General features: G+C 44.9%; 2 protein-coding genes and 1 non-coding gene across 6 annotated transcripts in view; 2 read left to right on the top strand and 1 right to left on the bottom strand.

Moving 5' to 3' along the window:
• Positions 1-28,258: 28,258 nt before the first annotated feature.
• On the top strand, positions 28,259-75,558 carry LOC135908252 (monocarboxylate transporter 12-B-like). 4 transcript variants are annotated; one of them, XM_070532913.1, is made up of 7 exons: positions 28,301-28,350; positions 28,425-28,626; positions 55,673-55,734; positions 60,022-60,254; positions 62,885-63,028; positions 68,375-69,388; positions 74,339-75,558. In XM_070532913.1, the coding sequence occupies exons 4-7, from the start codon at positions 60,050-60,052 to the stop codon at positions 74,530-74,532; spliced, it is 1,557 nt and encodes a 518-aa protein (XP_070389014.1). In that variant the 5' UTR covers positions 28,301-28,350; positions 28,425-28,626; positions 55,673-55,734; positions 60,022-60,049; the 3' UTR covers positions 74,533-75,558. The 4 variants fall into 4 exon arrangements, with proteins under 4 accessions (XP_065296094.1, XP_070389015.1, XP_070389014.1 ...); XM_065440022.2 differs by having other exon boundaries at positions 28,259-28,626; XM_065440021.1 differs by lacking the exons at positions 28,301-28,350; positions 28,425-28,626 and adding an exon at positions 55,383-55,530.
• Positions 75,559-80,906: 5,348 nt separating this feature from the next.
• Positions 80,907-81,097, bottom strand: LOC135908266 (U2 spliceosomal RNA). The gene has a single exon (XR_010566265.1). It is a non-coding gene; the product is annotated as a U2 spliceosomal RNA (small nuclear RNA).
• Positions 81,098-134,314: 53,217 nt separating this feature from the next.
• LOC135908251 (monocarboxylate transporter 5-like) overlaps positions 134,315-144,179 on the top strand; it is a 23,572-nt gene continuing 13,707 nt past the window's right edge. Inside the window, exons 1-3 of the mRNA XM_070532912.1 lie at positions 134,315-134,333; positions 137,000-137,284; positions 139,444-139,587. Coding sequence (XP_070389013.1) covers positions 137,053-137,284; positions 139,444-139,587 — 376 coding nt within the window. The 5' untranslated portion in view covers positions 134,315-134,333; positions 137,000-137,052. The remainder of the gene's footprint in view (positions 134,334-136,999; positions 137,285-139,443; positions 139,588-144,179) is intronic.

Genomic DNA, 144,179 nt, shown 5'->3' with positions numbered 1-144,179 from the left:
CAAGGGACGACCTTCGTGTTTTTCGACTCGCAGGAAACGATGCAATCACCAGGTGTTTCCACTTGCCCGTATCTGATATTGCAATCATGTTCCATAAGGGGCGCGTTTAAACATCCACACGATATACTGTTTTTCGCATGATGCGGCATTCTGGTACACGGCGCCATCATTGCAACTGACGTAAGGTTTCTGATGTCTGAACATGTATCTTCGCACTTTGTTGTTTTCAGCCTTTCCAATATTGCACAATGTGCAAGTTTCTGCGGGGCCAAGAGCACGACCATTGCACTAGCCCTTTGCCCAATTTATTTAATATTGTTGGAAATCTTATGCATGTAAAGGCAATACAACAAAATACTTCCGTTTACTATACAACGGATTCGGATAACATTGAATTTCTGATTTAGTTTGCTCACAAGCTTCTCGGCAACAGACATTTGAACATAGGTGGGGTAAGAAGCATTAGTAAGCCGCTTCGACTGCTGTTTAAACTTTGAATCATCATGTGTGTGCACGAGTTTCGGAGAGAATTTTGGGAACACACGCTGGCAATAGCTTTTTAAACGGTTTAAGAGCGCAGAATGATATGGCAGCAGAGGTTTGTTACTTCGTGGCTGGAAGTAGGAGCAAATGCAATTAGCGGGAAAGGTGAAGTACAATTCAAGAAATCCGATCAAATCCTTAGTGGGCAATTCATTTGTTATAACAAACAGATTAAAACACTCTTTCATAATGGTTGCAATACTTAGAGCAGCCGACTCAAGTGAGCTGGAGTTACCGTTAACAAGAAAAAAAAGTTATCTACAAATCTTAAGATTTTGATTACGTCCATGCCCTCTAGGTGACTGACAACAGTATGTTGATGTTTGGCTAAAAACAGGTTACTTAGAATTGTGGCAATGCACAATCCAATACATATCCCTTCCTTCTGGAGGTAAGGCTTTCCATTCCAGTTAATGAATGTTAACAGCAAGTACATAGATAAAAGCTCTAAAAAACTGCTCGCTGAAACACCTGCAGCGTTCTGGGAAGCCACACCTCCGAACTCATCAATTCACTCCTCAACACAGCCTAGTACGTTTTCAATCGGCAACCAAAAGTAGAGATCTGTAAAATCAACTGAAAACCCAACAATCCTTTCACCAGACTGGGCTCGGTTCAAGCGCGTTGATAATTTAATCAAGGAAACGGGCGTGCCGTTCACTTCTGCGGACCAAGAAGGTGGTTTCGCTGTGTTCTCGCTTGAACTATAGAAGTGTAAGGATGATAAAGCTGTGGCCTCTTTTTTAAAGTCGGGAAGGAATGGTCATATTGCACGTGAAAGCAAAAGCAAGGGAATAGTGTCACAAATTGAATCTTAGCAAACTGCCTAATGAAATAGGTATTTCAAGAGAGGTTTTTAGAATGTTTTTTCAGCACCGGAACCCATAAACCGTAACGGCCGTTCAGGTGACCTTATCGGAAACTGGCAAATGGCAAAAAGTTATTTTCGAATAATTACAAGGCAAGCGGAATTTTTGAAGTTCGACGATCCTTTTGGTCTTATCAACTCTGAATTTCCAACTTCAAAATATTTCAGAACCCACTTTGGTGAAAGTATGATTGGGCTTTCAGTGGATGTCAAAGATCTCTACTATTCGTTGCGGATTGACAAGTACTATGCTGTGTTTAAGAGTGTATTGATGACTTCGGATGTGCGGCTTTCCAGAATGCAGCGGGTGTTTCAGCGAGCAGTTCTTTAGAGATTTTATGCATGTACTTGCAGCGAACATGAATTAACTGCAATGGAATACCTTGCCTCAAGAAGGAAGGGATAAGTATTCGATTGTGCGTTGCCCCAATGCTAAGTATCCTGTTTTTAGTCAAACTTGCTGAGATTGTTGTCGGTCACCTAGAGGACATGGACATAATCAAAATGTTTAGATTTGTAGATAACTTTTTAATCCTTGTTAGCGGTGACTCCAGCTCACATGAGTGGATGGCTCTAAGCATTTTAACCCCCATGAAAGCGGTTTTTAGTGCCCTCCTTCTAACAAGTGAATTGCTCATGAACGATTGCGTCACTTTTGTAGACCTGAGCTTCACCTTTTACGCTAATCACATTTGCTTGGCCTACCAACCAGGAAATAACGAACCTATGCTGTCATATCACTCTGCACACTTAAAACTGGGAGAAATAGCTATTGTCTGCATGTGCTTCCTAAATTATCTCTGAAAATCGGGTACACACATGATCAGTGACAGTTTTAAACAGCAGTCGAAGAGGCTGACTAATGCTGGTTACCCCACTTATGTACCAGCGTCTGTTGTCTAGAAGCTTTTGAGGAAACATTAATAAGAAATTCAATGTCTTCCGAGTCAGTTGCTAGATGAGTGGACGCATTTTGTTGCATTTCCTTACATACGCAAGATTTCCCACAATCTGAAAATAATTGGGCAACGGGCGCTATGCACTTGTCCTGTTCTAGTCCCCGAAGGAATTTGCCACATTTTGCAAGATTGAAAAGTCTGGCAACAACAAAGCACGAGGGTGCGTAGTCAGACATCTGAAACCTTAGGTCACTTGCCATGAAGGTTTCTTGTACGAGATTCCCTTGTCATGCAAAAACGACAATATCGGATAGACCTGTGGACGCTTAAACAAACGCTGTATGGAAATTGCTCGCAATATGAAATATGGGCGGGAGGGAACACTTGCTGAACGTATCGTTTCCTGCGAGTAAAAAAAATGCAAGCCATTCCGTGATAAATATGTTGTCATAAGAGGAAGCGAAGACAGGATATCTCGAGATATAATAGAAGCTGAAAGATAAGTGAGCAGAGCAGGACGCAAATATTTTAGCGCACCTTCTATTTTCCTCCGCGACAGAAAATTAACGTTTCTGAGACTCAGATACCGGTTGTCTAATTGAGATGTCTTTAGGAAGTATAAAAGTGAGGTATGTGAAAAATAAATTTGTCGGATGTTAGCGCTCGTACTATTCTGATGGCACGAACCTTACTTGAACCTCCGGGGCATTGCGCAGATTTCTTAGACTATTAGGTGAATAGTGAGGAACCCCAGGCGGTCAAAATTATTCCCAAATGACCCACTATGGTAAGCCGAATAATAGAATCATGTTTCTCTTGCTAAGCCAGTGAATTTATTTAACTCACCAATATCAAACGAACAGATAACTATGCGCATTTGTAAAAGTACAGTACAAAGACAATCAGAACCACTAAACTGTTGCCGTCCTTCAATATATTGCACAAATTATCAGGAAAAGTATTGACAAAATGGGTTACGATGTATGGTAGACAATCTGCATACTAATGGCGGCAATTATATCAAATAACTTTTTATTTACTTGGGTTTGAAGACTGTCTTCACTAAACTTGTCGCTTTGGACTAGTTACAACACTAATTCACCAGTTTTGCATGACAGAATATTTGCTTCTATTTAACCTATTGTTGCAGCATAATTGGCATTTTCCTAATGTAAAACTAGCATGCCACTAAAAAAAATCTGAAGATACCTAAGCACAATTATAAGTCGTGCACGCGAAAGCATTAAGGTCCGATTGAAAGCCGCTGAATGGTCCGTCAAGTTATGAACTGTACATTGGCAAGCGAGGACACTTTTCGCGTTTTGATTTGACCTTACCGAGGTGCAGTCAGAACCTACGCGAGAGTTTGTGCGAACAAGGAATGGAAGTATAACGCAGGTTTTCAAGTGTGAGAGCGAGGGTGCTCTGGTATCGCGACGATGATCTCTCGCCTCATACGATACCTGGCGCGCTACTGTGGCAGCAGGTGTTCCCTTTCACCCGGTCTTCTCCATCCAAACGCGCTCGTGCACTGGCATATAGCCAATATGAACTCCGTCGAGCTGCGCTCGTTAAATCTCGTCGAAGTCAATGTGAATTTAGGTGTCGTTTCACTGCTACAGAGGCCGGACGCCCGCTTTTTCGCTCACGAATCCATTTCCCGTCTTCGCATCAAAATAGCGTACACAGGTGCCGCGTGCACCAAGCAAAGCTAAACTTTTCCTTGTGTATAATACACATTTACAGTACAACGCATGTTTAAGCCTTTTGGTGTTGCAACATCAGCTGCGGCAGAACTGTGTGCGATTTCGTAAGCCAGCAGAAATATTGCAGCAAGTTATCCTCCAGATAAACGGGCATAGATTCATGGTCTGCACTGAAGCTACTTTGCAATGATCCCCCACAAAATGCACACAGTATTATAATCATAAAAGTGTTTGAACTGACAAAGGTTGTAGAGGCTTCACAATGTTGTCTATCGGTGATTTCCTAGTAAAAACAGCATAATTGGAAAGGAATGAGAGCGTTAATTAGCGAGACCTGCACACGAACAAGGGCAAGAATGGCGGTCACCTCCTTAGAAACCAGGTCAGAAACGCATTACAAATACTTTCAGCTAGATTGGCAGCGACACAACTCGATGAAGTGTCCAGATGATTAATTTTGCACAGCGTACACCGTGAAGCGTGTATGTGGTAATACCGCCAAATATGATAACTTACTTCACCAAAGTAGGGTCTGTATTCGAGTGAGTTCATAATCCGACATCTTAAGACAGGTGAATCACAAATAAATGTACTCCGCCTCCATGCCGCACTGTGAAAGTGGATGTACAGCAACACTGACTCAAGCAACGTACGTCACGCGAGCACGCACGTGTGCGTAAGTGCAGCATGCGTCCTGACCCTTCTATGCGCTCGGCCAAGCGCTAGTGCATTATTGGCCTAAATGAACGCTTCAGAGTATATTGCGTCAGAAAAATGCGTTAAGTGCGATTTGCACACAAGCTGCAGACATAAAGCTTCAGACTGTTATTCGAATGTAAAAGAAAACATAAATCTGTTACAGGGAAGCTCAGAAAGAGCTGCTATTTGAGGTCTGTCGGAGTGGCCGTGGCAGCTAGGTGACGGTACCGTTAGCGCAGCATACATCCTGATTCGTGCAAGCCCTCCGCCTTGCACATGTTTTGTTTTAAGCACCGCGCAAGCGGACGCGAAAAAATTCGACCAACTAGCGGTTACCATCTTCCCTGGGACACGAATAACTGAATAATGAGGACTCAAACAGCGCTTTCGCGTTGACTTTGCTTACGCCACGCACTTACTCACGAGTAGATGGCGCACAAGTGCATAGCCCACGCAATGCTGGACACGCCCCCTATATGCTCATAAAAGACAAGATTGTATACAATGTTTAGGGCGCTTAGCAATCATCTTTATCATTCGGTAAAATACTTAGGTCATGATCAGTTAGTGGCCGCGAAATAATAGATTTCACGTCAGTGAATTTTTTTTATAATCACGAACATGTGACTCGAGGTAATAGGAACGAGTTTACGCAGGGACTCGCCGTCGTTGTTGAAGTTGAAGTTTTTTGTTTTTCTTTCACTTTTGTGTCGCTACCGCACGCTAATTTGTGATTTTATGGTGTTTAGCTTTATTTTATTTTTTTTAAACCATATTCACCTTTTGCACCGAAATGAAATGTACTAGTAGCAGCAAGCATAATGCTTCCAGGTCTCCAGTTAGGCCCCATTGTTTCCTACCTACCTACTCACTAACTCATCTGTACCTTGCAAAGAAGGTGCACTGCTGTTAAGCGAATCATAGTTACGTATTACATGGGTGCTATAATGTAAAGCTATTCCAAGCTTTTCTACTCCAACTCCACGATTGGTCAAAAAGTTTTGGAGCCACCACCCACTCTGCCTGTCTGCGACGCGACCTCATGAAACCCGCGAAAATGCACCACCTGATTGTGCATGTGCACGCTGATTGGACATAATCAGACCGACGGAAAGAAAAATAATAATTTCTGATTGCACGCCTTTCTCGCCATTAGCGAAAAAGACATTGTTTTACCAATCGCTCTTAGTGAAACTTTCTCGGGACACACCCATTTTGCCTGTCTGTCAAGGGATGTCACCAAACTGCGAAAACTCACCCCGTCGAAGTGACGTGTGTGCGTTAGAGACGCATTATTATGCCGAACAAAATTGAAAGTTTTTTTCTGAATAGCCGGGCACTGTCCCGTTTCGAAAGAAACAGAAGATGGCTGCCTGCCAATCTCTGTGGCACTGGCTATTCGGAACTGCCGGGGAGTATAGATTTATTTTTTTATAATGAAAGATTCTGCATGGCCGTATACCGTTATCGTGACCTTTCAGCACATATACGACACTGTTCTGTCAACTCTACTTTGCTGAATATCCGTTTTAGCGCACTTTTGAACCTTTGGTTACACACCCCCGCGATTTGCGAGCGGCCACCGCTAACTAAGGGGAAGCAGACCAATCGCAGACGCCAGCAGCCGCCTTCTCATCTGGTTATCAACTTTCACTATGTTGGTTCGGCCCCGTCGATACTTTCTCTGCTTGAGCGTGCTGCCCGCCTCTTCTCAGCCAGTTAGATAACAAAAACTGCTCAATGTAGGCAATGTTATTCGATATGAAATGAAATGAATATGTCATCCCATAAACGAGAAACGTGCTTGGCTAGGCTCTTCAAACAACTCTGCGGGTTACCACCCAATGCTTGCGTCAGTGGTGATGTAAATTTGACGTCATAAGATCGGAGTAAAAACGTATTAGAATTGTTTTACGTTATAGGGCCTCAGGTGTTATTTTGAATGTTTCTGCAAGAAAGTTCATTTATTTACTAGTGTAGATGGAGTCAGCAACAAAGTTAAGTCGCCAATGCCTTCCGTGGACGTCTTTACAAAAGCAGTGCTGCCTGTGGCGCCAAGGGCATTAAGGGAACATTGAGGGTGAGTTTCGGGTTTGTATGCCATGCGATGCACAGTTACATACTGCGGCCGCCGCGGGGTGTTCGGCGAGCCTGCTTGCCACAGCGTGTATCGATGTGAGCGGCGCTGTAAAGGGCGAAGGCTCCCTTTGACCCAATTCGAGTCGCCTTTCATGCAGAAGCGCCAGCGCCATATTTGTTCCTCCTTGCGCAGTCCTTTACTGCTGTTGCTGCTTCCCGGGTTACTTCAGCGTGTTTTCGGCTATCTTTCTATGAGTCTGTGCGTGCGCATGTGACAACCTTTGTGCGTGCGTGTGTGGATTTATGCGTGCTTGTTCTATAAGTGTTCGTGTTTATGTGTTCGTATGTGTTTGTGCATGCGTTCATGCACGTGTTTCTGGGGCGTGGGTTTGCGCATTTGTGTGCGCGCGCTCCTTTGTGCGTAATCCTCGTCGTGTGTTCGTTAGTGCCTGTGCGCGTGTTTTTGTGTATGCAGCTGCGCCTATTGCTGCTTTTGCGTGTGTAAGTGTATGCGCGTGCCGTTTGTGTTCGGGTTCTTACGTGTGTGTGCACGCATGTTTGTATTTACGTGTGTATACGCTTGCGTATTTGTCCGCCTTCTTGTTCGTATGGGTGTGTATGTTTCATGTTGTTGGTAAAGTTTAATTTTGCATGCAACAACCATCAGAACTGGTGCACTCGTTGCAGATAAACACAACTGATCTGCTCATCTGTATTTAGACAGGAATAAAAACTCCTGTTCAATGCATTATGTTTAGCTGAAAGTTCCAGCGAACATTGTAAGAAACCGAATACATCTTTTTACCAAGTTACAACTCATTATTGGCTTTTCCCGGGCAAATGCGGATGATTTTGGCCAAAATCCCGGCTGCTTTCCTACTTGATCCAAGGTGGCGCGGCGCACGTGTGGACCAATATGGCGCCTTAGGATACTGTATCCCGAACCTGACAGCCCCGCTTGGTATCGAGACACCCTAGCTCACCTTCGAAGTATCATCGAAATGCTTGGAAATCCTCGTGCTCTGATTAGTCTCCCTTAATGAGATTGGCAACGCGAGTCGGCTTGAGCTCGTGCCGCTCGCGCTTCGACGGGCACGAGATATCTCGCACTGGGTCTGCGCACCCTGGCCATATGCATGGATATGTGTGGCGTCAGCAGTTGACGCTTCTCTTAGTGGGCTCCCCGGGTACACTTGCCAACGCAACCTCAGTTCTGTGAGAAATCTCTCAGGAATTATCTGCCCGCGAAGATTACGAGAGGCCTGTAGATTGTCGGATGGCGGCTGCAATTTATACGGGTTGCGCAGCTATATGTAAAAGAGTGGACTCTCGGGCGCTCTTACAGATAAAGACACACACACGCGCAGGAACCTCGTAGCTGTAGCCAATACACCAAGGCGTATTTTTGAGAACGTGATTGGAAGTAAGAGCAAGCGACAACTGCTTACGTGCAACCCGTCAGTAGTCCCCGGCAACTTGCCAAACCCGTAGGAAGACGCATTCAGAGATATCCGCCCGAAATAGCATGTCCGGTGTATATTAACTGGAGCAAGGCATATGCCTGTGCATACAACTCGCGCGGAAGAGCCCCAGAATAAACTGTCTACGCGCTGAATCACTTTAAACGTGATTCCGGCCGGAGTGTTTCCGCGCATACGGAGAGCCGGAATGCAGCTAAGTAATAGTGTATGTAAACCTTCACGTTATGATAGCCTGCCACTGTCTGCTCGGCAGTGTGTCAGGGCGGTTCACTGTGTGCGTTTAGCAAAAGCGGGTCACGCCTCACAAGCATCGCTGCAAAACGTATACGTGCCGGAGCACGGATGCATTCGGCAAACCGAATGCGTGGATACGTGATGGCTGCAATACCCACGCAAAGGAGGTTTTATTCTTAGTTTTGTATAACCTTCCTGACCCGTACGCCATTTTCTGGCCACTTGGACGACGGAGCACCTGAACACAACATTCTCACAATGCTTTACCGGTGGTCGCTTGAGGGCGCGCACCATTTCTAATCCGTTCTATTGCCCGATAAAAGGAATTATGTGATTTTATGTGCCAAAACCACGATCTGATTATGAGGCATGCCGTAGTGGAGGACTCCGGAAATTTGAACCATGGGTTCCTTAACGCAGACCTAAATCTAAGGACACACGTGTTTTCGCATTTCCCTCCCATAGAAATGCGGTAGCCGTGACAGGGATTCGATTCCGTGACCTGGTGCTTAGCAGCCCGAAACCACAGCCACGATGAAACCACGGCAGGTTCATTGCGTCATAGCTGGATTGTTTACATATGAAATGTTTTGCAATACCTGATGCAATAGCAAACTTCTATTGCTGCCGTTTCCTACGAGAAAGGCCACATGAGAAACCGTGGCCTTAGTGTACGTTCAGAAAAGCATTAATTTGATATCATAGAAATGACATTATGGAAGTAGTTTTTTTATAAGTGGCACCTCTTTTTGCTGTCGACGACATTTAGGTCTTGGCATGGGGATGTTCCTGACGTGCGTCTGCGTCTACAGCCTGATGCTGTTTAGCAAGTACAGAGGAACCGCCACGTCTCTCATCTTCGTCGCTTGGAGTGTCTCTGGTATTTATGCGCCGGCCGTGCTGACGCTTTTACGTGAGCACTACGGTGTTCAGGGCAGCCTCCTAATATCCGGCGCTGTGCTTTTGCACGCGGTGCCCCTCAGCATGCTCTTGAGGAATCCGGTAGCATTAAGGCTGAAGTTTCTCGAAGCTCTATTACGTGTAAGTTGGATTCGAACAGCAACGAAGCGAAAGTACGAACCAGAGAACATGGGACAGCCTTTTTTGGACAAACATTCAGCCGGCGGTCGTGATTGCGTGGGCAACAACACCAACAACTGTCCGCTGAGAACGCCCAGTGGGTCACTTCTTACGCTTCAGGCTTGCTCAATCACCCGGTGCACAAATCTTCAGCGAAAGGTTCCCATTTGGAAAATGGAGACATTTCTTTTACTACTACTGCGAACACAAACTACAGACAACCGTACAGTGTTCTTAAAGCTAGCACGACTTTGATTCGTACTCACGCATTCTATGCGTTTCTCGTGGCAACTGTGGTCGGCGAGTATTCCCTCATGGCCTCTGCCATGACCGTCGTTGACTACGCGATGGACAAAGGCGTGGAGCTGAGCGTCGCCGCGCACCTCGTGATGTTCGGCGCACTGGGCCAGACTCTCGGCCGCCTCTTCATCGTGCCTCTCTCAGACTGTGTCCCCAGCACCCGTTGCCTGCTATTCACTGGGGCCTTCGTGAGAGAAGCGGTCTGCGCTGCAGCAATGCCACACGTCTTCTCCATGCCCGCCATGCTGGCACTGCGCATGATAGAGACAGCTGTACAAGGGTCCGCCACTGCCATACGTGGTATCCTGCTGGCCCACTATGTCGGCATCGAGACCATAACTACGTGCACCGGCCTCTTCGGCCTGGCATTGATACCAGTCTCCATTAGCAGCGCATCAATGATAGGTAAGTGAGTACTGAAACATGCCACAAATTCGTTTGTAGGCATCCTTATCCGCAGATAAACGATGACAAGCCAACTACTGCTACAGTGGCTAGAAAGGGTAGTAAGAGCATCGAAGCGGACAGCCGGACGCTGAGTATAGCAGTATTTTGTGAAGACGATAGGAGGCACTTGCGTGGCTTTATGGATGCCTATTCTTTGGGTAGAACCGCAGTAGCTGTCTTTTCAGACACAGATTCTCCTATTTTCCCGGCGCCTTCTATCGTGCATGTCTTTATTATTATTATTATTATTATTATTATTATTATTATTATTATTATTATTATTATTATTATTATTATTATTGAAATAAAAGAATATAAAGAGCTGTACTAACCGTATAGTAGTGATAGCTACCCCTTTTCACATACAGGAAACGACAATAAAGAATTACGCCAAAAGTCATCTACCGGTGACTGTCGACGGTAATGCCATTAGCACTAGAGCGGTGAGCAACGTGTATTTCTGAAGTCGCGTTTATTCAACATCTGCAGTGGCTATTGCAAGACTTTCGTTGCTTCGGCTGTATCTTACAGACTCCGGTATCGTCCCACTTTGCTATGGCACTCGCTTGGCAAAGTCACTCATGGGCACGGCCGCGGAAAGACGAGTCAATCACGACGACGCATTAAAGACGATGGGATGACGGAGAAGGAGTGATGTCGACGGAACGGCACGTCGACAATGATATGATAATTCCTAAATGATTGCAATGCTACAACGAAAGCGTGGAGGACGGCGACATCACTACAATGGGATAATGACGGGTGTATACCGAGGACGCTGTCCCGACGACGGCATCACGACAGCCAGATGATAAAACTGGAATGATGACGCTGACACAACCTCCACGGCACGGGGACTTCAGTATTTATTTATTTCAAGTGCCTGCAGCGCCGGAAGGCATTATTTCAGGGGGGAATACACAGGGTTACACAAGCTCGAATAATATACATAACTGATCAAACAAAAATAACACAACCATAGAAAGGTTCACGCCGCCATAAGGTTGACAGAAATGCTCTGAACGATGCTTCAGTGCTAAAATCAGAAATTTCCCGCTGTAGCTGATTCGACTGTAATACTGTGTCTGGAGAAAACGAGTGCTGGAAGGCGTATGTTTTACAAATTAGTTCTCTTATTTTTCAAGACTGCTCACTTCGGTGAGATAGGAAATGAGAGGGTAAAAGGTAAGTTTCTTTATCAGTTTTAACCATACCGTAATAAATTTCAAAATGCAATTTCTAATCTCGTATATTTTTCTGCATGCGCTTAATAATCCAAACCCTAATCTATTATTGAGTGCAGTATTACTAGAAGTAAAGTCCTAATTACTACAAACAAAACGGGCTGCGCGATTTTGTGCATGCTCGAGCATATTAGACAGAGTTTTGGTTTGCTAGTCCCAGGCCATACAGGCATACTCTAATATGGGCCTCACGTTGTAAAAATAAAATAGTTCTTTAATTCTGGAAAGAGATAACCGGAAGTTGCGTTTAGAAAATACCATTTTACAGGATTTCGTTCTAGCATTTTTAACGTGCTTAGTCCAAGTTAAATTCGATGATAAATAAACACCAAGATACCTATACTCAGTAACTCGTGATGGCTGGACACTGTCTAATGTATAATGAAACAGGCGTGGCTCTTGTTTACGTGTAAAGCAGACGTATTACGCTCACTGGGGTTCAAAGAAATTTGCCACCTAACACACCAGCGCGTTATACGGTCGAAATTGTGTTGCAAGTACCCGTGGTCTGTGGAAGACCTAATGCAGTGATAAATCGCACACTCATCCGCATAGGGACGCACTTTACATGACACAACCTGAGCAATATCATTGATGTATACCAGAAACAGCGATGGCCCTAAAACAGATCCCTGGGGAACTCCAGAAGTAACAGCAATATAATGAGATTCTGAGCCATTGATTACAACGCGTTGCACGCGTTCGTGTGGAAAACACTTATATACCAATCAATCAATGAAAGAGAGATACCGAGAGATGATAGCTTATGGAACAGCAACACATGGAGAACACAATCAAATACTTTTTTGAAATCTAGAAATATAGAGTCAGTTCTTACACTGAGATCGAATGAATGAAAAAGATCGGGGCTGAATTCGAGGAGCTGTGTCGAACAAGAACGGCCTGACCTAGAACCACGCTGATATCCAAAAAAAAAAACTTACTGTTTTCTAGATGCTTTATTATGGCACTGACAACTAGGTCCTCCACTGTTTTATTACACACACTCGTTTGAGAAATATGCGTGTAGTTGGAGACAATATTTTTTCACCACTTTTATGGATTGCTACCACGTTTGCAACTTTTCATTGCTTAGGCAAACAAGAAGTACTTAAGGATTTCTCCACCACAATAACCAGATAGTGGGCGATCATGTCAGAACAAGCCTTTAACTCATAAGAAGGCATACCATCAGGACCACTTGCAGAAGAAGCATTTATATTGTCAAGTAACTTAAGTATACCACCGTATGTCACGACCAGTTCTGGCATAGGTTGGATCACATTGTCGGGCATTCGCGGTAATTCATTATGACAGTGAGTTGGGAAAGAAGACTGGAAATAAAGATTGAAACAAGAAGCTTTATCGAAGTCATCAGTAAGAAGTACACTGCCGTTTTTTAAGCTCGGGATGCAACTGATTCTTTGGTAATTGTTTTTAAGCACTTCCACAGTTCTTTCGGGTTATGTTGTAACTCAGCGCCCAATCATAAGAAGTATTTTTCCTTAGCAAGAGTATTCTTTTTTACTTTTATATCTTTTTACAAGGCACTTGCCGTGCAGATAATTATTGGCCAGGACGCAAGAGTCGGTGTCATGAGCATCGTATTGAGGGCGGTCGACACGATGACAGGAGAGGCAGTCGGTGTCGTTGTGGAAATGGCCTGACTTCAATAAAACGGCACATTTTTATTCTTGGAGTCGTAGTGCCTATCTACCCAATCGTCCAGTGGGGTGTTTAAGGAGGACAGCCAGCACAAGGCGTAGTGATCGGTAACCACGGAAAATGTATGGCCGCACAAGTAGGGGCGGAATTTCGCGACTGACCAAACTAAGGGATAAACTCCTCACGGCAGGTGACAGGAGGGGCCTGGCGTATGAAATTAGGCGCTCTGCATTACGCTGCCATTGAACAAGCACAGCCCCAATTCTATGGCCACTGGCGGCAGATGGACCATAATGAGCCAGCAGAAGGGGAGCCGTGAACAAGCGTACGAAGGTGGAGAAGGATTTAATTTGAGCAAAGCCCCAACTGAAAGCCACGTCCTTCTTGAGTAAGTCGGTGAATCGGCGGGCGGTTTCGGAGAATGTTTTTATGAAAGGACGGAAATACGAGCATAGCCTAACAAAGCTTCATAAGTCTGTTACGGAAGACCGAACAGGGAAGTTCTGGACAGCGCGAAACTTATCAGTGCCGAGTTGAACGCCATTGGCACTAAGGAGATGGCCAAGAATGGTAATTTGACGTCGTCTGAAGAGGCCCTTGGATGAGTTCAATTGCGGGCGCGCTCGTCAGAAAACAGCAAGAATGGCTGGCCAATAGACGCGTTAGATGACTCGTGAAAGGTGGTGAGAAGACTGTGACATTGCCTAGATAACACAGACATGTGGACCATTTATAGCCACGAATGAGTCCATGATTCTTTCGTAGGTTGCCGGGGCATTACAAAGCACGAACGGCATAACCTTGAATTGGTAGAGGCCGTCAGGTATTACGAAGGCAGTTTTCTCATGGCACACACCATCGACTGAGATTTTATAACCTAATCGGGGGTCTTCGCGATGAAAAGTACTTGGCCCCGTGCAAGCAGGCCAAGGCGTCATCAATACGCGGCAAGGTGTGGACAGCCTTATGTGATTTTCTTGATGCGTCTGTAATCCATACAAAAGCGCCAACTGCCGTCCTTGTTCTTTACAAGGACAACAGGGGATGCCCGCGGACTGCATGTTGACTTGATAACGCCTTTAGTCAACATCTTATCCACTTCTCTTTGCATCACTTGTCATTCACCATGTGAAGCACGGTTCGGCCGTGTAGCGAATTGGCCTCTCCAGTGTAAATACGGTGGGTGACCACCGATGTCTGGGCCAACGGCCGGCCGCCAAAGTAAAAGATATCGTGGTAAGTTTTCAAGAGATGGCGGAGGTCAGCAGCTTGTCCTGGAAGAAGATCAGGTGTAATCATCTTGCTAAGTTGGTCTTTGAGAGTCGGTGAATCAGAGGTTCCTGTAGACGGCGGCAGAATTTTGGAGACAAGAGCCGAGATCTGCGAATCGTTCACAGGCTAAATGTCGCCCAAAGACATGCCTCTGGGAAGAACTTGAGTCTAGAGGTAAAATTAAGAAGAGGGAGCGAAGTCTGATTGCCTGTACAGTGAGCAGGGTATGGGAAACAGCCAAATTTCTTTCAAGCAGTATGTCAGCGTTGGGCCGTAGTACATAGACGCTGTCAGTAGAATGACAGGACAGTAAAATGAGGTACGTAGTGTTTTGAGGTGACAGGCGGATGTCTTCGGGAGAGCGTAACCGCGGTTTTGTGACTGGGGGACTATAACAGCCGTGGGGCAGTTCAAGTTGAATGACACTAGACGCGCAATCAAAGAGGGCTCATTGGGACCATAAAAATTGTAAGCCGAGTATAACGACGTAAGGGCAGCGCAACACAAAACGGCAAACAGAACAGTCGTTAGGCGCACCGCGATGCCGATGCGAGTGGTGCGCATACCAAGCACAGTAGGTGTCCCTCAGTTGGCGACGCGGAGCATGCGTGATCCAGCGGGTGTTATAACTTTGTTCAGGCGTCGGCGCAAGTGGGCACTCATCACGGAGGCGTGTGCACCAATGTCCATGAGTGCTGGGGCACTGACGCCACCAACTAAAACGTCCATCAGGTTCTGTTTGATCGGCAAAGGGTTCAGAGGGTGTTGCGGTCGAATCGTCCATGCAGCGTCACCTCTGTGAGTTTTCCAGAGTTGACGCTAGTTTCTCAGAGGCAGGCATCGGACTGCATCAGAGACCGTGTGGGACGAGCTTCGGCGGTAGGGACGACGGTCGACGAGCTGGTGGTGAACGGCAATGGTGACGCTGGAATGATGACAAGGAACTGTTCCAAGGAGCACGAGAGTCATTGTTTGGCTGTTTCGGTGCCAATTCAGGCTGGTAATGACGCTCGCTCTGTTCGGAGCGATAATAACTGGTGAATGGTGGTCGCAGAGGGCGAGCAACGTGACCAATACACCGGCAGGCAAAACAGATTGGCCGATCGTTTGAGGTTAGCCACTCGACTGGATTTCAGCAGCGTGCAGGATACCATGGACCAGTCGATGGACGAGGAGCATGAGACAGCTGTGATGTGGCAACGGCACGTACACAATAAACTCCAAGATTAGTGAGCTCTTCGCGGACTATTGCCAGCCCAAATGGTGCCGTAGGGAAGTTCTTCGACTCACTGGGTTGACAAAAATGGCTGCAGTAGCCACGGCTTCAAGATCTCGCTGCACTAGCCGCATCAGGTCTTCTGATGATCATCCCTGCACTCCTACTTCTTCGTCACTAGATGATGTCACAGCTCTGTTCGACAGATGTGTGAACAGTGTTGCAATGTGGTGGCTGTGGGCGAGCTCCAAGCGTCAACAATATTTAATGATGTCCTGCACTGTTTCACAATTTTCGCACATGAGCAGGTTGAAAGCATCGTCGGCGATCCCCCTCAATGCATCCTCAACTTTGTCGAACTCGGCCATATCGCTGTCGGCCCTACGGCACAGAGCCAGCACGTCCTGGATGCAAGAGACGTAGGATTGAAAGGACGTCTCGGCTAGTTCGTTCTTAGCGGTGCTCTTCCGCCCGGCGCGACTGCCGAACAACTCCTTCAGCTTCTGTTTGCAGTGGTCCCAGTCGTTAAACTTTTCCTCGTGGTTGTCATACCACAATTTCACCATGCCTTGTAGGTAGAAGACCTAGTTAGCTAACATAATTGTCGGATCCCAATTGTTGTGCCCTCTTATACGCTCATACGTAGCAATTTAATCTTCCACGTCGATGTGGTTGATGCCCTGGAATGTTCCAGGATCCCGCGGCTGAGCCAGCACAGCAGTCGCAGTTGTAGGCTTGGATGTGGGCCGCGGCATGTCCGGTCCTACTTCGTCCGTCATGTTCTCCAGTGCGAGGTCACGACCACTGCAGAGCTTCGTTGTTCTTTGTCATGGAAGCCTCGCACCTCTCACCAATTGGTGACATCGCAGAACTCACATACCGGGTGTTCAAAATTAAGCTTTACGGTTTTCTTAAAATTCGGTACTGGGAGGCACCGAAGGCCACCTGTGCAAATAAGTTATGTGGCCGGAGGGACACAATGTGAGATGATAATTATAGCTGTCACTAGTCCAAATACCTAAAATTGAATAATTAAATTCTTGTTGACCGCAATAAATGGGTATGTTTGTATAGAAAAGTTATAGGCCATCGTGTCGCTGCACAGTACCACTTGGAAAAATTCTTCTAGCGTGTCTGTGCTCTGAGATATCCTACGCCAAATTTTACTTGTCGTTCGCATGATTACGCACACGGAGACATAAGTAAAGTCTGCCCGACTCTTGGCCAATCCCCGTGAGTCGATATGCGCCAAACTCATCAAGGTCATCATAATCATCATCATCTTCTTCTGACTGGTGCCACTCTTGCTTGTCCCGTAACAATATTTCGCGTCTCTTTGCAGTCCAAAGTTACGTATGGTGTTATACACATTTCTATTATAGTTTTTTATGTAAACCATTGACATATATTTTACGCCTAATTAATTTACTTGTAATGTTCGCTTGACGTGTGTTCTTTTGCTGACCTCTCCGTAATTTTGTTTTGGATAAGTAAATATTCAGGTGTATGTAAGTAGGTCAAAAGGCGGGGGGACAGTATTGGGAGACAGGCGATGCATAATGCTTTCAAGCCTGTACGCCAGATCCTACGCAACTATGTACTGGTTCTGTGATTACAGATAAATGAAAAAAAGAATGAAAGTATGCGGAATGACGTTTTTTTTTACCGGAACTAGACATGATGGTAAAAAGACAGCATGAAACCGATGGCATTGTGACAATAGTTCCATGACGGCTCTGTGACGACGATGCCGTGCCGACGACGTCATTCAAAAGTTCGATGAAGAAGTTACAATAGATGGAACGTTCACGACAGTATCTAGACATTATGACGACGATGGCAGGGCGACGATGGTGTGATGACGATGGCATGACGAGAGTCACATGATAATGCTAGAATGATGACGTTGTCGAGACGAACAGCATCACGACTACCAGCCCAAAGCTTGTGGCCCAAGCTATTGCAGAGGTCGGGCCCTGGCGTAGATGGCGTGACGACGTTGGCATTATCCTACTCAGATCACTAAGCTGAAATGAGGATGATGGAGCGACCGCGATGGTATCACGCCCACGAACACTTACCTAGTCACCAAGCTGGTAGGCAAGTTGGGTCGCTGGTTTGGCGTGAGAGCATAGATAGATAGATAGATAGATAGATAGATAGATAGATAGATAGATAGATAGATAGATAGATAGATAGATAGATAGATAGATAGATAGATAGATAGATAGATAGATAGATAGATAGATAGATAGATAGATAGATAGATAGATAGATAGATAGATAGATAGATAGATAGATAGATAGATAGATAGATAGATAGATAGATAGATACCACAAACGCACAGCGCACACATGCATCACATTAAGTTCGAACACGTACGCGTATGCAAGAGTCACATACACAGGTAGGACTATTCTGACAAACATGAGGCCATGAAATAGTCAGCGTCGTATCAGTTTGTTTACGACAACTGCGATGTGCCATCAACACAGAACCGATATGAAGGGATCAGGAACATGGACAGCAGATTTGGTTGAAGCAAACGTTGCACGGAAGTATCTAAGAGACTCATAAAGTTCCATGTGCCGACAAGGCTACATTTTATCGTGAAAGGAGAAGAAAAGTGATGCGCTCTTTGAACCTTCGTCATGTGCCATATTATGCTTTAGTGTACTGTTTTGTTGTTTTATTGTTTTTTACGTTTCTTGTTTCCTGAGCTTTATAACCGATCTATGAACGTAAGTTTGAATACCCTCGTGTTTTGCTTTAAATATTTTTCTGGGTACAGGAATAGCAAAAGGGTTCAAGCACCCCGTCACCAACCAAAGTTCTTCGATATGTAAAAAAGCACGAAGTGTTGCCAAGGCTATATAGAATATCAGTCCTGCGCAAATTGCATTTCGAAGAGACGTTCATGGTTTGGCGTTATGCTGACGTTGTGAAGGGAGAGGTTAAATTAAGCAAAGATGAATAATTTAATAAATGATTGTAGTGGTTTAGTACGGCGGCACAAGGAGAATGACATGAATGAATGCATGTAAAATTAGTGCCACTTGACTGTGCATCCGTGCGCAAATGTACCAGAAGTATTTAGAGAAAACTCGTAAACTATGTCTCGTTTCAGCGTGAGAGTTGATGCTCCAGCATGCTACTTTCTTCAACCACTTTCTCTTCGTCGCTTTAGGGTCTCAGAACATGCCTTCAACGTAGAAATTAAATACCTTCGGCTGTCTACCCGTCTTGTGTAGCAGACTCAAACTAGGTGCTGTAAATGCTTTATCTTTACGCGTCCCTATGGCAGTCACGAACTGGACGGCGCAGCCGTGACATCGAAGTAACGTTTATTCCCGCTCCTTGGTAGGCAGAAAGCAGGTTAGAGACTGGGTGTGATGGTTTCGCGCAAGCGGTCTTTTAACACCAGCATGGTTTATCAGATCAAAGATAACAGACCAGTGCGCACGTGCATGAAGCCCGCGATAACAAAACTGTTACGTGGCCTCGCGGCCGCGCACACATTTCCTCCGTCCTAATGAGCACAAAATCATTTGCCAGATTAAATGCGATGTTGCTATGGCTGTTACCTGTCTGGAGGTCAACGGTCCCTTCGTGGCTAGCGCCGCTCCATCGGAGGGTCGTTTATTCCTGCAGGGGCCGCAGCAAGAAATGCCTCAGTGCCATTTCAGGGTCCCTGAAATCTGGTATAAACTCATCCGTCCTGCTCACCTTTGAGCTTTCTATATTGTGCAGGAGCTGGTCTTGATGACTACGCCAGATGTGCACCCCAATATTCTTCCTAACTTGAACATTGTGTTAAAGAGGGCGATATTTCTGGCTGATCGTGCCAGGAACCCATTTCTCAAGACCTGTGTAGTTCCTACGAGGACCTCATCGTGGATGCTGAAAAGTTATTCGCGCGCATGGCGTCTTACCATATCGGCAAGCTGTTGCTCAGCCACTCTTCTCCCGATCTAAAGCTTTACCGCATCGAGCCTTGTGCGCAGTGGTCTACCTATAAAAGTATTTTCTGGCGTTTCTCTAGTAGTCGCTTGCGGCGTGTTGTGCTACGTCGGCAGGAACATCTGCAAGGTGGAGTGCTAGGTGTGTTCGAGTCATCCTTCCCGCAATTCAGATTTAATTAACTGTACAAATCTCTCCTCAAGGACATAAGTGCTTGGATTGTAGGCTGCACTCATGATATGAGGATCGCCGAGGCCTTTGGCGCAGCTCTTGAATTGTTCGGACATGAACTGTGACCCGTTTTTGGTCATGACGGACTCCGGTAGACCAGAACGGGAAAACAGGAGCTAGAGGCAATGGATTATGTGATACACCGTGGTCTTCTGCTTAACGTAAACTTCCTGCCATATATAAGTGTGCGTCCACAGCAAAGCGGAACATTTTGTTTTTCATAGGTCCAGCGAAGTACAAGTGGACTCTTTGCCAGGACAAAGTCGGCCATCACCAGAGATGAAGTTGAGTTGGTGTTGGTTTATGCGTTGCTGCTAACACTCTGGACATTTCTTTACGTGTTGCTCCAGGCCCGAGTCGATGGCCAGTCACCAGACGGGGCTCCTCGCGAATTCGCTTCTCACGATGCCGGGGTGACCCTGATGCAGTTGCTCAAGGAAGAATTATCAGTACTTTGGCGGCACGACTACTCTCATGCCGTACATCAAACATCCTTTATGTATTGTGAGCTCCAAACGATTGTCGAACAAATGTTTCAAATCCTTTGCAGCGACGTGCGTTGGCCAGCTAGCAGTTGTGAAGTCCACTGCCTTCCTTTGTAAAGTGTCACGCCTAGTTTCCCGAGCGATATCTTGGCCTGGGACAGGCAGCGTTTCAAAACGAAGCTGATAGAAAGTCCCGCTTTCTTCTTCCAATTACTTTTCAGTGCTGTCAAGCTGGAACCACGATAGGAAATGTGCTTCTGCATTATCACTATTTTTCTTGAACGCAAAGGCGTAGTTGTAGGCTGACAATGTCACCGCCCCCCAGCGGTATGTGTGCAGCTGCCATCGTGGGACTGCCTGTTTTCGGGCCGAAAATCACTTGTAGTTATTTATGATCAGTCACGACCTTGAAAAACCTTCCGTATTATTGTAAATGAAACGTTTTTACGCCGGACACTAGGGCGAGAGCTTGTTTCTCTATCTAATTCTTTTCGGTCCTTGGTAATGTGCATGATGCAAAGACAACCGGTCAAACTGTACCATTTTGAATTTTCTGCGAAAGAACTGCGCCTCTGTCGAACCGTGATGCGTACCAGGTGAGTCGAAGAAGTCCCTTCGGATCATGGTGGTCCAGAACTGGAGGGGAAACCATAGCTGCTTTTATCTCATCAAATGCAAGCTGGAAGCACTCATCACATATTCATTCTGTTGTTTGCGTTGGCAGCCTGTAGAGCTGGTGTACCAAAGTTGAGAGACGCTCAACAAACTCGCGTAAATAGTTGGCCATCCCAAGGAAAGACTACAGTTACTGCTTGTGCTTTGTGGTAGGTGCATTTGGCAGTAGCGATACCTTCTCGGAGAATGCGCAAACGCGATCGCCGTTGAAGATGTCTACCAGATACCGAAGCTCTCGTTATCATGGCCGACACGCCACATGCTGGCTCCGCGTTCTACAACTCTTCACAACACGGCTTCCAAACTACGGTATGTTCTTTCTTGGTCTTGCCTGTGACCAGAATATCATCAAGATGGCAAGTGACTCCTTCTAAATGTTTCAGCATGTTGACCATGATTCTATGCAATATGCTTGGGGCGGACGGTATGCCGAAAGCAAGACGGTTCATGGTGTACAAGCCCTTTCACGTGTTTCACGCGAGTAGCGTCCAGGAGCTGTCAGCCATAATGACCTGTTGGTAGGCCCTACTGAGGTCGATTTAGGAAATTCCTCTCCTTTTGCAAGCGCTGCCAGAAGTTCATCACTCGGAGGTAGTGGGTAGTGGTCTACTTCTAGGCAGAGATTGACGGCCGTTTCATAATCACTGCACAGCCTGAGGCTCCCTTCTGTCATCGCTATCGGTGCCAAGGGTGTTGCGTAGTCGCTTGCTGCTGCAGGCGTTATAACGCCAATATTCTCCAGTTTCGTAAGTTCAGCTTCTATTCCACCTTGTAGAGCCCACGGAATAGTTCAACTGCCGTCAACCACTTTGGCTGCGACCCTACCCGAAGGACGAACACGGGCCCCTTGATTTGAAAAGTACGGAGTTGCTGTCAAGCAAGGCATCCCCTTTCTGTTCCCAGTGCTTTGACATTCTTCGAAAAGGACCGCGGTGCTTCAGAAAAACCAAGTTTTTCAAATTCAACCGATTATCTTGCAGCTTTTCTCTGCCGGGAAATGCCGATTCGGTAGTTTCCATGACGTACAGTGCAAGCTCCATGGTCTGGTCATTGGGGTTCCCGATGACTTTCGCCAGACGCTTCGGTCTCACCATGTCCCCTGTATACGTGCACAGATTTAATGAAGCTGGCTGAAGTCGATTGCTTGAAAAAAACTTCATGATTTAGCCCCATGAGATCAGGGGTACAGCTGCGCCGATGTCAAGCTTCGTCGCCAGCAAGGCGCCGTAAACGTTCAGGGGCACATTAAATGGGGCTACGTTGACTGTTTGAAGTGAGACAGAAGACTCGTTTTGGACGGGCGTCCGCGTCTTCAGTCGTTTCGGAGCCTTTTCTTTCCTTAGCATTCTTTCCTTTATAGCAGCCATGTTGCTTTGTGGTTACAGGTGTAACAGGTATCGCCAACATGATGGTACACTTTGTTAGAGTGATTGGGTGACCCGCATCGGAAACAGCCTCGCAATGTCGCGGACTGCTTTTCTCCTTGACCTTTGTTCACCTCTGATGCCGTGGATTTGTTGTTATGCGTGAACGCCAGCTTTCGTTGCGGTTTCCGTGAAAAGAGCTTCTTCTACGGTCCTCTGGAAGGTTAGGTTTTGCCTTCCATGAAGAGTACACGCTGAATGTCTTCGCGGAGCAGGCCGCAGACGTAACAGTCCCGGGGCGTTTATTCAGAAAATTTCCAACTTCGCAACTCTGGACCAGGCTTCACAGTTCTGCGATTAATTCGGCAATGGACTCGCCGCTTCGCTGTGACCACTTCTAAAACTTCGCACGCTCTGCAGCGACAGACGGCTGCGGTGCCAGGTCATTGCCCAGGAGGTTCACAACATTGTCGAACTTTCGAAAGGAGGGTGTGTCTGGTGTCGTCAGCGACTTGAGCACCGCGTGGGCCTTCGTGCCTATAAGACTTAGAAAAGGAGGAAGCTTCTTTGCAGGGGAACATCGTTAATCAAAAGGTAAGCCTTCAGCATTACCTCCTACCAGTGCCAGTCACTTGTGGTCTCGTCGAAAGCTTCAAGGTCTGCGATATGAGTCATCACTCACTTGATGTTTCCGCTGCCACAATCCTGAATTGAGAAATCCTACCGCAGGGCAATCTTCGAGGCGAGAATTTCTCTGTGCTGAAGCCAGTTTATTTACGACGTGAATTCCCTATGGCAATGCCATCCATCCTCGTTGACAATATGTCATGTATGGCATCAAGGAACTGGGCGGCGTAGAAGTAGCATCGAAGGAACCTTTATTCCCGCTACTTGGCAGGCAGAAAGCAGGTACATACATGACAGTCCCGAGCGCTAAAGTAATCTCAATGCATCTCTTACACGTTGTAGTAGCATTTGTGCACGTCGTGCGTGTGCCGTTTCATGTTTCTTGCAGAACGGCAATGAGCATACGCCTTTGCAGCGCGCTCGCCCAGCAATAGGCGCGAGCAGTGCGATCTAATAATGGCAGCAGGGCCGACGTTCTGGCATGATCTGCTGCGACGCTCAACGGCTGCAAAGACTCCCAGTTTCCTTTCTAGCCATCATAGCTTCGCCCAGAGGTCACGCTAGTATGACTGTTTACGAAAGTCAAATAACACAACAGACACGGCGCTGTACGTTTGGCAAATAGTTTTTTTTATTGTTAAATAGTTTCTTTGAAGTGCCGACAGAAATTATTTCATTATTGGCAAAAGAGAAAATGTGCCGACGAAACATACATTCAGGATGCAGAATAAATCCAAAAAGCAGACTACTTATTAGATATAAAAAAAAATGGCTGTGGCTTAGCTAAGGTTAAGCCCAGGATGCGAAGCATACTAGCCTTTATTTTAGTTGTTGAACCACTGTTTAGCCTGGTGAACTGCTGTTCCTTGGCTATATTTGGTTCGGCTAGACGAAGAAATAACTCATGCGTTACCCTGCTTCGCCTTCAAGAGCGGAACGCGACAGCGTTCCCGTCGACCCGCCAGCGACTACGCGCCCCGCATTGGACGCGGTGAGCGTCGAGCAACGCAGCGTTCGGCGCGGCAACGAAATGTGCGCCTGAGCAAGCGTCGCACGCCTTGAAACAGCTCGTTTCTAAGGCAACACCGCATTCACTAGAGGCGCTTTTGTACCGCTTTGAAGCATCGTACTCGTGGCTCAGTGGTAGCGTCTCCGTCCCACACTCCGGAGACCCTGGTTCGATTCCCACCCAGCCCGTCTGGCAAGAGTTGAGCCAAAGCCACTTCTCCTCTGTCGTGACGTCACGGTGTCACGTGGTTTCATGGCGACACCGCCGCGCCTGAGGAGCTGGGTTGAGCCCTCGTAATATGCTTCGCATAAAATTGAAATACACCGCTTAGTTGTTATTTATTGAAACACTAACGAAATGCAACTAAAGAACAAAGAAAGATAACATATAGCGTACAGGCGAAATTGAATAGTCGAACTAGATTTTTAGATGCAATTTAAATGTATACAATTCGATTAAGTATATAAAAACATGCAGTAAATGCAATTGCAAACCTAACAAAATACGGTAATAAGCATCATTATACATTAAGTAGAAGAACTGCTTGAAAACGCTGGTCTATAGGATATGAGCAAGAGGCTATAAGTAATTGCTTTCACTATGAGCAAAGTTTGTAATCCGGGGTACTCACCATTAAAGTTATTTTGTATGAACAAGTTAAGCTTCTCCATCTGCCCAACCTGTTGGCTGCAGTGCCACAGTGGCTTGTGACCATAGTGTCTACCAAGTCCATTTCAATCCCTTACGTTTCAACGCCTTTTCTTTTTACTTCACAGGGTTCTTTCGAGACAGCATGGGATCTTACGACGGCTTCTACCAACTTCTGTCTGGTGTGAACACCGCTGTAGCGACTGGATTGTGCATTTTTTTCGTTGCTGACTGGAGAAAAACCCGGCGGAGGCGCCTATCGCACGTGCGCACGACTTACCCTGCCGAGACTGCGCACGGTTGCAATGAACCACTTGCGAAGCCTAGCTAGCCGCCGTGATCAACTAATAATGCTCATGCACAGATTTCTAATAGTGATTCCTGAAGGTCAGACTTGGATAGCTGAACTCTGCATAAACGGATGGCCATAGTGGTAAGCCCACTGCCACATTCTGCGCGATAAAGAAAAAGCCCAGAGAGTAGTGTTTCAACTTCGCAAGTGCAGAAATCTGACTTCAGCGGCACGCTGTCTTTCAATGCCTGCGACGCGCCTGAGGTAAAACGATGGTGCAACAAAAGAAAAATCTAAGAACCTGGCGTCTAGCAAGGGCATCTTTCAAAGCCTGTGATAGTCGTTGATGTGCGAGGAAACAAGCTGTAACCTCTCAGGCGTTTCTCTTTCACCCAGGTGGAAACCGACAGAGAAGTTTCTCGTGCACAAAAAGCTCCTGAACACTTCATGAAAAATCAACTCAATCACTGAGCGTCTAAGCATGAATGAAGAGATAAGCCAACGTGGTGCGAAGGCATAGCAATCTACTTTTGCATTGAGTGTTCAAGTGCACTAATAATGTTCCTTATACCATTTGATGAGCAAAATAAATCTCGCTATTCATACACCTTTTTTCCTATGTTTTATTGCATAAGTACCGCATTCTCTGGATTGTTAGTCGCACCTTTGCATAAGTCGCACCGCGCAAGTCTCGCGAGTTTCAAAAAAAAGGATTGAGCATAAAAGCTCAGTAGGTCCATAAGACGCACCTATTTTAATTTGACCGGCATGTTGAAACGTGACTGTGCACTATTGCACATTCATCACAAAAATGCCGTATTAACCCACTTGAGGGTGCTAAATTTACGTAAGCAAAATTTTTTGCGAACAGAAAAGGACTTGAACCAATACAACCAAGGTTTATCGCACTTCACTCATTGTCATCGAAGGCCTGAATTTCCGACGCATTGAAAAAGTTCAAGTGCTGTGGCCAGCGGCAGCGCTACACCTGTGTGCAAAAAAAAAGAACGTTTATATTGGTCCCAACAGCGTACATAAATATCTGCATATATGTGGTACCGGTGTATAAGACAGATCAGTGATAATTTTAAAAAAAGTCAGGACTTGTGGTGCAGTGGTCCAGAAAATACGGATGTGCACTTCGAGCTACCAAAATGGCTATTGGAAGAGGTTACAAATATTTCTCTCCTGAAGGAGGGATTAAGAAGCATGGGTGCTAAAAAAACTGACAAGAAAGAAAAATATACATGAAGAAAGTGTATAAAACTTAAGATAGTAAAACACACGTAGAGGACGGCCGCAGGAGCGTTCATAAGCTTGACCATAGAGGACGCACCTTAAAAAAAGTTTGTATAGTGAGACGCAAGTTTATTACAGTTCAATCTATTGTTCTGCTTTGCGGCGAACTAATGAAGACGCTATGTGTCAAATGTACCTCCTCAAATACGATTCATAAGGTGACAAGTACGCACAAGAGCAGTTAAGGAGGATTAGATTATTTATTTCCATAAACCTGTGTCTAATTTGGAAACACAATACCCTAGAAATACGCATTTGGTAATAAGCTCTAATTTCGCTTTAAGAGATCTCGAATATATAAACTGTAAGTCATACCTAACTGTACAACTTCTGAGTTAGCCCAACTGTAAACATCAAGGCGAGCTAGAATGGCCGTGGAAGTATTGCTTGCGGCGCATGTACTTTCTCACAAAATTGCTCTATACGTTTGTACTGTAACGGCACACTGTTTGGGAAACACGGGAAGCATGAAACCTCGGCAATAATTTTTTTTATTTAGTGCGAGATCAATAGAGGTTGATGTTCTCCATTATGGGGCCGTGACTTTCCAGCACGTCATGAGCGCTGCCACAGAAAAGGGATATATTGTACATATCGCGATAGGCCTTATCTTCAACCTATTTTCCCTGTTTCTTTCTTTCCGAATGCATGAAGTTCGAATCAAGAGAGAGAGAGAGAGCAAATGATAAATGAAAGGTAGGGAGGTTAACCAGGACTGAGTCCGGTTGGCTACCCTACACTGGGGAAAGGGAAACGGGGACGGAAAGATTTAAAAAAAGAAGAGAAAGTCAACCAGGGATATCGTTCAGTCACTCAGTCCGGATTACTGACGCTGACTCAATCTTGTATCTTTCAAATATCGCAGCAGCGCTTTTGTGGCCTTTTGTAGCTGCGATATACAAGGCCATGGTCCCAAGATCTTGTTCAAGGTGAACGGTTTTCTATCTAACTGGTTGAGAGCTGTGCAGAGATCTTGTCTTTCATTTTCAAATGATGGGCAGTAGCACAGTAGATGGTCTATAGTTTCTTCGACACCGCAGGCATTGCACTCGGCGCTATCAGCCATTCCAATCAAAAACGTATATGCATTCGTGAAGGCGACGCCCAAGAGTAAGCGGCACAGCATTGTTTCCTCATTACGCGGAAGCCCTGGTAACAGCCGCAGTTGCATAGATGGATCGAGGGAATGCAATCGATGTTGAGTGAAATCAGGTGTGTGCCACTTCTCCAATGTCATACGGTGCGCTAGCTTGCCTAAGAGTTGGGCTGCGTCAGTACGCGATAAAGGTATCGAGAAAGAACAAACTCATATAGCCTTAGTCAGGGCAATGTGTGACTTGTTATCCTCTATGTATTAGCATTGATCTTACAGAATTTTAAATAAGACACTTAGATATGGCGGGATACACAACCCGATAGGGAGTCCGTTCATCTGTGTGAACACGCTGGCACTCCGTTCGACAAATGTGGCTTCTAGGTATGGTGCAATAAGGTTAACAAATAAGCCTACGCTGACGCTTACCTTTTCTGAAATTCTATGGTACCGACTTTATCAACGTCCTCTTCGATGTCGGTAAGCAACACCATGTGGGGCAGAAAGTAGTATAAATCGTATGTGTGCATGGAAAATGAGCTGAATGCTCCAAATGAATATTGCTTCGGAAAGTCGACGACTTTTCCCGAGTTCTGGGTGAGAAAAAGGTATCCGCTTTCAAAAGCTCGAGCTTACCTTTTAAGAAGAATGCTGGCTTCTGCCAGAATCTGTTATCTTTCGTCCCACGGCCTGCCAGCAGGACGCCTGAGCAGCGGCTGACTACTGAGGCAATTCCGCCATAAGCCTTATCTAAAAACATATCGTTAGGAAAGATAGCGAAGTCGCACTCCTTGCCAGACGGAAGAACATGAAGTTCATTGTCTCCTGAGCACGCCGAGAATTTCTTCAAATGTGGTCCGTCGTTAGCAGGATTACCAGGGAGCACCACGTGAACCTCTTTTGACCTGCTCTATGCACGTTACAAAAAAACAGGTAATGGATTACAATAGGGAATAGCCAAAATGCATAGCTACCTGTTAACACTGACCAGGTCCACCATCTTGCAGAGGCGTAGTTGCGAAGTATTCGTTTCTTGTCCGGCTATGCGATAGTCACCGTGTGGTTACTGAGGACTTCAACATGCAACACTCGCCTTCATAGTACAGCGATTAATGAAGAGCGAACTTCACTGTGCCTTCACAAATCAACGAAGCGTCGCCCGTTGGTTTTTTTTCATCCTTGGGTATCCTTCTGGACGGCATTCTCAAGGCAAGTACTGCTTTCCGTTCGAAAACTTCGCCAAGGCTTTTTTCGCGGCAACAAGTGGTTTAAACGTGACCTAAGTGACCTAAGCAATTCATCGCAGCTTAGGAATTTTCCGCGGAAGCCACGAAAACAACCTTGCACTTCCTCACAACCTTTGAGATTCGTTGCCGTCTCATGATGCAGCGTTGCGCGTGAAAAATTAAAGCTCCTGTACTAGTGCAGATTTTCGAATCTGATAAAAACCTCACGTACGCAACCAATGAGCACTGTGGTTGCTCCATTCTCGTTTGGTTCTAGCTCCAAGTGCGTGAGCTAAAATTGTGCGTGCCAGACCACACATGCGTGTTCCGTGAAAGCGGAGGACAAAGCGCGATCGGCACGTTGGTGTCAAGAGGGAATTTGTTCCGTACGTTTTTTTTTTCTTACGTCCTTCCGTCGCAAATGTGGAGTCTTCGCACGATAAGGCATTTGTGCGTGTTCTTTCAATCGCGTTTTATGCATTGCTTCATTCTCGCAAAGCTTTTCTGCTTCAGGCGTTCGTTATTTGATGAGTTCGCTTTTTACAGACGCTCCGACTTCACGCACGCTGCAATGATATGACGAACCTGGCAAACGAGCAGACAGGCGAACTAAATGATGCGGTGTCTCAACAGCAGAACCGAAAACGAAAAAAACTCTCGATAATTGCATGCCAAATTGAAGTACGGAAAACGAACGAACATATGATTCAACAACGTACCAAGTGGTGAAGTAAAGAGAACTTGAGGATAGAGCACTCGGGCCTTCTATATCTATGCCGCAGACGTAGGAATACTTACTGAGGTGGAGAAGGGGGGGACCGCCTGGCCAGCTGCCACAAGTTGGGAGGAGGGAAGGAGGCAAATTATTCCATGTGCTCCCCCACATTTCAAAGCGGGAAATTTTGGCTGCACCCTGACAAAGCCTACAAATCAAGAGTTGCGGCTAAGTTTTCATTCAGAATATGGTGGCCATGTAAGCAATGTATTTTTAAAATCATTGCACCCCAAACAGTGAGGGTTTTCTTTCAGGAGTCGCCTGCGACGCACCGTAGTAGAAATGGCGCTACCAGTCGAACATGAGCATTTGAGCGCCGGCATAGAAGGCTAAAAGGGATACTTAAACACGACGGTGGGCTAACTTCAACAGTTTATCCAAGTATAAGTCATATTTATACATCATATTAAAGCCGCAACACTCCTGGTCAATACGTGACACTGCTCTTTCGAAAAAGGTCGTCTCTTTACCAAGCAGGCGGAGAGACTCCGTGGTAACAAACCTTTCACCATCTTTCGCGCTATCAATACATTCGACGGGTGCACTGATACAAAAGGTCAGGTGAATGCATGAGTAGTTTCTTGAGCGCTTAATGCACTTCGCGAAGTGTTTTGGTTGAAACTGTTTCAGATTGTTTGAAGAGCCATCAAAAGCATGTTTTTCAATGTGTAGAAGTAATTGTATGTGAAGTGCCATTGTCTTTGGTAGCCTATCATATAGACAAACAGGACGATGCCTTAAATGCCGTTAATCAAATATAGTTTACCGACAAGGAATTACCGCCACGGTTACCCGCCTGTTCTTGTCAAGGATGCAGCTGCTCTCCTTGTTCATGGTGTAATCCTTGCCAGCCACAGAGACAAGGTTCTGCGTGAAATTATAGAGGCGTAACCAACTAGGGAAAACTTGAATTAGCGTTGCCTCTGTCGACCTGCTTGATAAAGGAATGAATACAATCTAAAAACTAGGGAGAGTGTCGAACGAGTAAAGGGGCATATATACCCTTCAAAGCATTGTTTTAGTCTCGTGAAATGTCGAGTGGACTTAAATGCATTGTTCACTCCGTCAGCAAGGAGAGAGTGAAATATTCTTTTCACTCTGCCCTCCTGAGAGAGAGTAGAATCCCCGTTCGGCTGTTCTGGCAATAGAGAACAAAACGTAGCCTAAGCTCGTGCTTCAACTGTATACGAGGCTGGCCCTGAACATGGCCATGTATCACGCACGCACGCTGGGCAAAGAGCACACAGTTTTGCGTCTAAGAGAACAGGCAGCCACAGTGCAATGGGAAGTGGGGCCAGCGCTCTGTTTTTTAACTCGGGCTTCCTCCAACGCGCGCGCACCCATCGCGGTACAGCACAGATCCGGAGAAAGGTGATCCGTCCAGCGAGTAGGGACGAAGGCCATCCAAGGGAGATCGTGTGTCAGCCACCTTGCGCCGCCACGAAAACATCGAAGTCGTTAATCAATCGTTAAATATAACAAGAAACCCTCCAGGGTAAGTGAATTCTAACTTACGTGCACATTCTGCGTGCACATGGTATCACCAGGAAGTCATCGCGGCGGTTAGCCGACGCTATTGACAATGGACTAGGCATGCAAGCTGCGTCTCTCGATGTCAATCGAAAATGGCAGTCTTCGCGATAATTGCATGTGATTTTATCACTCACCGCTATCTCTAGGAGCATTGAAAATCGCAAACACCGCCTGAACCATGGTAATGTTCAGTGTGGTTCATGGTATGTTCAAAGATTTGTTTACCAGCCCATGATTCCGAGCCTATGCAGACCGTGTGTTTTGTGTGTGAATTTATAAAGTTCGGCAGTCTACCGTGTAGGGAACGCTGTTGAAATAAGGAGTCACATAACAGAAGGCGTCATTTTGGGGGCGGCAAGCTTTCGTTATAGTAAGCCGCTCACTTGACGGTGTTTTTCGCCCATGGATAATCTGCGACCACTGAAGTTACGTGCAGCACCAGCGCTATAGTTAGAAACTGCCGCAGGCATTCAGCTGCTTGCTGCGAGACGCCAGTTGGGCGAGTTATCTCTAACTTACTGAAAACGATTGATGTATTAATATTTTAGGCGGAATAAGAGTGAACTGTTTTTGCTCAAGTACTCGAATGGTGTGATGATATGTCGAATTTTCTGTCTCTTGTTGCGGTTTTAGTGCACGGTGCGAATGTGAAAAGGTGCTTATGTGTACGAACTTGGTGAATTGTCAATTGGCGAGTTGTGCATCAGAATCAAATATAACGGCTTCTGTGTAGAATTGCAGTTACAGGGGCGTTTTGCATAGGCTTAGTGTTTCGACATGCTTCTGCATTTGTTAATATGGGTTGGCGCTTTAGAGTTATGTGAAAGGAAATGTTAAATCACCCTTCCTCTGGGGGTTACAAGCTGTTGCATGGCAGACCAAATGTGTCGATGCCTTAATGTTTTTAGTGTAGAAACGAAGTATCAAAATAAAACGTTGCTTTAATTCTGTGTTACCAGTCGCCTGTCATACAAAAAAGAGTTGGTCTAATGAACTAATAACTACGGTCTAACTACAACATTTACATGACTCTAAAGAATGCAAATTGGTAGATTTCAAACTCAAGCAATAGTGGAGTCTGTCAAAAACGCACACCATTGCGTACCTCATCAATGGAAATAAGATCATGGCTTTTAGTCAGCTTATATCCCGGCCGCAGTGAACTGTTTCTTGTTAGCCTTGAAATGCGGATAAGCTTGCCAAAGCAAGCCGTGTCGCCAATCCTTATAGGCACACCCTGTAATATCCATTGCAATGGAAGACCATGTTTTCATCCCTACTGAGAATCACGTTTGCAGATATGATCCTCAAATTATGACTTGAGCAGTGGCGCAATCAGAGGTGGTGCGGGGGGGGGGGGGGGGGGGGGCACACTGGGCACATCCGTAAGACGTGTGACAAGTGGTCTTTGTGACACTCCAGACCAATGAGAGATTTCTGACAATTGACAATGGTCAATATTCTATTTGTTAGGAGTATTGTAACACTGGCGCTGAACGAGGATGAACTGTCGGTTGTTGCTTTTCACTTTAAATCTAACAATTTAAATTATTTCAGCAGTTGACTATTGCAGTCATTTACATGTTTCGCCTGCATTTCAATAGGAAGACTAAGAGCTGAGACTTTCTTTAAGAGCAATGAACTTATTTCTTGGCTGTCTTCATGTGATTTTACACGATGTCCTCGTGTTGACTTCTGCACACGATATTTTTCAGGCACTTGCTTTATCTAATGCGAGAAGGCAGCTGCAAGAACACAAGTATGTCAAAGAGCCAGCCCAGCACGACTCGACATGGTGCAAAGGATGGCACTCCGCAGTATCAAAACACATTTCCATGCAATTTCGACGAGAAAAGTTGAATTTGGGTATATTGGGCGTTCCAGTTGACTAAATGCATAACTCTCAAATGACAGTATGTCACACCAAGATGAAAATCCTCACATACTCTACGCAGTCATTTTGACGTAGTATATTTTGTAATGTCTCTGATGATAAAGTCAAGATTAAGCATGCACTCTGGAGACAAACACATAGGAGGAAGTGCCATTGAAAGGTTAGAAATATGTTTTAAAGAAAAGTTTACTGCCGTAATACATACTTGCAATGAGCACGGTGCCTGTCTTGAATATCAAAAGCAAAAGCTCATGCTTGGTTAACTGCTGATGTACCTTAATTGCACGTAAATGCAAATACAATTCCCTGTCGTTTTGTATTTGAAACGCTGACATGAAGCAGACAGGTATCTATACTGTAGCTTTTATTTACTTTTACACGTAATTTTAGAAACCCGCCGTGTTTGCTCAGTGGCTATGGTGTTGGGCTGCTGAGCACGAGGTCGCGGGATCGAATCCCGGCCACGGCGGCCGCATTTCGATGGGGGCGAAATGCGAAAACGCCCATGTGCTTAGATTTAGGTGCACGTTAAAGAACCCCAGGTGGTCAAAATTTCCGGAGTCCTCCACTACGGCGTGCCTCATAATCAGAAAGTGGTTTTGGCACGTAAAACCCCAAACATTATTATATTATTAATTTTAGAAGTATTCCTCCCTCCTTAGTTCCTCAAAGGGGAACCATTGGGGGCAGAGCACTCCAGGTTTAAGAAGTCATTACCGATACGTACATGCTAACAGAACCAGTTCATTAGAACCGATGGCATCTCCCGAAGTAGGAGCGAGGAGCAACGCAGTTAACTGCGTACAGCGTGGTGCCCACCGTACGTCCTAATTAGAAGCAACAGAGACTTGCAATTGATAAATAAATTTGGCACATGTAATATTGTGGTTTCTCCTATAAACAAGTCGTATGTGTGTTTCTGGCAGGTATTTGAGGCTTCGATTACGGTGACTCAATCTAATTTCCAGCCTAGTATGCTAGGGGAGGCAGGGATGGGTTCAATGCAAAGAAGTGAGGGCGTCTGCCTGGAACATTTGTTCATAAATTGGGAAATGTGAACGTATAGTGTTAATCAGGCAAATGCCCCTTAGATTGGTGGGTTCCGGAGGTAAAATTTAAGGCAAAATGAACCTAAAACATTTTTGCTCATAGTAAATTTCTGCACTATTAGTGCAGAAATTAGAAATTTGCAGAAAGTTCTGCAATTGTATTAGTCTTCCCAGTAACATATATAATTTGACAAGATTCTGTGAAGCACGATACTTTTTCCTAATTCAGTGTACCTTAACCCTTTCTGTAGGAAAAGAACTTAGCTTTCAGGTAATTGCCTCATTGCGCACGTGTGTGCATAGCCGCTTGCAAAATCCGTGGCCATGGAAGAGGTATGTAAAACAGGATGGTGTATTTCCAAGTTTATGATTTGCTTCTTTCTTTGTCTATCTCGTGCGCGGCCCTGCCTGTACTTATGCTTATGTTGCCTTTGATGCATCATATTCATAACATGTGATTTTTGGTTCACGTATGAACCATGCTATTTCAGTTAAATTGCATTTTCGACTAGTCACAATATTTGATCATGTAGTTATGCAAGCGGCTCTTCAGAAGTATAGTTTTGACACTGCAATCCGGAATGAAAAGCTAGCATATATGTCAAGAAATTTGATGCGCAAAATTTGAGTTCCAATGCTTCTTGCAATATTACGCTCATTTGTTACGCATTAGATAATGTCGTAAACTTACTGTTATTTTATCTGCGAGAAAGTACAACGGATCAATCTCAACAGCACCAGGAAACTACTTTCCTGAGGACGCCACCTACGAGAAAATATGATACGCCTCTGTACCGCTTTGAGACCAGCTGCGATATTGTTCAAGTACCAGGACAAGACACACGCTTAAAAACAATGGGGTGCAGCCCATACATGAATAACTTGATGAAAACTCTTTAGAACCAAAGGTAGACCTGCGGCCTCACATGAGAATATACGAAACATTTTTAAGTGCACTGTACTCTCAGTCAGTGAAATCCGTACGTTGTGCAGGTTGTTATCAAATGAGCTCCTGTCCTAGAATACGACACGATAAAGTTTCTAGGAGAATTTATCTATATTACTAGCCTCATGCTTAGCAGCTCCATCTGGTAACCTCTGCCATATAACTACATGCGTTTTGTGCTAGAAATGTGTTTGCTGGCCAGTAATGTGGAGCACATTTCTCTTCGATAATAGTGTCAATACTTTGTGAGTTTGCACACGTTTGTTCTATGTTTAACTTCCCATTGCATACTTTATTTTTGAAAAGATTGAGCAAATTGTTAATAAAGCACATTTCTACATTGCAACACTGCTGAAACCATATATATATATATATATATATATATATATATATATATATATTATTACAATATGTGTTGTAGAGTTCATGGTTATCATTGTAATCTGATTTTACGTGTGTGTCAGTAATTTTTTCGAAATATCATTCTTTTTTTCTTGCGACAGATCAATAAAGATATGGACATTTTAAGACAAAAATGTTTCACTTCAGTAACTCGGCGACAACAGAACAATCAATTTCCCAAGCATAAGTGCAGGAGCTGCTTATGAAGTAATCAAATATTCCCCACATGCATGTATTACGACTCCCTTCTAACGTAGTCATAACGCTACATCGTGAGTGCTTTTACACTATTTGGAAGAGTACTAGCACTCTATGTAGAAGGAGTACAATGTCTGTGTTAGGAGTACAAGCACTCAGGAGGAGTAGAAGCACTCGGTCTGGAGGAGTACAAACACATTGGTGAAGTACCATTACCTTTGTAGGGAGAGAGCATTAGCACTCTGCGGCAGAGTACCAGCACTCCCTTGAGGTGGAGTAGTAAAATTCTTTTGAGGTGAGTTATTTTGCTCTCTCTCAAAGGGGGCGATCTACTCTGGAACAGTTAAAGTTGGCGCATCGTGTTGTCTACGTGTCTTTTTTGTCCTTGTGTGACGGCGCAAAAATGTTATTCGAGTTCGAATAGCAGCACGGCGAAACCACAGAAGTGGCGCACTAAGCCCTTACGGCTATTTGCAGTCTGCGGGACGCGTCTTGCACACTACCTGAACTGCTGCGAGGTCTTTCCCTCCAAAATAAGTTTGACCATGTTCGGCTTGAGGGCAAACTTGTCTACCCAAGGTATCTTGCTACAGCTAAAGGAGGAGGTACTCGAGACAATGCCAAAAAACGGGGAAAACGTGGTCATGGCCATTGACATCAAGGGAGCCTTTGACAACGTGTCCTACGCCGCCATCATGGAGGGGATTAACACCACTAATTGCGGGAAGAAAGTCCATGACTATATCAGAAGCTTCCTAACCGACAGAACAGCGACAGTAGGCCTGGGAGACTTACAGAGTGACGCCTTTCAGACGCCATGCAAGGGCACTCCGCAGGGCTCAGTAATCTCGCGAGTACTCTTCAACATAGCAATGGTGAACCTTACCAAGAACCTTAGCAAGATCCAAGGAATCAGTCACGCAATATACGCGGACGACATAACGATCTGGGCTACTCAAGGCTCACTAGGGGATAAACAAGAGGCACTACAAGAAGCTGCCGCCTGAATCGAAGAATACACAAAGCAAAGAGGCCTCAGATGCTCCACGGAGAAATCTGAACTCCTCATAGTGGGCAGACACCCCACTGATGCCCCGCTCGAAATGAGGCTAGAAGGACAGCACATCCCGGAGGAAAAGATGATTAGAATCCTCGGCATGTGGCTGCAAGGAAGCCGGAAATGCAGCCACACAATGTGCCTACTAAACAAAGCAGCAGGACAGGTGGGCCGAATGATTAGCAGAGTGGCACACAAGAGATATGGCATGAAAGAGGACACACTCAGGTTGGTCAATAGCCTGATAGTCAGCCGGGTCACATACTCACTGCCGTACCATACAATCACCAAAACCGAAAACGAGCAAGTAGAGACCACCCTCCGGAAAGCGTATAAAAGAGCTCTCCACCTCCCAAGGAACACATCCAACGACAAACTCATGCAACTTTGAATCAGCAACACTTTTGAAGAACGAAGGGAATGCCAGCTCAAGGCACAAGTACGAAGACTCAGCAATACAACAACGGGAAGGGCGCTCCTGACAAGGCTAGGTCGGGAAGTAGAAAAACCACAAAGTAGCAGGGCCACAATACCAGACCCACTAAGAAAGAAACTACGCATACAACCTATCCCTCGCAACATGGACCCAAACCACCATGCGAGTACGAGACAGGCTAGGGCAGAGTTTTACGAAAAGACGATGGGACATCAGGAGAATACAGTCTATACCGATGCGTCCCTATACTCACAAGCACACAAAAACAATGCGGCAGCGGTAGTAGTAAATAATCAAGGAGAATTAATCACAAGACTCACGGCCGAGGTGGCTAACATAACCGAGGCAGAGGAAATTGCTGTCGCACTGGCAGCGGAAAAAGGTTATAGAACAGGAATATCCCTCAATATTTTAACAGATTCACAAGAGGCGTGCCGGAGCTATATAAGAGGCAGAATTAGTAACACGGCGCTCAAGGTCGTCAGCAGAGTTCCAATCGCTGAGGGACAACCCACACATAACATTATCTGGATACCAAGCCACGCAGGGATCAGGGGCAACGAAAGGGCAGACAGCCTAGCTCGAGGGATGACCAGCCGAGCAGGAACGTCAACCGCCCCAGAGGGGCCACAGATGAACTGCGGCAACAGCTATTCAGAGCTATTAAACTTCTATAAGGGGCTAAGATATCAATATCCCCCACCACATAAAGCATTAACAAAGGAGGAGGCCGCAGGATGGCGGAGACGGCAAACGGGCTCCTTCCCGAACTTACACGTACTAAGTAGGATGTTCCCCACGCAGTATAGCGCAACGTGTCCGTGGTGTGGAGCTAAACCAACATTATACCACATTACTTGGGAGTGTACAAGAAACCAGGCATTCCACAAACACAAAACACCAAGTGCGGAGCAATGGGAGAGCTGGCTCACCAGCCGCGAGCTAGGGGCTCAAAGAGCTCTAATAGCGCACGCGTGCGAGGCGGCCCGGCTCAGTGGAGCCCTGGACTAGGGGCCCATCCATGGCTGAAGAGGACCCAAGCTTCAAGAATGAAAGCTTCGGCCTCTACCCGCTAAAACCTTAAAAGAGTCAATGATGTTTTCCATTCCATTCACCTTCGTCTGCTTGCATCATCACGAGTGGCTTGTTATAGTCTAACCATAATCAAGAACACAAGCACAGCTCTGCAATTTTTTTCATGAAGACGGGGGGGGGGAGGTATTCAGACGAGCAATTATAATTTGCCTATGTTAATGTTTTACAAACTGTGAGTGGTAATCTGAAATAGGTATTTTTTAACATTATAAAGAGAATTGCCACTGGTACACCTTTCCCGCGTCTTTTATTACCATGGTAATCCGCATTATTGTTATATAGTTTTTTTCTTTAGTTCTAACACTTTTTGTATGAAAGCCCTTCAGTATTTACTCGGATGTCTCGTTCACGGACAGACTGCCTGCGCTGGCTCACATCATTTGTAAAGAAAAACAAAGCCACCCTGTTGCTAACAATCTAATTTCGTCAATTACCTTCTTAATTGCAAACCTTGCGGACACATGCGTATATTTACACTTCGAAAGGAATTGTCATTCATGCCTATTTAAAGGTTCATACTTTTCGCCTTGGCCACCTAGGCGGAAATAACGGGCGTCAACTTATTTATTCAGTTAACCTGATCACAAACATGGCAGCGCGAACAGCGGTTCTCCGCACAACCCCTCTGCGACGCATAAGTCTGGCATAACATGAAAGTCTCGTCATCATTACATCTTCCCACGAGCTGTTTACGACTGGCGCTTTGCGCAACTTCAGATTGTTCACCGAGTCATTTCAGCAGCAGGGCCGAGAATGACATAGCTCAGGCCAACCGGAACTCTTACGTACTGGTTTGAAAAAAAGCATTCGCTTCGGGCATCGGGAGTCATCAGTCGTACAGGCGCCACCAAATGAAGGAAGTGATGCATCACTGCCGGCACGGGGGGGGGGAGGAGGGGCGAAGGGACGTCCTTGATTAAGCATGTCACTTTAGCTGCGGACGCCGTGCAGCCGAGAAGATACCTCTGCGGCGCGCGCAGTCATAGCATAATGTTCGACTGGAATCAGGCACCATGCAGCGAGGAATGCGGCCTCGACGGACACCAAACCCTAACTCTGTAAACCTCAGGGCACAAACGCAGCAGCGCCGGTACCACTATAGATGGCACCGAGTTTTCTTAAGAAAGCGCTGAAACGTAGCACGTCTCATAGATAACTCGTCACCGTGCACGGTGTCAATAAGGTGTGTAGCTGCGTTGATTTTGTGCTGAAAGCATTATCGTCCGCAGTCATCGTGTCATGGGTTCTGCCAAATTTTTTGAGCAGTAAGTTATTACGGCAGACCTCATCTCATGATCACTCGATGGCAATTTCGATTAGCCTTCGAGTGTCGCACTGCATTCCGGAAGTCATGTTTATTTAACATTGTTAGTTGTCATTCAGGGACTCCGTTGCTCCGGGTATATGCGACCTATTCTGGTATCATCTAGCTATGCTATGACACTAAGTCGCCCATGATATTGACATGTAGACTTATTTATCCTTTTCATGGGAACTGCTTTGCACCCACTAGTAACTCAAGTTATTGCTCAGTGATCGATGCGCCTGCGTGATATGAAATTTATTTGAATGGTACCGTTGATTCTATATGTTGTGTATGCTCTCGCCGAAGCTTGTGTAATCATATTGTATGCGCGACAGCAATTGCATGGTACCTTCACGAAGGCACCGGGGAAACAGCATATAACCCCTGGAACCATAGAAAAAGAAATTATACAAGAGGGGAAATGGCGAAAACTGGCAACAGGAAATACGTCAGGCTAGTATTAACGCCAACCGTTGCTGCCGCGAGCATCGAAAAAGAAAGAATGTTACGTGAGGTTAACAGAAAGTCTTTCATTTTTTTCATCTTTCCCGGCAACCAGGGAAAGGCGACCCGTCTGCCAGGGGGGTTATTCTGTAAGAGTCCAGCTAGTCCATTTCTGCCGCTGCAGATTAGATGCAGCTGTACGAGAGAGGAGAAGACGGGCTGCCCTAGCCAATGTGTGGCGGTGGAAATGTACAGTCCATTAGGTGGACTACTACAGAATACCCCCCCCCCCTCTTTTTCTAATTTTGAATTTAGCCTGGTTTGGTCGGCCCCTAGCGAATTCTTGCGTTCCTTCTGAACTCCGACATGGCAGCACTGCACTATTGCACTACGGCAAGGTGAGAAATTCTGTTCGACAGTCTGCGACGCATTTCAAGCAATTTGGCTTACGGCACGGTACCTAGGCTAGACTTGTGACGCAGTTAACGAAAAACAGCGCGCCCGTCGTGGCGCCGTTAATTTGAAATAACGACTCGTACTGGCAGATGTTTGTGACGCTTTCTATGAGCCCCAAAATTATTTGAACTAATTTCAGTAGTTTTTGGGCACGCGAATCGTACAGGGGGCTGGAATGCAGTTTCGCATGTACTGAATCTTATTGCGACAAGCTTTGGCGCTTTATCTTACTCCCAGCAATATTGTAACTAATTTCGGTACTTTTTGGGTTACTTTTGAGGCGCAGTGGGCACGCCTGGTGCTGTGACGCGGTTAGCGAGAAACCGCTCGGACGTCGTGCACAGTTAAGTTTCACACTTTAATGCAATGAGAAGCCAAGTTCGTGGCGCTTGCTCTGGCGCTGAACTTTGTTGAAAATTATATTTGGTGCTGTTTTGTTACTTATGAGGCACGCTCTCCGCGCCTGTCGCGATGCAGCGAAAAAACAGCTCGACCATCGTGACAGCTTGGCACGCACTGAATCTTACTGCGCCAAGTTTGTGACAACTTTTATGGCCCCGCAACCATTTAAGCCTTCTTTCGGCACTCACGCTTGTAGAAAATGCAACGATCAATTGCCAAGAGTGATAACACGGGAGTGTGTTGCTTGCGCCGGCAGTACGCGCAAAAGATAACGCCAAGGAGCCGAAACGCCAGGAACTTGTAACTCGAAAATTCTCTCTTCTGAACGACTGAAGACAGGCTATTTGTCTTTAGTGCCTGTCTTCAGACAGGCGCCTGTCGCCTGTCTGCGCCTGTCTTCAGACAGGCGCATTTGTCTTTAGTGCGAGCAGAATGAATTCTGCGAGAGTCCAGCATGGTTTGGTCGAGATCCTGTGTTGTGGCCACACCTGAGTATTTGTAGCGTACTATCGCGTCGATTGTATCCAAGTTCTCCTGGAAACGCGCAATAGCCAGTGTGTTCTTGCTCTCAAAGTGCAGGAAGTAAGGCCAGGAAGAGGTGAATGCTTGTAAATATAGGGTGCTGTCGGGGTACGTACGGTATTGTTTGGGATGAGTCGGGTACTTTCTACGTCGTGTATGTAATACCCAACTGCTTTTGTTTGTAGCCGCCCATTCACCAATTTCGCACGTTGCGCCTCTACACGCATTATTCGTATGTGGTAATACCAAAATGACAGTTGCTTGTAATTTAATTTCTTCAGCTGACGTCGTCCGGTGAAGCTTTGTATGGGAACTACTGCTGCTTGCGTGGTGCCACAACGTTCGATGAATGCACAAAAAGCTGGCAACGAGCATTTATATAGAGTAAAATAAACATTTCTTCATTTCACGAGGCGTCTTGCGTGTTTATGAAATTGCATGTCGCACATATTCGATGGAGGCTTGTAAAGATCATTCGCAATCAATTTTAATAATGAAACGCTTTCACATGAAGAGCGCGCGGTTGAGCTGTAAAAGCAAAAAAAAACGAAAAGAAAAAGAGATCAGCGGAGCAGGGCTCACGCGTACCAGCAGCCGTTCAAAACGCGTGCGCCCAAAATTTTAATCCCATGTTTGTTGGGGCAGTCTAAACTAACCATCTTTGAAAACACAAAATCAGATTTCTCTTCATAATTAACCGGTCGTTTATCACTGTTGTCATTTTAGTGATTTTGACGCCAGATTTATTGACTTTCTTGTCTGTTTGCAGAAAAGGTTGCTATTTGGCAATCAGTGACTTTTCAGTGACTTGAATCAACAGTTGGCGATATTTTCACGACTTATAAGTTAGAAAGATTGCTTGGAAAACATCTTTCAAGAAAGCGCTTTTTATTCAAAAGCCACATGTAAGTGGCCGAAACTCACTGTACGATGCATAGGCTCTGTGACCACGGTGAACTACCGGTTGCCATCACATCGGTAGCTTTCACATTGTGATTGTGCTTCACAGCACAGTGGTCATCATAGCCTCGACGTTGTGGTCGCAAAATTGAAGTTTCCTTATTATTTACAAAACCAAAACCGTTTTTTTTATTATTTCATTGCGTTTACACGCTGCGGGTTCAGCGGTGTCACTAAGTCCATTCGTTCGGTAGAAGCTTGACAAGTGTGTCAGATAACTAATTTACCAAAACCAAGTGTAATAAATTTTATTTTCAGATTTAGAACACAGCAGATGAATAAGACATATCGACTGCATGACAAAGGCGCCAATGTCGGAATGGTGTCTTCAGCTTCGTGAAGGGCGACAATATAGTATTTAACCTGTACAAAGCCCTGGTAATTGTCATTATCATGTTAACAACGTGCGGCCAAGCGCGTTCCACATAATCTAGTTCTGCTCTTACAAATGCCGAAAAACTCAAAATGTAGGGATAATATGCAGACTACATGCATTTTCATGTTAGGAAAACCAGGTTGCTTGTGTTCTTTTTAATCGTCCATTATTTGTTACCTTCCAATCGGAAGATAATGAAAAAATTAAACTGTCATAGTCCAGTAAGTGAATTACAGAGGTATGCGATTGGATGTCCACTTTTTCAAATACGAATGGAATACGGATAGTAAGTATCGAATATTGAACAGACGAACGCAGACGCACATATCTGCACCAGGAATATTTGTTTAAATATATTTAGGAACAAGCTTGCACTGAATAGACATTTGCGAGACAGTTAAGATCGTTTTAAACAGAAGCTCACGACAGTCATGAAAATAACTACACGAATAGCCGGTTGACACCTTTAAGCCTGGTGGCAAACAAGGTTCCCAAGAGTAACAGGCATTTGAAATTAAGTTTTCAAAAACACACAATAATTAGCTCAAAAAATATCATAAGTTATGGAAAAAGAAAATAATACACTAAGGATGTATTTGTGTGCCCTAGATAGAATACAGATTGTTTTAGAAGAAAAAAAAAACATCGCTGGTTGTAACCTAAGAGATAAAACTCCTACATGACTTGGCTGCAAGAAAGGCTAATTGGCAAGCCGTAAACACAATATAGGTGACTGTCACGTATTGGACGAAAAGAGCGGAAACTAGAGATTCGGCTTTGTAAGGGCACCGTTTTTGTAAGAACGGCAAAATGTATTTGTTAGTCAGAACCATATGAAACCAACACATAATGAAGAAACTGAGAGCACAGAATAAATTATCTGTAGTTTCTAATTGAGGTGCAAAATTGAAAAGCTAATGCAAAGTGGAGGAAAACTCAACTTGCTGACAGCGAGAGCCTAATCGACAACCTCTGCATTTTGCGCGCGCTGCAACACAAATTGCGCTAAGGCAACGGTAGTTCTAATGTACATGCATTCTTCGGTATTAATGTATGTGCACTATATGAAACCCAAGGAGTGTAAACCAGCGCTCCACTTCTATCGCAGAATCGAAAACAAAGATTGCATTACCGATTTGTTTGTGCATTGCTTCTAAAACTTTGTCGGTGTATTACTTCTGATATATATTATTTGTGATACTTCGTTCAGCAGCTGGAGAACAGAAACCCGATTTTTACACTTGGTTGTTGCGATATATTTGGTTAGTTTTGATATTAGAAATGCCGAATAGTTCAGATTCAAATATGAATAAAATATAACGCACAAGCTATTCACTTTCGAAACTTGGAGATTCACCTATCCCATAGCAAATGCATCACTAAAGCTGAAGCCCTTATATCCTGTTGGTAAATTCACTGATTTCCTTCAGCTGCACGAAGATTCGACCAACATGACACGTCTCGCTAGATTATTTACTTCACGCTAGATTAAATTAGAGTGTTTCAAAACACCTACATACATAAAATCCACTTGACAGTTATAGCGAGAATTTTAGTTACTTTTTTCTCTTTGTTGAGTGACACGCTTCTTAAAATGTTCGCAACAGTAGACTGTAATAATTCATAATGTACCATTGAAAAGCAGATCTGTCAGTAACAACGATAAATTTCACTGACGCATTCTTCAGCCGTTCTTAATTCAACCGCATTCGGGTAATTCGCAAGATAGGCGAACTTTGCAGCACACTTGCCACCTGGGCCCGCTCTTAGTATGCATTCTCCTCCCGATCGGGAACATGAAGTTCCGTATAATCCTCAATGAGTATTTTCCAACAAATCCACAGATCGTTAACACAATAACTAAAAGAACGTGTCATTTTTTTATTGGTCTGTGGAGCGGCATCTACACCTAACCACCCTCCGCCCTTCTAGCCCCACCACATAGGAAACTGTATACAGGTTCACAGTAGTGCAGCTTCAGTTGTTGGCGAGGGGTCAATGCGGACAGAGTAGCGGCGGTAGAGCGATCCCAGGTGGCACGTACTGGAAAGATCACTTTCCAATATATATATATATATATACATATATATAAATATATATATATATATATATATATATATATATATATATATATATATATATATATATATATATATATATATATATATATATATATATATCGAAAGATAGAGAGAGGGAGAAATAAATTGTCCCCCCCCCCACTCGAGAAATAGTTGGCACGCCACTGGAGTCAACGATAATTGGCGCGCGTAACACGTGTGGAGCACGAATCGGCGCTGATGCGGAAACCGCCGCGAGTGCTCTACGAGTGATTTCAGCGCCCAGGAATGCTTATGCCGTGGCAATGCCTGCCGTGACTTGCGCCGGCATTCCTGGTTTGCCTGCGTTTTCGGCCCGCTATTTCAACTTGCATGCGGCTTGCCACGCGCACCTTGATGTTCTTGTTGTACATTGCGTTCCATAGAATGCCATCTACCATCGTATAGCCTGCTCGCGTTACTTGTCTACGCACCATCTTTCTTTTGTTACTTTATTTTTTGTCGCGTAGAAGTGCCTTTTGTCAAAATGATGTCAGCGTCCCGTTTAGCGCGTGCATAAATTACCATGAGAGTGCGGCTTTTCCGTCACATTGCATAACCCAAACTCACCCGCCCTCCCCGACGCTGCGTGTCTCATCAAGCCAAGCTTTGGTGGCTGATACTCCTTCAGTATAAATCTGTCAAACTTGCCTCGGCGCCCACAATCGCAGCTGGCAAATTTTGTGCAACCGCTTATCTTCAAGCACGGTGCGCCTGTCGAGTGGTTCCTCCATACATACTTATTTTATGAATGAGCCCATTCAGGCAAAACATTCCTCTAAATGGCCGGGTGACACGGCATAAAAGTATTCGTGAAACCCACTTATGAGCGCTGCAACCTCGTTATATTCTTCGTGTCCCTTGTCTTGCGTAGTGCGCTGAATGCTATCATAAATTAACGATTCCAACTGGCTCAAATCAACACTTTGTTAAGCGACTTATAAGGCGAAAGCCTTAGACATCTCATGGGACGAAAAATTCTACGTCCGGCGTTATGGCACCAAAATTCATAGGGTGTCAAAGCCTCGACCTTTGGTAGGAGTCGAACCCACGATCTTGGGGGTTAATTTATTTATTTATTTATTTATTTATTTAGGAATACTGCAGGCCTTAGAAGGCCCAGGCAGGAGGGGAAAGGTACATACAAAAAAAGATAACAATAGATTGACAAAGGAGTAAAAAAGAAAAAGAAAGCTCCGGAAAAAATGTATTAGAAAATACAATCGCATAATGAGTAAAGCACCTCTAAATAATGCATAGAGGGCGAATAATGCAATAATTAGGGCGAATTGGGCCAACAATTTCTTTATAAAGCGTGAGGCCGAGGCTAACAAACGTGAGCATTACCTGTGGCTGAGTTTTCTCAGCTGAGTTTCCAGCCACCGCTGGCCAGGTGACGCGAGGTTACCATATGACGCCAATAGGGCGAGCTATCCTATTGGCTGCCCAGAGCGTGTCATCGATATCTTTTCCACTTTATCGCAAATAAATGTTGTTCGTAATAGTTAGAATGTTAGTTAATTGGTTTGTATAAAAAAAAGGAACGGAAAGATAATGCCTAATGACAACTGATCACTACACTGAAGTCTTCCGCCACGCAGGAAGTGTCGTCTGGTTTTGTTACAACGTGCCCCGTGTTGACGAGAGCTCCGCGGTCTTTCTTTTTTTCGGGACCAGCATGGTTCACCCTTGTTATGTTGGGGGCTGCGATCGTAGCGACTGGCAATATGTCAAGCTGCGACATCGTATCCGTCTATAAGGCACCAGACGAGCGGGTTGGCTGCAGTGCATCGGACTGTGGGTATCCCGTCGGCGCCAGCATTTGTGCATTTGCAGCCGCCACTTTACGCCGTAGGATTACTGTTACAATGGTGTTTCGCTTGTCTGGTATTCAGGTGAACTCTAACTCAAGCGGACCATTTTCACGGGATGAGCAGAGGGGCAAACGGGAACGGTCTGCATGACAAAGCTGCCTGGTGGCACAGAGGTCAACCAAAGGCAGCTACTATAGCAGAAACAAGGTGCAATCCACTTTGCTGCTGGTGTAAATTTTTGCAGGAGCATAATCGTAAACATGTTTTTTTTCTAAATGTTAAAAATGTTTCAACATTGTGAGAACAATGCTCGCTCTTTGTTTGCCTGTTTAGGCTCTGCGCCACCAGGTGGCTGAACCGTGCAGACCAATATAATGCCCCGGAAACTTTAGACCGAGAAGGGCGCTCACGTACGTCTATGTTAAAGCTCCTTCATCGAAGCAATGCCATTATGGAGGGGCTTCAGTTTACGCCTCCACCAATCCGTCGAAACGCCCAGCACCCCTTTGGGTACCGGAACACCACTCGCGCTCAGCGCTCGCAACGCACACTGCTTCGATAGTTCTCGCTTGGGATTAGCTTCCAGGTGGTTGGCGGAGAGGTTGGAGAGGCTTCGTTCGCTTTTCTGTTTTAGGTCTTCAGATATTTTTTTATAAATGCATGTATTTAAATTTACATTGGTTGAACATGGCAAATCTTCTGCGACATGTTGCAATTATTTCTGCCACATTCGAATGAATATTAATGACTTTTAACATCATCGGAGCTTATCTCTGCGGCAATTGTTTAATATATAAAAAATATACAATGCCGCATGTCGAAGTTTCAACACGCGGGGTTAGTAAGCTGTGAAGTGAAGGAGAGATGGCAGCGCCGGCACTTGCTATCTAGAAGCGGCTCACTCGGGCGCAAGCATCCCTATCAGTGATATTTGACACGTTCTCAGTCAGGCGCGTTTGTGTGCCTGACTAGCGTATCAACGATAATGCGGCCTAGATCGTGTGTTCGTCAACACTATTCTGTCGCGCATACTATCTACAGGTAGAAACCTAGTGCGTTCGCACCGATATGCGACGACTCGATCTGTTTCTAAGCGATGTAAAACAGAGTGAGTCATCCCTATTGTATCCCCGAGAGATGGAATTACGATCGTACGCTTTGATCGTATGTTTCGTGCGACAACGAAAACTGTTTTGTGTTGTTAGGAACGTTAGCTTCACTACCTCCATTTTAGTTTCTTAAGAGAAAGGTCAAGTTTTCGCCGCGTTACAGAAGCAAATCGAGACCATCGGCGCCATTTCGAACGCGTCGCGCCTACATCGCGGTTTGAAAGAAATGGCAGAATGTCCATAATAGAGCCTCTGGCGCGATCACGCATAGATAAGCAAATTGTTGACAAGCACTCTCTCATAAATACTATCGGCGGGTCACATAATTAAGCAAAGTGTTGCAGTGTGACGTGGCGCAGGCAAAAGAAAGTGACAAACTTGAATACACTTGATCACCATTTCGACATTTTACCTTTCGCAGAGGGATGGTTTTCTGGTGACTGCTATGATGTTTACTTCTCCGGATATAAGTGTAATACGATTTCGCAAGAAAATAGAAAACGGTAAATAATGTGGCTTTTTATTTCATAAAGCAACTGTTCCAAGAATCGACCTCGCTATGCTTAGAAATTCCTTTTCACTATATTGTCTTATTATTAAACCATGGCCAAGGTATTTGTCCGCACATGATCACAGCTATTGTCTTCATGTACCACCCTCCACGTGGCTCTGTTATCGCGTTTTTATATTACCGTTTCATTTTTCTAGATTTCTGGTTTTGGCCTACCTTGAAGCTTTTCTTGTAACTTCAATAACGGCTAATAATGACATTTCCTTTTCTTTTGGACATCAAAACGTAATTAACACGCAGACAAAATTAAGAATGCCTTAGAAAGACTGCTGGATTTGCGTTTAACGAAACTCAGCTAGGTGAACGTGATGCAGCCAAAGTGACAGTGGATATATATGACCACCTATTTTATCTTTCGCGTCATATTGGATTAGACATAGCCAAGGTAGATAGAACACATCCGCCAGATGTAGAATATTGTTCGTGGACAAAATTGCGCTTTTTAAACTTTTATATGTGGTTTTGAATTGGAGCTTTCTAATTCAAATAACAGACAATATGACTTCGTATTACCTCTTTTTTACGTATTATCAAATACGTTTATGACTTTGTGTTTCCGGCGGTTGATGTCAGGGAACACTATAAATACAGGATGCCATGTGTAGCTGCAGGTCTGTTTAACCTCCTGATGCATGAATACAGCTGGGTGACATAACAGATCATCAATCTTGCTTTTTTATTGTCTACAGGCATGTTGGCGACACGGAAAATATTTTTATTGATATATTACGGTTGTATGCGAGAAGCTGCGCCGCCATTTACGTGAAAAAAAATTAATTAGACTATGGGGTTTTATGTGCCAAAACAACTTTATGATTATAAGGCACGCCGTAGGGGAGCACTCCAGAAATTTCAACCACCTAGGGATCTTTAACGTACACCTAAATCTAAGTGCACGGATGTTTTCGCATTTCGTCCCTATCGAAATGCGGACGTTTGCGTGGAAGCAGAAACTATCTTGTTATGTTTGCTATGGTTAAAACTGCATTTCATCGCATATGCGCAGAGACGATGCAACTACAAGCAGTATATTGGATGTTGCAGCCGCATCCCGGCATTTCAAGTACACTAAAAAAATTCGATACGCACTTCGAGGCTCTTTTGCGCCTTCTGTGAGAACACGGAAGTCAAGAACAACTTATTGTCAAATTTCTCGCAAGCCTATCGCAAGAATAGGAGTAAGCCACTTCCGTGCAGTTCTTCATGGAGCGAACTTCACTTGATACTGAGAATGAATATATTGAGTAATGGCCTCCGAGTGAAGTTCGAAAAAAAAATTCAATGCAATGGACATTATGCTCCATTGCCTTGAGGGTAAAAGGGCGTGGCACGTAATTCTGTTAACTTAATTAAACAGGAAATTTTAAACCTCATCGAATTGTAAGCCTGTCACCAGTCAACTAGGCTGCACGGATAAGCATGCACGAATGTACATCGCAAAGGTTTGTTCGCCAGCAGATCAAATGCCCCCAAAAAAGTACGGTAAAGTGTAGGTGACCTTGTGTTTGAATATGATAAATCTGTGATATCTGAGCTCATGCAGATGAATCATCTTCGATGCATTGCTTGCCTATAAGTTTAGTGACCATTACCTGGCAGCTAGCGTTCCTAGGGCCATTATTTAGAAAAAGGGCTGTTTTGCTTCGTACGTGTCTGAAAATGTTATATCCTCAGTTTTTCTGTTTTTTGCAAATGAACTGGGCATACACATGCTATGGCGAAACGTAAATTACAAGAATTACCTACTTTATGTGTTCTTCTCCTTCAAAAAGGCTTTCAGTTTAATTAAGCTTCATATCTTACTGCTGAAACTGCATAGGCACGCTAGTGGAGGAATAGGTTTGGAACTAATGAAACGTTTCTTAACATATCTTCAGCAATATAGTTCTATTATTGGCACTACTTTTAATATGGGTATACTTACATGTGGCATTCCACAACGGTCGGTTATAGGTGCGTTACGTTTTCTTATTCATGGTAATGAGATTGCGAAAATAGAAATCATGCCAGAGATAGTTCTTTACGCTGGTCGCATCAATGCATTTTCGGGCAATAAGCTCGAGCTTTTTGAACAACAAGCTATTCCTTAGTTGAAGCTTGGCCTAAAATAATAGGCTTGAACTAAAGGCTAACAAAGCGAAATATGTTTTAGTCCACAAAATTAACAAGGCTATCGCAAGAAAAGCGAACATATCTTTTGAGGTGAAAATTTTTAACGCATCAGAGCACACGAACGTTCTGGGTACTTCTTCCAGCAAACTTGTACCGGTCCTTGAACACGAACTACGTCTGCTCTAGTGTTTCATAATCTACAGGTAATGTTTGCAAATAACAACAATTGCTTCCACAATTGCTAAAAACAACTATTATCTCAGAACGGTTCATTCGCAGCAAAACTACTGTTTTCTGGTGTGTGGGAATAAGACTAAAGCAAACACAGCTAGAGCTCATATCTTTCAAACTCCTTACGGCTGATAGAAGCAGTGTCACACGTTTTATACGGTGCCTTGTAAACAAGAAACATGGAGTACTAACTATTGCAAAACGTAATGAAGGAAAAAAGTTGGTGATGGTCATTTACAACCAAGTCAAATCTGATCCATCGATTTCTTTTGACCGACGTCGTGAAAGACCACTGCCAACACACGTGCATAAAACTTACGGAATGACACGCACTGATTTCTCCACTGAACAACTAAGCTGTCAGATCGGATATTTTTTAAAATCAACTCCCTTTTGCTTTTACCTTATGCAACTAGAGCAGCTCATGGCGTGTTTTTAAATGAAAGGTACATTCGCATTTATTGTCGTTTCAAACGTAATCATTTTGTCATATTGCCTAGAATGTGTTGGCTGCTTAGGTTTTCTTTACCCATCGTGTAATTTGAAAGTCGCGAAAATCAAACTTTCGCAGGTATTTGCCTGCCTTAACTGTGTCATATTTTTGATTCACATGTATATATTTGTCACCTAATGTAGTCATTTCGAGTTCCCCATATTTATTCACAAAGAGCTCCTGTATGCACCTAATTCTTGTGGCCATCGCTTTCCTTTCGTGCACACTTATTAGTTATTTTATAAAGCTGTAACAGCGAGCATTCTGTTACTTTTGAATTGATTTTAAAAATATTTATTGTATAAAGAAGGCGTTGTAGAAGCAGGTGGGAGGGGCCCCTAGTCCGAAGCTCCAGTTCCCTCAGCAGCCCACCGTGCTTGGTCGAGGAGCGCCACTTGGGCCTCCTTCTCCACACTGGCGAGCAAGGTCTCCCAACTCTCCGTTAATGAATTTTCGCCGCGGAATGTCAGCATAATAATTTCAAGTGGCCTGAGCTCTCATTCCCGCGTAATGTAGGCGATGAGTTGGCTGATGTCCACACCAAGGGCAAATGGCCACGTATGCAGTGTGGTGGATGACATGTTCAGCCGTAGGCATGAATATGTGTTTGTCTGCAGGCAGCTCCACCTATTTGCCTCCCTTACAGCTACGTTCACCTAGATTTCTGAGGCTGTGGCGGGAGTAGCGACGTTTTTATCGAGGCTGGTGTTTCAGGTCATCCCGGGGTGTTTCGGAAGCCTGGGGTGGGAGGAAGATGTCTGAACGGGGGACAGTCGCTCGGTGTGTAATAGCTCGAGTGGCACTGTCCGCTCTTTCGTTACCCGCGGCTGCGATGAGTGCCAGGCGCCATATGATTCTGTGTTCCTGCTTTAAGGTCGCACCTAAGAGGTTGGCGATACACGTAAGAATGCGGCCACTATCGAACTAACGGCACGCTGTTTGAGAGTCCTTGAGAAAATAAGATGCCTGCCCCTTGGCTTTTATTTTGATTGCGAAGGCAATCGATAAGGCTTACGCCGTGTTTCTCGAGCTTGTCTTGGCTGATGCGTTGGCTAATGTATCCGGCCTGCGCGCTGACCGAACGGCGGCCAGCATAAAGCCATGTGTGCCACAGCGGGCTGCGTCGGTGTTGAGTGTGGCTGGGTAATTACAAATGCGGGGATTATGTGCAGCACTGCCGCCTTTCCGAAGGCTTTGCTATTGTTGGTTATCTGTGCACCACAAGCACCAATGAATAAAATGTCGTGCGAAAACTTATAAGCCTGTGGTCTTCGTGTCAATTACTCTGTACCCAGAGAACCAGTATACATACTGTGGCTACCTCGGGTATGGGTGGTTGCCTGCTCTCAAGTCGAAGGGTTATTTCCTTTTATCAGACTCGAACTCGAACAAACTCCAATTTTTCCAGGGAGCAGCTCATACCACAGCCCCCCGCAAACAGACGTACTGTCTGAGCTGCTTCTCGTGGAGAAGGTTCTTTGTGTCTGAAAAAACCTCTATTCACCCATACTGTCCCTTCACCGGGTTAGAGGGTATAGCCAACGTGTGGTGTAGACTCGAACTGTCGAACGAAGCGAGCTATACCGAAGTCGAAAAGTAGTGGAGATATTATGGCTGGTTCAGGCGATGCTTTATTGGGTGTGGCAAAAACAGTCAATGTGGTGTTTCCTACGCCCGTTGTGGCAGCTCTATAAGGGATACCAGAACCGATATAGTCATATGTCCTTTCCCCACAACTGGTGTTGAGTTCCTGCGGATGTGTTCGTGACCCCTGGTATCAAAAGTGCTCTTCAGGTCGAGAGCAGCCAGGATGTGTTTCTCGCAGAATGTCGTGAAGGACCTCCTCGTCTCGCAGGCGGAGGAAAGCGTTAAGCTTTGAGAGATTCTGGCGGAAGCTATGCGTGGGGAGCGGCCGAAACCTTCGATCTGCTTAACAGTTTATTAGTTAAGATTAAATAACTCTTGAAAATCTTACCGAGGGAAGGTATTGCCATAATCCCACACGTGCTCGCTAAATTATGCCACCAGTTGATCCCGGCAACCGTCACTAAGGTTTCGTAGCATGGCGACAGTAACGCAGTCGGGTCCCGATGCGGTGTTACGTTTCGCAGCTTGCGCCGCAGCAAACGATTGCGCCCTTCTGATCGGCACGCACCATTCTGCATTTGCCTTGTCCTCTTATCCAAGGGTGCATGGTGGACCTGTGGCGTCGCTACGTTTTTTCCGATGAGGATGCTCCATAGCTGTTCGTCCACGCTGGCAAAAGAGCCGACCAAACGCCGGAGCGTCCGGGACACCATGGTTTATGATGTTGCAAGGGTCAAGTAAGGTTCGCAATATTAGCGCACGACTTTGCCGTGTTTACCGTATCCCTCATCGAGCGACAGAAATTGACCCAGGTTTCCGCCTCGAAGTTACGAGCATATTCCTTGGGCGTACCGAAACTTTTGCTATTTCGAGTGGTAGTTTGCGAATTAGACGCTGGCGCTTCCAGCGCTCAGTCAGTCTAAGTGTACACTCCCACACGTGGAGGAGCTGTTGGGCAAACACCGGCATTTCCGATGTAAGTGCTGCGTGTTTCGGGACGGAAGCGCGAGCATCGCGTAAATGGTTTCCTAATGAATTAGCACTCTGGACGGTAATTTCAGGCTACTTTGGATGTTAAGTGGGTTTTCGGGGCGCAGGTGCGCAGTCAAGATTTTAGGCCTTTTCGCTGGTTCCCTGGGCACCTGTAAACTTTTTGTTCTCGTTGCCTGGAAAAAAAAAACTTCTACTATTCGCTCGTTTGATTCCGGTGTCTGTGGCGCGCACGCACGCGCTCTTCCTTCATTAGAGATGTTCACGGACGCGCTAATCATCAGTGCCAGTATGCCTTCGCATTGCAAGACAGAATGGCTAACGTGTCTGACTTAGGCCCCCCCCCCACACACACACACAACCTTGGCACAAGGCGAAGCTTGTGGGATCGTTCCCCACATGGGGCAAGTTGTATTTTCATCCACTTTGATATCCATTATGTTATCGTTTATGTATGTCATTTATTAAGCGCAAGTAATTTCTCTCTCCTATGTAGTCCGTGGCGACAGTGTTTGGTGGCTTCTTTGATATGCCTATATGACTGTATATATATATATATATATATATATATATATATATATATATATATATATATATATATATATATATATATATATATATATATATATATATATATTACGTCATCGCAATGAGACCACAAACACACTCAGGTGCTTTATGCGGGTTAGTAATAAGAGTAGAAACGCAGACAAATGTTGCAGCTGCCCCGTTTGCTAGGACTTTACTGGCTGCTATGAAATAAATAATAGAAAAGAATTTGCAGCCTTACTATAATATATATATATATATATATATATATAGATATTTTACCGTGATGGTAGCCTTACTATATATAAATTGTAAGGCCATGCATTCTTTGCGGAGCTTGGCTTGGTCCTTTAATGTTAGCGAGGGCAGTTTCACCACGTTTTGCAGAGCGTTTAGAAACCGCATGCTGAGATCCTAAATCTTCTGAAACGAGCTCGGGGTGAAGGTCTTCCCCCTCCACAGTGACATATATTTCTAGCAGCTTCGACCAGCGTCGCCCGTGCATGAAACTGGTTCCGCAAGCGGCGGGCTCTTCGTTTGGGTTAGGCATAGGGTGAGTAGGTCGAGCCCTCCACGGCATGGTTGAAATGTAAATTGGCGATAAATCGATGAAAAGTCCACGCAGTAGTGAAAAATGGTATCGACGAGGTCCTCTTTGATTTAGACGCCTTCTGAGTCACCAATCGCTGGTGCAGGAAGGAAATTTCCGGCCGAAGACTGAAAAAGCAGGAGCAAATGTGAGCACGACCATACTGTTCAGCTTCTTCTTCTTCCTGTCGGGATGGAGCAAGCTCATTTCTCGGATGCATATAGCCGAGTGCTATACAAAACAACTCAGCATCGCATAAGCTCACTTCGCCCCGTAATAATTCTCGCTTATAGTGCTTAGCGCTGGACGTTATTTTTATTGCCTGACACAGCGGCGCATGAAACTAAATTTTTTAACCGGCGCTGTCATGTAGATATTATGGTATAACTTGAGAACGCGCCTGAGCTTTCCGTATTCCTATAAACAAGACTACTTTAGCTGGCAATTCGAATAATCCGACATAAACGACAGCAGACATCTTTGTCATTCCTACAGTCGCCATTTTTATCCCATAGCGTGCAAACATGTTGCAAATTAATATTTCTTTTTCATAAAGACACGATTCGTTTGCGACTCCTGCAGATATTTTGTAATTTAATAAATGTATTTTTGCACTTACTGCTCTTCTTTGCTTAGCTTCCTACATCCTTGTATTCCCTGCACAACATCACTTCTCTTGAGAAATTCCTGAGTAGAATTATGGCACCGTTTCGCTTTTTGTTTTAGGAAGAGAGCGACGGTTACGAGTAAACGCTCTCGAGCTTGTCGCATAGTGCAGCAGCGAACCTTGGCCTTGACAACTTCATTTAGAACGCTTTCACCTGTGGTCGCCTGCTGCAGCAAGGCTTAAATTGGCAGCTTTCTGATTGTGACATTCGCTCGCGTCAATCCGGTGAGTGTGACATGGCTGTTAAAGAGTCCACTCTTTTTTTTCTGTTCGTTGTTTTACGTATTGTCTGCCAGTAGCTGAGGTAGAAAGAAGAAAGAGCAATGCGACAACCTCGGAGTTATCCGCCCCTGCATTCCCGCCACAGGTACGCATCTGACATCGCTCTTGGCGTGGAAGCGGCCGCTAGACAGCCCCGAACGACGCCCTGTGAGTAGACGCTAGAGCATTTGCTGCGCTCGCATTTTTAACCGTATGCGGTATGCATTCTCTTCGAAGTGGGAGGAATTCCACTGCCTGCCGTATGCATTCCTTTTCCAACGGGAAGAATTCTACTGCCCGTTTGGGGACTAATGACGGACACTGGTTAAGCACGCGATAAAAAGTATTTTTCCATATCGTGCAGTATTGCCAAGGTGCACTCGCGGGACGTAGCTAGTCTCATGGTGGCCGTAATGAATGACGCAGCATTGATTCGCGTACCTGCGCGCGCTCAGAGTTGGGAACACTGCACTGGCAACTTCACGACTGACGGAAATATTCCGGAGACATATGCGAGGCTGAACGTTCCATTGGCATAATTTGGAGTACGTTGGAAAATGCCAGTTGCTATGTCGTTGCACTACATTCACGGGCGCTCTCATGAGGTGGCAACTGCGCGGGCTTTTGTTTGTTCCTTTGCTTACGCAAGTAAACACGTACGCAGAAAGCACTGGCGCTGGTTAACGGAAGTTAAGTGGGAATGAAATTAAGAAAACGTGACGAGAGGGACCATGATTCTATTGGTTCTGTATATATATATATGTATATATATATATATATGTATATATATAATCATAATTTAGTCTTATCATAGATGCCACAATGATATAACTAATAAAAATGGGGTCCCTCAGTTTCCTCTTTTCTCGTTAACACACACACACACATATCATAACGGCCCAAACCAACGCACACGTGCTCGGTTTCTAACCTCCAAGGTGGCACTTTTGACCGTCGTTCCCATGGCGCACCTATGCTTCTTGCTTGTTTTATTGATAACAGTCTCGCGACATTTGTAGAGTATTCACTTGATAGTTAGAGCACATACAATCAAGTTCGAGGTGCTTACTTTCCAAATTGAAGCCGTTTAAGAAAAAGGTGCACTGCTGCTTTTATTTTTTTCGTGAGGGGGCATTGCACATTTTGTCTACGCTAGCTCACATTAAGTACTTTTACATTTCCCGAAGGTGAGGAACAATTAGCTTTCACGTAACGTGCTAGAGTTTTCGCAATATCACTTCATCAGGTGAAGAACCTACGGTAAAGACTTGTGTTAAGCTTTAAATGTTTTCAGTCAATGAAAACGCTTAAGCGTTACAGCATTCCTGATTAACATGCCGCCCCCGTCTTGCTACGGATTTGTACCCTGATAAATTGTAATATTTTTATGAGATGAATGCTCTATGCATTTTGTTTAAATGGTTCCAGAAACAAAGCAATCCCTCATACACAAGGCGCACACCGAATGCTAGAAAAAGGCGTTAAAATGATAACTACAATTACTCTTCTAATTTTTTCTCTGGCGACGGAGCTGTTGGATTCTCTCCCGCAAATGTCGTTGCCATCCATATCGTTCTTCGTTTCCTGTGAATGCTGGTTTGGCCGCTTATGATACTACCACATTGCAAACTTTGTATTTTTTGCATCCCAAAAAAGATATCCATTGAGAGTACAAAGCAATAAATTCAAACGGGAAGTAAACAGGCGAAATAAGAGAGAGCACTAAAAAGACAAGGAAATGTGTTTGCGTGCAGTCAAGAAAAATCAATCAGGGAAGTCTAGAATAACAGCTATTTCTTTATACCGCTTGGATATTCTTTTAACCGCAATGCAAGAGTAGCCGAGGAAGCGAGTTTTATGAGCATATTGCACGTGGTGAAAAAAAAAACTGCATATGATATAAATTATTTACTCTAGGAGAGGGAATCATGATCAGAGCATCAGAAATACGAGCAGATCTTTGAACGGCAATTTCAATATTGCTATCATCCCGAACGTCTTGGACGGAGCTTGTGATTGAATTAAGCGACTTCAGAATAACTGTATGACGCCCAAATTGCAGCGCTTGGCGGTGAAGTGATTGCAATGTTATTATGGGAAACAGGGTGTGTTTGTGTTTGTACGATATGAAACTTTTTTTATATTTGAGTTTCAAAATTACATAACAATGCGTGTCGGGGCCCAATTGTACCCAGACCTATATTTGAACGGGGCGACCTAATCTTTAATGAAATGACAGTCTCTGTCGCAATGGGACGTTGACAACATTCGGCGCATGTAATCTAAATTTTCTAGGGCTTTTTACCAAGGCATTCAGTGTGGCTAGACCATGACAGTTATCTTGCGAAAATAATAATTACGTATAACTGCTTACGCACTGTGTAACGACATTCAAATAAAAAAAAACAGTTATGGGGTCTGTTTAAGGACGCCTGATGTTACGGCCGTTTTGCTGCAGGTACTAATAAAAGTTCAGGATTGTATTTGGTTTTAATATGGATGTCCCTTAACATTATTAACAGTTCATTTGATGGAATAAATATAAATTAATTAGTAGATGTACTAAATAAACCTTCCTATCTAACACTTGAGATGTGGCTTATTTTAAATGCCAATCAACGATTAATAAACTTAGAATGAAAATGACTTCTATTCCTAAAGTGCGTAATATCACAAAAAAATTCAATGAGCTTCGTAACACTACGGGATGCTCAACGGAAACATTGCCGAAGAAATAGAAAGAGGGTGTTTGTGTCATGTCATCAACTAACTGGACATGCTTGTCAATAATGTATTAAACCTTTTTTGTGTGTATACTGTTGAGGGAGGTCGTCTCTATTATAAATGTTGTGCTAAATTGCCTAGTTTGCACAGCGCATCATTTTAGCGACTTTTCAGAATCATGGTTCTTCGGTGAAGCATAAATATTGCTGGAAAATTACAGTAAAGAGCTGCGATAACCTCAAGGAGGAGGAAGAGGAGGAGAAACATTTATTAAAAAAGAAAGGGCAAGCAGGTGTATTTCCGGTTTTGTGGGGAGCGCCCTTAGTCCAGGGCTCATGCAGCTCTTACCGTATCCCGGGCCCGCCGCACCTGTTGCTGCTGGTTACCTGAAAAACAAGGCTCTGAACAATATTTGCACGTTTCGCCCAAATGCACCAACATCTTTGCATACAGTTTTCGTACTAGGTTCAGAAGAATTTCGAAGTGTCCACAATATCGTGAATAGTGTAGGAATGTGCATCGCAGCCAAAAACAGGAACGCATTGGTTGTAGTAGGTATACTTAAGGAAGGAAATCAAAGCGCTTGAAAATTCAAACGGGCACATGCTTATCACATAACTCATCTTGAAAGAGAAGCCTCCTGTATGAGTGGTAATTGAGGGGCGTGATAATTTTTGAATGTTGTATTTTAAATGGTATATTTATTTAAACAAAATATTAGAGTTTTCCACTGCTTTAGTTTATAGGGACGATTTTAATTTATTCTTATGTTGTCTGGCAGGAGGTTCTGCACTGTTCCTCTTCCAGTTTTGAGTGGGAATGGCTTCAGAAACACAAACTTTTTTAGAAGCATATTGTTTTTGGACTTGGTTTCCATACTATCAAAACGACTACTGAGAAAAGATGTGTTTTAAAAAGTATGTAGATGCCGCATTTTACACTATTTGACAGGTGTGGATCAAAACCACACATTGATGAATCTGCCAGAGAAACTTCTAAATTTTCTCAAGTGTGTAAAGGGGAAATTGTTGCTTTGAGTGAGAAAGTGAAAATACACATTCTTAACACTGTGATGAAATATCTCATCTAATAATAATTACTTAAAATCTAAATTAACAAAAATTTTTGCATAGAAACGCTAGCTGTGATATGTATTATAAGAAACCAACAAACACTGACACCAAGGACAACATAGGGAATTTAATTGTGCTTAATAAATGAAATACAGAAACATAAATTATTGGACATGAAAGTGGATGAAAAAAAAACTTGCCGCAGGTGGCGAACGGTCCAACAACCTGCGCATTTTCTGTGGGATGTTCTACCAATTGAGCTACCGCGGCGCCATTTCCCCATCCACTTTCTTTGGTATTTATGTTTCTATGTAGAACCCTCAGAGTGTTAGCCGGCACCACCAGTCACAGACCTCGGCGTCGAATGTGGAACATACTTTCTGTAGCAGGTGTCGCGAGATTGTGGGATCGTTCCCCACCTGCGCCAATTTGTTTTTTCATCCCCTTTATATCTGTTAATTTATCGTTTCTTTATTTAATTCATTATGTCCAAGTAATTTCCCCTATGCTGTCCTTGGTGTCAGTGTTTGTTGGCTTCTTACAATATGACTAATAACAATTTGGCCCCTCAGTTAACGCCCTTTCTATTCGTTATTAACTCTTATGTGAGGATTTAGGTCTCCTTGTATATCTGGAGATTTTGCTCTTTCACTCTCAGGTTTACGCTTCCGGAAGCACAATTGAAGATGTCGGGGGTCGTCGGCCAGCGCGATGTGCCTGTGGACACCTGCTGGAGCGTCCCGGTTCTGTCAGCGCTAATGACCCTCCTGGTCTGCATGCCATCATCCTACATGGGCCTGGTGTTCGTCTTCGTCGTGCAGGACTACGGCGTGAGCCGTGCTCGTGCATCGTGGCCACAAAACGCATTATTCGTTGCGGTGCACCTTTCTGGCAAGTTATATGGATCGCTAAAGCTTCCGTCACTGTGTAGTGCCGCCTTTCGTATTCTATACGAGGTGGAAACAACGGCTAACGAGCATTTTTTGCTTGCGTGGAATAGTAAAGAACGACGTGACCCTCTAAGCTTGCGTGCTACACTTTCGTGCCCATTAGTCGCACAAGCGTCGTCTTGGTGAAACACAGTGTCTGCTCACTCCGTTGCTTTGTTTCTGAGCCTCTGGTGCCATATGCGTCGATTTTAGCGATGGCCGACGTCAAAGAACTAGATGTGTGCGTCATTTTTGTTCATCCAATGCAGCCTTTCTTATGTCCCATAGATTCTTGGGTTCCTATTTGCACCGGAAGTACTATTGAGTACTATTGGATACACACTGATATGGAAGAAGGAAGTCACAGTATGCTACTCTCTCTGCTCCCCTCTACTCCACAGATCTCGCCCCGTCCGGCCTGTTATAATCAAAAGTGAAATGAGAACTTAAAGGAAAGCGTGCTCGAGTTGCGGAGGTGATAAAGAACAAAATTAAGAAAACACCGTTGTTCATCACTTTGCAGAAGTTCCTGTACAATTCCGAGCTGTGGATAAAGCGGCAAGACAATTTTATTTTGTCTTAAACACAGCAGTTTGGAGGACAATAATGTTTAGGAAAGTTCGCACAAGTACGCGATATACGGAAAACAATTCTCCTTCATTGGCGTTACCACTTATAGATTCAAGACATAAATAAATGGAGCTTGCAAACATGCCTACACTTGGCAGCAGTACTAAACATGCCAAGGCTATTTGATACAACACGAAAAATACCAAAAGCTGGAAATATCACCGAGAATACGAGTGAATCACATAATTTCTCTTCCTCTGCTTCACGCCAGCCACTGTGCTTTTCCTGATGCCTGCTGTCCACCTGGGATGCTAGCATGTTCCTACTCCGCCTGCTCACGTTTTGGGGCCACCACTATGTTGAATGTTGAGGACATTGTGATGGAGCAAGAATTTTACAAAACTAATGCCCAATATTTTGCTGCGAACATTTCGAATCACAATTTTCCTGATGTACTAAACTTCTTCACAATATTGACGCTGGCGATAAAGTCAATGTAGTATTCAAGGAAGTCGAGAGGATGTGGATATTGAAATTAGTCTACAAAAGAAAAAAAAAGTGTGACGAATACAGTGACTGGAAATTGGCCATTAGCGCAAAATGTTTTTTTGTTTTTTACAGAACACCACACCAGCATGCGTCCGACATTGAATGAAAGCTAGAAACATCGACTGAGCGACGCGTCCTTAAAAATTTTTGATTTACATTCAAACCGAGAACAAGGCAATGTATACTGTAGCAGATGGCTTCAATACTGAACTGTAGTGCTGGTATTCTTTGCCAAAAAGTTAAAGGACCTATCTTCTTGGAATGAGGGTGGTGTGCTTCTCTGGGAGTCTTCGGTAAAAGTATTTGTTTGCAGTTGTTAATATATCTCGGTTGCGGGACGTGTATTCGAAAAGTACGTAGTGAAATAGATTGAACGCGTGTTTGCTGGTTCGAAACAGTCTGTTTAGTTGTTGTCAGTAAAGAAGTGCGGCATAAAGCGAATGCTAAATGGAAAATGTTATCTCCGAACACATTCAAAAACTTGAACAAGCTCTTAGCACGAATTTAGTCTCAACCAAGGGTAATGAGAATGTATTAATCGACCGAATATCGGTGTATTAAACTTAAGAAATAGGCGGAATCAGGGAAATACGAGTATATACGATATAAGCAATTTTCTTGCGCACAATACATCTCGGAAGTAGTTTCAGCGCATATAACGATGTCACAGCCTTAACTGTACCATTGATGTCATAGCCACAGTATAACTACACATTATTTCTACCCTAAGTTTTCTGGGTGGTTTTCATTGCGTGCTACTTTAAGTTTTTTACCAAAATTACAATCGCCTATAGACTCACGTTTTCGCATATTGAACACTGCATTCGTGCATCGAATGCGTTCGGAAGGGTGCTCCTAAATCATAAACCTCAGGCTAATGATCTTACTCAAGCTTCGAATTTGGGGCGTTGTACATGGAGATTATTAGTTTTTGTACATTTACGATTGGCAATAGATGTATGGAAAAAATAGCGTACATGTTCGTGAAACGGAAAGCGTCCAAAGCGGGAAGAACAGCATTTTGCAATCCGCTTCACGAAACCTGCGCTTCACAGAACATATACAAATTAAGGAACATAATTGTTGTTTGCTGTTGAATTCTTCTAGTTAATAAATGAAAAAAAAATGAATGCTATAAAGGAAGCGCTTTTGTGATGGCAGGAAAGTAATGTTGCCTATACTGTAGCCTTGTTATACTTGCCGAACCACCTAATTAATTATCAAATAAGAGATAGTGACTACTTAACTAAACATGTGCACTACCACAACAAGATCTCTGAGCACCGTGTCTGGCAAGGCTGATGTGGGGGTCTTGTCACTGTCCAGCCGTGACAGGCAAATTTGCAACACATCACAAAGCGCTGTACCAGTGCTGACTAGTGGCTTCGGCGTGCGAAAGCGTTAAAGACTATCGAAACGATTTTATACGCATTTTTTAAGGTAATGTCTTTGCCCTCTCTTATCTTGTTTCAGGGCTTCTGGTGGGAGCTCTACAGCGGAGAATTTCTGTCGCCAAGATAGCCATATTGAGCTGTTTCGTCGCATCCATCGGCTTGACTGCGTCGGCATTTACCAAGGACATCGTCTTGGTGTCTGTAACGCTCGGTGCATTATACGGTAAGTAATTGCTGTGTTCTTTGTTGGCATAAGAGTCTCCTATGTTTTCGACATTTAGTCGCAAGGAATGAAAATGATTCTGAAGGCTTATTTAGACCTAACTTATTAATATTGCACATTGACACCAAAACCTCCGGTTCTGCCAATCACGTGTCAGATTTTTTCCTTCTGTTTCCTTTGCATTTATGGTTTATCATGTTCACGGATGATTTCAAGATGTTCGTGGCAAACTTCGAATAAAAAAATGATATTATACGAATACCGTTTGTCGATGTATATAGATTGAAAACATTTGTGTTTGCAATTTTAATGGCTTACATAATTTTTTCTCACAGAAAGAAGTAATCATAAAGTAATTTAGTAATATGTAAACAATCTCTACAGTCCTAAACAAACAATTAACCAAGAGCAGTTCCAGGAACATACAACTTACGTGTCATATACAACTGTGTCCTTTGAAGATATCATCAATTTATTTTTAAAGGGAAAGCTTCTCTTTGCAAACACGGCCGAGTTTCGCAACCGTGGCAGCAGCCTGGCTGATCTCTTGCTGAACAGGCCAACCAATCACACCAGAGTTCCTTGCGCCATCACCAGATAGCGCTCGCCTCCACACATCTGCAGTGGCTCCAGCCGTGCGGGTAAAAAAAAACAACAAACCAGAAAGTTCGCATTGAAGCATCCGCGGCTGCAGGGTGATGAGGAAGTAAAGGCTTCTTGCTTCATCAATACCGACACCGAGCGCCACCTAGCTCTTTGTGACTGATGTGTTACCGCGTACAACCTTTATGGCGTTTCGAGGTTTAGATGCTGCGGTCTGGGGTACCGCTGTGTCCCGTATTTTCGCCCCCTGGGCTAGCCATTCCAGTAATGTTTGGCGCCGTAGCCCACTGAGCGTCTCATGCACAGGTGAGCCAAAATGCCCTCGTTTTCCTTGGGATCCTTCGGAACCTTTGTATTCCGTGTATTGCAAGCCTATTTCTGACTGCTTTCATTGTTACTAATGCACTCAGTGGTCGCACCTTCTATGTTAATTGACTTTGGTTGTGTCAAGTAGTCCTGTAGTTAAGTTTCTTTTTTTTGCCGAGCCTTATTATTTGCTGGAGTGGGGTGCCCGGTACCCTGTCTAAAATTTGCTCATTTAAAGGAATACTAAAGGGAAACATAATTCAAGCTAAAGTGATAGATTAGTTGTCGAGAATGTCTAAGGCGTCAATATTATCGTCAACAGAGCCTTGATTATAGACAAATTGAGGTAAATGTAGCAGACAATTAAAGGCTCCCCCGGGGAATTCAAGTACTCACCTAATGACGAAAGCACTGCTCAGTTAAATTCTGTCACTAGTACCCGACCACTAGTTGCACAAAACATCCTTGTATTGTATTATAAGACGAAATAAAATGCTACCTGTCTAGGTCTATTTCACGTTTAGAAAAAAGAACTCATTGAAGTAACCCTGTCAACGACGCGGGCGGTCGAAAGGTTTTGTTTTCACTCGACTGCGCGCCACCCGTACTTTCGCGTTTCGACAGTTATCGCGTTGTGCTGCTCTGGTTTTGCTGGCTCGCGAAAGTCGCACAAAGTGCAAATAGAAGTGAATTCAACTTCCATGTGATGTCGCGGGATGACCGAACAGTCTACGCCACTTGACCAGACCAAAAAGAAGCTGCAGCGGCGAATCCGTCACTGCATCACGATTGTGCATCACGATTGATGAAAGTACATGCGCACGGGGCCATTTGATTCGATACGACGTTCATCTGCCTGCTGCTCTCTGTAGGCCCCCAGGTCCCGTCAAGCTGTCTGCGACAGCTTTTTGCCTGGGGGCCCCCAACTAGTGTGTTGGAAATAAAGTGGATTCTGATTCTGATTCTGATCTTCATAAGGACGTATTCAGTAGGTGCACCGGGTCCCAGACCTTCAGTGATATATCCACTGCCGCTCTTCCCGCAATACTCTGTGCTCACATGGACATAAAAAAAAGGAAGTTCTTCAACGCTCCACGCGAACCTTCGTAACTCCATGTGGATGTTACGGGAGGAGGTTGCATTGAAGCGGATAGGTGTGGGCGCTGCGTTAAAACCAGCTGTAACCTGACTGAGGGATCCGGACCCGGCAGCCTTCAGTGAAACCTCTCTCTTGTGCTCTCGCCCAGATCCGCTCGCAGATATGCCGTACCTGTTGTTGAATTGCCCCGGACTGCATCCATGAAGGCACCACTAACTACCTATCAAATGAGGGTTGCACTCAAGCCACCCAACTAGCTGCCATCCATGGATTTATGGTCTGCACCACAGATCTTTGTTAGGTCCCATCAGACATATAAAATTACATAATTATACAACTATACAACTTGCGCCCACCAGACGCTTTATCTCGCACGGTAAACATTTGAGAAAAACGTGTTGCAGTTTCGGCCAAAAGTCGAGGCCCCGGTTGTGACGAGACTTTTTTAAAGAGCCGAAAGAAGTATGAATAGTAGCCTTATTTGCCGTAGAAAATTCTAAGCATTCGCTAACTGAATAAATTAACAAAGATGGTGTCACGTGCGCACATGCAAACATGAACACATCTCAGTCGATAATCATAGCCACTGGCAATCAAAGCGCTGGCGTGAAGAACAGCGGCATCAGGAGCGAGCGAATTGAACACTATGTTCCCTCTCGCTTCAACGCGAACTAAGTGGCCAAAATACCACGCGAACCGAGCCCCAGTGCCGCTAGACTTCCTGCCCACTCCATATCGCTTTGAAGAGGGGGCCTTCGCGGCTGCGTTAGGCTATACCACGCGCAGCCACCACCAGAGTAGAACACACCTTGCACGCACCAGAAAATGGTGCATTTCCTATCCGACTTCCACCATTTGGCGCGAACAATCAAGCCTCCAGCTTCCTTGGCTGACCGTTGCACGCTTTCACGCGCACCCATAGTGTACGTTACGTGTGCACGAGGTTATAGCATAGAACATCACGGCGCACCGACGACAACGGTGGAATTAACCTCCTGTGTACATATACTTGATAGAATGTTCCTATTGCGCTGGCCGGAGCCCGCGGCCCCGAAAAATGAATGAGGAGGGCGTCTCTGAACCTCCTTGGCCTCCTTGGCAGCGTGCCATGCGGAAGGCATGACGGTCGGTGTCCACTCTCTCGGTCAGATGTCGCCCGAGCTTTGACTTCCAAGTCATTGCGGTACGGGGTTGGAGGCTGACGCTACGACAGCACCATACGAATATAATTGTGTTGTTGTGTTGCGTTTACTACCGCATAAGCAACTACGGCTATTATGCGCCAAACACAAGGAATACATTTGGGCGCCTTGATGTCGGCCTCGTGAAAGCACTGCTGCTTATCGGTCTTCTCCAGAGGCACTCGAAAGTGACCAACCGAGTACACCATCAAGCAATTGCGGACGGGAATATTCCCTCTTTTTATTGAAATAGCATTATAGCTCCATCTTCGATAACCTAGATAAAATAAAACGTCAAGCCCCAAGTGACCTAGACCTTGGAAAGCGATAAAGTTTATAGAAATAGACATCGTCCTATGGGAAATACGTGTCATGAAATTTACCTTATTTATTAGGATAACGTGCCAGACGTGTTCGTGCTCGCTTACTATTCCTAGCAGGCCTGTTTGTTTTGCAGTCGCAGTTTGGATACTAGCCTGCCGCATCGGTAGTAGAGATGTAAAATTTCAAGAAATTTTCAGGGGCGCAAAAAAAAAGTCGTTTCTTTGGTGCTTTTTCAGAAACAAAAACGAAAAATTGAAAAAAAAATCAATCGTGCACGAACCTATGAAATACCCCACACATTTATTTCTCTAACCCTGAAAGGAATATAATTGTTACACCAATGCATCACAAAAGGCCCAGCAGAGCTCTCTGGTTCTAAATCTAGGCGACATTTCGCGTGACCGAATTTATTTGACATCAAAGCGTGAATACCGACATTTACATCAACCTGTGTCCAAATCATTTATGCTTCACACGTGAAAGTTTCACCGTGCAGTGGACGAAGCCTTCCGGACATTGACGTTCGAGTGCACGGACACAGGTTTTTGCATGCGATTGCCTGGGAGCCTACTATGTAGTTTGGTATGCACATTTCCAAACTCGGGCCAGTTTATTTCGCATGCCGCTGAAGAAGAGGAAGTCTGCAGTGCGCGACAGACGAGGGGGCTCGAGGGTTAGTTGAAGGAAAGTATTTGACCCCGTGGATGAAGCCATGTGTTCCCTTCGCAGACTACCGATCTCCTTCTTTCACCCAAACATTTAGATACGTTGAAAGGAGTCGTGTCGCAACAGCCGAGTTTTGTACCCGAAGCTCTGCTTTATTCCTCAATTTTGTCCTGGTTGGAAAAAAAAGAAAACATGCTTCTTCCCCAAATCTTCAATGTCTTTCTCAACCACTTCAATCTCTAATTTGTAGCTGATGGGGCTCTGGAGCTTGCTTCAGCTCCAGTGCTTGCGCTGCCTGTGGAGACACACACGTCCTGTCGTGGTCAAAAGAGCTGGATATCACTCTGTCTTATTGTCCGAGGCTGTTGACATCGCTTGTGAATCCTACGTGCCGAACGGTGGGGTATTGTAGCTGAGCGAGAGTAAAATTCCTGAAACTGCACACTTGCATACCTTGTAAACGCTGATGAGCACATGTTTTAGTTTGATAAATTATATATACTGTGATAAAGAGCGCTATGAAACGCGATTTCTATTCTTATCGACAAACGTACTGCCGACCTATGTATCTCTGAACCCCGTCCCGGCGGCTAAATTTATTTCCAATTTCCTCAATCGTGGCATAACAAAGGCGACATTTGTGCTACCGATTCGTGCATGGTTTCGTTCTTCTACACAACGATACCTAAGTAAGGTGCGCGTATAGTGCGATTGAAAATGTATAAGAAATAATAATAAAACATGTTTTAATAACATGTGGTATAAGCACGCCACCCTCTCACCAAACTAAAAGACGTTTCACGCAAGAAAATCCACTGCAAGGTTAGAACTTCTGCTTCCCTATATACATAAACTGCAGCACTTATAATTGTCCGAGATGTCAAAGTGCGGCACTGTGTGGGGTATGACCAAACAATTTGTTTAAGCATTAAATTTGCCTTGATATCTATTCGAAATTGCAAAAGAACGTGAGTTGGAGGACCTTACGTGAGTTAACCACCTTATTACAAGTAACGCTTCACAATTGGTGCAAAAATATTATATTGAATACTTTTTAACCTGGTCTGCATACTGAACTTGCGAAACTTTCTTACATCATGCCACAACTTTTTGTTGAGCAGTTGCTTTAATGTCCCCCACTCCATTTCTTTTTTCTTTGTATTTCAGGTCTCGGCATGGGCATGTTTCTCATGTCCGTCTCCATTTACAACCTCATGCTTTTTGAGAAGTACAAAGGCACAGCCATGTCAATGACTTTCCTCGCCTGGGGCGTCGCTGGACTTTATAGTCCCGTTTTACTGGCCTGGCTTCGGGACACTTACGCTCTCCAAGGAGGCTTACTCATATGCGGTGGCATAATTTTAAACTCTGTACCTCTGGGCATGCTTCTAAGAAGGCCTTCGCGCATGAACTTCTCCAGCCTGAAATATGCAATAAGTGACTTCTTGTTTCGGAGGAACGCCACTTCTTCCAAATCGGTAAAGTCGGCGCCGCTTCCCCTCGACGAGCCAGACTTCGCTGTGTGCAGCATTCCTGAGAAGATGCAGAGTGAAGCAGATATCATGAATCCGAATCAACAAATGGCTGCCAGTTCACACCCAGCAGATGTCGAAGAACCTGACGCAGACTTACGTGACCGCGGAATCCTGGTAGAAGATGATTCATCTTTTGTTACGTCTGAAACCAAACGACGACCCACGCGCAGCCTCTTGAATTCTTTAGTAGCAGTGCTGAGAACTCCTGCCTTCTACGTGTTTTTGGCTGCAACTGTAGTGAGCGAGTACTCCCTTGTGTCTTTCGGCACAACCATAGTGGACTACGCAACCGACAAGGGCATCGAGCTGTCCGTTGCTGCGCAGCTCGTAATATTCGGCGCAGTCGGCCACATACTGGCGCGCATATGTATCGTGCCACTGTCCGATTGCGCGGCAGCAAGTCGGTTGCCGATGTACGCTTGCGCCTTTGCTGTCGAAGCTGCCTCCGCAGTGTCAATGCCGCACGTGAGGTCAATGGCCATTATTACAGTCCTGCGCATCGCTGAATCCATGGCGCAAGGCTTCGTCATCTCTGTCCGGGGCATCCTGCTGGCTCAATACTTGGGCATCGAAAGGGTGGCGACCTGCTCGGGTGTTTTCGGACTGGCCATGATCCCGGTGTCTCTCAGTAGCCCTACAATACTCGGTAAGCACAGACTTCAACGAATGTCACCCCTAATAAGAATAAATTGAACAGACATGCACGTCAGGAATCGTTTAGAGGAGCGCTTCGACTATCCCTTAGCTCCCCAACACTTCGTTGGACATTCGAGCATATGTGTTAACTGTATCAGAAACGTGAACATTTATGGTTTTTATTTTGCACATGCTTGTTATTATTTCTGGCTGGACGGGGATGCATCACGCTATTTCTGCAAAGAAACGACCGTGACAAGACAACCTGGCTTATCCTGCTTAAGGAAACACAGTGTATGCATTGCAATAGAAACAGCGACAGCACTATTCAGAGAGTATTTTTTCATTGATGATAGAGGAATATACGAGGAGGAATGTACGATGAGGAATATACGATGCCAAGTTCACGATATTTGAAATATACATCCCGACAGGAAAGCAAGGCACTCTAAGCCAGGAAATTTACCATGTCTTGTAGCTCTTGTCAGTGAGTGTCTAACTGTGCGAAGAATTGGTAGTGTGGCTGTCGTATAAGCGTAAAAAAATGCGGAGCACTGACCCTTACTGCATTTCATAGCTCCATTACATTGGGAATGCAGTCATCATATCAAACTTTGAGAAATACATTTGAAGCCATTTGGAAGCTGTCGTCTTTCTATGCAAATTTCATATCCATTGCAAGGTGCATGCCGGGGTAACAAGTAGGACAATGTTGCTGAAAGACAAGCATAATGTATTGTGCGTAGACTTTAATACACCCAGAGTGTGAGCATGTTTTCTCTGAACTGCGGTTGGTTTATGGTTGCTGATTTTGTTGTGGTAAATGCCCTTTAATTGCGTGCTATAAAGCAGCAAGAACTTTATATTTCTAAATTTATTATAAAGAACCCCTCTAATGTCACACGATTATACTGGTGAAGGTAGATCGTAGGTATATGTTTTACATAAAACAGTAGCAATACAGTTATGTCGATCAAAATCACCCCTATAATTACTATCACATGTACTCGTACACATGCCAATTGTGTTGAATAAACGTGAGCAAAAAATTAGTTCCTGATATTATTGACAGTGTCCAGGCAACAGAGAGGCAGAGAAACAGCTTAATTTACTGCATAACGAGGTCGGTAACTGAGCTTGCCGGTGGTCCGAAGCGTAGTGGCCAATTGCTTGCCACGATCATTTCGCCTTAGTTATTTCTGCTTGAGTCTCGTAGTCAGACGCCGACAAGAGTGACTCCCTTGTGTCGTCGGAGGGATTTGCAGGAAGGAATTGCCACATATAATGAACTTACAGCTTATTATAGAGAGAATCGCCAAACATACGCAAAACCGTATACAGTACTCACAAGGGAACAAGCCACAGTCTGGAGACAATTCCCCAGGCGATATCCGCAGCCCCCTTCAGCAATCCGAAATCCACCCAGATGAAATCTATCCAAACTGCCAACATTGCCATTGCGTGAAGGCTACCCAAAATCACATTTTATAAGAATACGAGGGAAACCCTCATCCACGGACGGACGGACGGACGGACGGACGGACGGACGAACGGACGGACGGACGGACGGACGGACGGACGGACGGACGGACGGACGGACGGGACAGACAGACAGACAGACAGACAGACAGACAGACAGACAGACAGACAGACAGACAGACAGACAGACAGACAGACAGACAGACAGACAGACAGACAGACAGACAGACAGACAGACAGACAGACAGACAGACAGACAGACAGACAGACAGACAGACAGACAGACAGACAGACAGACAGACAGACAGACAGACAGACAGACAGACAGACAGACAGACAGACAGACAGACAGACAGACAGACAGACAGACAGACAGACAGACAGACAGACAGACAGACAGACAGACAGACAGACAGACAGACAGACAGACAGACAGACAGACAGACAGACAGACAGACAGACAGACAGACAGACAGACAGACAGACAGACAGACAGACAGACAGACAGACAGACAGACAGACAGACAGACAGACAGACAGACAGACAGACAGACAGACAGACAGACAGACAGACAGACAGACAGACAGACAGACAGACAGACAGACAGACAGACAGACAGACAGACAGACAGACAGACAGACAGACAGACAGACAGACAGACAGACAGACAGACAGACAGACAGACAGACAGACAGACAGACAGACAGACAGACAGACAGACAGACAGACAGACAGACAGACAGACTGATTGATCGACTGATTGATTGCTATTGTTCAAAACCTTTTTTATCAACACATCTACAAGACCAGCCCGCAGAATCATTGATACTAGTATGTTGGAAAGGGCAGCCCGTAAAGGTCGACCTTGCAGAATGTCAGACACATTACAACTTGTAGTGCAGTTGTACTCCTACTATAAAACATAAAATGCAGTCCTCAACCGCGCAGTCACGAAATGAACGATTTCTATCCATATTACCTGATACAGTGAGCATTGTGGTATTCTGAGATATGATACACACAAAAATGAAAAGCAAGTCAAGATTTCATACGAGTGAACAATAAAAGCAGAATAAATTAGACTTGTAAATTGAGAAGATACCGTGTATCCCAGCTAACATTGTACAGTATAGTGGCGCATGCACAGTTGTGGCATTGTTTGCTCTCTACATATAATTGAAATAAAAAAATTCAATTAATGGAAATGAAAGTGGATGAAAAAACAACTTGTAGGGAACGATCCTACGTCTTCATATTACGCCTACGATGCTCTACCAATTATATTCTACCAAGTTTGCGAGTGATCGCACTGGCTAACACTCCCACGATTAATTCACAGGGTTAGTTCTAGTAGTAACACATAAATACCCCAGAATGTGGATGTGAACACGGCGCCACGGCACCTCAATTGGTAGAGCCTCGCACGCGTGATGCGAACTGGTGCGATTGTTCGCCACCTGCGGCAAGTTGTTTTTTCATCCACTTTCAGTTCCATTATTATTTTATTTTGTTATTTCAATTAGTAAGTACAAATAATTTCCCCTGTGTTGTCCTTGGTGTCTTCTTTGTTTGTTGGCTTCTCAGGATGCAGATATATATATATATATATATATATATATATATATATATATATATATATATATATATGTGTGTGTGTGTGTGTGTGTGTGTGTGTGTTTGTGTGTGTGTGTGTGTGTGTGTGTGTGTGTGTGTGTGTGTGTGTGTGTGTGTGTGTGTGTGTGTAAATTCTTATGGCAATATGTAAGCTCTGTGTTTCCCTATTCATAGATATGCAGTTGGCAATAAGCACAGTCAGCATTGTGTGTATGTCCTGTCGCATCCACCGAGTGAAATTCACGTAGGTGACGTTCGATAATACAAACGCGGTATTGTCTGTGTATTGATATAAGGCTGAGTAGAAATGTAGCTGAGCCAGAACGTTCATGTAGAGGCTCAATAACAAGGTTTCCAGAACTGAGCCCTCTGTAACACCATGTTAACCTCGTATTAGTTCACTGTAAGCCTTACTAATTCTCACCTCTTGGTCTAGGTCAATAAGCTAATCCCTCAGTAATGTTACAAACGTCATCAAAAACTACTAAAACACAATTCAGAAATGTGCGAAGACTGATAAATACTATTAAATCCTTTCTTAAGATCCATGATAAAACATAATAAAGTTGGATTTCCTGCAGCTCCAACGTGTGGAACTCTGTCTCAAAATTATTCATACATTTTCCACTCCAAAATCCATAATGATCCTTTGAAAATTGTAACGCTCTATTGCAGGAGACCATGCGGTGTTCCGAAGCTTTTCCTAAGTACGCGCGAGAGATGACAGTATTGCGGTAAACCTGTAATTGGACAAATACAGTTTCTCACCACTTTTTATATGAAGGCGTAACCATTGACCTCTTCAGTCCTTTTTGGTGCTGCCTGCATTTAGCGGACTAGAAAAAATGTGTAGAAGCCACAGCCTAAGTTTATCAAAATTGCGAAAAAAGTAGTCCATGCAAGCGAATCTTGTCGTAGCCAGATGGCCTGGTCATAGACATTGTGTTTTTATAACCTATTTTATTTCTTGGTCTGTGATTGCATTCGAGTGTGTTGCTCGGACTGTAGTGAGGAATTCCACCTTTCGGTGCTGTGCTCTCAATAAACAGTGCTGTAACCTGCCTACAGTGTAAACAAAGAAAGGGCAAATTTCTCCGCAAGCTTTTTTTTTCTCTGCCGGGGAAGTTAGCGCTAATTACTTCGTCTATAGGGGTTCTTGGCTACGTTCCGGTCAAAATGCTCACTATTTTCAAAGTCTTACTCATGTCCTGCCTAGAAGAAGACAACCCTTTCCAGTGCATGTTTCTTGCAAGCATTATAGTTGCAGTCAGCTTATTCATGATATGCCTAAATTAATGTGAGGATGACTTCTTCTGCGCCATAACCTTTCCTTTACGTGACATCATGAATACTTTGTTTAGCGCAAAACGACACGCACAAGAAAGACGACAGACGACTTATCCGAAATATTTTTTTGAATTTTGCACGGTTCATCTTTTTCCATTATTTTAACCGTAGCTCTCTTTTTGACAACTACCACAATAAACTCTAGCTTAAATGTAAGCTAATCGCAAGCCTCAACATGGTCATTGAGTGAAATGTATCACAATGGAAATATTTCATGTGCAGTCTAACTTTTTATTCAGTCGTATATTTTTGCAACTACATGTTCACTTTTCATACTACAAATTTCATTACAAAAAACAGAACAATGAAGTCACCAGTGCACCTTACCATATGTTCTTATTGACTGTGATTCTGTCTTGACCAAGAGAAGTTGCTTCAAAATGCTTCGTTCGCAAAGTTTTCGGCGATCAAAGGAAACAAAATACTCTGATCGTCTTGCGAGGAAAAAATATAGCTGATTGCAACGCGACCTGTTACTAACAGTTCTGTCATAAGCTGTACGCGACTTCCGTTTTGCAGGATACTTCCGTGACACCATGGGGTCATACGACCCCTTCTATCTGATGATGGCCGTTCTCAATGCAATTGTGGCCACCGTGTTGGGCTTTTTCTTCGTTTACGACTGGAGACATAAGAAGCGACAAGAAGTGGAACGGTGTGGTTCAACGCATCGAAAGCCCGACAACGAGCAGCCGCGAGCCGAACCTTCTTAGCCGACAAAAATTAAAGAACAAGATTTCGGCATTGTGAATTATCCCACGATATTAAAGGACCTGCTATTAGGTAGCAGCACGAGGGATCCGTAGGTAACTCAAAATGAGAGCAAGAGCAAGGAATTTAGGCGCTGCTCCTGTGTTATTTTATTTTGGTTCTGAAAGCGAGATAAATTTGTTAAAACTATACTTGCGTACCATTCTTAAAGTTTTCATAACCTAGCGTAGGTGTGTCGCGAATAATGCGCCCTCCTTTCATCTGTGGCTTTTGTGTGAACATCCGTCAAGAAATTGAAGCTGTTATAAAAAAATAAGCAGAGATGCCTAAGAGGTGGAGAATATAGTGGACAATTCAAGTAGTGGTGTTGTATCACATCGTTGAAAAGCTAGATTTTCTTCTGTTCTAATTGTTTCTTACCGTCGTAGTTGTGCCGCTTTTCACCACAATGTGTTCCCCAAAACCTTGCCATTGTTTTCCTCGAGTGTTACGTAGAATTGTATGATATAATATTTATACTGGAATGTAGTACCCACAATGAAGTGCAGGTGAATTTATCAATATCAAGACAAGCTCTCCAAGTTCGTGTGCCTACGTAAAATACACTATTTAATACAGATTACCTTTTTGGGGGAGGCAGTTTATCACGAATTGCACATTTTGCAGAATACTGTGATTAGCAAGCAGAAAATTCACTTTTTGCTAGTGTTACTAACATAAACGAAGCAAAGTTTTGGCGCACACTGCTTACTAGAAACAATTTGCGTACTTTGAAATTTGTGCGCAGTGCGATTTATTCTGAAGAAAGATAAAAACGCGATGCATTCTCAAGCGATGCGAAGGCGGTGTTCTTACTGCAAAATGTGCTCCAGTCCGGATGAACGTTCCCACGGGATACACATGTGAATAAATATACGAACATGTACAGGGAAAACCCATGCACATTCGTGGTACTGGGGCATTTCTACTACCTCTGATGTAGCGCATGCATCTTTCGTATCCAACATTGAACGAGCAGACTATTCATGTTGCACAAAGAATATCTTCCAACGAGCTTTTGTCGCTACATTCATCAGTCTTGGCATGTAAGTTAACACGATTGTAAATAAATTAATTCTAACATTACAATAATTTTCTTCTTTTCAATTGTGTGGCCTCGTGATTTGTAAACATACCAAAACATCCAAAGGTTCATATTTATTGTTTTCATTGCGAGTTTTTTATTTATGTAAGTTTTATTCTTATATGGCTGCTACATCTTAATCCTTATTCGGCATTAAAATAGGGCTGAACGACGAAAGTAACTTGATCAGATTTTAATGATTATCCCGAAACTGAACTCATTTTATATGAAACTAGTTACTCTTCAGACCTTTTCCACACCTTCTATGCCACGAACCACACAACTTTATTCAAGGCTACTGAAATGCTGCACAAATTGTCAATGCTCTGGGCATCTGCGACGAATCATGGAGCCAGCAATAACAGCAACCATGGCAAAAGTTACGTTTCCAATATTTTCTTCGCATACCCTTTGCGCGAACCAGATAACCTTGTCCAACACTACAAGGCTACAGGGACAATGGCGGCGTTTAAATGACAATGTCGACAAGATGGCATTAACCACTCCAATGGCATGACGTCTACGACAACAGAAAGACAGCGTGCGTCACAATAGAACGGACGGATAGAGCGAGCCCTGTTACCAGCAAAAAGCTATCGTCCCCGTATATCGTAATGGGAAGAATGTACATACAGAGGATACATTTACAAGGTAAGGGGCACAACGCGGCAGCAATGGTAGGGCTAGCACGTGCGCACTGGGTAGCTTCGCGGTCATCCACGTCATCGCACAAGCAGTGACCACGGCGTTGCTGTCCGTGACAATAGCGAGGTTTAGCTTGTCCGGTATTCGGGTAAACTCAGACAGATGGTGCCGTTCTGACGGAGGAGCAAACGGGAGTGGTCTGTATGGTGCAGCAACCTGGTGGCGCAGAGCCCAGACAGACAAATACAGCTAATATTGCAGCAACCAAGTGTTTTTTTAGTTTTCTGCGGGTGTTAATCTTTGGCAGCAACACGATTACGCCAGTGCCGAAAATTTACACCGGCAACGAAGTAGAATACACTTGGTTAAGGCAGTATAAGTTGTTTTGCCTGTGTGAGCTCTGCGACAACAGGTGGCTGCACCATGCAGGTCGCTCACGTTCACGCCTTTGTGCTAAGGCCCCAACGCCCTGCCCACCTGCGTTTCCCTGAATACCGGACAAGTTAAACCTCTGTGTTACTCGCCCAGCGCTGAAGCACCATCCCGGTCCAGTTAAAGCTCGGGTTGAAAGGGATACGGTTTAAGGCGTGAGAAATGGACTGGGGTAAACGGTATTGCTAACGGTGCTGAATTATGTTTCAGCGTAGCCAACTCGTACGTCAAATTAGTTACTTTGCATATTACGCGATAAAAGCCAACATAACGCGAGAAGACGTTGTCTCATAGGTCAAGGCGATGGGACGACAACAAGAGCAAGACGAGCTATCCCAGAAGTATCTTCACCTCCCGATGTCGGCAGTCATAAAGATATATTTAATTAACCTATCAAGCCCATAAGGCATCACGGGCAACCTGGCGGGCGATGTCATCACAGGTAAGACCATCACGAGCATAGACAGTGGATGTGTCTGCTTGAGGATGGAATATGGTATATGTGGGCAATGGTGGGTTGTAGCCAAAGAGCAGGTAAAAAGGTGAGTAGCCAGCTCTGTCGTGACGGGAAGAGTTGTAGGCGAAGGTCACAAAAGGCAGGTTGATGTCGCAGTCTGCGTGGTCCTCAGGAACGTACACAGCATGCATATGTGTCAGGATACGGTTGAGGGGTTCAGTAAGGTAGCTTCTGTGTGGATGGTGTCTAGTGGCGAACTTGTGATTGGTCGAGCAGCACCGAAGAATGTCGTGGAGTATTTGGACGGGAAACAGGGGCGGCGACCCGTGATTAACTTACGAGGAGCGCCGTGGCGCAACATGCCATTGTGGACAATGAAATCGGCTACATCAGTGGCACAGCTTGTGGGAAATGCTTGTGTCAAAGCGTATCGCGTTGCGTAGTCAGTAGCAACTGCGATTCATCTATTGCCAATAGTTTACACGGAGAAAGGCCTTAGAAGATTGAGTCCCACTTGGATAAATTGGGTTATCAGGGATGTCAAGGGCTGAAGGCTGCCAGCAGGCTGTAGGGCAGATGTCTTGCACCTTTAGCAGAGGTGACAAGCTGGAACGTACTGTCACACAGTATGGTAGAGACCAGGCCACGAGAAACGCCTGCAGATGCGACCTTACTCACGTAAAGGGGTCCGGTGATTGGTGCATTGTGAAGCTGGCCCGAAACAGCAGATCGAAGATACGCGGCGCAAAAAGCAAGGTCTCAACGCCGTCAGGCCGGGGTTGTAGCAGTGTAAGGTGTCATTGTGAAGCACAAATATTTGTAGGGAAGCCTCAGGGTGTGGAGAAATGAGTCTGTGCATGATACCCAACAAAGATGAGTTGCCGCGATGTTGCGGAGCTATGTGCACAACGTCTGCGATGAAGAAAACGAAGGCTTCGGGCCTCGTCTTTCAGTTTATCAGGGGAATCAAGTGGACATCGAGACAAGCAGTCGGCGTCTTTGTGAAGCCATCCAAATTTGCAGAACACAGAGAATGTGCATTCTTGCAAGCGTAGTGCCTAACGAACAAAGCGTGCAGTGGGGTCCTTGAGCGAGGGAAGCCACAAAAATCCATAGCGGTCTGTACTAACTGAAAAGCGCGTGCCCCCTAGAAGTATGTTCGCAATCTTGCGATCACCCAGATGAGAGCTAAGCACTGGCGTTCTGTGATGCAGTAATTTTGCTCCACCGGCGTCAGAAAGCGGCTTGCATAGGCGAGCACGTGGTGTAGGCCGTGGTGCTGCTGTGGGACAACGGTGCCTATACCGTGGCCCCTGATATCTGTATGAACGCCCGTGCTGGTTGATGGGTCGAAATGTGCCAGAACAAGTGGGTGCTTTCGGATGGGAAACAGCAACGAAAAGTCATCCGCTTGTACACGACGCCAAGTGAAAATGACGTGCTTCTTGAATAAGCCAGTGAGAGGAAGGGCTATTTCCACGAAGTTCTGGGCAAAAAGGCGCAAGTACGAGCATAGGCCAAGAAAACTGCGGATGTTCTTGGTCGACCACGGAGTAAGGGATTGACTAACCGCATGGGATTTGTCATGGTCTGGCTGCGCGGCTGCAGCGTTTCGACGAGTTGATCTGAAGGCGAGCACCGCCAAAAGCATCAAGCATGGCGAACAGACGAATGAGATGGTTTTCAATAGTAGCCAAAAAACGATAACATCGTCCAGGTAGCAAATGCCTGTGGACACACGTCATGCCTCGAAGCAGAGAATCAATCATGCGCGTGAATGTAGCAGGAGCGTTACATAGGCCAAAAGGCATCAGTTTAAATTGACATAGGATATCAGGAGTCACGAAGGCTGTCTTCGCTCGGCCTTGGTCGTCTACAGCAATATCTTGAGCGCAGGGAGACTGAAGAGAAATATCCAGCGCTGTGGAAGCAGCCGAGCTCGTCACCAATACGCAGGAGAGGATACGCATCCTTCTTCCTAACCTGGTTGAGATGGTGGTAGTGTACACATAATTTCCAGCTATTGCCTTTATTTTGCATAAGTACGATGGGTGACGCCCAAGGACTGCACGAGGGCTCAATATGCCTTTGCCAAACATGTTAGTAGAGCATTGCACATGCAATGCGAAGAAATGGGATCGTTCCCTACCTGTGGCAAGTTGGTTTTTCATCCACTTTCATTTCCAATAAGCTAGCATTCCTTTAATTCAATTATTAAGAACGAGTAAATGCGCTTGCGTTGCCTTCGGGGTCTTTGTTTGTTTATTGGCTTCCTAGGACATATATATATATATATATATATATATATATATATATATATATATATATATATATATATATATATATATATATATATATATATATATATATATATATATCTATATAGTGCCACAAGGATCTCGAACACCATCCTTGCAGATCCGAACTTGGAAGCCTGCCTCGTATATTTCGACGACGTCATCGTGTTCCCGAGCACGTTTACTACACATCTCGCACGGTTCAAAAACGACCTCACTGCAATCCGCACTGCAGCCCGCACCACATAGCGTGAAATATGCTACTTCAGGATTCAAGAACTCCAATTTCATGACCATATACCACAGGCGTCCGACAGGGCTTCGACAAAAAGCGTGTCACTGCCGGGTTTTCACCACCGTGGTGTCTTAGCGGCAACGGTGTTTCACTGCTAAGCACAAGGTCGCGTTATTGAATCGCGGACATGGCGGCCGCATTTATATGAGGACTAAATGTGAGATCGCCCATGTCCCGTGCGTTCTGGGAACGTCGAAGATTCCCTGGTGGTCAAGATGAATCCGGAGTTCCCCACTACGGCGCGCCTCGTAACCAAATCGTGGTTTTGCCACACAAAAGCGTAGAATTCAATTCAACGCCCCCCAGCGCTTCCTTTGGTATGTACGCGTGTTGCAAGCGTTTAGCCGAGGGTTTCTCGAGGATCGATGAGCCAGGCGTGCTTTAAGCGGAAAATGAGACACGGGTAAGATGCTAGATACAGAAAGGCGCGCATTCACAACTGATTTTTATTTTTCGCGTTGCTTCACTTCATATAACCTCAGGCATGTGCATGCGAACATAAACAAATGAGTTTACATGGTATTGCCGCTGAGCTTAATGACATCCTATAAGTAACGAAACTAAAGTGACTCTCGTGAACAGGCAGCGAAAGCAACCTGACACACCTGTCTCCAAATTTTCTATGTATATGTATATAGACTCTGCTAGTTGCCGTGACATTTTATCTCTTTTTCTGCAGTATGCATGTGTTTTGCAACAAGACGTCCCACGTGTACACTTTGCAATGATGCGGGGAGTGCGAGCCTGTCGCATTCCCGATTGAAATGCGGGTGCTCGCAAGCCATCATTTGTATAATGGCTAGTTCGGCTGGTGTATACCTTGCCTCAGCTTAAACGAATCCTGTAAACGACCTAATCTGAGCATTAAAAAAAATTGCGTGCTGGTTGGAACATTAGCAACATTTTACAGATTACAGGCGATCACAAATACAAGAAAATTTCGAGGAGCCGGAAACACTACTGGCACATTATATCTAGAATAGGAATCTTTTAACGAATGAACCGCTTTGTGTACATGCGGATGACAACAGGACGCTTTTTGTATTTACAGCGAAGCTGTATATGGCTAGCTTCTGATGAAAAAATGTGTGCGTTGGGAAGAGCCGTGTAGATGGAAAATTTCTCCCCGTACGTGGTCTAATCCCGCAGGTAGCGCAATACCAGTCTGACCCGCGGCGAAGGTGAAGCAGGCTTTCAGCACTCCGACAACTTGCTAAATTAAGTGTAATATCTTAGGTTCAACTAGAACCCCTATAAGATAATATACTGATAAGAACAGATACTACACTTTTATCTTCGTCGGCCATGTGAATGCGCTCGCACCATCCTCTGTTTGTCGTCGTTCCAAGCACTTGCGTCTCTCCTTTCCTTTCCTTCCGCTCTCCCGTAGTAGTGGTTCCGTAAGCTTGCTGCCCGCCAAGACCGCTAGGCATAAGAAAATCCGAACCGTCCATGTGACCCCGATGGCAGAAGGGCTCGGCCTCTCTGTACCGACGTGGGAGCGGCCCGCATCATTCCCAGACTGATCCCTCAGGACCTAAATAAAGTTCTTCATACCATACCATGTGACCCCGACCCCACAAACTTGGAACGCTTCACTAGTGCAACGGCCAGGTTTCAGAGGGAGTTCGTGGGGAACCAATTTTGTGTGGTCTGTGTTGTGGCTGTCCATTTTCTAGTGACCTCAAAACCATTGCTGCACTGCGGGAGGTCGACCAATGCAAGAGAGCCTTGGCTGCTGTGAAGCACTTTGTGCCCTCGGAGTGCGGTGTAGCGCGTGTCTGTTCTACGTGCCGAAATGTGTTAGTAAAAGGTATCATGCCGGGTTTTGCAACACAGAGAGAGAAAGAGAGAGACAGAGGAAAGGAGAAAGGCAGGGAGGTTAACCAGAGAGGAAGATCCGGTTTGCTACCCTACACTGCAGAAGGAGGGGAGGGGGAGGTAAAGGGAAAACAAAGTAGAGATAAAGAAAGAAAGCAGCGTAGACATACAATCACTGTCGGTAACTGTCGCCGCATACTGCCACCGCACAGCACAGTAGCACTTGCAGCACTATAAACATCTGTTCAGGCTACAGCCACTTGTCCAATTCTGTCACCCTCAAAAGCCACAACAGCGCCCTCGTCGCCCTCTGCTGCGATTCCCTTGTGATGGCGGCATTTTAAAATAGGCTCCTCTGTGAGAGGTCTTCAGTCAAAGCGCGCTATCGCGATTGCGAGTGATCGTCTCTTTAAATTATAGCGAGGACACTCACAAAGAAGGTGTTGAGGAGTCTCCTCGTTACCACAGTCCTCACACGAAACGTCGTCGGCTCATCCGATTCGGCAAGTAAAAGACTTGGTGAAAGCCACCCCTAGCCATTTTTGACAAAGCAGCGTAGCTTCGCGACGGCAGTCTCCAGCAGGAATGCAAAGGCGTAGAGAGGAGTCAAGATTGTGGAGTCGGTTGTTTTGAAAATTTCCTGCGTTCCACAAGGAGAACGTGATATCACGGCTGAACATTAGAAGTATTGTAGCGGCATCTGTCCTTGATAACGGTATCGGCTCCCCTTCGTCACCTTGAAGAGCCGACCGAGCAGCGTTATCGGCGTGTTCGTTCCCTGTGACTCCGCAGTGACTTGGAAGCCACTGAAATGTCACATGGTGTCCTTTCTCAGTCAGGGTATGGATTAGTTCTCTAATCTCAAATACCAGTGGTCGGTGTGGTGCGCGCCGCAGGGCTGGTAGCAAAGATTGCAGCGCTGCCTTCGATTCACTGAATATTGACCATCTTCGAGGTTGTTCTTGGCTGACGAGATGAAGTGCAGCGCGAAGAGCTGCAAGTTCCGAAGCCATCGGTGTCGTTGGGTGACATGTGTCGAAACTGATAGTGGTGGCTTTCGTTGGGAAGACCACGTCTCCAGAGGAACATGGGAGAGTTGCCGATCCATCAGTATAAATATATACGTGTTCAGCGTACCCCTCATGCAAAAGGAGCATATTTAGTTGTTTAAGAGCAGGTGATGACAGCTCACATTTTTTCCTGATTTCTGGTACGGTGAGGTGCACTGTGGGTCGAGCCAAACACCGTGGAGAAATCCATGGTTTAGTTGCTAGGGTGAAGCCTGATGGAAGGCAAGTGTAATACTCCAAAATCGTAGTACAAAATGATGTCTGCGGCCTTTCTGACGGTAGTGTTGCCGGATGGTGGGAAAGGGCACGGGAAACGTGCCTAACGTGCGCTCTCAACACTTCCATAGCAATTTGTGTTTGTATAGGTTGGTCCCGGGCAATTGCAATAGTTGGTGCTGTCGAAGTGCATTTTGACAAACCAAAACAAACCCTGAGAACCCGAGCTTGAATAGCCTGTAGAGTACGAAGATTTGTCTGGCAAGCGTTCGTCAGTACGGGTGAACTGTATCTACATTTTGCAACAAATATATATGTATGTACACCCCCCGGTGCCTCATCATCTTCTGAGGCTCAACGTCGTGGCGGAGCGACTAGCCACCCTTCGCCTTACATTTATGTACATGTGGCATTTGACTCACAGTAATCAACAGGTCGCCATTAAGGGACCCAAATATGTACAGTTTCGTTGGCCAACCACAGTTCCAGAGTCGAGTGGCAGTGATTTTTTTCTATTTGAGTTGTCCTAAGGTATTGCTAAGCTTATGGCAAAACTTTTTCAAATAAGCTTCGCCCACCGGAGCTAAGAAATAAGCTGGTAAACCCGCCGATACAAGCCTAGGAATCTGTAAACTGAAGCTTTCCTGAAGGGCGTGGGATCATGACACAGTTAGTGCCAACCCGAAGCTTGTGCGGGCAATAGCTGTTTTGTGTGTTTTAGAATGCGTGCAATGAAGATGCGAAAATTCCCTCTGTGCACGGAGGCAGTACATCGAAAGTACGTGGTTTTCACGAAGCGTGAGATTCAGATTTCAAAATTGCTGCTTGTCAATAAAAAAATCATCTACGTACCTACGAACCTGCAAAACCTTGTCCTTTACCAAAGCTGTTTCCTGGTGGTGGTAAATGTTTGCAAGGAAATTGTTGCATAACCCATACGCCGGACATGACCCTGTACAAATAAATTTCTTCTGCACAAACTGCTAATCTTCAAAAGAAATGAACTTTGCCCCAAGATAAAATTCCAAATAGCTTCTAGTTCGTACCTGAGAGTATACAAAGAGAGGAGGAGGAGGAGCAACAACATTTATTAAAAAAAGAAAGAACAAGCAGGTGTCTTTTGCTTGTGCGGGAGGCGCCCTTAGTCCAGGGCTCCTGCGGCTCTTGCCGTCTCCCGGGCCCGCCGCACCAGTTGTTGCTGGTTACGAGGGTCGGAACTTGTCAGCCCGGCCTCCCACTGCTCGGGTGTGGGGTTGCGTTTTTGCGGGGCTGCCTTGACGTTGGGGCAGGTCCATGTGTTGTGACATAGTGAGACGTAGTCGTTACAAAGGGGACATTTGTAAGAGTATAGTGTAGGGTGTATTGGGTGTAGTCTGCTTAAATGGGGGTACGTATTGGTTTGTAATTGTCGCCATGTTACGGCGTCTTCGCGTGAGAGGGTCTTGTGTGGAGGCGTGTATTGTCGTCTGTTCAATCTGTGGTGTTGTAGTATTTGTTGTATGAAGCGAAGTGTCGCGGAAAATAAAAAAAGAAACATATCAGTGTTCATGCATTCTGTCAAGAAGGATGACCAGCGAAGCTGTCTATGTGCGCCCCTCATTTATGGCGAAATGCACCTCCACCGCGGGTCGGGCCAGTATTTCGCTATCTTCGGGATCGGCCCACATATGGTTAGTGCTTAACACCTGTTTCCCCTCCGCGGTGGGTCAGCCCGGCATTGTACAATCTCCGGGATAGGCCCACGTACGGAGCGTTTTTTTGCTTACAACCACACAAAACTTTTCTTGGATGGTAGAGGTATACAGCTATGCTATAAAATCAGTTGTGACTGGGCGCCAGTCCGTGCCTAGTCTCTTGGCCGTATCTCATTTGGTGCCTAAAGCTATTTTTAGTCTTGAACCAACTAACCCAAAAGTAGACATTGCTACTGGTCCTAAAGCGTGGTTTCCATACGAGGATATGCCTTTTGTATGAGTCGGCGAGCCTTTTGTATGGGTGGACCAGCAACAGCAGCTGTTAAATTAATTTCGCCTCGTTCTAAGCTGCCCAATACATGCTCATTTCGACGAACATGCTGACAAGTTTATTCATATTGACGCAGGCACGTACCCAGGATTTTCTTTCAAGGGGGTGGGGGGCATCCCGAGGTACCATTTCTATGCTAATGAGGGAGGGAGTTATCTTTACTAGTACAAAAGCGAATAATGCCCACAATTCGCCATAAACACAAATAAACCCACAAAAGATCATTGAAATAAGCTGCACCTTACAGCTACGCAGGTGAGATTCACCTCTCATTCACTTGGAAAACAAGGAGCAACATCAGATGGACTTTCGCATGAAAGAAACGCAGAAAGAACACTGTCAAGAACAAGTAAACAAACGAAAGTGTAAAACAAAGATTACTAGTAGTTTTTTTAAATTTATTTCTGGAAGAATTGCACAGAAATATACATTTGCCGAAGAATTCCTCGTTTATTTCTCTACCAAGTTGACTGCCAAAACCAACACGTGCTGTTATTTTAGAAGTTCCGTAACGATGCTTGGTCACCCGTCCCGTGCAACCGCGTAGAGCGCAGAACGCGCTGGTTCTAGACGTATACTGCACCCACAACGGAAGCTTACAAAAACAACCACATTAGCACAGCAGAGGAGGGGCTACGTCAGGCGGCTCGACTGATATGTGTACAAGCGTCATTCAAAACACACGGAATTATTATCCATTCCGGCGGCATTTTCTGTGCTTTTTTTTAAACAAAAATGTTGGTTCATATTAATTTTCATAAACAACGGTTAAATTTGTCAATTTTCGCTTTTCCTTTCTGTTTGGCTGTGGCCTTGGCTCTCTTCCTTAGTAGAACGCTTAATTTTTCAACTCTTTGCGACTCTTGTTTCCAGTTGCCAATTTCGCACCAAGAGTTCTGTACAATTAAGGAAAAGCCAGACGAGCAACGGGTGACAGTCATATTGTTTATGGGTTTAAGGGTTATTGCATGGTCTGTGTACGGATGCTGTTTCGCATGATTTTATTTTCAACCTTGTCTAACCCATAACGCGGGTATATGGTTCCTAGAATCAGCCACCTTCGCGGCTAGCCGTCACTCGATCGAGGAAATAATACAGCAAAAGGAAAAGTTAAACGCAACTGGCGGTTTTTCCGGCCGCAGCTCGTTCCACAAGCATACAGACCAGCTGACTACGAACCGGATCCCTTTACTGGGATCAGTCTAAACAAAGAAGGTTGGACTAACGAAGCAACAGCGATGCGCTTGATAGTTGAAGAGATGGCGACAGAAAGTGCGAGAGGCATAAAGGAGAGATGCCTCGAATAGATAATGGCAGCTGAGCCCATCTCGAGTTAATCGCGCAGGCACCGAATCCATAAAAAACGGGCCTTCACAACCCAGGAGGTGCCGATAATTACCGCCATCCGAATGGAGTAAAAAAACTGACAACCATCCCATTCTGTGACGATGGAATGGCAGCGAAAGCTGACGACTGTCAAAGCTCTGGAGCGAAAAGCAATGTGCTTCACCTCCGCCGCGGGTCGCCCCGAAGATAAACCTCAGACTCTGCCCTGGCGACGCTGCGGAAAAACCCGCCACCAGCGTCCCCATCGCAGCCTTGGTACAAACTGAGTAGTGCAAAAAGTGCTGGCCGCAAGCGCAGGTGCGTGGGCCACAACAGACGCTCCTCTTTCGGTTCTGTTGAGACACAGTTTCCTGAAAATCAGGGACCTGCAAAGCTTCTTCCGCCCATCCACGCTTCGGAAAGGGAGGAAGCTCAGCAAGGTGAAGTACGTGTACAATATAAGAGAAGTCTCATGCGTTTTTTTGGTGTGCTGCACCTCGCAAGTACAGAGAGTATCAGGTTTTTTTATGGGCATATCAGCATAAAAATCTAAACATTTCAAACTGGTTCATATTGAAAATGTCCTGAACACAAGACTTAAGTTTCTCCTATATTTTTATGCATTTTATATTAATGTTTTTTTCTCGGAATTTTTTACAGAGAGTAAATCCTTCCATAGCCTTTTTCAGGGCAGCAAACAGAAAACGTTTTCCAAGGCAGCAAACAGCGCGCGAATATAACGCAAGCGAGCTTCCTACAGTGCCTGCGCGCCGCGTCTTTCTTTCTCGCAGGATCGAGCTACATCATCGCGCAGTACCTTTGAAATTTTTGCAGACGCTTCAAGCAACACACGCGCACATATAGATGTAAATAAACGCAATTTTTTTTTTTTACGCACGTGCGTTACTTCGCAATTGCTCATCCAGTGCTCCTACAGTCACTTTATTGCTCACATGTGAAAGACGCAGTTTAGCGAGGCTCACCACATTGCGAAACGTGCTTGTTGTATAGGCGCAGGACATAGAAAATATCGAAACTAGAAATGAGCTCGCGATACAATGATGCTCTAGAACAGGATTTTGAATTCATAAATGAATCAACATGTTTGGTTAAACTGACCAGCCAAACCTCTTTGTTTCACGTGTTGAGTCAAGCGGAGGTGGACGTCTGCTAAAAGGTGGAAATATCAATGGCACATACACAGGATGGTTCACAGCGTTGTTTTTTTCTGTTGCCATTGATGTGGCGGCAGCATATTCTTGAGTTTTCGCTTCGTTACCAGGATCCTCCTTCAGGGCTACGCAGCACAATTACAGCAGAAGAACATTATCGCACTTTCTCATGCGAGCCGCTGTGTTGCGGGGAATGGAAGTAATTAGATTACCCAACACGTTGAACAGCCCGTATCCAGCGCTCTCGTCTTTACCCTTCATATGATCGCGATGGAAATCGGTAAAAGTGTACGTTGTTATTCAGTCATTCGCGTTCATGGTAATTTACAACACAACACTAGCGTCGATTGCGGCGTTTCTTCGCAGCGCGCGGCGCTATCGAGGTTGCTGACACTTCCTCCATCAGCCATCAAGCGCTTGGCAGTTCGGCCAAAGAACACCTATTCGACAGCGCGTCCGACTAGCGGAGAACTTCATAGCTCTCTGTCTGGGTGTTAAATGCGCAAAACACTCGCAATGTGGAGCAAAGTCTAATTAAATTGTTGTTTTGCAGTCGCTAGCTGCACAGACAACTTAGCAAGGGAGTCGGGCTTCGCACTGCTCAATTACTGCCTCTTCGCACCGGAAGGTGGCGCTACGCGTCTTGCAAAACTCCAGAGTCTGACGTCTATAGTGCAATATCGGGCCAACTCGCGGCGGAGGTGGGTCGATCCCATTGGCCGATCTCGCAGCAATGCCGGGCCGACCCGCGGCAAAGGTGAAGCATGCGTTAAGCAATGCCCATACGTGGGCCGATTTCGAAGATGGTGCAACATTGGGCCCACCCGCGGTGGAGGTGAAGCAGGCGTTAAGCACTTCGCATACGTGGGCCCATCCCAAAGATCCCGAAGGGCGTGTGACAGCTTCCTGAGCAAAGAGGGGTATGTTCCATTGAACGTGGACCCTTTCTGCACTGTCACCACGATAAGCCCACATGATGGTTTTTTCTGTTGAAGGACACCGAAAAAACTATAGAAGGTTTGTCATGTACAGTTTTCGCTGTAAAAAACAGCAAAATGTTGACCGCCGAATAGATTGATTTGACGGCGCATTAGGAATGTGTATGAAAAGTGGTGGAGTGCGCAGGGAGGGGTGAGTGTATGACGCCTAATTTTGGGGGGAGGGGGGCAGGCACCCATCTGGGTACGTGCCTGTACTGACGGCAGCAATGCGCGCCTTGGCGCAATCGTCGAGCAGTGCTGAGGCGGTGCGGAAAGAGTCATTGCTTACGCAAGCAGCTGTCTTACAAAGGCTGAGAGGATGCACTTAGCCATGGAAAAAGATTGCTTAAAAGTTATTTCGGCAGTGAGCAAGTTCCAGCGCCACCTGTACTTGTCCTTCTTTGCTGTCTGTGTGATCGTTTGTTCGCGCAGTAAAGCATTGTTTCTTATTGTAGGGTAGACGCCTTAAGGCTTTAGCGATCACCACACGCAATGCTGGCTTGCCGACCTCAAGGATCCTTCAGGTGGACTAGTTCGTTGGAGCCTGCGCTATATGACAAAAAGATGACGGGCGCTTAAGCTTCACCTTTAATATTGGAACGCAATAGCATTCAAAATCCGTGACCGCTTCTCCCACCTCCCGGCAACAGGTGCGTTTGTAACCGTAATGTTGACCGGAAAACGCTGGCCGCGAACGCTACGAAACGCGGCCTCTTGCGTGGGACGCAATGCGGTGGCGGCCGCGAGCGCCATCTGGAGGTATTGCAAGAAACCGGGCGCGCCCTCCGTTTCTTCCAAGATACTCATGCGCCGACGCGGGCTTTCGGCGGACGATATGGCCGGTCTATGAATGGTAGAAACGCTGGAAAAGGGGTTTGTTGGAGTTTTTGCGTAACATAAACATATTTTCTGGTATAGTGAAACCACAATGCGACGCAATCATGTCTGTAGTTGTGTGTAAGTCGTACTTTGCGATTTTTCTACGTATTTTAGCTTGAGACATTCAATTAGTTCAGTCAATTCCTTGCGTCACATGGAAGGCCTGGGTATGGGTTGTTTCAAAATACTTTACCGAAATGACGCCGGACGCCGACGATTGCGCCGGATTTTGTGCGGCACGGGCCGTTACCACTACAGTGTTAATACCGTTGTCTACCGATCGGGAAGGAAGCACTAGGCATGGCCGACTGTTTGTCACGCGCCCTTCTTTCTACGGCATCATCGGACTCTAACGATGACTTGTCATTTGTCAGTATTAAATCAGCTGGCTTTCTCCACCCTGTAGACCTTCCTTAGAATTGATTTACTTGGCCCATTTTTATTGACCTCTTGGCGCAACAGGTGTAGAGTAAGCTGAAAGATTGAGCCACTTGGTTTTGCATCAAGAAGATATCGCAGCGCGATCTAAAATCTATGCTGAAAGAAAGATACACACAGAGAGAAGAGCTAACTATGAACTATCGGATTTTCTTTATTGGCCGGATTTATATATAGAGAGGTAAATAACATTCGAAAAACAAAAGAGAAATCAAAACCACGAAGCCATCTAAGGGCGTATGACTGTGTTTTCCAGAAAGAATAATTCTTTTAAGGCCTACTAACACAATTACACTGCCGGCCATGCGCGGGGAGATAATTGGCTCTCATATGACAGATAGCACCGGGTCTCCCATATTACTGTTGCAGTCTAAGAAATCAGAGAGAAAAGTTATTGGCTATTCATCGCCATTATGATGGGTGCAAACCGGATTTCGGGTACACCCACGTGGTAAATACACATAAGGAAGAATTCGCTTGCGCTATCGCTGAGGCTGCACGCATGGCACGGGAAGATAATTGTGTTGGTACGCCTTCTGTGGCATTCTGAGTAACAAATATTGCGCTTTTTAGAGGGCACAGGCATACGCAGCCAGATAGTTTCGTAGTTTTCTTTTCTGTTTTGTTGCCGAATGCCATTTTCCTCTGTATGTATAAATCCGACCAATAAGCAAAATCCGTTTGTTAGAAGTTAGCGCTTGTACCCGTGTGTCCCTTTCTTTGCGCATGTATTTTAGTTCGCGCTGCTATAACGTCAACACGGGTAGGGATCCCTACAGACTACTCTACACGGCATGCCAAAACGAAAGCTTTTGCGCAGGGTAATTCTTATGAAGTGGCCAAGTACCTTCTCCACACCGCATCGGCATACGACATGGGCACCCATGTTCTCATCAGCGACCTCGATGCAGCATTCACAGCCCAAGTGATGCCGGATATTCGGCAGCAAGAACACTGCGCATGATCCTCAAACAAATGGATTAAGGAACCCACTCAACAGGGGCGCCATAACATAAAACTATTCCAAACTTTTCTATTAAAATTCTGCTATCAGCCCTCCGCGATTGGTCAAAAACGTTTATGCGAAGCATATTACGAGAGCTAAACCCAGCTCCTCAGGCGCGGCGGTGTCGCCTTCAATACCACGTGACACCGTGACGTCACGACAGAGGTGAAACGGGGCTCCAACTCGCGCCGTCGCTCGCGGCGTCGCGGCGGTATATAAGCAGCTGCGCTTGCCTCTGCTAGACACTCACGAGGTGAGATGCCTCCTGGAGACAGAGCTGCTCGTTGGAATGAGAAGCGAAGGTTGCAGCGTGCTACAGAGACTGATTTTCTAGGTGGCTTTGGCTCAACTCTTGCAAGATGGGCTGGGTGGGAATCGAACCAGGGTCTCCGGAGTGTGAGACGGAGACGCTACCACTGAGCCACGAGTACGATGCTTCAAAGCGGTACAAAAGCGCCTCTAGTGAATGCGGTGTAAGGCTCAGGCGTGCGTCGCTTGCTCAGGCACACATTTCGTTGCCGCGCCGAACGCTACGTTGCTCGACGCTCACCGCGTCCAATGCGCGGCGCGTAGTCGCTGCGCCGTAGCCCATTACACCCCTTGGCGGGTCGACGGGAACGCTGTCGCGTTCCGCTCTTGAAGCCGAAGCGGAGTAACGCATGAGTTGTTTCTTCGTCTAGCCGAACCAAATATAGCCAAGCAACTGCAGTTCACCAGGCTAAACGGTGGTTCAACAACTAAAATAAAGGCTAGTATGCTTCGCATCCTGGGCTTAACCTTAGCTAAGCCACAGCCATTTTTTTTTCGACCACCCCCCACTTCACCTATCACGCGACGTCACGAAAGCCGCGATACCTCCCCATCTGATATGGTGTGTACACACTGATTATGCATGATTTGACAGAAAAAAAAACAGTTCTATTATTAACAGCTTCCGTTGCATGCCGCCGCGATTTTCGCCCAGCCACCGCAAGCTAAGTAAGGGAAAGCCGACCAATCTTAGACGCCGGCACCAGCTTCTTCATTTGGTTATCGACTTTCAGTGCAGTGGCTCGGCCCCATCGAATCCCTCTCCAATTGAGCGCTCTCCTCGCCTCTTGTCTGCAAATTAGATACGACAAGCCGCTCAGTGTAGGCAATTTTATTCGTTTTTCAAGCAAACAAAAGTGACCGCCTATGAATGAGGATAGCATATGATTGGTCTGTTCACACAACCCTACGGATGACCGGCCGGTGCTTGCGTTGGTGGTTACGCAAATTTGACGTCAGGAGATGGGATTAGAAACATATTGAAATAGTTTTACGTTATAGGGCCCCATGGCGTGGGCTGACGGGCTTTCCGTGTATATTGACGTAGAGCACAAAGCGTGGGACGAGATTGTGCCGCATGTGACGTTCGCCTTTAACAGTTCTGCTCAGGGGACCACACGGTTTATTCCCGCTCGAACTTGTATACGGGTGCCACGTCATGTGAGCACTAGACGTCGCGCTACCGATGGCTGATTATAGCCGAACCTGCGAACGCGTGGGAGAGTCCTTAGAATCGAGCCGAAGAAACACGACAGCTTGCTCGGGATCGTTTCCGGAGCGAACAGCGTACCGACGCCCCTCAATACAACCAGGTCGACGCTGCATTCACTACAATTCTGTTGCCTGCATGTGCGTTTGGACGCCCATCCGCCACCGCGAACTCTTCGAAACTTTCTGTGTCCGCATTTTGGTCTTTACAGACTTACGCACCACCCAAGCGACTTCTCATACAGTTGTGACCCTAGTCCTCTCTGTCGTCGTCCTAGAACTGAAGTTGCTCACGTAGTGAGCATGAAGCCATACTATACACGTGCGTGAACGTCCATGTTGCAGCTTAAGAGCTCCAGTTTTTGCCCTTAACTCCACTGAAAGACAGCTTTTGAGGTGACCGAGACGCTCGCCTTTTACATGGGGGCACTTGACACGAGGATGTGGGGCATACATATCCACAAGAAGACACGCACAATGGTCGGCTCCAAGAAAGTCCCCTAGGTGCGTTTGTCTTCAACGTACTTTAGAGTCTGATGAACGGAGCCGGGTAGGGCAGTGCCGCAATTATTTTATCTCATTACGTCCTGGCCATCTTCACCCATATAGGTTCACCGCTGGGGAATTTCATTTACTGGTGCAGTTGAGGCTTGGGCGTCAAGCGGCGCCGAGTGTCTTGTATTTGTCGCGTCTCACGTACTTCATGTAGCTTGGTCATGTGTGCCTATGCGATATTTTACAAGCGCATCGCTGCATTTATTAGGCGCGTAAAAGCTACTCCACTACCCTAGTGAACAAACGGAAATCATTTTTCATGTAAACTGACGTTACAACTAATTAAAATAGGTGTTAGTCGAATTATAGAAAGATGTAACGAACTCAATATGGATGTTACCACAAACGGTATGTCACTTAAATAGGTATATTTTTATAGAACATTTATAAAAATGTAGCTTTCCGCTAAAAGCATCGTCACAGAAGCTCAACCTTGTAAGTCGCGCAATTACGCGTGTCGCTCCAACATGGATCGGACATGTCGAAATGAAAAGCAACACATTTACGACTGATTCATTTAGTTGCTCGGAACACGTGCTCGACGCCAGCAGCTTGCGACGATTGTAAATAAAGTGATACCATGCAATATCTCGCGGTCACACTTATATTGCGCCTGTAATCTTTTTTAACAAAAGATGTGGGCGTGTCATTCTGTCGACATACCTTCGAACTTTCCCGAATTCATCGTAAACTGCACGAATTGCGGACAGTTTAACGATTGTACGAATGTTGCGTAAAGTCTGCGAAAAGCAAATCTGTCAGGGAAAACGTGTCTTTTGTAGGTCCCTGAGCCTTCCGTTGGAAGCATTTCGATGCATGGTAAAAGAATGCACGAGCATACCTAGTTCGAGAAAGATGATATAAACATGCTCCTGAAGGAGTCACGGAAAAATTCACATCTAAGAGCGATGTGTCGGTGTTAATACTTGCTGTGCAAAGTGTATTGTTGCGTGTGTTCTTCATTCTAAGTCAGCTCATGTTTGATGAAGTGCCTATGCATTCCTAGTAAGGCGTATGCGCAGCCACAAGAGTTGAAATAAAACTTGATTGTTACGACGCCGCTCCGCCATTCTGCTATCAGCCCTCCGCGATTGGTCAAAAACGTTTATGCGAAGCATATTACGAGAGCACAACCCAGCTCCTCAGGCGCGGCGGTGTCGCCTTCAATACCACGTGACACCGTGACGTCACGACAGAAGAGAAACGGGACTCGCGCCGTCGCTCGCGGCGTCGCGGCGGTATATAAGCAGCTGCGCTTGCCTCTGCTAGACACTCACGAGGTGAGATGCCTCCTGGAGACAGAGCTGCTCATTGGAATGAGAAGCGAAGGTTGCGGCGTGCTACAGAGACTGTTTCTAGGTGGCTTTGGCTCAACTCTTGCAAGGTGGGCTGGGTGGGAATCGAACCAAGGTCTCCGGAGTGTGAGACGGAGACGCTACCACTGAGCCACGAGTACGATGCTTCAAAGCAGTACAAAAGCGCCTCTAGCGAATGCGGTGTTGCCTTAGAAACGAGCTGTTTCTAAGGCTCAGGCGTGCGTCGCTTGCTCAGGCGCACATTTCGTTGCCGTGCCGAACGCTACGTTGCTCGACGCTCACCGCGTCCAATGCGGGGCGCGTAGTCGCTGCGCTGTAGCCCATTGTCTTACACCCCTTGGCGGGTCGACGGGAACGCTGTCGCGTTCCACTCTTGAAGGCGAAGCAGAGTAACGCATGAGTTGTTTCTTCGTCTAGCCGAACCAAATATAGCCAAGCAACAGCAGTTCACCAGGCTAAGCAGTGGTTCAACAACTAAAATAAAGGCTAATATGCTTCGCATCCTGGGCTTAACCTTAGCTAAGCCACAGCCATTGTTTTTAATAAATAGCCTTTTTAATGGATTCCTTGCGATACTTTTAGTTGTCTAATATTTTATAGTTTTCAGGTTACGTGCCGTTCATGACCAAGTTACCGTAACATTTCAGTGGATAATGCCAATGGCATTATACAAACACATGGAATTCTCAAGCGACTGTCGGGGCTCGCTAAAGATACGTCCAGTCAACTGATCATGATGTGTTTGAACAATCCTTATGCACTTAAAATTGGCGCAACGGCGATTTTCTGAAATAAATTATGATTCCTGTACCACTTTTTGCATCGTAAGCGTGGAGGCAATAAATTGTGGGGTTAAAATATTAATAAGTATATTCGAAGATTTTATGTGCCAAAACCACAATATTGTTTTGCCTGAGAGAGAGTGAAGAATTAGTCAGTGTCATAAGCGTCAGTCAGCACCAAGAGCCTGCCAGCACCGAGCGATATCTTTGTAACAGTGGTTAGTCACTGAAAAACAATTACTGAAAAAAAAGGATAACGTGAGCTTATCAATATGAGCCATGGTGTAAAGGGAGACGCTGGATTAATTTTGACAACGTAGTTTTCCTTACTGTGCATCTCAGCCTAGTAAACAAGCGATGTTGCAAATCTTTCCGACCGAAATGCGGCCGCCATGGTTGTGATCGAACCCGAAACCCACACGAGAGGTTTTTTTTTTTTTCCTCGCCTTTGCATGCCTTACCAGAACGTTGTGAGAGACTGGGGGCATTTTTCCAAGCAATCTTGCCCCGCCTCGAAAACTGCCTTTGCCTACGGGTACTAAGGAGGGCGACAGGCTTTGCTTCGTTAGTCACCTAAAATTTATTTGAAACGAGGTTACAGCTGCCGTTATACAGCGTATGTAATGGCGAAGTGACAGTTTTTGTCCGCAGTGGTTGGCCCGTGTCGTTCGTGCGCGCGTAACACAAGGTCTGACGCGTCGCAGTGCGTCTTCGGCGCTCAGACAGAGGCACGGCGTGGACGAGAAGAGAAGACCGAAAAGAAGTTCAGCGCACCCTGCATTCGAGAATTTGTCTCTAATCAAATTCGCAGTACCAACGTGTCACCATTAATTGGACTGCGGCCGCTAAAGGTGCATGTACCTAAGCCCCCGCACCCCGCTCTTCGCTCCATTGCAGGATGCCTCTGTGCCAGGTCTTGTTGTGAAGCATAAGTACACCCACTGCAGAAGCGGAAAGGAGAAGTTATATAATAACGCAGAGAGATAGAGATAGATATAAGGAAGGCAGTAATGGTAACTAGTCAAGAGTCTCGTTGGCTGGCCTACGTTGGGGGAACGGAGAGGGTGTATAGAGAGGGGCACAGACAGTCGTTGAGTCAAAGCCGCTCGTGCAGAAGTATCAAAAACGTTTATCAGACAAGCGATTCGAACAGAGGACCTCCCAGTCACGAGTCGAACGCCTTAGCGCAACGCCACATAAGTCGAACGGAGAGCGAGCTTATTCCCCAATTTTTATGCGATGCCGCGTTGTCTCGTTTGGCTAGAGACAAACAGAGCAAAGCGCGCTCTCCTCCGTTGTACTGTGGTAGTTAGCGAAACCAGATTTCGAGGGTCAGAGGTCCCCACGTGTCTCTGACGCAGTCACGCATGCGCAGAATATTGGGGCAGACGCGAGCAAGCACGTCGCGTAATTTTACCCACCACGGTAACTAAGTGATTCATGGCTTTGCACTGCTGAACTCGAGTACGCACGTTCAATCAGACCAAGGTGGTTCCCCTTTCGACAGGCCCAAATGTAATAAAGCTCGTATGCTTAGATTTATGTTCGCGTTTAGGAAGCCCACGTGGTCAGAATTAACGCCGACTTCAACCCGGCGAGCCTCATAACCTGAGCAGCGTTTTGGCAGGTAAAACCACAGTATTTTTAACCAACAACCTGAAGCTAGGCTGCGCAACGCTATAACAAATATCCAATCTGGGCCGCTTAAACGGTGGGATTTAGCGTCTCGAGACTACACCATGTGTTAAGAGAGATCCACTAGTAGATGGATCGAAATTATTTTCACCATACGGGCATCCATAATGTGCCCAGAATTCTAAAGACCCGCAAGTAGTTTTGCGTATCACCTCCATTGATGTTTTTGCCACCGTGGCCGGAATTCAAACTCATCACTTCGTGTTCAACAGCCGTACTACATAACTCCTGAACCACCACGGTGAAAACAAGCCTTCCCCATCCCCTCCCCGCTACCTTCTGACATTTTAGTAACCAGAAGTGTGGCTGTTACGATTATTTTACCCGCAGAAGCATTCTTCACCTGCATGTCGATCAGATGACTGAGGGAATCCTCCAAGCAGGTGAGATGAGTCACTTGAAACATAATTCGTCAGCATACCATCATTGACTATGCCCAATAAAAAATTGCGCACCCAAACCGTCAATGGCGCTAGTGACAGGACAAGATAACAAAACAGTTGCTCATTTAGCCAGTCATTTTGTTCATGTTTTTCTTCTCTGTCTGATTTATATATGTCTCTAGTTCCGAAAAAAAAAAAGCTGTCAGAAGCGAATGAGGTGCGCGTGCTTTTTTTGTGTCAATGTTCTGTTTTACGCTCGCAAAGCAACTAACAGAAAAATACGTTGAATTTTGTGCAATAATGACGCAGTTCTCAGACGTTTGTTTTCCTGTGGCCTGAAATAAATTCCAGAGGGGACATGCCATGCTGGCCCTGGGGAATTTCCCACGCATGGATGACGGCTCACAATATCGCGCCGTGTCCGTGTAAAATTTTAAAAATATGAGTACAGGGATGAAAGAACTTTGACTCTTGTTGGGCATGCACTAGCAGTCATTCCGTATCATAATTTCACTATAGAGGACATAAGTGTACGACAAATATCCCAGTTTACTATTTGTTATTACTGGATGTCAGTGCCAGAATAACTCATTCGATTGCACAGACCGTGATACCACACTCGCTTTAGTCACACATTTAAACTCCTCAGAATGTCGTAAACTGAAAGAAAATTTAGCTACGAAGATGTGCAGTACCATAAATTTGTCAATGCTGCTGCAAATATAACAGGCAGATTGCAGGTTCCAGTGAAGTACTTTTTTAGCACGCCGCTGACCGCCAGATATGTATCTTTTTCACATCACACTTAGAAGACGGCCTTCTGTTGTACCAGTTTGCGAGCGTTGACAAAAAGAACGAAGGGGAAATTTTTGAAATATTTGTCCTTCAGCCCTGCTGGAGCAATCGAGACCTTTTCCTTCATATTTCACATATTCCATGCTCCCACGGCACATGGAACCTGAGCACGACGCCTATTCCTGAGGAACACAAGCGGGTATTACGTCTCGGCCCTAAGTACTGCATCAAACCTCAGCTGATCGCCTTTAAGGTGGTGGCCACAGCACTTCGCTGTCAATATGTACCAAAGACGACGAAGGCTCAAGGTGTGTTTAAGAATTTGTAGATACGATTGCCAGGACAGGAAGAGGGCGGGGTGGCAAGGACGTTCTTAGTGCCCTAGTTCTTTTCCTGCGTGAAAACAAATTGCATATGTTAATAGGAGACAAAGCAGCGTACTTCATTGTCATGAATTATGGTATGTACTCACAGAAGTCTGAGGCTGCAATTCGGAAAAATTTCAAAAGCGTAAAGGTTAAGGCTGTGAATGTCAAGCAGCAAGCACCATAATTGTTGTAAGAAATAATTTTGCAACGTTTAGCGTCCACCTTAAAGAAAGCAAAAAATTCTGGAACTACAGCTTTTCTTTACTGTGAAATCGCACAATTTGGAGATTCCGTTCTAGGCCATAACCTGGGAAAAGGGAAGCTGGCAGTTACCTGTGTAGCGATTTCCACGGAGGAATCATGTGTGCTTAAAAGTAGTTGACCATTTGCAGATAGCCAATTCACATACTATGCGCAAGTAGCTGAAAGTTCGTTGAAAATCCGGTGTGCCTTAAGAGTTGACGTGAAAAACCTATGTCCGTCCCTTCCACATGCCCAGGTTACGAAATGCATTAGAGACTGCACAGTGTAGGACAATGATGAAGAAGCCTTCATCAATGGTTGTGGTATTTCATTTGAAGCCTTTCTTGAACGTCTTTCATGGAGAGGTCGTTTCTATATACAAAATCGGGGTATGCTTTGGCTCGTGTGTACCTTCTATCATTAGTGCCATTTTTACAGATTACATTAATAGCCAACTTGAAGACCACCTTGCTAAGTTTTCCAATGAGGTTTCGTGCTATGTCGATGATTTATTTATATCTTTTAATAGTGACATTCCCCCCGAAGGTGTTGATGAAAGTTTTATGGTATTTTTGCGGATGCGATGAGACTATAGAGCACCTTCTTTGTCAATACCCATCCTTTGACACTCAACGACCTATTTTACAAGCGAAACTCAACCTGCTAGACAACAGAACGCTCTCAGAAGAAAAGATCCTTGATAATGGCCTGTGTGTTCTTGCATGCAAAATGCCACAAAAGCCCTTCTGCATTTTTTTAAGGACACTGGATTACATGAACGGTTGTGACAGTGGAGATTCCTCTGTGATTGAGTCTGAATGACTAACTATTACTTTTATTTTCTCTTCTTATCTGTTCTCGCCACATCCCCCTACCCCAGTGTAGGGTAGCCAACCGAGCACGTCATTGGCAAACCTCCCCACCTTTCCTTCTTCCTTTCTCTTTCTCTTGACCGTATTCAGGCAGCACGGCATGGGCCTTGATTTTACTTCCGAGGCAACTAAAGATAATTGGTTGCAGTTTCTAGACCTGAAGCTAACCTTTAGTAAAAATAATGAGTACCGGAAATATAATCCCAGGTCTGTTAAACCCATTTTGTACTATAAATTTGGTCATTCTAAGGTAGTGAAGAGGGCTATAGCGAAGACTATCCTAATGCTGCACTAAAGAAGTTCTTGTTTCATATGCCGAAGGCTGCCTTTTTCGATCAGCTCAATCGTTTACGGGACGCTGGTTACCCCAAAGTGATTATTTAACTTGTGTGCGAAAGTATCGCTCGTGGCGTCAAAAGCATAAATGACCAAGGTAGTAAACCTAAATTAGAGAAAAAAAGCACAAACGAAGTAGTACCGTGTGTTCACAAGTTGGCGCATGGGCTTTAGAACGTCAGTTCAAGGTACGGCATCGATGTTCGTTTTCCTGCGAAACATAAGATCTGTCGCAAATTCCTGATAATTAAATATGCTGAGGGATAAGCAAGTAAAAGAAAATAGCATAGCCAACCATGTGAACGGGTACACCACTTGCGTTAAGCAGGTTGCATATGCCATTCCGTTATCCTGCGGTACAGAGTACGTGGGACAAATGAAGCGCGGTGTGAATGTTCGACTTAGGGAGCTTGAGGTGTCTCTTCAAGGAGTCGCGCCACTTGATCTTCCAGAACATTGCGACTTGTGCGATTGTCGCCTATCTTTAGAGAAAAGAACTATTGTCATTTACCACCAGGCGAGCCAAATGACAAGAGAAATCGCTGAGGCTTACAATATAAAGATTAGGGAGAAGGCTTGTGTTACCGAACCGTATATCGCTCTTCATCACGGGGAACCGCGTTAGCTTTGTGACTTCTAATTATCGTCATTTCGTCATTTCATCATTGTTGCTTTGATGCATCTCTGTGTCTCGCGCAAAGTCATGGATTCTGAACTGCGGTTGCAAATTCTCTTTTTTCAAAAGCTTGTGTAATGGTGTCTATATATCTTAGACGTATCTTTAATACAATATCACTTCACAGTCAGAACCGTGTCATTTTTTCGTGCCTTCCTTTTGCCCGTGTGTTGTGCTGCGCTGTTACGAACCTTACAATGAATCGTAACCAACTGGCCGAACTTGCCGTCATGATGATGAGACACGTGCAGAGACGCTCAGCCACCGCAGCTAGAGTAGATGGGATACGCAGTAACCTGCACCCTCTCTCCCGCTCCTAATTCGCGCACATCTCACTGCTCCTCTTCTCCGTTGCAAGCACGACAAGACACCGCCGCAACAAGCCACCATCCTTCTCAGCTCATCCTCGCGAGGTTTAGCTAACACCTAGAGCATGCGGCGCACGTCATGATGCTATTGTACTTCGACCTAATACAGAACCTCCCAAGACACCGATCAACACGGCGACAGCGATAATGACGTGCGAAATTCACCTGGGTTGTCTATAAAGTTGGCATTGCCATAAAAAAGAGAAAGAAAGGGGAAAATGCGCTTGGGCATGTTAAAGGATGTACGCGCGCATGCTCGAGCAGCCCCTGAACAAACGCAACGGGAGCAACGGCGGCGCGCCATCTTTCCACGCCAATGTGAATTACAAACCATAGCGCTAGGAACGTCGATGTAAGTTCCGGTACTGTCTGTGTATTCATGTCTTCTTTGAGATCATCACAACTGAACTAGACCGAACATTTGAGGAATTATGTTTTCTGTCATGTAGCTCATGGTTAGGTAAGGGTATATCGTAGCGTGAACCGGCTGCCTACAGCCTATGGCGACTTGGACAAACGGTCGATCTATCGTTTGCATGCAGTGAAAACGCGCTCCTGTTCTCGCTAACTTAAGGAATATATTACGGCAAGTAATAGCTCACGCTAGTGGAATTTACCGCCACAGTTGATGTCCGTAAAAAAAAATAAACACACCATGCTCAACCAATTTAATAAAGGAAATCTTGTCTGCCGTGTATCAGAGATGAGTTTACCTTCTTGTACTAAACAATGCGTTAACTCCTCTGCTACTGCTGTGGTCCTGTGTATTTCTGTAATGTTGAAATATATATTTTTAGGTATTCAAGAAATGGCAACAGCCAGAAGTCGCCACCTTATCCTGCACGTTATTGGTGAGACAAATTGTAGCAGGCACTTTTGCGTATCTCATTAGCATATGATGCTATTTATTGTAATTTTTGTGTCAACTTTCCTGGCCTTTGTTCATTTTACTATTATTGTGCGAAGGGTAATACTTTTACATCGAGACAGAGTAATTGCCCAAAGGCGAGGCATGGCTAGAGGAGACAACACACACAAGCCTCCTTTTACTTAATCTCAATGTTGAGCAGTTGCTCTGTCGTTACCTAACAAGCTAAAGTTCCTCATCAGCTACATTTACTAATTCTCCGTTATTGCTATTTTATTGACACATCATTGAAAGTACAGAGGCTTGAAATGACGAAGAGCCGAAGAACAAGGAGCATCGTTGGAGCTAATGTGTCAACAAAGGGAAAGAGATGAGTGTTCTTGTAAAAACCTTGCCTCCAGTAAAATTTCTTGTTCTATCACAATTTACGGTTAAAAGAAAACATTATGGCTCTTGCTGAAGCATTATGCATTATGGAATAAAAATTAGCAGGGTGAAATGTCAGGAATGTCAAAATTCTTGTGTATTTTGATGCTACAGCGAAAGCCAGAAAAACAAGATGAAGAGAACCACATTGCAATTTTTCACTACCCAGTTTGGCCAGCTTCATTCTGAGCTTGCAGTTTGTTGCATTAATGACCACTAGAATTCGTTAATTGAATTAGCTTGATAATTTACTTATGTTAAGAGATGTTGAACTTGTAATAATACCACTTAGGATTATACATGTAAATAAATATACAATGACATTTTAAGATGTCAGGCTTGCAGTTGACTAGCAGATCACTTGATGGTTTGAACTCAGGTTTCAACCGAGCTTCCATGCACAAATCGGTTGCACATTCTTTTTTGACATTTCTTGGATTTTCATAAAGATAAGTACCGCTTCTTTTTTGTCGGGGCTCTAGTTGTGTTGTGGGACCTAACTGTTTACATTTATTTGTATTGGAAGCCATGTTACACAGACAGGTGAATTTTTCTTGTAAATTGCGACATAGTAGGACTAAGAACATTTGTGCTAATTTGTTGCAGGTACACTCTGGCAGCCCCCAGCCCTGCTTCCTACCACCACCGTGTCCTGACTGCGTCCACTAGGCAGTTGGAAGCCTTTGGCGGCTCCTGCCACTGCGTCCTGCCACCACCGTGTCCTGACTGCTCACTAGGGAGTTCCAAGCCTTTGGAACTCCCTAGTGACGCTCCTGCCGCTGCGTCCTGCCACCGCTGTGTCCCGACTACTTCAACTAGGGAGTTCCAAGCCTTAGTGATGATGCCAAGCAGGCTGGCAGCCAGCAGAAATATTCATGCAAATACATGTAATTAAGTGGCGTCTTTTTGAGCGAAGTGGCTTGTAGCCACCCGGCAATGAAAGAATTGACTTCGAAGCCGTTTAGACTCCCTGCTATCGGTGCAGGAACCCTCAAGACCATGCATTTTGTTTTGGGCGCCAAGAGGCTATGTGGATAAGACGAAACGCAATGAAAATTTTGGAACTAGTGGGAGACCATTTGTACAATTTTTTTCTTGCTTAACACAAAAACTACTTTGACAAAGCTTTACGTATTTAAAAACAATACAATGTACTCTCGTACATGATATTTGGCATAAGTTTACAAGGACTGCCTCAATAGTAAGTATGTCGATAAACATACACAAAAACTGACTTTTTTTACAAGTTCATCGTCATATCTGTGCACTGCTGTATAATTTATCTTTCTGAAACCAGTATTTGCACACAGCACAAGTCCTAAACACGCGGATTACATAAATTTTCAGCTTTTGCTGTAAGCCAGTTCTGTGAAAATAGTTATTAAGTCATTTTGTCCATTTTTGTTGACCCATAATAAACTGAGCAGTGGCTAATAAACAGTTCAATATTTTGTTTAAGGCCTCTCATCATTGTCCTAAAAAATTTGGCCCTCTTAATGAGGGAATAAATTTTTTGGCTATGCCTTTTATGATTTATTTATTTATTTAGTCATACTGTTAACCCTCACTTGAGGGTCGTTATAGGGAGGGTTAGTAATTGAATTGTGCATAGAACAAACCTTGAAGATCACTTCTAGGAAACATTCGTTACATGCAAGAAATAAATAATAAGCTATACAGTTTGAGCGAAATACTTATCAAGACCAACTTCAAAATCAGTCACAGTATTTTTTGTACCACATAATCCGGTAATTGATTCCACAGTTTAATAGCGTCTGGAAAGACAGAAAAGCAGAATAAGTCTGTTCGAACTATTACTGGTTGCACGAATGTGCTGAGTGTTGTTCGTGGGAACCTTTTGTGAAAGAGCGTTAGATAATCATCCTTGTTTATTTTCAGCTCTGCATGTAGTATTTGAAGAAGCAGATTCAAGCACTGCTTCTGCCTTCCTAATTACAGTGGTTCCAAGTAACATATTTTTAACATTTCAGTTACCGAGTCACGTCGTCGATATTTAGAGCAGATACGTGAACTGACATTCTGACAGTTTAGGTGAACTGACAGTTTATGTTTTAAACCTACCTTTTGATGGGGGCTCCACACAGCAGTAGCGTATTCCAGGCTCGGACATATATATGTCTTGCTTGCAATCAGCTTGACTTCTTTTGATCGACTGGCGCAATTTCCTTCGCAGGAAGCACAGCTTCTGATATGTTGATTGACAAATATTTTCAACATGGGGACGCCAGCTCAATTTATCTGTTATAGTTTTACCCGAATATTTGAAACTACAGACTTTTACCAGTATATTATCAGCAATATTATATGTGAACGGGATCAATTCCGTTCTTTCTGTAATATGTGTGTAAGTGTTCTTTTTAAAATTAATTTCCCTACCACATTTTTGACACCACGAGCTTCCGTTTTGAAAGCACTGGTCGATTTTAAATTGATCTTCCCGGCATGTTACGGGACAATAAATTAGCCAATTATCTGCGAAAAGCTTAATTTTTACAGGTGATTGGACAACCGCTGAGACATCATTAATGTATAGCAGAAAACGTTTAAATCATTTAATACGCACCTATCCAATCGAGAATATCAGCACTAAGACCGACATTGCGAAGGTTGAAAAGCGGTTTACGGTGTGAAACTTTGCCAAAAGCCTTCGCAAAATCTATGCGGATAACAGCGACTTGCACACAGGCATCTATAGCAACACAGAAATCATGAATGGCTTCAATCAACTGCGTTACAGTTGAAAGGCCACTGCGGTATCCATGCTGAAAAGGACATAAGTCATTTTGTTCCAAAATTGTCTGTTTTTTGCCACTATATGCTCAAATATTTTACAACACACCGATGTGAGAGACACAGGCCTATAATTGCTCAGCATTGGTCTTTTGCCACCTTTAAAAATTGGGACAACAATTGCTCTACGCCAATGTTGATGTAGCCAGTGACATGCATAGATTGGTGCTTTACACAAAATCTCACTTAGTGCTTGTGGCACTAAAGACATTTTTTTTTGCCTTAAGTATTTCATGTAATGAACATTTGACCTATATTGAAGGGCCTCCAGTTTTTCAGAAAGAAATTTCAAGTGGTCGTGGGCCAGGCTGGGACAGCCGGCATGGACTAGCCTGCTTACACAAATAGGGAGGGTCATGTACAGTTTACTTTATGTTAAGATACGATTACTGATCTACAAAAGACAAAATGGAGTATTTGCATCCTATAAGCAGCTCTTCACATTCATTCACACTTTTGCATATTTATATATATTCAGTCTGTTGACTTGTGTCTGTTTTCACTATCTGCTATGTGCAGGGCAATATAGAGTGCTTATTTCAAACACCCATTATTTTTGCAAAAGTCAGAAATATAGGAGCACAAAAAATAAAATATTAAACTAGAGAAACATGGGTTCCCCACATAAGTCTAGTAATATTGTTACTTTCTTTCACTGCAAAGATACTGGTACTCGCATACAAGGTTTCAGACATGAAAGCTATGATACGTTCGGCATTTCTCAGTGTCTATTTGCCACACTGAAGGTTTGTCCTATGGTGAAAAATATTTGGTGCTTATAGATATGGATCTGTGTTTTTCAGGTTGCCTCGAAAGTTTACGAAAGTCATGCCACACACTCGGGCCAGGCCCCTTGAAAATGACGTATAACAAGGCTCAACGCATCATTGTCGAGTTATTCCGGAAATCAAGGCAACCTGCTGTTCAATCAGCATGCAACCTTTGGTGATTCCTCTACATGTTCCACCTATTTCACAGCTGTACGTCAGATCCATCTATCCAAATACCATCACCAGCTGTGGTCACTTTTCGAACCATGGATGAATGTTGGGGTCATCATCACCATCATCCTCATCCTGTTTACGCCCACTGCAAGGCAAAGGCCTCTCCCATACTTCTCCAACAACCCCGGTCATGGACTAATTGTGGCCATGTCGTCCCTGCAAACTTCTTAATCTCATCCGCCCACCTAACTTTCTGCCGCCCTCTGCTACTCTTCCCATCCCTTGGAATCAATTCGGTAACCCTTAATGACCATCGATTATCTTTCCTCCTCATAACATGTCCTGCCCATGCCCATTTCTTTTTCTTGATTTCAACTAAGATGTCATTACTCGCGTTTGCTCCCTCACCCAATCTGCTCTTTTCTTATCCCTTAACGTTACACTCATCAGAATGTTGAGGTGGAGTGATTTAAAGAGATATTATATTCCTCTCTTCAAATTCTTACCAAATACTTCTGTTATTATAATTCAGATGTGTCTTTAGTACCTAGTTTTTACTAGTTGCTTTCTCAGAATTCTAACCAACGACTCCTACTATTGCAATGTATATCTTTCTTTATGGTAAATTTTTAATAGTTCTTTTGTATTTGTATATGTAATTGATAGGTTCATAATTCTTGTTCCACAGAAGGCTAAATTGGAAACTTATGGCATTTTTGTTCCTTTTATTGTCTGCAGCACTGCAAAGTTCTCAAGAAGTGTAACCTATCACGGGCTCTGGAGCAATGATGAATTGAAGAGCAATATAGAGTGCTTATTTAAAACACCCATTCTTTTTGAAAAAGTCAGAAGTATAGGAGCACAAGAAATAAAACGTTAAACTAGAGAAACAGGGGTTCCCCACATAAGTCTAGTAATAATGTGACTTTCTTTCACTGCAAACATACTGGTACTCGCATACAAGGTTTGAGACATGAAAGCTATGATACGTTTGGCATTTCTCAGTGTCTATTTGCCACACTGAAGAATGTCAAAGGCATCGTAGGCTTCATGCACACATTGGTTGTGTTACGCATTTTGAGTATTGTATTTGTCAAACACAAAGGTTTGCAGCAGTGCTTTATATGGCAAATGTATTTCCTAATTTTGAAAATTTATTAGTGCAAGAGTAATGGTACAGATCCTGTAAAAATAATTTTAGGGACTATATGTCCATGGATGCACGCTTCTTCTGATGAAATAGGAGTGACATGTGGTCGTGGGATGTATATCTTTATTTCAGATTTAAATATTGGCTTCCGGGTCTGGGTGAGTCACCTACACTGAGTATTCTAGGTCAAAGTCTAGAGGCTAGAGGAAAGTGAATTAAACTAGGAATTGTAAACATCAAAAGATCTTGTCTGGGACACTAATGTGACAATCAGCAAGGTTCCTTCTGCATTCATTTCCAAATTCATGAGGATATATTTTATGGCTGCTTTCATTTATGCAAGAACTAATATTTGTTTATTGTAACACTAGAGTTGGCTGCCCCCATTTGTATACAACCCCTTTACAGGCAAAAATTCTGTATTTTAATAGCCTGTGTTTGGTTTTGTGCACTCAATGTTAACGGATGCAAACGGTGACATAAACAGAGTGCGAGAATAACTAAGAAATGCTAGCAGGGCGTGGAGCTTTTTAAGCAGATGCGTGCCTGTACTATATATAAAACTACCTATGGTATGCCTTAAGGCATTTTCAAACACTTTGGTACAATGCACTGACACCCACTCACTAAGGAGAAATGATGCTCGAAACAACTTTTATTAATTATTAGGGCTAGAGATATGAATATACTGCCATTCACAGTGTTTTATGTAGATCTGAATTGTCATTGATTTTTGTGTAGCTGCTGTTATTTAGTTATGTCCTACACAGTGGCAAAATATTTTGTGGGCACTTTCTTTTGCATAAAATTTTCACAAATAGCTTCATGCTGTATCATATTTAGCTAGTTGTATACCGAAAAGTGGCCATACCTATCCAGACAGCTTGTAGAATTACTGGACCTATGCAAAAAATATTAGGCCACCTTAAATAATTTTACAGATCGCAGTTTCAATTAGATATCAGCATTTTGCATATCTTGAAGAGTATGTATGCCAAATTTTGTTAGTATAGGACAATTATGGGTCACAAGGTTATTCTCATGCTATTGTGAGAAAAAATTATTGAAGTATACTCAATAATATTGTTTCACAATAGCGTGAGAAGTATGCGAGATTAGAAGGCAGGCCTGCCTGCCTGCTAATCTTGCATGCTTCTAGTAACTTTACATGCTGTTTGAATAGATATCGGCGCTTTGTAGTCTACAAAGAGCTGAGTTAGCTACAGCACACTGCTTTTTGTGAAAATTTAATACACAAGAAAGTGCCCGCAAAGATCACTGTATTTACCCGTAGTGTAGGACATAACTCTGGAAGCAGCTAAACAAAAACTAACGATATATATGAAATCTGCAAGAACAGCTCTACAATTGGCTCTCGTTTCAAACCTCTAGTACAAATAATAAAAATATTTCGAGTAATATTCTATCAGCAAAACGTGCCCCTTGCTATAGTGACCTACAACATAGCGACACAAAGTTGAGAGCAAGTCCTCTTGTCGAAGGGACTCTGGGCTGTGTTCTGAGGGACTACTGTTAAACACTGAGGTTTCCTGCATTTGCCAGAAGTGCAATAGTAAAACGAATGTGCAATTGTTTGTGAATGTGAAACGTTTGTGAATGTGCAGTTGGTATTGGCACACCAACAGTAAAAAAGAACAGTTCTGTGAAATGCAGAACCTACTATAACTTTGTTCGACATGCACATTTTGACCCCATTCATTGTTTTGTTTTCTACTGAATGTTTCAGTGGTGACTGCCACTAATTATTGAACATACCTGCTTCATGACAATGCGACAATTTTCCTTAAAGGAAATTTATAGCAGTGGTAGGCATTAGAATTACAGTACTCAATAACGTCTGCTTTTTAAGAACTTGGACTAGCACCAGTTCTGAGATACACAACCTCAAAAAGCAATGATCAAATAGATTTTTCTTCCACGCAGAATTGTCCCACAAGACATACAAAAGGCTTTATGGCAAAGTAATATCTGAAACAGCAAACCATGTTCCATCAAGTATGATCACAAATATTTCAGAGCTGTCAGTCTGAGGACTCCTACAAACTAACAATACATTGAGCACTGACTAGCTTCCATAATGGGATGTCAGCCATCTTGCTGAAATTACCAAAACTTCAATTATTGTGATCTTGTTTAAGAAGACCTTTACAATTATGATGCAGTTCTAATCTCTGCCACTTTTGTAAATACTTTCGAATTATTTTTCAGGCTCCAATTTTTGGTAATAGAGGTATTCATTGCAGAAATAGCTAGCACATGACATTTAATAATAAAGGTACTGGTCATTGTATATTTTCTGTCTTCAGCATTTGTTCTGTTACATAACTGTTTCTTGAAATCAGAAATTATGTACCCGCCTCCTTATGTTAGCACTGAGCAGGGAAATCTGTCAGTATGTTTTGTTTAAAGTTCAGCTGATCAACCCAATAGTTAGCCTATTTGCTAATTATAAACCACAACGACAATAGTTCAGGACCACAAAAACAGATTGGTGCCGACTCACAACTGTGCCCAGCTACATCCACGCAGCTATGCCATACAATGTACAGGCGCCGACAAAAGTGATATACTCCACGCAGTCCACGCAGCGGTAGCCAGAGCAGCGGCACACTGCATCACGACGCCATCTACAGGCGGCATCTGGGATCGAGACAGCCAATGGGTGCCCTTTATTTTCGGCAGACATGATCCCAGATGCTGCCTTTAGATGGCGTTACGATGCAATTTGCCGTTGCCCCGGCTCCCGCTGCGTGGACTGCGTGGAGTATACCACTTTTGTCGGCGCCTGTACATGTGTTCAGAAGAGCCAAACGCCCCAAAGAGAAAGCAACAGTAACTCATTGTTTGCCTGCTTGTACGAGCTGATTATGCGAACGATGTAATTTATGCTCAGTAAATACATAAATCAGTCATGTGAGGTGTCTTACGTTAGGTTGCAAGTTCGAAGTTCTTCTAATCTTGCTTGTTTTTACTTTCTTTCCTTTGTGAGCATGAGTGACTTGGTTACCTTGGCACATACTCTCAAAACTGTTTCTTCATCACTGGGAGTCACGAAAGTTCATTTACACATAAAATTTCCAGTTACTAAAATGGTGGGGTTCGAGCTTAATTCTCTTATCTTTTATATGTTTACCTACGAAGTAGTTTTATCGTTCATTGAAAAATGTCCACGCAATGCATAGTGGGCACCCAAATTATAAATATCTGTTCTTGCTTCCTATTCTGCTCTGGAGTTTCCTTATCCTGGCATTGGTGCAATGGCCTGTGTGCACCTGCAGAAAAGCAGCAAAGTGGCTAAAGTTGAAGGTCACCAATACAATAAAGATACAAAGCAAAAATATAAGTTTGCAATCGCCCCCCATAACCAGAGTTTCTCTTAGAATCTGGAAAAAAAATTTACATGCCGCTATGGCGTGAGAGTTGCTTCGGGCACCAAATGAACTGCGTAGCAGCTGTGCTAGAGTATACAACAAAGCAAAATATCACTTCACATTGGAGCGGCAGCGGAAAGTTAAGTACAGATATTTTATTTGCCGCACCATTAATGTGGCTTATCATCTGCTTCTGTTGTGTGCGAACGCATACATTTGGAAGAGAATCCTTTGCGCCAATGTTACCTTAGCACGACACCAAAGAAAGGTAGAAATCATGAACAGGCATCCACCCTTGGTTGCCCACAGTGTATTATCTGGATGTGCTTCACTGTACAAAAGACTACTGTGGTAGATAATGATAAAAACAAAGACAAAAGAACTAAAGGAGGTATCTTTCAGTCGTCCATTCGTGACCTCCAGTGTTTATGGAAACATTGCTTTCTGTATGTGTGCCAAGCCATAGGACGGCTTTCCGTAACTCAGTCATGCTTGTTAACTTACAAATTGGAATAAGGAAAATCGGAAGAACATTGCATGAGTGATTTCTTAATGTGGCACCTAATGTAACTTATTCATGTATATGCTGAGGGTAGATTACAGCCCGTGCATAATGTGCTCTTACAGGATAACGTGTGATAAGTAAAAGAAACCTTGCTCACATCTTCCTCTTTGTTTTTTTAGATCTTTGTGCACCATGTGTATTGTTACAGCTGCGTGCATACAGCTGGGTATAGTTTGTTGATGTGTTCTGCTTTCTCCCTTATGCTCATCATTCATGCGCCATCTTTGCTGTAACACAAAACAGCTACCTGTGCTACTTATTTTATCAGCGTGTTTGCATTATGGCACCTTTTGTATTAGTGGTTATTACAATCTATGAAATTCTGTGTCAGCTACTATACAGTCTTGCAAAAGTATATGTTTGTCAACATAAATAAATTTTCAGTATAAATGTTGCAGTATTTATTTTTTTACTATTGTCGTTAGGAAGGTTTTATACACTGTTTCATGTTGTATGACAGAATAAAATTGATGCACAACTTTTTAATGTGTGTTTTTCAGATCAATTTTTAACTCGTGCTGACACGCACAAGTTGTATGGGAAAAGTGCCTACAAGAGTACCATAAGGCAAGGAGCTGTTCTTACAGTGAGATTCGATTATCAATTGCCAACCAGTTGTTCTCAGCAAGCATAGAATATGCATAGAATAGGTAATCAAAGTTGTAATATTGTTTTTATTGCACTTCATTATCTGGGTCCGCCTTTTCTATTTAATACGTGTAGCTTACTTGCTTAGGAACATAATATATGCTGATGATACCAACACACTTTTTTCAGGGCATGATATTCACGAGTTTATAAGAACTTGTAATCACACAATAAAAATGCTAGAGAGATGGTCAGCAGCAAATGCTATGCGTATTAACGAAAACAAAATAAAAGGTGTTATATTCTGACCAAAAAATAAAATTATTCCACCTCATGAAGACATAGTACTGAGTACTCACACGATTGAAATAGTTGACCATATTAAATGTCTGGGCATACGCTTTTCCGCGAATATGAGTTGGGATTACCCCGTAAGACATGTCCTGCAAAAATTACCTCAGGTGACAGGTGTAATTGCTCGGCTTCGATACTTACTTCCAAAAGGAATCAAGCGTCTGCTCTATCACTCACTCTTTAGCTCTCGTTCAAATTATGGCCAACTAGTATGGGGTACAACGACGGTCACTAATCTAAGTGAAATATACTTGGTTCAGAAAAAATGTATTAGGCATATTTTCAATGCACATTTTGTGGCAAGGATATTGCCTCCTGCATCTCAGAGGTCCTGATGTTCTTGGTTTTTCGAAGATGTTTTCGGCAAATTCTCTTTGACTAACTCTGTGACAACTCATGTTTGCAGAGTAATCTCTTTTGTTCTGTGAACAGTCTCTTTGCGGTTTGTGTTGAACCTCTAGTATTAAGACGAAGCTTTAGCTCGCCTGCTCCTTTTGAAGTTTCTCCTTTAAATGCAACAAACGTCGTCAAATTTGATGCAGTGGTTGCCGAGAAAAACGAATTCTCTGTTTACGTGTATTTACATGTATCTATTACATCTATTACATGTATCTGATCTCATGCGCCTCCTCATGTCAGGCTCGACTCCTGCAACGCACGTTTTGTTCAAGCGGCCATGATTGTTGGAGCACGAACCAACGAGGTGCTGCCCAACGCAACGCATTGCTGTCTCATTCAATACTTCGCTCTTCAGCCAAAGCTAGCCAATATCTTGACGCCAGTAAGGTAGTTTGTCCACATTTCACTCATATATTCATATATGATGCCCATACCTACTTATGTTATAATTACTCCTGCTATTTCTCCTGCTAGCTTATAATTCTCCTATAATTTCTCCTGCTCGCCAACAACGCTTAGTTCTTACTGACTCATTGCCAATCTAAACGCGCATTCGCGGCCACATCACAAGGAATTCGGTTCTCTGATAGGGAAGGAAAAACTACAGCAGAAGTTATTTCATTTCGTCGCGCCGTCAAGACAGCTGGAAGGGTTCTAAAGCCAACTCTACCTTATATGGAGAGCATTTATACAAAAGTGCGCGTATCATGTAACTGGATATTCTTAGTTCTGCGTGGAATTTTAACAAAACACGCAGAAATGCGGCACACGTAGAATACAACTGCCCACCGGGTTCAAAATACCGCACGAATTCAAAACATCACGTATCAAGTAAAAAGAAAAGCAGCTCTGAAAATAAAACACGCTCAAGTTTTATGCTTAAATTTTGAAATCTTGGTTTGTTTTTCTCCTTTCGCAGTAGCCGCCACATGAATTATAGGGAGGACGACCTACTGTTTTGCGGAGGGCGAATATTTTCCAGCTGCGTGATGTTTTTACCCGGAAGTTGAACCAAAGAATAGAAAGTGGGAATGTGAAATTGTGGCACCCAGACCAACAAGGGCTTCACATAAATGCACGGAACCTTGGCATGACGTTGATGCATGCAAGGAAAACAATGTACGTACCTCCATGCCCGTACAGAGCGAGGTGAGATAGCATATACGATAGTAAAGCTGTCATACGTTTCTATGGGAAAATGCAAAATGGTTGGCGTCAAATACACCTCAAATTAACCGTTTCAGTTTGACACGTGTTCTGTATTTCCGATCTCACTGAGCTCTGTTCCGCCACTCTTGTCTATCCGGTGGCATTGAAGAGACTAACAGAGTTAGAGAGAGGGAGACAAAAGAAATAAGATAGGCAGGGGCGTAAACTAGAACACAAAATCATGTTTGCAACCTTACACTGCGGGACAGGGGACGACTGGTATAGCTAGATGGCGTTGGTCCATCTTCAGTCCAAATAAAGAAAGATCTTCCATTCAAATAGTTGCATATCCAGCAAAAGGTGCGTCCACCAATCCCTACAGCTTCTAAGGCGTCCAGAATTGCATGATGATCTACATTGTCGTAGGCACCTTTAACATCAAGGAATAGGGCCGCAGTGATTCGTTTCAGATGTTTCTGGTGTTCTACATATGTTACCAGGTCGATAACGCTATCTATTGACGAGCGGCCACGTCGAAAACCAGCCATTACCTCTTGATAGACGTTGTAAAATTCGAAGTACCATTCTAACCGTGTAAGGATCATTCTCTCCATTACCTTGCCGACACAGCTGGCCAGTGCTATTGGACGGTAAGATGACAATTCCAACGGGGATTTGCCAGCCTTGAGGAGAGGAACAAGCCGACTGGATTTCCACGTTGTAGGGACCAGGCCGTCACGCCAGGATGCGTTGTATAGGCCAAGAAGGGCATCTCTGACCTCCGGACCAAGGTTTGCAAGCGCAGAGTATGTGATGCCATCGTGTCGTGGTGACGAAGATCGCCATCGAAGTTCTTCGATGGAGAAAGCAGCGGCCATACGAGGATCTCGGGAGCAAGGGGGCACAATGGGAATAGGTGCGCAAGGTGAATGCGTGAACGTCGGACCCGTGATCCTTGCGCAGTAATCTTCGGCTACCTCGACTTCTCGGCGTCCTTGATGTAGGGCTAGAGACTTAAATGGACGACGCTGTTGAGGAGGTGATCGAAGTCCACGGATTGTTCTCCAGACAACCGACAGAGGTTTACGCAGGTCGAGAGACTCCCAAAACGATTTCCAGCGTTGATTTTGCAGTGCAGCAAGACGACGCTGAATTTTCTTTTAAATGCGTCTGGCCTCTCTAAGGTCGTATAATGATTTAGTCCGTCTGTACCGTCACTCCGCTCGCCGGCGGATTGCACGGAGGCTCTGTATTTCTGAATCAAAATCTGTGTATTTCTCTAATGGCCGATATGAGCGCATAGCATCCTGCATAGCCTTGGCGATCTCAAATTCTAGTGTGGACGAAATGCCTTCGTGGCATGCGTCTTCCATAAGTGATCTAAACACGGGCTAATCTATTGTTTGTTTAAAATTTGATGGAACGGATTTGGTGAGGGCTTTTATCTTCAGGTACGTAGGATGTGGTCGCTTCAGTGGGTTTCTGTATCTGTGAACCAACGGACGCAGCGAGTGAGGCACCGCGAAACAAATGCTAAGTCTAAACAACTACTGTATGTCCGTCCGCGCAGAAACTAGGGACTGCCATCATTTAGACAACAAAGTTCATGGTCGCAAGCAAAGGACAAGAGGTTTCTTCCTTTGGAATTGATCTTGTTGCTTCCCCAAAGCGAATGATGCGCGTTGAAATCCCCAACAACAATCAATGGACCAGGTGTCGCATCTTTAATGTCACTCAGTCTCTGCCTATCGAAACGACTTGATGGAGAAAGGTAAGCGCCCACTGAAGTAAACGCAAGGTTTTGTTTGTTCACGGTCAAACACACAAACTGATTATTGTCATGTGGCCGCACTGGATGAACAACGTAAGTCAGTTCACACCGTATGTAGATGGTCACTTTGCTAGTGTCAGTACAAGTCGATGACACATGAGGTTCATAGCCTGAGATTCCGACGGGTTTCTGTAGCTTCGGTTCACAGATGACAACAATGGGGAATCGATTGGGGAAAACGTAATGGCGAAAATCACTGCGGGATTTCAGGCCGCGGGCATTCCATTGCATATTAGATGCTTCCTTAACTTGTCTGAAGAACGGCTGACGCGGTGGAGCCATTGTGCTTGCTACTCGAGGCTCGCAAGAACCGGATCCAGGCCCTCCAGCACATGTAGTGCACCTCGGGCAGATGGCGTCTGCATGTCGTTTATCCACACGCGAATGATTTTCATTAGAGATTTTAGTAAGGCGATTACTTGTTTGTCTTGACCTCGCAAGGGATCTGTGCCCTCATTGGTTCGTCGGTAGTCCACCGTCGACCTTTGTTGGGCTGGAGGAGTAAATGTCGGAAGTGCAGGCCAGTCGTTTGCAGTAGAGGCATTCACTGCGTCATCAGACACCGTGTTGTTAGTGTGGGTGAGCGCCTTGGAAGCACCAGCCTCAGGAAGTATCGTCTGTCTTGCGACGGTATCAGTATTGCTGGACGAGGATCGTCTACGGTGACGGCGGACACTACGCCATCGTACTTTGGCGGCGGCCTCTCTGTGAGTTGAGTTGTCTTTCACCATTTGTTTTAGGACTTTCCGCTCTGTCTTGTGTCTCGGGCAGTCTTTCGACGATGCTATATGGGGACCGGAGCAATTGGCACATTTGAAGTGAGTCGCACGGCAGGCATCTGCGCTGTGCTGCTCAGAGCATCTTGCACACATGGTCGAATTTTTGCATATGCCGCTGACATGTCCGATCTTCAAACAATTGCGACATTGAAGTGGTCTTGGAACGAACGGTCGCACTGGATGACGAAAAAATCCAACTTTCACGTGGAACGGCAAGCTACCTCCCTTGAAGGTTATCCTCACACAGCGTGATTTTCCTAGGCGACGGATTTCAATAATAGGTACATCTGCTGTGGCGGGCTTCACCAAAATAGGGAGATCGTTGTCGTCGATTGATTCTTCCACATCATAAATCACACCTGATATAGTATTGCTGTCCTGAGGTATTATGGTGCGAACATTTATCTTGCCCAGCATTTTCACTGTACTCAAGATATCCAATGCTGCTCTGTTCTTTACGTCAACCGCGAGAATGTTCTTACGAGTGTTAATTCTCATATCCGTGATCTCATTTGGAACAAGAGCCTCTAGTGTTACAGATACAGCTTGCCTGTTTAGCCGATTCAGGTTGTCGGTCGGCGCCTCGGCTAAGAAGAGGATGGTATGAGCCGTGTCATGGGCCTTTGCTGCCCCCGTCTTCCTTGTTGAAGACGTGGAGGCAGTGACGATTCTCCTCTTTCCTTTTTTCCTCACAACGGTCAAGTAGTCGCCGTCATCCGACAGATCTTCTTCTGAAGCCGAGTGGTACATCAAGGTGTCCTCGCTAACTGTGTCGCTCATCAGGTGATTGCGCTTTCTCGGAGCGCTCGACGCTGTGACGTCGGTCTCCTCCGGACGTCTAGCTGCCTCCGCTTCCATCGCCGAAGGTCTCGGAAGCGGCGCCTCCCGAAAACACGCAAAAATACTCGCAAAATGAGAGCAGTAGAAAACGGGGTTCCACACAAGAGCCACTTCTTCGTCTTCCTCCATTAACGTGAAACGTTAACGTGTCATCGAGATACGGAAGTGCTAAGTCCCCCATTTCCCATAGCACCTGTTTCGTATTAACGTGAAAACGAAACACTACAGCTATAAGGGATGCCGTCGCTGAAGGGCTCTCGAAGAAATTAACCACCTAACGTTCAGAGCAAGGGTACTTTCACACGCGACGCAACCGATGCAGGGGAGCGCTTTTTCAACTTGGCCACGATCGAAATTCAGTCGGGAGTGAAACTCGTAAACTCATTTTCAGGAGCAGAATCTCATAGCCACTGGACCACCGCAACGAGTGCGAATAATTAGTTGGAAGTCAGATGAGTACAATAAACACAAACAATGTAGGCACTTATTCAATGACATGGTTGTTCACACGTTGTGGTGGCTAATGTGATGTTGGCCTGAAAGGTAAAGTTAATCATTTCCACATGAAAGCCGCTGGCCATTCTACATAACAGGATTGTAGTGTATAGGCGGAAAGCATGCCGCTTCTGAAGAATTATTCTAAGCTGTGAAATACGATATGTCGTGACATGAACTCCTGCATCACTTTTTTGTCCTAGCTTTACAGATGCCTTTGTATTACTGACTACGCTAAACGTACACAACTCCAGACTCACCCATGTTACAATACTGACGGTGATAAAACTTGTTGCTTGCTGCTAGGGAATGTGTCCTATATGAACGAATTCGCGAATAAGTCGTATTTTTGTCACTTGAGGAAGCACTTCATAGTTTCCGATTTGGTCCTGTTGCGATGCCTGTTTCTCGAACCTCGACCAGCGTTACTATTGTGTAGCGTGGCGTTGTCGGCGGGCTGCAGGTGTCCGCTGTACCATGGCCGTCAGGTAGGGACAAGACAATTTCTAGTGTATAACTTCCACTGTTAATTCAATGGCTGGTGAAACATTAAAAGAAGAGAAGGAATGGATTGAAATAGTACACTGCGGCGTCCCTTAAATAGGCCCACTAAAGTTGTAGGCGGGATCTTGCTCACGTCAACGTCACGTGACATGTACTGCCAGGTGAGTTTGCACGGGCTTGCCTCTCCTGGCCGCAACCCACGGAGTCTGGTCGGAAATAGGCGGCGGGTCCCCTCTCCCAAGTGAGTTGGCACCGCCTTCCGTCTTCTGGTGGCAACCCGCGGGTCCTGTTTGGTTCGCGGAAAGCGCTCGCCCCTGGAGTTGGATAGTTCGTGGAAAGGGTTCTCCCCTTGTTCGCACACACAAAGAGGCCTGTCATCACTGCGGGGCACCTGGCAGATCGGGAACCACACGAGACAACCATAGCTAATTAGGAATCTATCATCCGTTTCGGTTGAGCAGGGTCTTTCGAGCATCATTTTTGCCTGGGGTGTTACACGCCAACCGTAACAGCATCTCCGGTGGGGGGAGGGGGGGGGAGAAATTAGAAATTTGAAAAACTGAAAGCTTTCTATTGGCGTACAGTACAGGTTGTTCGTTTTCGTCATCTTTCTTTTGACAAAGGACCCCCCCCTCCCCCCCCATACCACTGCCGCTGGCATCACACTGAACAACCAATGGCTTAAAGTAGTCGGGTGCGTTCAACACTGGCTGACTCGTTAGTGCTTCCCTAAGCATACTGAAAGCCTCTTCTTTTGCGCCATCCCACTTTACTATTTGTGTTTCTGTTTTTCTGAGAGCATCTGTTAAAGAACTTGCTATCTCGGAATAACGTGGGATATACCTTTGGTAATAACATGCCAAACCAAGGAATGACCTGATATCCCGCTTGGTGCGTGGTTGCGGGAAGTTGTCTACTGCGGTCAGTTTAACCTCGGAAGGCCCACGATGGCCTTGCCCTAATACATGACCCAGATAAGCTGCCTTCGCGTGCCCCAATGGGCATTAGGGAGCCTTGACAGTAAAGTTGGCCTTTCGTAGATGACACAACACTGTTCGCAGGTGTTGCATAAGGTCAGCCTATGATGAAGAAAAGATTGCTATGTCATCGAGATACGGAAGTGCAAAGTCCTCCGTTTCCCATAGCACCTGGTCCATAAGGCAAGAGAAACTATAGAGAGCATTCTTCAATCCTAAGCTCAGGACTTTTGGCCGAAAGGTTGCCATTGGGGAAATAAACGCCGCAAGCCTGCTAGCCCCCTCGGTCAAGAGAACCTGACAGTGCACTCTCACTAAATTGAGCGTACAGATGAAATTAGGACTGCTCACTTTCGCAAGCCTTTCCACGATGTTCGGTATTTGGTAGGTCTGGTCCTTCACGATTACGTTGAGCCGCCGGTAGTCGATACACGGTTGCTGCTTCTTTCCTGGGACCTCAAACAAGGTAAGAGGCGAGGTATAATCACTCTCTCCTGGCTGGATTGCACCTAGCTTTAACATCTTGTTCATTTCAGCGGCAATGACTTGACGTTGACGAGGTGAAGTTCGATAAGCTTTCGAATGAACTGGGTCAGTCCGATAAGGTTAACACGATATCGTGAACGATCGCAGTAGTCCTTCCAGGTGTGTCTGAAGATATTTATTTAAATTCAAACACGAGTTCACTCAGTTCCACGCTTTGATGGGGATTCATATGTCTGCTCTACTAGCTTGTCAATGGTCTCGTGAATGTCTTTTGCCCTGTTATTGCTGCTAACTCCGGAAAGTCGACAGGCATCTTCTCAGGTTGGTTGAAGGACATGTTCGCAACGGTCTCCCTCTGCCGGTATGGATTAAGTAAATTGGTGTGGTACACTTGTGGTGTCCTTAGTTTTCCAGCTACCATGATTCCGTACTTTGTTTCAGATAATTTCTGAATTATGTCAACCGCGGTACTTCACATTGAACCTGTAGTTTGTTTTCAATGAGGGTTTCAGGATCATTACCTTTCCCCAACTTCATAGCGTCGCGTTCGAGCCGTCCTGTCATAGTATCGTTTAGCATTGCTTTGGGCCCTGCGCATTTCCTGCCCTGCTAATTCTTGAGAAATGTGCAGTCTGTCTAACAGCTCTAGCACGTAGACAACAAGCGAAGGGTCGTCCGCCAGGCCTTCCCAGGCTTTTCGAACAATGCGAAGAGGGGACCCAAGGCAGCAACCGTAAACGAGCTCTGAAGGTGAAAACCCTGTTGACTCGTGCGGTGCAGGTCGAAGCGCGAACATCGCTGTAGGCAAAGAAACCTCCCAATCGGCTTTGTGCTCCTAACAAAGGGCTGGCAAAAGCCGTTTCATGACTGATTGGACTTTGTCTACCGCGTTCGACTGCGGGAGGTAAACTGAGCAATGAATAATTTTAATATCGTACGTTTACAGAAATGCCGAGATCAGTGTACTCGTAAAGACGGATGCTTGATCTAACTGGATTTCTGCGATAAACCCCACTCGCGCGAAGGTAGACAAAAGCGCGTTGACGATCTCCACCGGGCTTAGTTCTTTGAGGGGCACCGTCTCTGGGAATTTCGTTGCGGGGCACAGTACAGTGAGAATATGCCGATAGCCAGACTGCAGTGCAGGAAGTGGTCCCACTGTGTGTATCATGAGCCTGCGAAACGGCTCCATTATATTGGGAACAAGTTTCATTTGCACTTGAGCCTTATCTCCGGGCTTGTCTATGCGTTCACATGTGTCGCAGCTTCTCACGAATGCTTCCACTTCCCGAAAGCCGCCGCGTCAGTAAAATTCCTGCAGTAAGTGGTCCTTTGTTTTCCGAATGCCCAGATGCCCTGTACAAAAGCCCCCGTGAGCCAAGTGCAGGAACTGCTCACGATAAGGATGCGGCACCATGAGTTGGTCGAATTGCACTCCCTTTCGACTGGCGTACTTTCTACAGAGGACGCCTGCCCTCTTGAGGAACATTACGTTCCGTGTGGCCACACCTCCTTTCGTGCCTGGCCTTAGGTTACGCAACGTGGAATCTTTTTCTTGCTCAGCAATCAATGTGCCAGGGCTTACATTCAATAACTTTCTTCTGTATTCTGCCTCTCAAGACATTTCAGGCTCCGGTACTTTGCTGACCTCTTAGTTAGCTAGTGTACTTTCCGCAATATCGCCTATAGGGCTGTCCTGTTTGGTGCTGGTTGACAAATCCTCCGTCAAACTCGTTTTCTCCACTGCTGGACATTCGTACACTGCTTTGGCCGCGAGCTCCCTTGCCTTGGAACAAGTTAGGGCTTGCACTATTCCTTCACTAAACCCGATTTCTTTGCATTGCAGTAAATTTTCAGATTTGTTAGAAAACAAACATGGATACTGTGGCGAGAGATTTGCCGAGACGGTGGCTGCAATGTCCAGTACTCCAAAAGGACCTTCGATACGAATCTTTGCCACAGGGAGACAAACACTGCAGGCCTCTACGGCTTGCCTTATCCAAGCACATTCTTCCGTGAACTGGCCTTCACCTACGTACGACGGCTGCCGAGTCGCGAAGCACCTGACACGGTTTGCCGTTTACCAGGAGGTCTCGAATGTACGGTTGTAGCAATTTCAGATTTTCCTCGTTACTAGTTAGTGACATCAACACTAGTCTGTGGTTTTTACACCACACGGAGATATGCCCCGTCCGCTGGCAGTTCTAGCAAACTACTGGTTTCTTTGCCTCGAAAGCTTTTTTTATTTTGCGTTTCTGCGCTCTGTTCGGGTGACTCCTCCTTTCCCTTGCTGTTCTCGTCACTAGTTTTTATCGAATCTGACCTTTCCTTGGATTTATACTGACTTACCTTTCACCATCGCTCTGGCTTGCCGGGACTGTATTTATTCATCTCCTTCTTAGGAGCTTCGTTGCCTTCGAACGCACATCGAGTTACGTACTCCTCAGCGAGATTGGCCACTCTCGTGATAGCGTCCACGCCTGGCCTATCCTGAACCCAATACTTGATGTTTTCTGGCAGCCGGCGGTAGAACTGTTCTAAAGCAGCGCACCCAATTATCTTTTCGGCGTCGCCGAGTGCTCCATCTTCTCTGAGCTATCCTTTAAGGGTTAACTCCAAGGTGTACGCGAAATCTCAGTATGAGTTAGTTTTGGTCTTCTCGAGCACCCGGAATTTTCACCTGACTGAATTTTTGCTTGCACTTTTTAAGCAGATTCACTTTTACTTTATCGAAGTCATCTGCTTCTTCTTTCCCCATGCGGGAAATGATATCAGCTACCTCACGTGGCAGCCACGTAAGCAAGCGTTGCGGCCACGTGTTTCTCACGCATTTTGCTTTCTCAGACTTGCATTCAAACTGCACCAGAAAAAGACCTACGTCCCCTCCTACTGCGTAGGGTGCCATCAAATCTGTCATTCTGCGCTCACTTCTTCGTGCCTCTGTGCTAGGTCTGGAATTTTGAGCCTATAGAAACTAGGCGCCTCATTTCGAGTTCGTCACGTGCAACACGGTCAAGCTCTTTTTTTCTTCTAGGTTCTTGCGCTCTTCCTTCTTATGCGCAATGCTCTCTAGGCATTCCTTCAGTTCGCTGTCGTCTACCCCGATCACTTTGATCGCCTCAATGATCTGCGGCTATCTGTTTCATTCGGCAATTTGGAGGCCCAATTCTCTGGCTAAGGTAAACAATTCTGTCTGCTTTAGTGCTTTCAAGTTCATGGCTGCCCTTAGTGCTGCTAACTATTCATTCTGTAACAGTGTCGACGTACTGAAAACTTCCGTCTACGGTTAAAAAAATGTGCTGGTCTGTACTTCCCCCCAAAAATGCATGAAGCCAAGTGATATCTTAGTCAAGAAAAGACATGCACTCACCATATGCAGTCATAGAACCTGACACCTTCCTTCCGAACGTTATCACCAGGACGAAGAGGAGCAGACCTCTTATATGTCATCCAAAGTTGGGGACTGCAGGGTAGTAGATCCCACCGCTGCTAACCAGTTATTGCGAGCGTGGCGTTGTCGGCAGGCTGCAGGCGGCCATGGCGACAAGGTAGGAACGAGACGATTTCTAGTGTGAACGTTGCACTGTTTATTCAATGGTTGCTGAAAGAGGAAAAGAAGAGAATGAATGAATTGAAAATGTTCATTGCGGGGCCCCTGAAATAGTTACCATTAAAATTGTAGACGGGATCTTGCTCACGTCAAAGTCACGTGACATGCGCTGAGTCTGATCGCGGATAGGCGGCCGATCCCTGCTCCCAGTTGAGATTGCACGGGCTTGCCTCCTCTGGCGGAAACCCACGGAGTATGGTCGGGGATAGACAGCGGAACCCTTCTCCCAAGTGAGTTAGCACGGGCTTGCCTCCTCTGGCGGCAAACCACGGAGTCTGGTCAGGGATAGGCGGCGGATCCCTTCTCCCAGGTGAGTTGGCACGGCAACCCACGGGTCCTGTTCGTTTCGCGGAAAGCGTTCGCCCCGAGAGTTGGACAGTTCATGGAAAGGGTTCTCCCCTCGGTCGCATACACAAAAGGCGTGTCAACCCTGGCGGGTGCCTGGCAGACCGGGAACCACATGATACAACGATAGCAAATTATGAATCTATCCTCCGTTTCGGTTGAGGAGGGCCTTTCGAGCATCCTTTTGCCCGGGGTGTTACACCCCAACCGAAACAGTCCACAGAAGCGACTACTACTTCTAACTACTACTAATGCTACTACTACTAGAAACTACTACTAACACGCTTTTGTTAAAGGGTGTCGCATCCAAGTTCTGTCGCACCCTTTATGCACCGTCCTTGCTGACAATGACAGAGCCGACGAGGCTGGCAGGACCGGGCATGCAGGATACCGAACCTTGCCGATCCCGTGCCCTGAAAAGACTGCGAAAACCGTATTTCCAGGCTCGAACTATGACATGCACTTTTTGATCGGCTAACCTTTTGAAAATGTCCTGATATTCTACCCTATAGCTGCAGATGCCGCCAAATATTTCGCGCCGTGAACGGATGTTCTTTTTCTTACTATAATTTGGGTTACGCTTTACGATCCTCTACATTTTCCACATTACAATAGGTGACACACCAATGTGGCACTCTTGCGGAAGCAAAAACACACTGCTGAACTTTATTTCGCGTTTGTTTCCGATGGGACTTTCAGCATCGAATTGTCTGGATAGCGTTAAATGAGCTGTACTCGAAGCCGTTTTCGAAAGCAAAAGGTATTTAATCATGCCCATTTTAGCTGCTCGTTCAGAAAGCAACGAGTCGCACTTTAGTGGTGTCTCATTGCGACCAGTTTCTGCAAAACTTTAGAGATTTGGTGCGTTATAAGGCAAAGCTATTCCAGATAGTTCTTATTCCAATTTGCAATTAGACCTCTTCGATTCGTCGGAAAGATTGCGGGCTACCGCCGCTTCGCCTGTCTGTGACACGCCGTCACGAAAACGGAGAACTCCCCACTTGATATGACGTGTTCGCACTGAATATGTATGCCTGTTTAGACCAAACAATACAAAAAAGTTGAGTCATTCAAGCATACGACAAAGGGGATGAAGGCGAAAGCCTGCACTCTCATGAAACTGAGTGCAGTACTTGACATTTTCATTGGAATGCGTTGTTACGGCCAGTTACACGTTTTCTCCCACCTTAGGTCGTGGCTTCGAGTGCCTTATTTAACTATACCTTAATGGACTTTGCCTTAATTAACTTCGCCATAATTAACACCAAAAGTAGTGGGTTCAACACATGACCTTCTCGATGTCAATCGGAATCCAATTTGGAGACTTCGCCGGTTCCGCCACATCTCCAAGTTGGATCGTGGTTGCGGGGGTCTTAATTACCTGCGCCTTAATTAACACCAAAGGTCGTGGGTTTGGCTCTCGACCTTTATGGTGCCAACTGAAGTCCAACTTGGATAAATGGCCACTTCGTCTATATCTCAGTGTTGGTTCGCTTGAAGTTTCGTACCCGCCGTGGTTGCTCAGTGGCTATGGTGTTGGGCTGCTGAGCACGAGGTCGCGGGATCGAATCCCGGCCACGGCGGCCGCATTTCGATGGGGGCGAAATGCGAAAACACCCGTGTACTTAGATTTAGGTGCACGTTAAAGAACCCCAGGTAGTCAAAATTTCCGGAGTCCTCCACTACGGCGTGCCTGATAATCAGAAAGTGGTTTTGGCACGTAAAACCCCATAATTATATATATATAAAGTTTCGTGGCACGGCGCCGCACCACGGATTGTTCGACTTATAGTACATCTAAGACTGTCGTCCTAATAATCATTTATCATTCGGCGCCTTTTTAACCAATATCCCTCTGCTGTTCGTTAAAAGCTTTCGAGCTGTGGCCACTTCTTCGGTTTCTCACGTGACGTCAGACAAAACCGCTATAACTTGCCTTGCTAAAGTGACGCGTTCATGGTAAAGATGTAATATGTCGATGGAACCGGTCTTCTTAATTGCCGGAGACTGCTGCGTTCCGAGCGATCGAAGATGGCTTCCGCCCATAGATGTTGCATCAAACTGCTCGGAGCTCCTGCGGAGCATGGATTTATTATTATTTTTTTATTTTTGCATAGCACGATAACGTTATGGAGCACTTTCGATGCGTATAGGAAATCGCTCTGCCAACCCTTCTTTGCTGAGGTTCACTCCTAGTGGCATTTTTAACGTTGCGTTGCACGCGGCCGTGATTTTCGGCTAGCCATTGCAAGCTAAGTAGGGGAAGCGGACCAATCGGATACGCCGACACCTCCCTCTTCATCCGGTTATCTACTCTCCCTACGCTAGTCGGCCCCCCCAAAAGCAGCCACCTAGATAAGAATAACCGATCAAAGTCGATCGATTTGAAAGCAAACAAAAGTAAAGTTCTATTAGCAGCAGAACGTGTGGTTCGGCTTGTCATACAACACATCGTGTTACTGCCCAATACATGCCTCGGTGGTTACTTAAGTTTGACGCCAGGAGTCTAGAATGAAAACCGATAGCTTTAGTTTTACTTTAGAGGGCCCTTCATGTCTCCTTGAATCTACTGTTCTTTCTGCGCCCTTCTTTCTCTTTCTTGCTACAATTATTTCTTTTCACGGATGCAAGGTAGCAAGCCGAACTTGCGTCTGGTTAACCTTTCTGTTTGTTTTCTCTCTCTTGGCACTTCAATGGCGCTCCGAGGCGGTGCATTCCGCTTTGTGCATTACAAAACAGGGAGAATCTGGGAACGTGCTCACAAATCACTTCCTAAGTGCAGCGGGGGGCTTGTTTTCACAAGCTGGCCGACCGCAATTGCAGAGGTGGGACCTAAGCTTGTCCGCTAAAGGCAAATAACGCCCGCACTGAAATCTATATATAATGCGTGAACACGTACAAATAAATTGCATTTCGGGCAACTTTATGTGATGCTGCAATTAAAACTAAAGTCGTTTTTCTAGAAAGGTGTCCATGTTTGTGAGCTCCTAAAATATTTGAAATGATATAAGACCGTTCTAAACTAGGGTCCACATCATGGCGTTGCTTACAACAGGACTGGTTAAAGCAGCCAATGCGCTCTCAAGGAGTCAGAGTGCTTTAACGCATACTGTTGCAAGCAACAGTGTTGCCTTGCCCTGCAGCCCGCAGTCTGACTTCTTTAAAAAGCGGTCGGAATATGAGATGGCTGGAGAAAGCTTGGTGCTGTCATAGTGAGCCTTGTGTTTTTTTTTACGCGTAAGCATGTCTATGCTTACCAAATGAAACAAACCGTCCGTCCATCCGTTCGTAGGTCTGTCTAGCAAGACAATCGCCTTCAAGAAAGCGGCCACAGCAGTGACCTAATTCAACTTCGCGCTGCCTATCGCTTCAACGCCAACGAAGCGGCCAGAAGACGGCACTCACGGAGCTCTCAGCACACGCTGGAGTATGCGCCTTTAGCAGATCGCTTCCAAGACGGGCGGCCGCGCATCTCTCTTCAACACTAAGCTGCGAGAATACAGCGCGCGAAGCTATCAGCAGTCGGAACTCCCTGTTCGCCTCGCAGGGCGCATTCAAGATACATTGCGCTTGACCGTGCCATACACAACCGCTGCCACAGTACGTTCAGCCACGGTTGATAATGGTTGGGCGCGGATACGTAAGGTGCTAAAGAACGATCACCATCATCATCATCATCATCATCATCATCACCACCACCATACCCATCATCATCATCATCAGCTTGGTTACGCCCGCTGCAGGGCAAAGGCCTCTCCCATACTTCTCCAACTACCCCGGTCATGAACTAATTGTGGCCATGTCGTACCTGCGAACTTCTTAATCTCATCCGCCCACCTAACTTTCTGCAGCCCCCTGCTACGCTTTCATTCCCTTGGAATCCAGTCCGTAACCCTTAATGACAATCGGTTATCTTCGCTCCCCATTACATGTCCTGCTCATGCCCATTTCTTTTTCTTGATTTCAACTAAGATGTCATTACCTCGCGTTTGTTCCATCGCGCAATCTGCTCTTTTCTTATCCCTTAACGTTACACCCATCATTCTTCTTTCCATAGCTCGTTGCATCGTCCTCAATTTAAGTAGAAACCTTTTCGCAAGCCTCCAGGTTTCTGCCCCGTAGGTGAGTACTGGTAAGACACAGCTATTATACACTTTTTTCTTGAGGGATAATGGAAACCTGCTCTTCATGATCTCAGAATGCCTCCCAAACGGTAACGGCTTATAATGATTGGAACGCCATCAGCGCACTTGGCGCTGCCACCTGCAGTTCGCTTGCGTCTTCAATGGACCTTGCGCCGCGGTCCGCACCAGTTCACGTTGCCGCAGCGCTGTCGTTTGTGTTGGTTGGATCATGTTTCATAATATTGATAATGACATCGGATGAGCAATCGGCACAGTGAGGTGTACTAGGATGGCCTGGATGAGCTGGATGAGATTAGCAAGCAGCACAATACTTACGCACACTAAAACAAGTTCCCGGAGAGCTTCTGCGTGATTTTTTTTGTCGTTCGTTCAGACTACGTCTATTTATTCTTACTTATCCTTCGTGGCGTTACTTAATATGCTCTGCAAGAGTTTTCAAATTTCGGAGCTGAATGCGTATGTCATATTTGATAAAAAGGCATGCTATTGAGTGGATGATCGTTGGAGGTCCCCATAGCTGATTCGACTTTGTTCAGCTGTTTTCACATATGGTGAATGTTGGCTGCGTCAATAACAATAAGCGAATACATGTATTAATTATTTCACGACTGGTTGTCCATAACTCATAAATAGTAGCGTATCTGCAGAATCAAGCAAAACTACATCTCTGCTGCGCTTACGGCTGGCGGAAGCATCTTTAGGAGCACACATGAAATATCGCGTTACGCAGTAAACGTTCTCGACTCGAGCATGCACTGCTCAAGGGTTGTCGCTATCGTGGTGAAACTCTTGTCAGCGTTCTTTTGCTATCGCGGCTATATAGCCTGTGTCAGTTGTCCAGTTTTCCAACTCTCCAGTGATAACTGGAGCATTCGGCCTACCCGAAAACCGGCTATGTAGCAGTGCGTAAAATGGCAAAGCTCCGACAAATTCACAAATTACGGCAGTGCTCCGAGTGTCTTGCAATTCTTAGGCGTTCACTCCATGCAGCACACCACCCTTCTGGTAGCATCTTTACAGCAACCGAGCTGGATTTCATTCCCAGTTGATGATTTCGCGTTCTCCTCGCATGCGGCGTTTGCTCCAAATCCCAATAGCTTGTTTATCGCCGTGATCCCTGCACTTGATTACTTATGAATATGGTTGGCTCAGGAATAGTTTACAATCCGCAAGCAAGTGTATGCTATAAGAGGAGGCTCGCTGCTACGAGCCAAAATAAGCAATTATAAGGGCTCGTTATAAATACCTAATCTGGTATTTTAAGCATGTTAAATTTGTTCGGACTGCACAGAGACACGGCCAGTGCAAAGTTTCTGATGGCAGCCCAGTTCCGCTACCAGTACCAATCAACTGAACGACAGAAATCAAGTGATATCGTTTAAAAATAGCGTCTTCGGCACCTTGAAGTGTCACAGAAGGCATCGCAGATATGTTGTGGTGTTCGTAATAAATGCTGGCGTCATAACTACAGTGCTTCCCATTGAAACTGCTATTCGTAACTCCGAACCCCACTCTACAACTCATGTCCTTGTAATGAAACGACGAAGATGATTGATTGCAGATGTGGAGCGAACAGTAACATCTACCGGAAAGGCACATTTGAATGCATCTAAGACAACAATAGCTGAAACGGCTCGCCACTGAAGATGACAATATTCATTCTATAACCTACGTTGCCCTTTCGTAAATGCTTGTAGAGTGTGAGCAAAACTGTATTTTTTTTTCCCTCAGATAACTTTTTCAGACAATTTTGAACAAAGCTACAGGCCTAAGAAAAGAACGTTCGGGACTCACATCTGTAAACAATTGCAGACACGCGCAAAAAGCTACAATAACGCTTGCCACGACCCATTTCTGGTTTGTATTGACAGTAAGGAAGCAAAATAAACCCGATGATTTTACGAAATATGCTACGACAATGGGAAAATTACGAATGAGGTAATATGTTTCATGATCTAGGACTGCTTCAAAATAAAAAGACAAGCCGCCAAAGAGCTTTGTTTCAGCCGGCAAAGTTCATATTTACCAACGGCGACCAGCCGCTGTCGTTGTGCGAGCTTATTGCTACGCAGCAAGCTATTTGGTGTTTTATGTGAGGAAAATGAAAATACATCCGTTTACTTCCGGAAGCTAATGTGCTCGGCATACATTTTTTTACTTACCGATTATCCCAGCCACATGTGTTTTCCTCACGAACAGCGTAGCTCCTTCGATAATGTAAAACTACGAAAACCTGTTGCACGTCAGAGCCACTGGGAGAGGCCAATGACCTCCCACGGTAGCGTTGAACGACAGCTAAATGTTCTTTTTTTACCCAGTCGGAAGGGTCGGCGTAATCACAGTTGTGTGCAGCAGAAGTGCACCATGAAGTTTACACTGTGACTTCCCCACGATTTTTCTGGAACAGCTCTTTATAATCGTGCCTACGCAAATATAAAAATACCGATCGTACATAATAAGCGGGTGCTCACCAGACATGAAACTACATTATTGCTGTCTCTGCTTTTATGAAATATAATGGCCAAGTAACCAGAAAATTTCACTCTGTTGTAGTTTACGCTGGCCTGCTTAGGTACTTTGAGGAAGTGTTTCACAACTAATAATTGCGTTTTACAGGCTCCGTAATGTCTTGGAACCAAGTGTTGTTGTTTCGTGCAAGGAAAGCGTATGAGAGGAGGTATACGGATGAATGCGTTTTATTTTCTATAACTGTTTGGTGAAGCAAGTTTAAGAATATCCGTGTGCGAGTTTATGATTAAGCAATGCCTTCAATGCCTTTGTTTTCCTTCAAATAAAAGCGTTCTACTTTGCCTTTGAACCTATATTTATATCAATAAACATCAGATGGACCTCGTTTTTGATTCCGGTCTAGGAGACTCAGATGCTTGCGGTAATCAAATGTAAGCTGGTGATATCATTTTGTGCAGAGAAGTTAAAGTGATCGTTCTTTCATTTCAGAGATCATTATCGCAATCTTGCAAATGACACATAAGCATAGAGGATGAGAGAACACTGTAACCCACGTGAGGGCACATAAGGGCACACAAGAAATTATAACGAGTACTTTTCTCCATCATTTATCGTCGCTCGCGCTCTCTCAATCGCATTTTTACATCCACCAGTTTCGTGCTCAATGTCCGAGGACGATTCTGGGGTTAGGACCTTATTACGTTGTTCGATAGATTATCATTCTTGCTCTCTAGAATTTCGTTAGGAATAATTCTATATTTTTTGGGGGGGGGATATGTGTGGAATATGTCTCGGTCAATAATTAAAAATCGCTCTCCTTCTCATTTCCGGTCCGTTTTTTTTCTCCCTAAGCAACAGCACTCTCTCAGACAAAAAAATATGTCAGATGCCGCGAAAATCCTGATTTGGCATGCTTCAACAAAAAGATCGATTGAGAGTGCATGTAACGAAACTTCCTGCGCGGTTACACCAGAGCCAGCTGCTGCAATGGTAAATTTTTTTTCTATTTTTCTTCTGTTTTTCTGCTGTAGAAGAAACTAAAGCGCTAGAAGTAAAGAAAAGCGGCAAATACGTAGCGCGCAATGGTGGCTGTGCACTTGCGTCGGCGGCACCCGTCGTGTTCAGTACAGCTGCGGCCAGGCTGCTCTCCAACGAGCTAGATTCTAACGTAAGTAAGCGTGAGTTAGGCGGGCAAGTCGCCATTTCGTCATCAAATTTGCGTTTGTTTATAATGTTTGCGCTGGAGTGACTACAACTGATATAAACTTAAATTGTAATGAAGACCCTCTGCAGGGTATCCCGAAAGACGGCGATTCATGAAAAGCCCTCAGTTTAATATTTTTGTAGTTCGAATTTTAATATGGTCGAGTTGGAACACTAGTCTCTTTAGAACCAGATTACTATCTATTGGCCCCATGCTCACTGTACTAATATATATGTATATGTATATATATATGCACGAAAAGACAGGACGTTAGCCGGGAGGCCCGATTATTATTAATCATATCGTAAGAAGCCAGCAATTGTATTTACTACCTAATTTAAAATAGCGATAAATTACTAAGCAAGAAAATGCATGAAAGGACAACTTGCCGCAGGTGGGGAACGATCCCACGTCTTCGCATTACGCGTGCGATTTTCAGCCAGTTGAGCTACCACTACCCCGTTTTCCCATCCACTCTCTGGGGTATTTGTTGCTACTGGAACAAACCTTGGGAGTGTTAGCCAGTGCCACCACTCAAAAACCTTGGCAGAAGATGTGAAACATCCGCCGCCAAGATCACGTATTTGTGACGCCTCGGGCAGAATGCATGTTCCACGCCCGCCGCCAAGGTTTTTGAGGCGTGGCGCTGGCTAACACTACCAAGGTTAGTTTTGTAGTAACACATAAAGACCCAGGAAAGTTAATGGGTAGCTTAGAATGTGTAGAATGGGTGGTAGCTCAGTTGGTATATATATATATATATATATATATATATATATATATATATATATATATGTATATATATATATATATATATATATATATATATATATATATATATATATATATATATATATATATACATATATATATATATATACGTATATATCATAAAGGGTGTTCAAAATTAGGCTTTATGGTTTCCCTAAAGTTAGCCACTGCGAGACACGCGAAGGCTACCTGTACAAATAAGTTACGCGGCCAGGGGTACACAAACCGAGATGATAATCATCTCCGTCAGCAGCTCACGTAACTAAAGTTGAATAATTGACTTTTTTGTTGACTGCAGTAAGTAGGTATGTTTGTATTGAGCAGTTAGAGGCAGTCCTGCTTCTACAGGGTATCAGTTGGAGGAATTCTTCTAGCGTGTCTGTGCTCAGAGATATCCGATCCCAAACTTTAATAGTCGCTCGCATAATTACGCATGCAAGAGAGAATCGGTGCAAAGCTGACGTGATGCCGCTGTTACGTGTGGCGTTTAGTCTGACAACGGGGCGGAGGCATTGGCAACGATGATAACTGTCCCCCTTCCCCTCTCGGCTGGAGAAATGAAAAATCGGAGAACCCGGAACTGCCGTCGTAACACGCGACCGTGCAGCCTGTAACGATGGCGGCATCTGCCATGCCGAGATAATGGCTGGAGCGGAAAAGCCGGAGGGCAGTGCTCGTGCGTAATGGTGGCTAGACGAGAGTGCATGGTCCTTGCCTGGGCTACGCAAATAGAGTGACTGCTGATTTCCAACTATTGCAGGTTTTATTGAAATAAAGAGCAACAACTGGCACCGCACACCGCGCTGTCACCATACTGATTTCGCCAGCCGTGAGCGGAAGGGGAACAGTTATCATCTTTGCCTATGTCTCCGCCCTGTTGTCAGACTGAACGCCTCACACAACAGCCGCGTCACAACAGGAAGGAGCTTTGCGCCGATCCTCACTCTCGTGCATGCGTAATCATGCGAACGCAAATAAAACTTGTAGTTGGATATCTCGGAGCCCTGACGCGCTAGAAGAATTCTTCCAAATGATGGGTGCATGGATGGATGTATAGATGGTAAAACTTTATTGACAGTGCTGAGATACAGCTCACGGCGCTGCGGGCCGCCCCCACGTTGGGATGGGCAGGCCGAGCCGAGCCGCCGCATCGGTGTCTCTATGGACGTCCCAGATTTGGCCCCCATAGTGGCCGCTTCGCAGTGAGGTATGCCATCTTGACTGGCCTGCTTGATCTGTGCCTCGTAATGAGGGGCATCGCCAGAGCCTATGTTATAGGCTGGCTGAATTTCCGCAGTGAGGGCAGGTGGTGCTGTGTATAAACACGACTGCCTCTAACTTTTCAATTCAAGCATACCTCCTTGCTGCAGTCAACAAAAAAGTGAATTATTCAATTTTATTTAATTGGGCTGCTCACAGCGCTAATTATAATCTCCGTTTGTGCCCTGCTGGCCACATAAATATTTGTAGAGGCAATCATCGCGTGTTTAGCAGTGCCTTATTTTAAGAAAACCATGATGCTTAATTTTGAACATCCGGTATATATATGAGTGTGTGGTTATTAGGTTCACGAATACAAATAAAATATTACTTAAAGCTAGTTACTACTGAAAAGCAGTGTTTTGTGTAAATTATGAACCTTCTTATCAGCCGCGGTAGAGAAAATTATGTTGAACTTGCCATTGATTACGGTGATATTTGTACACATTTTTAAAGCCAGAGTGAATCGTACTATTGTCCTCACCTGGTTGAATAAGGCGTTTCCTTTTCGTAGCAAATGTGAATACCCAGGGAAACCATTTTTTTTCTACTTTTTTACAGTTTTATTGTGTGGGCCATAGAAAAACAACCTTCAGAGATTGGCGCTCTCAGGCACTAGGATGAAAATGAGCATGAGCACGCAAATATGAGCTCATCCCGGGGATTTGTGGCTAAGTGGAACATATTTAGTGGTTTTGTTCAAAGTTTCACCTCCTGGAGTATATGCATCAGCCTAATCGTACAACAGTATACGTAGTAGGACTGGCTCGTATTATCAGCTGCGTAGTGGAAGAATAACGAATTTAGGAGTAATACATATTCTGACATTATGAAGCCATGATTGGTTTCGCAATAGCACAAAGCATAAAAATGCGAAACGTGAAAGCGGGAAAATTCCATACGATCATCTTCCGGTATAGCAAAAATTCTTTCTTCCCAATAAAGCACGGCAGCTTTTTTGTCTGGCTGCTCTCGTCTGTACTTATATATTGTACGAGGCTGATATCGGTCTGTAAAAGTGTAAAAAAAAGAGACCGAAGTGGCATCATTCATTTCCTGGTATCGTATTTTTCGTGTATGTGACACGGCAGTGACACTTTTTGTAGGAATCTAAGTTACGTGAGAAAACGTCCTCGCCATTCCTGCCGTGTGATGAGTCAGCCCATCCACTGGTACGCAGCTGCGTCACGGGGAGGGGTGCGGGGGATAACACCATGCCACCTCTTAACGCCTACGCTTTGTCACTTTCTATAGGGTGAGCCGCAGCGTCATGCGGCTTCAATGTTCCTCGCCACATTTTTCGTACGAGCACAGACAATACTCCCACATACCGCAAGCGGTGAAGGATAGGAGTAAGTTGCCAGCATTGACTGCTTATAGCAAATGCATCGACAGTTTTTTATTGTTAAAAATTTTAATAAAATCAAAAAAAAATGTTCTTGCTGGATCTGATGATGCTGTTTGATTTTCCGTCACATCGCTTGTCAGAAAACTAGGGTTCCTCTAAAATCTGTGTATTCTGGTTTATTTTGTGTGATGTAAACATCGATGTGTGTGAGCAGTGAACGATCGTAGCAGCGTACGTTTGACAATATTTGAAGATATCAGCAGCAATCCTATCCAAGATGGATCCGTATGTAGGACTAATACCGGGGCTAAGGAGTCACTATCTTCTTTGAAAAAGCCGAGCTTGTGCCGTTATAAAAATGAGAGTTCGTAACTCCCTAAGAAGTTGTTCTCTGGTGCACTGCATTATTTGAATGTCAGTGTAAGAAAATACTTCGAATGCAGCAGTAGAAAATGAGTAATTCACATAATTTTAATAGTAAGCAGAGAAGCTTGCACGAATAAATAACCCATAGAAATGTATGTGTGTTGCACCAATAAGAAATTATTGCATGCGCATTTATTCCCACGAATGGCAATGTTTTCTTGCAGTTTATGTGATTTCCTATGCGAAGCAACTGAATATGGCTAATCGCCTGAATATTCGACGAATCAACTTGACCTCTTGCCTAGATTATTAGTGCATTTATATCTCAAGGACGATTAGTGGAGCTACTCGGATGAGAGTTTATGGTCCACAGAATGTCGCATTGTTAGTTACTGAATGTTTATTTTTATGTTACTACTAGTGTTATACAAGAGGAAGCAGGAGGAGAACAAATGATGGAGACCCGTCGAGGAAGATCCTCCTCTTGCAACGCTGACCAGATGATCTGAGGCACGGCACTCGATTTCCTTCGTTTCAACTTCCAATAGTAGTGTTATAAGCTTTTCTGGCAACCGTACTTTATTAGCGTTAAATTACGGCTCGAGTGTTGAACATATATTGCTTTAAAGTGGCGCCAAGGAGGAAGCCTTTAGGCCTATGCTTGGTGTCTCGCCACTAACCTGCTTGAAGCTGAATAAGTTATTACAGTAATAGTTGTAGAAATAGCAACAGCAGCCTCAGTGCGCGTAACTGTAATAACTGTAACAGAAACGCTGCAGAAATAGCAGTTGCTCAATGCTCCATCAATACCGTTAGTATACTTATTTACAAACTTGGAACTCCATCATCAACCCATGGACGAAAGCCTCTCCCAGCGATCTCCAATAACGCTATCTTGCGCTAGCTGATTCCCAGTTATTCCTGCAAGTTTTCTCATTTCATCACGCCAAGTAATTCTCTGGCCCCCTCGACTGCGCCCGCGTTCTCTTTGCAGCCCATTGTGTAAATCTAACAGAACGCCCGTTATCTATGGTATGCACTACATGGCCTGCCAAGCCTTTTCCTCTTTTAAGTGAACTGCACTATCCGCTATCCCCATTTGCTCTTTAACCGGTGCCGTTGTGTTCCGGTTTCTTAGCATTACGCCTAACCCTTCTCAAGCCTTAACTTCTCATTAACTTCTCAAGCTTTTTCATTGCCCTCCCTGTTTCGACCCCATAGATTCATACTGGTACATTGCAATGATTGTATGCTTTTCTTTGCATTTAGGAGTATCAGTAAAGTTCTGGTCAAATGCGCTCAAACCTATTAAATTATTGTTCTGTAAGTTTGCATATCATGATGAGTCTCTTGGGAGTAGTTGAGTTAGACAAATGTACCGAAGTCCCCCACTACTGCGTGTCTCATAATTAGCAACAAAAAGTGCCACAATTAATATTTTATTTTGTTGCGGAATTATATGAACACTCCAACCGAATTTGTGCTGCCTCCGTCGCTGCGATGTTCCATATTAACTCCAAACGCAAACACATCGTCACCGCGCGCCGTACGCTGTATGTGAGAGTGAAAGCTTGCGAGAGTCAGCCGACGAGCGCGGCTCAATCACGCGAGCGCGAGGGAGAAAGGCGGAGTGGAAGCGTGCCGTCTTCTGCAGCACGTGAGGCGCAGGGGGAAGGCGAGGGAGAGGGGACGTTCTGCTCCGGCAGCTGCTGCTTACGGTGCGGCCGCCCGCGCTCTTCAAAGCTACCTGCGATGTGGAGAGAGTGTATGCGCCGAGTGCCGGTAGCTTCGGATGCGCTGCGCTTTCGACGTTCAGTTCGCTCGCTGCTGCTGCGTATTCCTCAATGCAGTGTTTTGGCAGCGAGCTTTCGCGGTCATCGATCGCGATGTGTTCATGTGTAACGCTGCGCGCGTGACACTGTGCTTGTTATTGCAGTGAGTAAGCGAATGTTTATAACTTTATACGGCCGATAAAACGACTATCCTTGCTTCGTATAGCTGTCTACTAATTTTTTATCGCAATCGATTCTTCGACTTTTGGGAGAAACTGCAAGTTTTCTTTTTTTAATCTTCAATTTTGCTCTTGCACATTGCCGGCTATAGTCCTGAATCATTTGTTAGAACTCAGGTTCAGCGTTGCCGATGCTGGATTAACATATTGGTGCTACGTTTATTCAGGGCTCATTTTTTATGAAGTAACGCGACTTCGACAACTGAAGCACACCTCTACAGGTACTGCAATACGCAAATTCACAATGGAAACGATGATTGTTTAATGGCTGTCCCAATACATTTGTTTTCCAGGTGACGCGACTAAGGAGGCTGCATTACCGCTCTCACAATATTCGCCTGAACTAATGTCACCAACGCCAGTTTCCTTAAGGCGCTCCGAGGGAGTCGGCCAAAATGAACTCCCAGTGGATAAGTGCTGGGGAATTCCTGTGTTCGCTGCCCTGTCCACGTTGCTCATCACACTGCCATCTTGTTACATGGCTCTTCTCTTCGTCTTCTTCGTGGATGACTACAACGTGAGCCGAGAGCGAGCTTCGTGGCCTCAGAACTCCCTCACCATGGCAACGCATGTATCGGGTACGTGTTCATGTTTGGCATGTATCGCATGTATCGAGAACATGCATGTATCGGGAACGCATTCGTTCCTGTCTATTCTTTGTACAGCGAAAGTGTCAAGGGGACTGTCACAGCCATTTTTGTGTAGCGCCGCGTGATAGCGCGGTTAATATGTAACGGTACTTCCACTTAACGTGTGTCGGAGCCCCGGAATTCACGTGGGAACGTAATGAACTGCGATTATGAAGTATAAGACAGCTTTCCTATATCACACGCTAATCGACAACAACGCGAATGTGCGGCTGCTTTAACCAGAAAAACGTATTTTTTTTTCCTCACGTCACGCTATATCAGTGGCCCGGTGAATTTCATGTAAGTTGTGCGACAGCACAGGTGAAAGGTTCATGGTTTGATGCTGGAACTCAGCCTGCGTGGAAGCCGTCACATTTATGAACAACCGGTCACGACCGCGCTAGAACGCTGAAACTGTCACCTTATTCTAGGCTTGAGCCATTCCTCGAGCTAGCGAATCTAACGCACCCCTTGTACTTCCGTAGGGTGTGAAAACTCGCTTGTACAGGTTTGCTGTGAATGATGCGTCAGTTGTCCGATTAGAATACATCTGTGAACGTCTTATTCAGAAAGTGTTCTGTGCCAGGCTCCAGGAAAAATCCGTCTAATGTACATGAGTCACGCAATTATCACCAAGTGAATGCCCTGGCATACCCTCAAGATGGCGATACTGCGGCGGTTTGCTCTACCTTGTGGTTAAGAAAATAGGTTTCGTTTAATAAATAAATAGCGTCTTTGATGACATCTATCTGTTGCAACGAGGATATTTAGGTATCACTTCTTTTAACATCGAGTAATTCTGTAGAAAACAAGTCCGGCAACACGGATACCTATAATGATAGTAAAGCTAGCAGTGACTAGGAAATGTCTTTTGTAGTATAACTGAATCAGCATTTACGGGCTACGGCAATCCTAGCGCGTTCCGGCCACTCCGTCGAGGCATATCCCCGACAGCACACTGGCTTTGCACACTGGCTGGCACTGAGGCTCCTCGGTCCGTTTTCGCGTGTCTGCTGACCTATCTGTGCACGTGGGTGCGGACGTGCGCATGTAACTCCGCCTGGAGCCCTAATGACACACTTTCGCCACCTACGCATTCAAAGTAGCGTCGGACGTCGTGCGTCAGATGCTCAGAAGGCATCGTGCACAAGCTCTTTCACTTGGATCAAGCGATGTTGTAAAACAGGGAAAAGACGAGGTGACCCTTAAACGCAGTCTTAAAGGGTTGCTCTGAGTTTAATGGCAACAAGGCATATTTGGAAGCTCACCATTCGCGATTAACATACATCTGTTCACAAATGCGTCTTTGGTAAGCTTCGGGATGCTTTCACATGAAAACAGTAGAGAACTGCTGGAATTCATGAACATATTCATTATTGAAGCCTCACACGTTCGTGTGTTCTCAGAAGTTTCGGAAGACCTGTGTTAAACCAACCTTACTAATTGAAAAGAGCATGCGAATTCTTTCTGCCACAGATAGCGCATATTCAGCTACAGATTATAAGCGGAAATCGATAAGAAAACGATTATGCCAGAAAATATTAGGTATTTTAGAAGGCGCACTACATAACTGACCATTATTATATCATTTACCAAGACCACAGTGCAAGCGAGTTTATTCAGAAGCAGTGCGCACTTGAAGGCCGCATGAAAATTTGGTACGCCAACTATGCGCAATACAGCTTTCCTGTAGAATGCTTCGCCTTTCTCTCAAACTTTTGCCTTAGTTACACAATTGAGCGACTATGGTGTTCATGCGAATGTGCATGCTTCCTGCCGTATTGCACACATAAATTCTGTGATCCAGCCGACGCAACAAGTACTACCAGCTACGCCATCGCCCAAGAGCGAAAAAGTATACGCACCCAAGTACATTTTATTCGCTTATGGAATGTTATAGCACGCTTAACGCGATGATTTAGATTATTGATTTAAACGAAAATTGGTTATTGATTAAAACTAGAATTATTATTTTACTCAGATGTATTTCTATTTGTGTAGTAAAATCTTAGTTTTCAATTAAGATCGAGTGCCCGAGAGTAGATTAAAAGATTTCAGCCCTGTTTGAAATGTGCAGTTGTCAAGGTTACCTTTCCCACTTGTTTTAGGCTTACTAGTGGCTGCACTTCAGCGACGAATCTCTGTCGCTAACATCGCCATTCTTGGATCACTGCTAGCGTCACTCGGGGTCATTGCGTCGTCTTTCGCCCGCGAGGTCATCTGGATGTCCATCAGTCTTGGTGTCATGTACGGTAAGCAGTGCGATACATAAACCCTTATGCACTTTGTTCTGATAAGTATTAGCACCAGAGTGCGTTTAAGTTTTGTTTAGTGGCCATTTTATTTTGATATTCGACATCCCTCCACTTGTACCAAAGCTTGCGTGCCTTATTATGTTGCCATGTGTACAATAAGACCCATGTTGCAAAGTACACAGCAGTCAGTGGGAAAACAATGTAATCTATCCCTGATGCAGTAGCTGAGTGGCACGGTAATAAACCGCAGCGGCTACAAATTATTCCGGTACCCACCAGCACGACGTGCCCCGTGATCATCTCATAATTTTTTGCACGAAACCCGCAACAACTTCTTTAAGACAGCTTATTCACCTCCGGACAGGCCGCCATTTGAATCTGAACCTGGCGACGTTTAACGTTAGAACGTTATCTAGTGAGGCGAGTATAGCAGTGTTATTGGAGGAATTACAGGGTAGTAAATGGGATATAATAGGGCTCAGTCAGGTTAGGAGGACAAAAGAAGCATATACAGTGCTAAAAAGCGGGCACGTACTGTGCTACCGGGGCTTAGCGGAGAGACGAGAACTAGGAGTCGGATTCCTCATTAATAAGGAAATAGCTGGTAACATACAGGAATTCTATAGCATTAACGAGAGGGTGGCAGGTCTTGTTGTGAAACTTAATAAGAGGTACAAATTGAAGGTGGTACAAGTCTATGCCCCTACACGCAGTCATGATGACCAGGAAGTCGAAAGCTTTTATGAAGACGTGGAATCGGCGATGGGTAAAGTCAAAACAAAATACACTATACTGATGGGCGACTTCAATGCCAGGGTAGGCAAGAAGCAGGGTGGAGACAAGTCAGTTGGGGAATATGGCATAGGCTCTAGGAATATCAGAGGAGAGTTATTAGTAGAGTTTGCACAACAGAATAATATGCGGATAATGAATACCTTTTTCCGCAAGCGGGTTAGTCGAAAGTGGACGTGGAGGAGCCCGAATGGTGAGACTAGAAATGAAATCGACTTCATACTCTGCACGAACACTGGCATCATACAAGATGTAGACGTGCTCGGCAAGGTACGCTGCAGTGACCATAGGATGGTAAGAACTCGAATTAGCCTAGACTTGAGGAGGGAATGGAAGAAACTGGTACACAAGAAGCCAATCAATGAGTTAGCGGTAAGAGGGAAACTAGAGGAATTCCGGATCAAGCTACAGAGCAGGTATTTGGCTTTAACTCACGAAGAGGACCTTAGTGTGGAAACAATGAACGACAATCTCATGGGCATCATTAAGGAGTGCGCAATAGAAGTCGGTGGTAACGCCGTTAGACAGGAAACCATTAAGCTATCGCAGGAGACGAAATATCTGATCAAGAAACGCCAATGTATGAAAGCCTCTAACCCTACAGCTAGAATAGAGCTGGCAGAACTTTCTAAGTTAATCAACAAGCGTAAGACAGCGGTCATCAGGAACTATAATATGGATAGAATTGAACAGGCTCTCAGGAATGGAGGAAGCCTAAAAACAGTGAAGAACAAAGTAGGAATAGGCAAGAATCAGATGTGTGCGTTAAGAGACAAAGCCGGTAATATCGTTACTAATATGGATGAGATAGTTCAAGTGGCTGAGGAGTTCTATAGAGACTTATACAGTACCAGTGGCACCCAACACGGTAATTGAAGAGAGAATAGTATAGAGGAATTCGAAAACCCACAGGTAACGCGAGAAGAAATAAAGAAAGCCTCGGGAGCTATGCAATGGAGGAAGGCAGCTGGGGAGGATCAGGTAAAACAGATTTGTTGACGGATGGTGGGCAGATTGTTCTAGAGAAACTGGCCACCATGTATACGCAATGCCTCATAACCTCGAGCGTACCGGAATCTCGGAAGAACGCTAACCTAATCCTAATCCATAAGAAAGGGGACGCCAAAGACTTGAAAAATTATAGATCGATCAGCTTACTGTCCGTTGCCTACAAAGTATTTACTAACGTAATCGCAAATATAATCAGAAACACCTTAGACTTCTGACAACCAAAGGACCAGGCAAGATTCCGCCTGGTCATCAATCAAGTGGTAGAGAAATGTGCCACTTGATTAACCAACCCTTACATATAGCTTTCATTGATTAGGAGAAAGCGTTTAATTCAGTCGAAACCTCAGCAGTCATGGAGGCATTACGGAATCAGGGTGTAGATGAGCCATATGTAAAAATACTAGAAGATATCTGTAGCGGCTCCACAGCCACCGTAGTCCTCCACAAAGAAAGCAACAAAATCCCAATAAAGAAAGGCGTCACACAGGGAGATACGATCTCTCCAATGCTATTCACATCATGTTTACAGGAAATACTCAGAGACCTGGAGTGGGAAGAATTGGGGATAAAAGTTCATGGAGAATACCTTAGCAACTTGCGATTCGCTGATGATATTGCCTTGCTTAGTAACTCAGGAGACGAATTGCAATGCATGCTCACTGACCTGGAGAGGCAAAGCAGAAGCGTGGGTCTGAAAATTAATCTGCAGAAAACTAAAGTAATGTTTAACAGTCTCTAGGTAGCGAAGCACTGGAAGTGATAAGGGAATACATCTACTTAGGGCAGGTAGTGACCACGGATCCGGATCATGAGAATGAAATAACCAGAAGAATAAGAATGGGCTGGGGTGCGTTTGGCAGGCATTCTCAAATCATGAACAGCAGGTTGCCACTATCCCTCAAAAGGAAATTGTATAACAGCTGTGTGTTACCAGTACTCACATATGGGGCAGAAACCTGGAGGCTTACGAAAAGGGTTCTGCTGAAATTGAGGACGACGCAACGAGCTATGGAAAGAAGAATGATGGGTGTAACGTTAAGAGATAAAAAAAGAGCAGATTGGGTGAGGTAACAAACGCGGGTAAATGACATCTTAGTTGAAATCAAGAAAAAGAAATGGGCATGGGCCGGACATGTAATGAGGGGGGAAGATAACCGATGGTCATTTACGGACTGGATTCCAAGGGAAGGGAAGCGTAGCAGGGGACGGCAGAAAGTTAGGTGGGCGGATGACATTAAGACGTTTGCAGGGACAACATGGCCACAATTAGTACATGACCGGGGTAGTTGGAGAAGTATGGGAGAGGCCTTTGCCTTGCAGTGGGTGTAACTAGGCAGCTGCTGATGATGATGATTCACCTCGCACATATTTCTAAAGCCAGTTAGTGATTCTATCATGGACTAATGAATTTCTGTGGACGAAGGCGGCTTTTTTCATTGGCATATGAGGTAGGCCGAAATAACCATGATAATGTTATCGAGGATTGCCAGAGGCGAAACTGAGGAGATTACGGAAGACGACGACTCTGGCTGATGTCGCGCGGACTGTCTCTCCATCTTTCCCGCCTTATAAGCTAGTGGACGCGTTAGAAATACCTGATTAATGCAGCTAATACCTCTTTTCTCCCCGTAGTATTTTGGTGGAGGTTGCGGGCTCTCCCTGTCGCACGCCAGATTCACGCAGCGGGTGTTTCCTGGCTGCATCGCAATGCCCGCCCAAAGCGAGAATGCTTCAGCCACGTCGCCACCCACACCCACCGTTATCCTGGCACAACCTTGCGAGCATTCTTGGAGCCCTTGGGCTTCCTCGGTCGAACTCGTGAGAAAGAAGGATGACAGCTGTCGCTTCTGTGTCCACTATCACCATTTCAACAAGGCAAGGCAAAAAAAGAAAGACGTGTATCCAATGCTGCGGATAGATGACGCAATCGATTGTTTGCATGGTGCAAAATATTATTCTTCGAAAGACCTTCGCTCCCCGAACTGGCAGATTGTGTTGACTACTTCAGCCGTGAAAAGACAGCCTTTGTTAGATCTCATGGCCTCTATCAGTTTAAACTGATACCGTTCATCTTACGTAATGCCCCGGCTAAATTTTTCAACGCGTGATGGATGGTGTCCTTCACGGCCTTAAGCTGTCAATCTCCCTGTGCTCCCTAGATGACGTTATTGTCTTTTTACCAACTTTCGCCGCACACCTCAGACGTCTTTGGACAATTCTTTCTGCCTTTCAGCAAGGCTGAACTTCAGCTCAATTAATCGAAATGTCACTTGGACCGCCCACAACTTACAGTACTCGGACACCTCATCGATTCTTCCGGCGTCCGTCTTGATCCCTCAAAAGGTCGCGTCGTCAAGAATTTTCCTGTACGGACTTGTGCCAACGACGCTAGAAGTTTGTGCGCCTCTGATCGTACTTACGCCTCTTCGTACGCAATTTCGCCAACGTTGCACGTCCTCTCATAGATCTTCTCAAGAATGACGCCGTTTTCGTCTGGAATTTGGAACAAGCTACTGCGTTCACTGACCTGACAGTGCAGCCCACCTCACCACCACTTTTCACTCATTTTTGCGCGACCGCCCCAACGGAAGTTTGCACCAATGCCAGCGATAATGCGGCCGCAGTAAACCGACCTCAAGTACCACTTGGCAACAGTCAGCAGGAAAACTGCCAGCATGTGATACGCGCTTTGTCCACGGCACTACGTTCCCACGTCACGAAGATGCCTGCTAGTTAGACGAAGAATATGCTGGAAGCAGTGCTAGCCCTTGAGTCAGTAATACTCT

The sequence above is a fragment of the Dermacentor albipictus genome, chromosome 2, assembly GCF_038994185.2.
Source record: "Dermacentor albipictus isolate Rhodes 1998 colony chromosome 2, USDA_Dalb.pri_finalv2, whole genome shotgun sequence".
Lineage (NCBI taxonomy): Eukaryota > Metazoa > Arthropoda > Arachnida > Ixodida > Ixodidae > Dermacentor > Dermacentor albipictus.
The sequence above is the reverse complement of the archived record's forward strand: the minus strand, read 5'-3'. Positions and strand labels throughout refer to the sequence as shown.

Excerpts from the sequence above, each read along its gene's own strand:
- LOC135908252 (XM_070532914.1), top strand. The coding sequence starts at position 60,050 with ATGTCGGGGGTCGTCGGCCAGCGCGATGTGCCTGTGGACACCTGCTGG. Across the intron at positions 60,255-62,884 it reads CGTTGCGGTGCACCTTTCTG|GGCTTCTGGTGGGAGCTCTA; the intron begins GCAAGTTATATG and ends ATCTTGTTTCAG. Across the intron at positions 69,389-74,338 it reads CAGTAGCCCTACAATACTCG|GATACTTCCGTGACACCATG; the intron begins GTAAGCACAGAC and ends TCCGTTTTGCAG.